Source organism: Enoplosus armatus, chromosome 23, assembly GCF_043641665.1.
Source record: "Enoplosus armatus isolate fEnoArm2 chromosome 23, fEnoArm2.hap1, whole genome shotgun sequence".
Taxonomy (NCBI): domain Eukaryota; kingdom Metazoa; phylum Chordata; class Actinopteri; order Centrarchiformes; family Enoplosidae; genus Enoplosus; species Enoplosus armatus.
Genome location: NC_092202.1, coordinates 6,921,628 through 7,028,411, shown reverse-complemented (window position 1 = coordinate 7,028,411; position 106,784 = coordinate 6,921,628). Strand labels below are relative to the sequence as shown.

The following is a 106,784-nucleotide window of genomic DNA, read 5'->3' as shown; positions in this document are numbered from 1 at the left end:
GGGAAGGATACTGAGAGGTAACTTAAAGGAAAACAAGATAGTTAATAGAAAGGTGAACTCCATTTCCTGCTTTCATACAGGGTTACCAGGGTTCACTCACTTTATGTTCCTTTTTAGGCTTTCAAATAAGTTGAAAGGTTAAAGGATAAGTCTGGTAATATTATTAATATATGAAAACAACAAAACCAACAATGAATTTATCCTGCTAACAAGTAGGACAATCTCTGACATCAGATGTGCGTTTTCATGCAAGCACACGTCTTTCTGAAGGTTCAGATACGCAGAAAGTTTCACAGATATTTACAATAGTTTCATTTAAAAAAAAAAAAGACATCATCAAAAACATTAAATATCTTATTATCTCTGGACACTTTGACCCCATCCAAGTATTGAATCAAAAAGCCAAGGTGTCGGTCTTTAGCCGTTCATCAGGGCCAGTGTTTGACGAAAGGGAGTGATAATGGCGTCAAATAGAGCACACCTGTGCTTGCTCATGCAGGTACACATGGTAAAGGTAGTTCACAATTGTTTCAAACGTTCACATACACAGGAAGCTCCACAGATAAGGAGGATGACTACTTCTGATATGTATTTCTGTTACTTTGATTTCTTGATGTATTTTTAGTTGTATGCCTTTGGGAGCTGGAATCTTGAACTACATTTCCCATGTGCACTTGCATGATAAAGCACAGGTACGCTCCATTTGACATCATTATAAGCCCTGAGATTCCCCTTTGTCAATCATTTGCCCTGATGAAGGTCTGACGACTGACAGCTTGTCTTAGTGGCCCAAAGTGACCAAAGACTTTCTTTTTCAAGATTTTATGTTTTTGCTTTTCTTGCACATTAGCATTGAGTTGTGAGCATGTTGGCCTTCTTTCAAGTGGCCAAAAAGTTTATTTTGAGTCTATCCCACATATACCATCCTGATAAATACTCACACATTTCACACCAAATGCATGTTAATTTCCAGGTGAAAATAGTCCCCACAAATGGACTATTTACTTAGTGTTTGACTAACAGTTGGTCATCAAATTAAAACAAGTCTTCTCCAGTACACCGTGCTTTAATCATGCAGTTGTTGAGCAACGTTTGGTAAAAAACAGCTGCTTTAAGAACTTTCTGGTCCTTCTTTTAAATATGAAGCTATTTGTGACGTGATCTGTAAGGATATTCCACTTAGTTAGTGAGAAGTTCACATTTTGAACTTGATGCAATCAATAATATGCTAAACTTGTATTTCAAATTTCTACAAAATAGGGACTCTTATTTTGAAGAATTTGCAAACCAACATGGAACTGTGGTTTATTGTGATTTAAGTCTCTTGCTGAGTTTAATGCGTATCCCAACACTTATTTTCAAACGTACCTTTTCTATTTGTGCCAAAATAAAGGCCCAGCTGTTGTCTATCTATCTATACATAATCTACCTTTCTGCGAATCCTTGAACTGATTGAAAGGATCAAAGTAATCTGGTGACGCACGAGCTCAGTTCTGTTGTTTTGCCGCGAAACAGTGCATTGATGAAAAGATGAGTCACTGATTTGATTTAAGCAGGAACTCCACAGCAGATCCTGTTGCCATCACGCTCCATGGATATATGGAAATGTTCTTTTCTCATTTCGCCAGACAATCACACACACACACACACAGGTGCAGGTGTGACTTATTTTTTTAAACACTGACATTCAGAACTTCATAAAGAAAAACGCTAATTCTGAGCACTTTTTTGAGCCTAAAATAATCTTGACAATTTGTTCACTTCAGAGTTAAGTGGTGAGACTGTAAGTCCTGTTATAGATACAATTACTTGTTAAATCAGACATGTTTTCAACGTGGTTTTGCTCTTTTGGAAGAAGTCAGCGCACAAGAACAAGCTTGTTTACTCCCCAGCTTGTGATTCCCCAGCTGCTGACTGAAGAGCCACCCACTGTATCCACAAGTTATCTTGTCCATCATGACGGAAAAATAAAAATAATAACACAACAGCACCCTTGAGAGAGACACACACCTTCTGGTCCACTCACTCCGAGTCATTTTGGATCACAGCTTCGGCTAAACTGTGAATGTATTCACACACACACACACACACACACACACGGGCCTCAGCGTGGCCTGGAGGCTGGTAGTCGATCCCATTGTGTGACATCATGCTGTGTGTGTGACATGAAATTGTATCGCTGTGACGTTTGAAAGTAGACACTGTGCAGTATGTGTGAGGGGAGTCAGAGAAAACATAAGAAAAAATCCCAAAATCCTCAGAAAAACAAGCAATTTGCAACTCGACCAAAGACTGTTCAAAACACATGCATTTCTTTATAAACACAAAAATTAAAAACACGTAGAGCTCTTGCAAAAAACATTTGAAGCTGCCTTGCCTGAAAAACAAAGTCCAACTACAGAGAGAACCAAGTTTCAGGCTTTAAAAAAAGCACACTATAATTGAGAGAGCCATGGTGAGCGATTACAGTGAAGAGCAATGAAGATAGAAAGGGGTGGGTGAGATGAATAGATAAATGTCCAAAGAAAGGGCTATTTTCAGTATTGTCAGAGCTCTGCTCCACCTCCTGCACTGAGAGAGACATGGCGACAGACACACTAACAGCCTCTCCTGCCATGAGTGAGCCGATCTGGATTTTCTTCAGTCATGGCTGTTGTAGAGGTTTCCAAGGTGCTCTCTGCGTGTGTCTTCCTGGCTCAAGCAGAAAGCCCTGAGGTGTTCATTAGTCGAGGCCCCCGGGGGCCCCTGGACGCCCCCCCCCCAGCTCTAACTGCTGCGATGGCGAGGTTTAAACACCCAAAGTCCCACAGCGATCGCACTCGTTTATGAAGAGGGAGGGAGGGAGGAAGCACTCATAAACAAGCATCTGATGTACTGAAGTACTGATGCTGAATCAGTCTCTGAGAAGGACCATTTGCTTTTTGACATTTAGAAGATTTACTACAGTATGTACTGGAGACAATACTTATAACTACAATAACTTATTGTGAATGTGTATTGTTGTATTGTATATTGTCAATTAACTTATTGTCCAGTTAGCGACCAAGCTAAGCTGGGGTGCTAACAAGTTTGCTAACTGACGGAAAGCTTTATTTCTCTATTAGCAGTTTGGAGAAAATAGAGAGAATCTCTGGGAGCTCTTGTGACTGAGTAGCGCTAGCCCGGCCAGCTAGTGAGTTGGCGGTTAGCTTACCAGCGACAGCAGTTCACCAACTAGTCCTGCAACTATAGTCAAAAAGTATTATCCACTCACGAACGTTATGAACAGAACTCGCGCAGTGTGTCCTCTTTCAGGGATAACGTTAGCTAACTAGCTAATAACAGCCACTATGTTTTCTGTGTGCCCCTAAATTCTTCTCTGAAAGCCACATCAGAATAAATAATTAAAGACAAGTACACAAAATATCTCACAGTTTGCATTTTTTAAAGTACATTCCTTTATTTTACAATACAAATAAAATTAGTAGAAATGATTTGGCAGGCAAATAATGAGTGAAAAAGGGGAGTCGCAGTGAAACAAGTTTAGAACTTCATTTAGCAAAACAGCTTATTTAGCATTAACACAAAGCCATATCTGTAATATCCTCTGCACCATCTAGCCTCAATTAGTTCGTTATTAGGCACATAAGCGAGCTGCAGGTTGAACTAATGTCACAGGCCAGACTAGAGACACGAAGCCTGACCTATAAAATAAAAAATAACAGAGCTAGTAGGGTGAATTAATGGCCCCTTAGTGGTTTATTCGCCAATGATTTGACCTTAGCTGGTCTTGTTAAGCTCAGCTAAGGCTGGAAAAACTGCAGAAACTAAGGCGATATCAGTGAAATGTGGCTATTTTGTATTTTATCCTTTGGTAACCTGCTGAAGATTTCAAATGTGCATAGATCTTCTGATATGGTCTCAAACAGTAATGTTGTGCATTAAATTACATTATTAATTAATAAAAAACAGTGAGGATTGTCAGTTTACATGTGCCTGGTGTAACAACAGTGTGTAAACTAATTTATCTAAAAGTAGATACAATGTTCATTCTGTTTTTATTCGGATGAAATCAATGATGACACAACAAGCTATAAATAGCGACCTCTTCGTCTTCATCCTCACTCCTGCTCGTTAGCTCCAGACTTCAGCTGCGTCCAGTCTCTTCTCACAATAAATCAACGATGCGAGTGAAGATATTATAAATAACAAGAGAAGTCAAAATAGAGACAAAAACATGGGTAGAGTATAAAAAAAACAAAATGCAATGACCTTTTTGTCTTTCGCCTGCTCAGTGAAATGAGGACGAGATTCCTGAAGAGACAGCGAGCTATGGCAACGACTGTGTGTTCACCCAGACATATTGACTCGATGCTAGCAGTTAGCACAGCTACGCTCCAAAATGTGATAAAAGCAACATGTTGGTTTTTACTGTACGAGGGCAGTATGGACATGGCAAAGCAGTGAGTGAGCACGTGTATTGGGACTGTGGAGTGTTACATACACTAGATTAAAAAGGCTGATGAGGATATTCACAGTCTACACACTGATGTCTCTTCACTTGTGGCTTTACGCAAACCTCACAGCATCGGAAAAGTTGCCTCCTTCACAAGGCAGACATTATCTTCTGTCAGTGTGACCAAAATAAAAAAATATCCAAAAATAAATCTGTAGTTCTTCTGGTTGTAAACAGAGTTTTCCTTCATTTGTTCCAAACAAAAGAGGTGTTATTCAGAACCGTGGCAAAGTGTCATGGTGGTTTTGAGCACTCTGTTAAGCTACATTCAGGTCCGTGCGAGAAGAAGCGCAGAGGTCCGTCACTCACAGTCCTCCCCGGCGGTGGCGGCCTCCAAAGCAGCGAGAGCCTCCGCCACCATCGAGTCTGTGACGCTCTGCACCTCCTCGTCCTCGTCCTCGTCCTCGCTCTTCATCACCGAGATCCCGCTCTCAACAGTGGAAACGTCCGGAGTCTTTGGCAGTCTGAGCTCGTCCCTGGTGTCGGCTGAGGACAGGCTGGTGGTGCTGGTGTGGATCTCCACCGACAGGACGCTACCCTCGTCCCCCGTGTCGCACGGGTACTCGGGCGTCCCTCCAACGCCCTCGTCTATCTCGTCCGCTGACAGGCTTTCGCTGCCAATCCCACACTCAGTGATGGAGCTGTCCCACTCATTCCTTGTCGCCCGGCGTCCCCGTTCACCGTAACTTGTCTGGTTCTCGTACTCCTGTATGTTGGGGTAAACGGGCACCTGGCTCGGGCCCTTTTCGTGCATCACCCATCTTGGCGCCAGAACTTCTGGCTGGATGATGTACACCTCTGGAGGTGGTGCGCTCCCCTGCGTGTACAGCTCCTTGGCAGAGGGTGCGGCGTGGAGCCTGTGGTTGACGTGGTTGTTGTCCACCTCTAGTTTCAGTGTGCTGTCGTTGGACTTGCTGTAGCCCAGGTTGTGGAAGCCCTGCTTCTGCTTGTTGTGGCCGCTGAGCGGGTCGCTGCCGTGGGACCCGCCTGAGAGGTGGTGGGGCTGGTAGAGCGAGCTGCCTGCAGAGTCAGTCTTCCTCACATCCACCGCCACAGAGGGGTCGTAGATGTAGCTGTGGGAGGGACAGATGGAGAGGGTGTTACTTCCAGTGCTGAATCCATTAGCATCTAGCCATCATACAAAGCCATCTAGGCTAAAATCAGGTTGAATTTGGTTCAAGGCTGTGCACCTTTTAGACATATTTTAGACAGCTAAATGGTACATAGCCATCTAGTATATATTTAAACTTATAGCCGTTGAAATTACGTTGAAAGAACGGCTAGGTGTGATCTAGACTTCTACTAAACTTTCACTTTTTAACCAAATTTAACCGATTTTAGCCTAGATGGCTATGTACCATTTAGACATCTTTTAGACGACAAAATGGTGTATTTATATTTCTCCTGAACAGGCATCGCACTAGTCTTTTTAACTTCCAAACTATCCGCTACTTGATTTCCTGGATCAGAAAGGACTATTTCTGTACTTCTGACTGGGCTCCAGGAGTCAGATGATCCTGTGACAATCAATGAAAACATCCTCACATATTGAACACTGATGTATCTTTCTAAATGCCACTGTTACGTCTAAAACCTGATGCACTTGTTGTTTCCACAGACTGCATCTGGCCGCAGATGTAGACTGTACACAGGCCTCTGACTGCACTCCTCTCTCTCCAATTCTGGTTAAGAGTAAAACACTGACTTTTACTCTCAGATGTTGTTTTGTTTGTGTTGCTGACTTCCACAGAGCCGAGGCAACCACAGGAAAAAAGACATGTAAGAGAAGAAGATGAAACAGATGCTGATGCACAACACACACAAACACTGTTTGGCATTTCTGTACTTCAATTTCTTGTGATTTATTGGCCGACATATACACTGATACAGATCAATATTAGCTTATTGCTATCTGCAATAAGCTAACACAGCCTGGCTGATTTATCAGTCTAGCTCTAATTTTGAGATATGTATCACAGGAAATGCCAACAAGGCTGGAAATTGGAAGGCTGGAAAGCAAAAAACACAAGAGCTGCATTTAAAGGAATAATTACACATCTTGGAAAACTCCTAACGTGCTTTCTTTCTGAGAGTTAGCTGAGAAGATGGATACCAATTTTATGCCATTTGGTACGGAGCTGCAGCCAAGAGGCAGTTAGCCTAGCTTAGCTTAAAGACTGGAAACAGGGAGATAGCTAGCCTGGCTCTGTCTAAAGTTAGACAAAACAAGATACAACATGTGAATTAGTGAGTTTTAGAGGTGGTGGTATGTGTATTTTTGAACTTTGGAAATAGCCAGGGTAGATGTTTCCCCCTGAGAAGAGTGTACCAATCTTCTCATCTAGCTTAGCTCTTGGAAAGAAAGCAAATAGGCGTAATTTCCACAATTAACTGCTTTATAGGAAACTCTTAGATGCTAGCTAATGCTAAAATGTAAGATTATAGCCACTAGGGGGAAGCTAATGATAGCAGATAGTAGATCTCTTAGATATAAGTTTACAGATTTTCACTACAAAATACCCAGTTATATATCACTTTAAACAGATTTTCACCTGGATTTAATGTCCCCACATAATTAGCTGTTCCCAGTTAAAAGTTTTCTTGTGATAACAGCTCAGAAAATACATTTGATAATAGAAACTGAAGGGGAGAAAATTGAGATAAAAAAAACAAAGTGGCAGCTGATTATGTGCCAAAGTAAGAAAAAACAATACACCAATAACAATAAACTGAAATCAATTCACATTTTTGTTTTTCATGTCGTCGAAGAAAAACTGAAAATAAAATAATGAAAATAATGAGGCCTAGTTGAGCCGCATAGTTCAGCTCATTAAGTTGAGTGACAAGGAAGCATTTTCACCTGAGATCCCCTTCTCAATCAGATAAAGCAGCACTGATACATTATTTAACAATTATATGATGTATTTCCTGATGAAATGAGTCTTCTATACGCTCTGCCGGAGACTGGACGATGTTGTCCCAATTCCTCGTTGGATGGAAGAGGTCGATAAAGGTCTGAGACTAATTAATGCTCATTTAAGCTCTACACTTTAAATAGTCCCTTGTAGGCTGTAATGACTGTCTGATACCCTGTTTTGGAGGATTTTCTTACAAGGGTATGAGCACAAAATTGCACACACACTTCGAGAGGTACCAGGAGTGTTGGCGGGGGGGCTTTATTTTGTGGACGGTGTAACAGGCTGTCAGACATCGCCTGCTGCGAGAGCCTCGTGTTTTTAACACCTGTCTCTTCTTCCTTTCATTTGTTTTCTCCTCCACCCTGCGAGCCTCGTAACCCCAGCAGAGCTCCCTCCATCTCACACCTCTCCAGGTGCCTCCTCCCCCTCCACATAAACCTCCTTTCTCTCTTTCAGCGTCATTGTAATGTAGTCGCAGCTCACTAATCTACTATCCCTTTGCACTTGACTTCTCCTTGATTTGAGCTCCTTCCCTCGAGCTTTTTCCATCTATCGTCTCACTCCCGCCTCCTCCTCCTCCTCCTCCGAAGTTGTCCTCTTCACTCTTGTTTTCTGTGCTTTTATCTCACCCCCCTTCTGGCTTTTGCTTCCCGCTGTTCAGTATTCACATACTTAACAAGAACCTGAGAATTAAGACGATAACTTTTAGATGACTTGATTGATTCAATAACAGCCTTTTCTTTTCTCCCCTCCTGGTAAGCAGACACACAAAAACATCCCCCGCCTACGCATTTATAGTCACAAGCCAACACACACACATGCTCACCCTCTCTGACTTAAGCACCTCTCTCTTACCCTGCATCCTTCTCTCTGTCTCCCTTCACAGTGGAAAGCTGAGAAAAATGAATGTTTTCCATTTCTCTCACTCCTGGGCAGCGCTGCCGCTGTGTCCCGGCTGCCAAGGTGAAATTTGAAGCTCGCTTTCAGAAAAGCCAGACACACATAAGGTGTTTTTTTATAAAACCCCACCAGTGATTCATGAAGCTGGACAAAAGCTGTGTGAGAAATTGTATTTTCATCAACGACAGCAGGCAGCCCTTTCTATCTCCAAGCTATTTTCAAAGAGCAGGCTCAAACCTGTTGCTGACATTGTTTTTGTTTTTTGGTGAAATGGAAGGAGACAAAACACAGTCAGACAAAATGTCAACGTTTTTGGGTATATGTAAGGAGCATGTGAGTGTTTCTGTGGTTATCAGACCTAAATGAAACCTGAATGAAACCACTCCTAGCTCAAAAAGCCAAGCAGAAAGAGAAACGCAGCAGTTCCCCAGTCTTCAGCTCTGATTTTAATACCAAGAGTATTTTTTTTGCATATAAGTAGGTGCAGCTGATTCTGGGGAGTTCCTGCTTTCCCCACTCTGTTGGGATTCCCTTTTTGTTTTGGGTTTTGTTTATGTTAGCTCCTCCATCCTGGAAGACGGCATTCTTTGCATATGTTTAAACTCCCATGATGCACCAGGCAAGATGTTGTTCACTGCGTCAGGTGAAGTCAAATTAAGTCATAGGAGAATACTCCTTCGTCGTTGTCAAGCTAATACGAAGATTAGCCACACCTGCAGCGTGTGACCACAATACCAATTCGCTTCTTGTGCTACGCAGATATAAGCTGATTATGTTGGTTTAACATATAACGCAGGGTGCAGTGCTACCTATGGATTTCATGCCACCAACAACTATTAGATTTGTGATGAACATCATAATCTTTCGCTTTCTGAATGGAAGTGAAGTGAATGGAAATTTCCACCTTGATAGTTACTATCAAGTTAAGAGGTGATATTCAACATATATGTAACTATTGTTAAAATACTCCATTTTTGAATGGGAATGCTGCATTAGCTCAGTTGGGGTGCCTATGCTGATGAAAATGCAGGGTAATTCATTGGAGCGTACTGAAGCCTCATTGTTTTTGTTTTTTATGGATTTTCAATTAAATATAGATGGAAGGTTGTGTTTCCTGCTGTAAAAAATACTGATTTACAGTAAATGTTGCCCTTTTGTGACACTGCCAGCTCATAAAATGTGTCAAAATAAGGAGAAAGATTTGTAGAAAGCTAAAATGAACATCTGATAATGTACCAGAGTCCCTGTAAATAAGTAAGAAAACAATAAAAATAAGATTTTCACACATCTTGATATCTTTTATTCAATTTGTACCAGTTTTCAAAATAAAATCCCCTGGTAGTTGGAAATGTGTGAGTGTCAGCTTACTGATACTGAGGCCGTGCTGTTGACCCAGTAACCTACACACCCACCCTGCCAAACCCTAAACACCACTAAGCCCAGAAATGTGACACTCCAGACAATTAGGGAGGTATGTGTGTGTGTATGTGTGTCACAAGCATTCACATGTGTGTCTTTGACATGGGAAAGAAAAAAAAAGTGTGGAGGGGGGGATTACGACTCCGGTATGCGAATCACAGCGTGCCCTTTCATTAATCCGCAATCAAAATCTCGTTTCCCGGCCCTGTTCTGTCTCCTGGTTCACCTGAAAAAGCACAGCGATGTCGAGCGCCCTGACAACGATGCCTTGTACGCTTTTTAATGAATAGACAGTCCTGCAAAGAAATACAGTAACCAAGGGTGATGGCTATTGGCATATTGACTCCCAGTTTGTGCAGACATATTATAAACGGACCTCTCACTATCTGCATGAAACGAGACAAGAAATCATTATGTGGCCAAGGAGACGTTTGAATTGGCACCCATGTCCTGATCTACAGTGAGAGGTTGTTACTGAGGACGTGGACTGGAGACATTTTAAAAATTTTAAATGATTTCAATAATTAACAAGTCATTTTATCTCAGGAGGTCATCTAATAACAAGCTAAATCTAACAACAGCATGCTAACATGCTCACAATGACAGTGTTAACATGCAGTTATAATGTTCACCAGCATGCTAACATTTGCTAATTAGCACTAAACACAAAGTACAGCTGAGGCTGATGGGAATTCGTTTTTGCCATAAACCAAAGTATTGGACAAATTGCAATCAATGGCACTAGATAAAAAAACAGAAACAAAACAAAATACAGAAAAATGTAAATGTCACCAGTGATTTGGTTTCTATCCTGTTTTGTTTTTTTCATTTACCCGTCCTCTCAAGATGCCTTTAGTCTTTAACTTGCCTTTAGTCAAAATGTGCTTTCTCATACAAGAGTTTCCAACAGTGTTTTATAGAGGTGGGCCACATCGCCTGGAATAAAGACCACCTCCAATAACATCATAAAAGATGAATATAATTTTACGAAATAAAACATTCACCTTCAAGAAAAGCCACTGTTTCACACCGTCAAAGCCAAATATTTAGTGAGTGTGGCTGCTGTTTCAGGCATCAGCCACTAACGAAACTGAACACAAGACGACAAACTTTTATTTTGTTCCCTGTTTAAGTTTTTTGGGCGAGTTCAAATCACTGAAAACAAGTGATTATAAGATTGTGTCCTGACAACATTCAGTAGGGGGATTGTGTAAGACAAACAAAGTGGAGCGAAACAAACAAACAAAGGGAGGTAATGATTGCAGTCAGACGCTCACCTTTTTATCATCCTGCAGCATTGGCACCCCATTTAGCCAGCTGTGTTGAGGAGCTGTGGAGGGACATTAAGGCAGCAATTAAACTTTAATCACACAAACACCCTTCGATCAAACAGCAGACAAAGCTTCTTTAAAAACATGCACATGTATCGTTTTCAGCGAGTGACATTTTCCCATCAATGTCTGAGCTCGCCCATCAAGGAAAGGTTACAGTTAGCTCCACAGACACCGCGACACACACACACACACACACACTCTGACAGAGTCTGCTATTGAACGGACAGTTCACCACCTCTGACATGTGAGTGGTTTTTAAATGAGGGCTTCTTCTGGGCTTTCTTGAAGATTTCACCTCATCAGTCAAGTTTTTGCTTTGCCCTTGGTCTCGACGGCGTTTGGACGTGAGGATGAAAACTCTGTCTGCCTGAAGCGCCGATAAAGATGTTATTGCCATTCATCACTGTTGTGTGTGTGTGTGTGTCGTAGAGTGTGTATCTATGAGCAGGATGGGAGTGACCTTTTCTCTCCTGGTGGTGTGTTTCTCTTGGCTTTGGCATTTCATTGCCTGAGTAAATAATTAATCACTGAGTCTTGAATGGGTTTGTCTGCGAGCGAAGGGGAAAGAGAGAGCGACAAAGGTAGAGGACACAGTATCTCTTTGTGGAATAAAAGGAGGGATGTGTGCCCACGAGACAAAACAGTTTCTATTCTTAACCCTAACTCTCTGACCCTGTAGGTCTTTCCTTTTACCTCTAGTTGAAACTTTGAACAGAGTGGGACCATTAAATATGTTTTGGGTGCAGCTTCAAATAAAAGCAAATAAGAAACTAGATTTCATTAAAAGATTTCTCTTAAAACTTTAAAGCCCATCTGTTCCTATTGAGTATGTTTTTCAAATCCTTGAAAAAGAGTCACAAATGTATGGTTTCCCTTTTTAACAAGGCTAAGTAATTACTTCACATAACTGGGCACTGTAGTTTTAACCAAATGTAATTTAAATAGGAGTGAAAAGTGTATTTGTTGGGGACTATTTTTCAGCAACAGTATTTATGCAGTGAAGAATTAACAACGCTGCCTGCATCTTTCAAGTTTCAACATTTTGCCCTCTGCTTTGTTCACTTAATCTAAAGAACACATCACCTGGTGCAACAGTGTGGCTCATTGACGTGTTTTAAATCGTTTTGGACAACACTGGAGCTCTACAGCACAGAGGAAGAAGATATATCAGGCTTTGGCATCACAGGGAAGACTTGTTTGTAGGATCAATTCATTGTTGATTTGGGTCTTTTCGTGGGATGAATATATGATAACTCCTGCCAAAAAGAAGGTGCCACAGCTCCTGTAATCATTATTTTTCTTCAGCCATTTGTGTCCATTAGTCCTGCAAAGTTTCAACATACAGTAAGGCCAGGCAACTACGATGCAACAGCCTTCAGTTCTGCTGTGGGACTTCATACATCTTTAAGCAAAGTCCTGCAGGGAACAAGCTAAGAGGTCCAGGTGGGCTTTGGCTTGGGGGATTGAGGTGAAAAATGCATGTGGGACCAGCGAACACACTCTTGGTGTACACCGCTCCTCGTGTTAGCGCTAAAAAACAAACAGATCTAAAGAGGGCCTGCTGAGTTATATAATACAACAAGCTGCTTTCCAAGGCTATCAATCTGGCCGGGTCACATTTTTTTACATGAAAGGCTGTATTATTTGTGCAAAAGCAAAGTATAACTTAGCTATCCCAAGGTGTCTAATTATCCCCCTACAGGTTTGCAGCTGAGTCCTCAGCCAGAGGTGAGTGTAGTCACTGAGGACGCAGACAAAGACAGATCTCAGAGTAGCATCATCTTGTCTCTGAGTGCCCTCTAGTCTCTCTTGTGATTTGAGGTGGGCTTGACTGTAACCTGGCTGAAACAATCCACCACACATCTACATTTTCACAGGGACCTCCAACACATCCACAGCCACTCGTGAAAAAGCAACCAGGGTGTACCACGCCAAGTGCGGCAGAGAGGCCCGGTGCTTCGACAGGCTTTAAATAGGGGACCCTGTTTTACACACTGTTGCACTGGCGAGCACCCACCCAGCTGAGGTGTCCCCTATCTTCCAGGAGGGGAGCAAGAGTGGAGGTCATTTCCCAGCGGGAATCAGAAACTATCGCTTTAATGGAGCGTCGCATTAGTGCCAGCAGAACCTGAAGTCACTATCAGCTGACTTTTACAATTACCAGTCACATTCAAATGGGTCAATAATCATCTGACAAGCTCCAACTCTCAAGCCTCTGAACGCTCATGCTGACTTCTACCTCCTCCTGTTTCCTTGTTACTCGCTGGCATTTCTTGCCTTGTGCATTATGTATCCTCCATATCTCAGTGATATGTGTGTCTACCGCTTTCTGCTCTCTATACCCTCGGGAGGGTTTTAATGTGCTTGCCTCGGAGTCTTGCACGCTGCTTGGATTCGTTTGGGGAGCATCTTCGAGCTCAGAGCCTCCTCTGCCAAATATGCCTGCGAGTCTGTTTGTTGCAATAAACGATCCTAAAGCCTTTGACATGACTGCGTCTGACTGAATTGCTATGAATTAATTATGGGAATGAATAAGTTTAGTTTCGTCTTGGCACCATGTTTTCATTACAGATAAAACTCTGTGACAGTACATGGATTATTAAGTGTTGTGACAGGAGGGTAATCAAGCAATATCTTACTTCAAATTAAACATCTCACTCCACATTTTTCTTTATAAAATGACCAACTATAAGACACAGTTCAATTAAAATTTAATTACTGAACTATTTTCTACATTGTACACAGATAAAGCTACATATTCCTGGCTGCCTGTACATGCAGCGCAGTGGCTGCTGTTTAACTTTCACCAACCAATTTAATAGTTAAAGCTGCACTAATCATTATGTTTATGTTAACAATTTATCACATTATTAAGTGCAATGTGAAAGGAGTCGCTCGTAGTGACGAACCCACAGATAAATATCAACAGACTCTGCAGTTTTTAGCGTCTTTCAGCTCATTGTTTCGTTTTTTACCGCTTTTGTGGCTGTGTGTTAATTATTGTTTTGCCTGTAAATTTCATAGTACCAACAAAAACATCCAACAGCAGCACTAAGTTGAATCTATAAAATGTCAGAAATAAGTTAAATATGTACCCAAAGTGATGGCTTCAAATAGCTTATTTAAATCAAAAACCTAAATATATTCAATCTACTATCATAGACAGAAATTATTCACATTTCAGATGCTAGAACCTGTAAATCTTTGGCATTTTTGCTAAAAGGTGACCATATAAGACCACTACAAAGAAATAATATAAGAATACACGAATGAGAGTGAAAGAGAAGGTGGTACAAAATGACCCTTTCAAGAATATTTTTCCCTGAGGTCAATCTCATGACTTTCCCTCGCATGTGTCAAATCATGGGAATTCAACAAGCTGAGGAAAAGCTGGAAAACAAGGTTGTGTTCAATAAAACTGAACAGAATTTCAGCTTGCTAAAGTCTGTCATGTGAATCAACTGTATACATTCAAAGAGTCAACTCTCTGGAGTTCAAAGTTTGTCACTTTTTATTCACTGCTGCATGTTTACTCAGCTCTTGGCTGTTATACGGAGAACAGGCTATACCTCCTTACTCAGACAATACGTTTCAGCTGTCTGTAAAGGAAATACTGAAGTTTTTGTGGTAAACAAATTTTAATCCATAGAAATGGGTTCAATTAAATGTTAAAAATTATACAAATTCAAGATATTGTTATTTCATGAGTAATTTATTGTTACATGTAAGATGCATATACCCTTTGTTGTGTGTTTTGGCTGACTTCTAACGTCTAGAGAGGACACACCATCAGACAGGCTTACGAATGCTTGGCTGACTGGGTCGGAAAAAGGTGGTTTTGCATTGGCATGGAGTTGGGTTGCACATTTGCAAGGCAAAAAGCGTCTCTGGGTTGTAGTGTTACCTGCCTCCAGCTAACCATTCTGCTGCTGGTCAGCAGAAACAGCTCACAGTCAGAGGGGAACTAGTCCTGCAGGGCAGAGGTGATGCAGTGCCATCTTAGCCCAAGCAGCTAACAACGCTCCTCCAAGCAACAAGGGGGCCATGAGTAACTAGCTAGTTACATCACTGCACTGATAACTAAGCGACATTAAAAGTCAAAGACAACTCCGGAGAGCTCCGGGTAAAGAAAATGACAAGACAAACATGACTAACACAACAAGCTGATGTATGTTCTGGCTCCAATGTGTCTACTTGCAGCTGTCATCTTTGCCACACTGTGTTTGCAGAGTAAATAGCTACAGATACACGGAGAGAAGTGGAAAAACTGCATGCTAGTGCGGTCACCGCCTATGAATTCCCATTTCAGAGTTCTGTACTGTCCTAAAACTGAGATACGCATCTTTAAGACGGCTGAATGCAACCGGTTCTGCCAAATTTGGACCTGAAGCTACCATTTTGTTTTATTTCAGTATTGGGCTGCAGCTAAACATTATTTATATTATCGATTAATCAACTGATTGGTTTATAAAATGTCATAAAACGGAGAAAACTGGCCATAACTATTTCATTAAGCCCAAGATGGCGTCTTTAAATTGCTTCCTTTGCCTTTCCTACAGTCATAATCTGAACATATTCAGTGTATTACCACATTAGACAAAGAAAAGCAGCACATCCTCACAACTTGGAGGTGGAAAAGAGGAATCTTTTGACTCTAAAAATGACTTAAATGGTTATTCGATTATCAAAATAGTTTTTGATCAAAATAGTTTTTGATAAAATAATCAACTGACCGTTTCTGTTAGTTGAACTGTTAGTCCGCTCTGTTTGAACAAAGTGCCCGAACCAAACCAGAAACCTGATACTTTGTTGGGTCGGGTAGCTGACAGTAACTACATACATTTGATGTTCGGTGTTTATTGTACTATTTTTTAAAAAGAGAGAGATATGGGGAATGACATGCAACATCTTAACCCCTAGAACACTAAAGCTTCACCTCAATCAATCACAACCTAAAACGCACATTAATACATTAGTAATACATGCTATACTAGTATACACTCTCAAGTACTAAAACATATCAGAGGATTCATGAGAAACTGAGAGCCATGCAAACCTGTCAGTAATGAGGATTTTCTCCCACAGGCTCTACAGTAACCAACAGCAGCTGATTCACACAGAGCATCCAACTGACCAATCATGTTGATCCCCTGGAGACTTTCCAAACTCATAATGAGATCAAGGATTCAATCTGTGCATCAAATGACCATCATTCATTCAGATATTGGCCATTGTTGGCTGGCAATAGCAGCTCCCCATGCCATTCAATATCTTATATATTGCTCCTGTTTTTTTATGATAGGGAAGATCGCAGGACGATTACTGAAGGGGAGAGATATTTCAGCGCTGGCAGCTTGGCCGAGCTCCCATTTTTTCACTTTCTGAGTTTTCCCAAGAGGAAATTGAAACATTTCATCTTGGAGAAACGGGTGCAATAAAAGTGAGATTGCTGTAGAGTGTCCCCTAAATGTGGGCTGGATTGAAATCCAGGGGATACCCGTGGAAGTGGCAGTCAGAGCCATTTTTGAAAGATTGCTGCAGGTGGAAAAATTTAATGCGGAAAGATAAGGCTTAAAATAATTCTTCCTCTGGAAAGAGTCCAGTTGAAATTGATTTTACCTGTTAAGAGTTTTGTTTAGAAAGAGTCACTACCTGTACAACAATTTAAAAAGTGACTCTCTTTGAAATGACAACAGCATTAGAAAAGGAGAAAACTAATTTGGGAATGATGTCTTGTATGATGATGGCGGGTACCTTAACTACGGTTGATAAGCTAAATAAAAGACTGGTTCATCATTGGGTTGGGATTCGATAGCAAATCCCTAATCAAATCTTAATCAGGCTTAACTTTGGACATTTGCAAGGAACTAAATAAATAATATACAAAGATTCAATTGAGATCTGGAGTTACTTAATGTAGTTACTGGATGACGGGTTAAGCAATCACCCCTCTTATTTAATACGTAGCTTTTGCTGTGTCATAAAGTTAAAGTCAAGTCAATGTGCTTCAAAATAAAAAGCAAAAATAGGCAAAGATCATACATGACAAAATGATATGATATGATTGAATATATGCATGAACGTTTAACTGGGAGAGTCTTCAACCTCACAGTGACTCCAGAAAGTCACTGCATCCGGCCAAGAAATAGTCCGGCACATAAGCTTGATATTCAGTCTTCTCATCTAACTTTTGGCAAGAAAGCAAATAAGCAAATTCGGGTATTTTGCCAACAGGGAACTGGATCCTGAAAATGTAACCGGGTACCAGAACCAAACCCTATCTGGACTACTTAATCCAACATCTAAATCAAAGTCATGTGTTTAATACTGAAGACATAAGCAATGCGCCAACAAAGGCAGTGAAGAAGAAGACATGGATGTAAACAAAAGGATACAAACAACGCCTTCTGGTCAGACACACTGAATGTAAACAAAGCACAAAAAAACACACACTGTTGCCTCCTTAAGATAGTCTTCCCTCAGAGTCACACATCTGATACCAGTTGTTTTTGTTGTGCCCTTGGATGATTGAAATCTATCCACCATTTCTGTATGAGTGTGGGTTTGAGCTGCTGGTCCAAACACTGCACATACCAACACTGTAAAACTAAATACAGGTAGAGGGTTAGAGACAACAAACAGAGAGCCTGAATAATGTTAGAGGCCTGCTAATAGATCACTGAAATCCCTTTTCTCTTATCTACTGACAGTAATTGAATGCACATTCGGAGAGTTGCTGCCTGAGGTGTAGATATGAATATTTCTCTGGAGGGTCTCTAGTGAACTTTTCAACAAAGGAGTCGTTTCTTTCACAGACAAGACCCTGCTGTTGCAACACGGCTCGGTCACCTGATAGATCCGTGAAAAGGTCAGCTTATGTAAGCTGTGTGTTACATTATAAAGTCATAATATATATCTTGACTCGGTGCGTGTTGGTGTTTTGTGTGTGTGAACGGGACAGTGAGAAGGTAGATCGTGTTCATGTGGGTGACATGGGGAGGGGCGAGGTGATGGAAAAGTGGGCTAACTGGTCGGACGTCCGTCTGACTGAATGTTGTTTTTGTTTACTGTTCTTTTTCTTTTCTACAGTGGGTTTCGTCACATCTGCTTCCTTGAAATTTGAACTTTCAAATCATGTGCTGACATGACAATGTAGACAGAAACATGGCGGGAATTTACCTCCCTACAATGGATGCACATCTGCTATGCTAAAAGGGAAACTGGGGCTTTTCAGCAAATTACAGTTTTGAAAATATATTATTTTGTCGCAAACCCTTTAAGTTGCACAGGTTCTTATTACCCCTCCTCTCCTTCCACACATGACTAATATTTTCCCCCATGTTGCCAATCTTCATTTACAAGACTACGAGAGCCGAGGATGCTCTGATCGATTAACTCTCCACCAACTTCATCAACTACAAATATGAAGCTACAAACAAAAAAAGGGAAAAGTAAGAGGAAAACAAATTAACGTTTCTCATATGGTGCTTTCAAGGACCCATCTATAGCTGAAAAGATGAACTGATTAGTCGATCAAATGACAATTAATAATTTTGGTGTTCAATTTAGTCGTTTTAAGGCAAAAGTGCCAAAAACTCACCAGCTTTATATCACTGTAAACTGAATATCTTTGTGTTTTGGACTGTTGGTCGGACCTTAGGCTCTGAAGAATTGTAACAGACATTTGTTTTGCTATTTTCTGACATTTTATAGACAAAACGATTAGTCCATTAATGGAGAAATGCACTATTCATGAAAATAATTGTTAGTTGCAGCCCCAGACTGATCTGCCACAAAGCAAAAAAAGTTTTATTTTTTAGGTGTATCATAGTTTTGTAGGTAAATGTATCATGGCTTTTCTACATAGGAGGCGTGTCTGACGGAAAGGGTACACTCGTATTTTAATCAATACAGTCCACATTTTATTGACCAAATTAATAATCAAACTGTCGATATTTGCAGCCCTAATGACATATTTTGAAAAGAACAAGTGGTATGGAGGAAACATTTTTTTGGAGGCAACATCGAAAATTACATTTGTCTGTAAATATGTTAAAGGGCAGAAACCAATCAGTCGATTATAATGACATTAAATCAGTGATCAATACCAGGCATAACAAGCCTGATTGTGATATGCTGAATTACCTTCCAGAGTGGCCAACACACCGGTTCTACTTCCATCAACAAGATGCATCAATATTTTAGATGCTCTTACTTGGTTGGTTCATTTCTTTACTGCACTTTAATTTGCTTTATTGAATTTGGAAATCAAGATTTACCAAAACTTTATTTTGCAAACTATGAGCCGCTAAACATGCCCATACCCATTTAAGAAGGGACTAATGTTTAATGAGACGAGACCGATTAATTAATCATCTGATTTACAAATAATATCTCAACATGCAGCCTTGTTTTTGTCCTCTGAGTGGTAAATAAAACCTGATCTACAACCAAATTCCATTCTATAAAGCTGCAACTGGCTCTTATCTCATGTATGTGCTCGTGAACATGAAGTAAAACTGCAAACAAACCAATTACTGACAGGATTTCCTTGTAGTCATTGGCGGCCGGTGAGACTTTTGCATTTCTCCACTGTGCAGCATTCGATAAGGTGTTCAATTTAGGCCTCTTATCAGCTCTGAGGCTTTTAAAATCTAGCTGAAATGTCAATACACGATCTTAAAGCCGGTGTAGTGACAGAAAAAAAAGAAAAATGCTGCTGTCTCACCAACCTGCATATACAGTAAATGTGATAACCTTCCACACCTGATAACACTTCCCACAAAACAGCTCCAGCTATTTGTCTGAGTGACGTGATTGCGTAACTTTTTCAATTACGGCTCGCACGAAGAGCTCCCAAACACCGTTAAACTAACTGCTGTTAAACAGAAGGGGGAAAAAGTCAGTTTGAAACAAGACACAACAACTTTTGATTTGAGTGCTTGACACACGTGTGCTTGACGGGGTGACCTTGAGTTGGCTGATTTGAATAAGACAGGCGTGATTAGGTAAGTGTAGTGAGTTGTCATGGCGATCCATTATATAAAGTCAGCCCTCGTTAAAGAGCAACCTACTGCAGGTTTATTTTGATTTCTGCTCGTCGATGTGAAACCAACGGCCTCATCTTTTCATTATGCCTTTGCTAAATTGTTGGTGGACGAGGAGTCAACGCCAAGCATAACGCGTCCACGACTTCCTATGTCGTAAGCACAAGCTCCTTTTGAAAGCAGCAATATGATGCGCTGTGTCCAAACATCCTTTTCAGATGGCCTTGAGCAGCAGTCTAATGAAAACAAGTCCTGTCTCCTCTCTATTACCCAGCAGCCCACACTTATCAATAGCACTCCCCTCCTCACCCTCACACTGCAAACAGACCTGCTGCTGTTTTCCTCCTGTGGATCCTCCTGACCCAGGAGCTCTGAATTGTACTTTGGCGAGTAAACAAGCCAACGAAGAACCTAAGAAGAGTACACCTTTGAATGATATTGAGCTAGTGAAGCAGTGGTGAATAAACAGGATGTTTTCTGTTTGTCGGATGATATCTTCACATATCTTATTCAGGTTTGATACCTATAATAATTACAGGTAGTATGAATTTACATCAGAAAAGGTGGACCTACTTTTTTTTTTCAATTGATCATCCTGTCACTTTGTCAAAATTAATGACTCATGTTCTACACGAGTTTCAACAGCCCAAAATGTCATCTTCTAATTAATTAGTCTGACCTACAGCCAAAAATCCTCAGAGACTCATTTTATAATGATATGAAATGTAGCAACCTTTCATATTTGTAAAATTGGGACCTTTTAAGATACTTGACTTGAGAAATTATCAAATTATTAAATAGTTATTATGTTCGAAAATTGTCCTTTTTTTGTCAACAACTGACTCATTTACAAGTCAAAAAAAGGGGAAAAAAAGGAGTCTGTGTTTTGTTTTCAAAGAAATTCACACATAACAAACAAAGGTGTTCTTTGGAGTCGGGTGCCTCAACAAATGCAAACGAGGAGGAAACCTCCAGGGCGTCCTCAGTCCAGAGTATATTAACATCTACATCCAGTGTACTGTATATAATGTGCTGGTGTCAGTCAAGCAACATTAAAGTCTTCAAGTGCTTTGGATTATTCCCTCTAGTTTTAATTTACACTCCTTTGTTGGTTAAATTGATATGATTTTCTAATGGATTATGGTTTCCCTACTGTTACACCACAACACATCCTTTACTTTAAAAGAAGTGTTTATATCCTGTTTCAGGCCGAGTCATCCAGCAGTAGCAGCCCGGGTGCAAAGCAAACTAGACCTTGGGCAAATATTATTTGCGTACACTTTTGATGGCTCGTTTTGTCTAATAGGCTGCCACATGGGTGGAGTCTGCCTCTAAAGGCAAGAAAATGGGGTTTAGCAAACCACAGCTTAAATCAACTGTCATGATGTTGTAAAATTCATCTGCCAGGAGCTAAAAAACAGGTCAGAGGAGACACATTGATGTATGATAGCTATTCAAACACGGCTATTAAAGTCACAGTTAAGAGTGTTGTATGTGACAAACGACAGACATGACAGGTTTGGGCTCAGATTAAAGTTTGCGTGCCTTTTAAGTGACCCAGGGTTCAGTGAGGCTATGTGTTAGATGTGCAAACAAACTCCAAGGCCGTGTACATGAGTTCTGGTTAACTTAGTCAAGACCACTCCTCCTCCACCTCCACCTCTCCACCCCAACAAAGGACAAATGTCCCCAATAACAGCCCTCCATTCACTCATTAACTTCATCTGCCCATGTGTAGTGTATTCAGGGTGGGATGGAAATTTTTCTCAGTGTGGCACATTTACAGCACTGTGTGTGACACGCTGAAACATATTGAGGTGTACTTTTGGTTTTACACACACATACACATTTTAATTCTACTGGAGCACAAACAATTAGTCACTTAATCAGATCAACTGAAAATTATTTGGCAACTATTCTAATAATTGACATTCTCTGTTTCCAGCTTCTTAAATGTGATAATTTGTTTATTTTTTCTCTGTGATATTATTGTAAATTTAATATATCTGGGTTTCTGGAGTGTTAGTCGGACAACAATTGGCTCTAGGAAATTATGATGGGTATTTTTCATAATTTTCTGACACTTTACAGACAAAACAATGAATTAACTGATTGAGAAAATAATAATGATGATGATGATTTAAAAAAATAATAATAATGAAAACAATCATTAGAAGAAGGATTAAAAAGTTTAAGGCCATCAGAGAAAAGTCTGTATTTCTCTACCAGAGTTTAATTTCAGGTAGTATTTAGTCATGTATGTTACAACTAAATAGCAAAAGTAATTAAATGATGCCTTATTTTTAAAATATGATCAACACTTTTTAAAATGGTGAGGGGTCAATATTTCTAACCATGCCTACATACAGTTCATATATACATTTATCTATAAATTAGTTTATAGTTTGTGTTATATTCTGTTATAGTCTATCATGTTATGTCATTATGTGCAGCAGGTGTTCACTCTCATCTCCTTTGTCAGTGTAAGAGCTGCCTCACATTTTGGCTAGGCTACTCAAAAACTTACAACGGTGTTATCACACTTTCGTATTTGAATTTACCATTTTAACACACATAAATTACTAATATAACTACATTATTTCGTGTGACACCATGAAGTTATAGTAGTACTGCTTTTCGCCATATGGCTGACGTTACTACTCAACGTTCACCTGTTGCTGTGAATAACCGTCGAAGCTGGACTAGCAACGGTTTAATAACGCTTCAACAACACTTTTCATACTCTTTAAAGTTAATTCAGAGCAGTGTTTTTTTTTTTTTTTCATGTAAGCGAGCCACACAGACCAGCAGAGTAAAACAAAATGCTGTTTCGACCTACCTGTTGCGCTAAGCGAAGGTGTGGCACTTTGCCCTGGGTGTCAAAAAAGCACGGATAACTTCAGTTGTCATTTAAGTTGTTTCACTTCCGGTCCTTTACTGAGTGGAAATGGGGAATAAAGGTGAAAAAGTAGAGGCTCCATTCAACATCTTCAGCTGGATATGGCCTTCTTTCTTTAGTTTGAGTTGTTGTGGTGAATCGCTGAGAAGAGTTACCCCCCCTCGGTGTCTCCACAGTCCCATGTCTCCTGTTTGAACAGCCGTCTACTGATGGTTAGTTAGCCTGGGAAACTAGTGGACCACTGTCAAGTCAACCACAGTATGACACAACTGCTTCCTGTCACAACCTTCAAAATAAAACTTATGATCTAACAAAAACGACACTATTTATAACATAGTAGTTTATCAAACTATTACTTAGTTGTTATCCCAAAGTGGAAGTTACAAAGTGCTTTGCAAGGAGCAAAAAGGTTAAATAAGTTAAAACACAACAAATAAAAGAAAATGATCAGTGTTATAAATGTGCCTGTAGACATTTATAGCGTTTATTGGGATACCCTAAATAAATGTGTGCCTTTATCTTCGAGGAATAGATTTTATGAACCTTTTGAGACAGACATAAATGATAATAATTTAAGTCCATATTATCACAGTGGTTCCCAACCTGGGGGTCAAGACCCCACAGAGGAATATTTTGAAACACAAAATTATGTTTATTTTGTCTGTTACTTTTGTGAAATACTTAATACTATTACATTAAGCCTCTGAAACAAGCCTTCTTAACAAGCAGCACACTTTAACAATTGTTTTTTTAGTTATATTGGTGAATGTCTGCCTAATTACCTTATGCGGGCATAGTTTACCCACATTAATATTGACAGTGCACGTCAAGATGCTGAATGAGGCTTTAATATACCCGACTTCCTGTCTTGACGTGGCGACCTGTGTCTAGCTTGACTCAGCTTAACCTGACCTGCCTCTTCACAGTTTCTCGGCTGATCATATGACTTGGATGCGATTAGAGTGGAATCACCCCTTAACACTTGCTACTCACTTAACAAAACTTGGCTCCAGCCCCGAAAAGGGGGGGAAAAAAAGACATACAATAAGTCTCTGAGAGTGAGTCTGATCCAACATTTACATTGAAAAATGTTATTAATGTTTGTAGAGGATATGAAATCAATGTATTATTTTTTTTGCAGTGCAGAGAGGGGACTGTTTTGTATGACTTGATAGACAATTTACTTTCCTCAGGATGACACACATTTGAAAAACCGGTTTGAGTGTTTACAGATGCACAGGCAAGTAAGTTTATCTTTGGAGGGGTGAGACACAGAAATCATATCCTGCATTGTGAAGACGGTGCAAACGCTAACATAAATGCAGAAGTAAATGGGTTAAAGAGGCTTACACAGAGGTAGTTTTTGTTGCCCTGGGTTGTTCTTTATAGTTGAAATTACATGAATTAAGTGCTATTCTCCTTTTAACTGCAAAATAAGATTAATAACCCCTCATATTGCAATAGGTCTGTGTATAAATGTGAGCATGTGTATGTGGGCTACCTTATTTTAAAGTGTAAGCAGTTTTCCATGACTATGTATGCATGAAGGTGTGAGCATTTTCAGGCTTCTGAAGGAGAAAAATTCAGAATATCATTGAAAAACTCTGGAGGTGTTTTTCCGCTCTGGCAGCGGTTGACAGGATGGCGGCTAACATTCTGCCAAAGACACAAAACATGACAACAATGTGACACCTCAGATGCAAAATAGAGCCCTTCTAGACATTTTCAAAGATACAGCCAGCGATGCTGCACAGGCTAAATGCTTTCCATCTCTGTGTTCACGCCACTGCTTCCTTCTTCTCTTTTTTACATTTTTTTTTTTGCAGCAAGGCTCCTGTGAAAGAACCAGAATGAAACTTTGACACAGAGGAAAGAGAGTTGCCAAAAGTTATAATAAAAGACCATCTAAGAGTGAGATAAGGAGGTCGATACTACTCTTATATCTGTCAGTTAAATATGAACAGCCAGGAGACTGTTAGTTTCGGTCACACGAAACACATAACCTCCCGTCAAACAAAACGTGTTGCTTTTACACTTATGTTTTTTCTCTCCTTCAGATTAAACAAACGAAATATAAGCAGCTAAATGTTTTACTTTACTTTCATAATTTTCTTTCTTCTGTTTGTTTTTTAAACATCCTGAAAAGATTCAGTTTGCGCCTTAGATGATACAATGAATGACATGAAGTTGACCCAACCACAGAAAGGTGTACTGTATTTTATTCATCTGAATTGTCCTGGTGCAATTCTTGACCTTTTCTCCTACAACAACAACAAGAAATTATTTTAATCTTTCTCATGGGTGTGCATGACCTCAGACTAAATCTTAATGTTCGTCACCTTTGTCACTTTAAGGACTCTTCATACCAAAAGGCTTTGACTTTGATTCATTGTCAAACATTGCTGAATATCCTCATTGTTGGGCTTCAGCAGTGACGCGTCAGTCGGCAGAAAAATAAATGGACTTTGGTTTGTACTGAGTCATTGTTGGACTGGTGCCTTTTTAAAATGGTCTCATTGTCTAAAGTCAAAAGAGAAAGAAAAGCACCAACTAATACACATCATTTAAATTCACTGTAGTTATTAATTCCAACAGAAGTCTAATGGATGAGAAAAGGATAATACATTGAATTAAATATTTTGTGCAGGCGCTTTTAACTGCATTAGCTATCATCTGTACCCCTCATCATGTTTAATGTCCTCCTCTGTCCTGTGCATTCAGATAAAAAACGCAGCAGTGCAGAGTGGACGCTCTAATCTCTTTAACCTATCACAGCCAAACAGCTCTTCTAAGATCTCCCATTTCCTACTGTTCACCTGGAGTCAAAATAGAGCAACAGACTCGGAGAAGGAAGCCTTCACATATCAGTGTCTCTCCTCTCAGCATGCTTCAGAGGAATTGGGTCAGGGCTTGTTGGTAGTTATCTTTCCAAACCGGGGTCTAGCGTTGAGGAAATGGGCAGAAAATACAAGATAAAAGGGATGAAATGAGCAGCCATCTTTAGCTGTTGTGTCCCCGTGATTGGATTTGTTATAACTCACCTCACAGACGAGGAATGGCACTTTCTACAATGTACACTTTGTCTTTGAGCGGCCGAAAATTGGTGTGATTTCCCTGTGCAAACACCCCATATTTGGTGAAAGGCTCTTAGTTAGTCAAACACAGGCTACTCAAACAGGAGGATTTGGAGTATCTTTTTGAGCTTATAATACTGTGCAGGGTTTTGCTTCTGCTTAAATTTCAGCTGCCAGTAAGGTTAAAGCGTTTAGTCGTGGCTGGTTTATCTGGCCTGCCAGAGAGTGGAAGGAGGAGGGAGAGAAATATGGGTGACTCATAGGCTTCCCCATTGCGGAAAATACAGGTTACAGTCGAAAAAATACAAGGATGACAAAAGGAGGGCCCTGGCTTATAGAGTAAATGCAGCTGACAATGAAGAGGCTATTTTAGGGCTGAGTAAATAAGAGGCAATGTCATACTGTACCTACTGCAGAACACACACACACACACACACACACTGAGAAACGCACTGTATGACCTGTAGAGACCTTGTGTTCAACAAACAAGCGGTGTAATTATATGTCTGTGTGGCGCTGCAGGTGGAATGTGCTAGCGATAGTCAAGCCCTTGTTGTCATAAGGACTGGAAGCAGCCCCAATAGCCAACAGACATGAGCTCACCATCATTACAATGAGAGGCGTGGCCAAGTCCGTCACCGCTGTGGACCTGATGTTGCCGTGGAGACAGGACACACACACACACACACTTGCACACTCAGATTGGCTTAGAGTGACACCACTGGGAAATTAAAATGGTAACCCAAAGCAACAGGCTTTTATTGGCCAATCACAGCTTGATCCTGGATGTGTTTGCTTTGCAAGTTTGTATGTGTGTGTCTGTGTGTTTGGCGCAGGGCACTGTACAGGTGCACTGCACATGCATCGCCTAATTATAATGACAATGTCAGCCAGTGTTGGAGAAATATTCACCACGCTTGTCTGGCACTCGGCATCAAGCGCACAAGAGCAATTACTGGCCTATCAAATCATTTTAAAGCTTTGTTTTCTGTGTGTGTGTGTGTGTTTGCATGTGTGTGAGGCTGTCAGCGCTGTCAGTGTTTTCTGACTCTGAGAAACAAAAAAAAAAAGCCATGAATTACCTGTTTTACAGGATGCTCTGCAACATATAGCTACCAGTGCGTCAGGATTGGTCTAATTGTAGCCAATTAAAAGAGAGTTTATTCATCAGTCATTGTCTTCTTTGAGATCAAAGGCTGTAAATAAATCACTTTCATGTCTAAATGCAGAAACATGATCGCAATGTCTTGTAGCAACCTCTAATTACAGTGAAGAGCCTGAGACGGTGCAGTGGAGGCAAAAAGTGAACCATTTTATTACATTAAAATGTTTCATACAAACAATGCATACACACTAGTTTCATATTGCTTCAGACATAAGTTTCTTTTCTGTTTGAATTCCAGTTAAACAACTCTGTAACAAAATGTAAGTACAACATTTATGAAAATATAAATCTCTAAACAGTTAAGTCAGTCCTGACAATACAAAGAATACCATAGAAACATTCATTATACCAGTATGTCAACTATGAGTTGCAAACATGTAAGTTATTAAAAGTCATTCAAGTTACTTAACATACAATAATACCATTTACTGGCTTCCATATGGACACATTCAAATATACTCTTAAACTGGCATTCCAATATATTTTATAAGAAGACTCATTTTAAACTTTTTAGCAAAGATAGCACATTTTCTCTATCATAAACATAATCACAGTAGAACACTGAAACAATCTGATAACAATATAATTACAGTACGAGCCTCAAAAAGAAATGAGACAGTCAACATAATGAAACACAAACTATAATAGGGACTTTGGCAATTACATGATGTAATGTTTTTTTTTCAATTTAGAAACTCTTGAGCTGTAGGGAAATAAAGTATTTTAAAGCTTGACGCTGCTACCCGGTTTGAAATTATCCAAGGGCCATTATCTCAACAGTTCAAAACTAGTAAACATATAATAAGGTGGAATAGCCCTTAAAAAGTATATGTCAAAGTGTAAGTGTGTGGTTTTCAATCATGCCTGGCAGATGATTGGTCTCATCAGAGCTCGACATAGCATTTTGGGTTATTACAGACATGCTTAGAAAAAAGCGATCACGGTACCTGCAAGGTACAACATCATAGAACAACTCATAAATTACTCTTCTATTCTTTTAGATTGTCAGCTAACCAGCTTTTATTTCAGCCTGTCATGATCTTACCAGAGTCAGATTTTCTATGGGCTCACATTAGGGTCAAAAGGGTTTAGAGCTTGTGACACAATGTTCAGAAAGCATTTGAAAACCTGTGGTGAGAAATTCAATTTTTTGAATGAGGCTTTAAAAGCAGGGCCAGAATTCATTCTTGTATCTTGAATGTGGGTTCATCTGTAATTTCAGTGTCAAACTGTTTTCTGCTTTGAACCTGTACTGTGATGTTCACAGACCGTTGATACAATTTGTGTGCACATTTTATTTTGACAGTCCCAATTTTTTTCTGCAACTACAACTTTTTCCCACACATTCACAACCTTGAATTTGATTTGATTTGAAATTGAACTTTAAGGTTTTGAACTTGATGTTTACAAAAGCTTATATACAACCAACGTTTTTTTAAATTATTTCTAAACATCATTTCACAAGCTCAAAATTTTACAGACCCCTTACTTAATCCCATATATTTCCAAATTCCCCCTCTGCTGTCAGTTGTTAAGATGACGGCATCTAAATGTTGTATTCATACCTGACATATATAGAGAGACTGAAGCATTTCAAGTGAGTTTGCTGTAGCCTGCAAGTACCTGGATGGCCTTGTGTATTTTTGTAGGCAAATCCAATACCTATGTTAAGACAACTCTAGATCACTTTAAACAATTTATACAATGTTTCATATGAATAAATCTAATAATTTCTCACAAACCACTCATAAAGTGCTTCCACCTACTGTTTAGACCTCTAAATATATTCATATGGCCAAGTTGTTTCAGTGAAACATTTGGGCTAATCACTCTGTCCTTTTCTACTGGAACGTTTGAACAAACTCCACTAAACCTAAAGCAAGTACACTGGTTAAGGCGTGAATGTGTATGGTGCTATGCTACACTGTATGCTCAATAGTGGTGTTTCCCTTAACACAAACAGCACACAAACTGATGGAACTGCAGGTAAATTCACATCAAATTTACGTAAACTGTTCCAAGAAATTTCTACAACCATCGTCACAACATCAGCAATGCCACCGACCTCTCGTGTTGTTGACTGGATTTCAGAACACTGATCGTTTAGATTTAACATCAATGCAAGTATTATGTAACTGTGTGTATACTGTGTTTACAAATTCCCTGCATTTTCATAAATCTTGTAATCTGCACATAAAGAACATTTTAAATTCCAGGCACTCACTTTGATTGCATTAAGCACAACATAACATTTTTAAGGAGTTGCACAAATTGCAGCAGCCAAAAAGGGATATGTACATATGTTCATAGTTCTTCCTTTTTGTACAGTACCGACTGATGTTGATACAAACATAAATACACTCTTTTTTTTAAGAACAACATTATGGCTTAATGTGCACAATGTAAATAAAGATAGTGTACAATGAAAGTGGCTAAGATCACTGGAATGGCTTTGAAAATGTTTGACCAAGACATTTGAATAATAACTTTGTTCTTCAAATGCAAAAGGACACATAATGGCAAACTAATACCTCACAGAATTTACATTTTTCTTCTTTTCAAAAACATAGTATTTTTCTAACAGTCTTCGTGTGTAAAACAAAGAGACACTATCATAAGTTGGAAGTAAGTAATACATCATTTGAGTGCAGCGTTAAAATGGTCGGCCCATAAACTACCCAGAGGGCTGACATCTGCAGCTGAATCACGTGGCTGTAAACAAGAATCAACTGCAACCCCAGAGATTCTAAACTTTGTCCCCTATCTCCACCTACCTATCCTAACTCCACCCGCTTCTCTGATCTCCACCTATCACTGCAGCAGTTCAGTCTTTTTTGTAGGCGTGGTCGACTCACCTTCGCCAGAGTCAGACACGTTGATAGGGCTGTCCCTGGAGAAGACCTCTGTTGACTCCCTCCAAATGCAGTCGGCAACGGTCTTGAAGGAATGGTTGCCGCATTTGGGTCGCACCTTCTGCGAGGCATTGTTGACAATCTGTCGGCTGTTGGAGGTGGCTATCTTTATCTTGAGAGCAGCATCCACACGATCTACTACTGTGTAGGTGCCGATGCTGCCGTCCTCGAAGCCAATTATGATGTTTAGTGCTCGCTGGGAGAGAGAGAGGAAGGTGGGCGTCTTGTATAGGGAGCATGTGCCGATGCTCTTACCATCAGCAAGGCGCATCACGATCAGATTGGACACAACGCCAGCATCATCGTCTTCATCACAGTTCCGGAAACAGACATACACTAGATAACGTCCATCTCTTGATAATTTCTGACGCCAAATTATGCCAGCAGCGTGGACAAGCCTCAGCTTCCCGCTGTGAAGATCAAGGACATTAATATTCTCATCACCTTTGGAGACAATCCCTAGTTTCCCATTGGGTGAGATCTGGAAGTCCTCTAAATTTTTGAGGAAGTTGGTTGGCAGCTGGACTCGCCTGCAAACTGACTCATCTGCCACACTCCAGATGATGACGGTCTCTGTTGATGTGATGAACACCACACAATCAGGGCAGTCAGGAATGAGCTTGAAGTTGACGATGCTAATGCCATCATCACAGACAAACTTCTTGGATACGCTGCCTGACCACAGGCTGACAGCGAGGAGCTTGTTTTTGGATGTTCCCACAAGGAAAGTGTTGGCTGTGGTGATCAGTGCACTCTGGAGGGTGACTAAAATGTTGCACACTTTGTGCCCAGTTGCGAGCCTCCAGACTCTGGAGGCATTCTGCTCACAGAGGGACACCACAAACTGGTCGTTGTGGGTGATTAGCAGCTGTGATATTCTCTGTCCATTGATGCGGAAGATATTTTCTCCAGTGTTGGTTTGCCAGATGTACTGACTGGACTTGTCATCTGAAGTCACCATGAGATCCCCTGAGGAGGTTAGGACACAGTTCTCCACTATGCCCTCGTGCTTAAAGACTGTCTCAATAAAGCCAGTGCTGAAGTTCCACTTGTGGACAGCTTCTGAACCATCCATGGTAAACACATAATCCTCTCTGCCGGACAGCTGCAAGACCTGGATCTTCTTGCCTGTTTTGTCAATATTGGACATGGCGGTGATGATATCAATGTCCCAAACAGACAGGACTCCACTGCTGGCAACAGAAAGGAGCAGGTTGTGGTGGACTGATTTAATGAGTTTGACGATAGCCCCTGAGATCTCAATCAGGCTAGCCATGCACTGTCCACTGTCCCTCCTCCAGACAAAGATGGAGGAGGTGTTCTCCATGGAGGCCACAATGCTTTGTCCATTCTTGGAGAGAACAGCAGCTACAAAGCGTTCAGTGCGTTTGGCTTTGAATTTCTCCACCATTTTCCATACTTTTGTGTCCAGAACCTCGATACTTCTGGCCTTGCAAAGGAGAATGGAGCGCTGATCTTCAGATAATTCAATGCCCACCACTTCACTATCATCCCCTCTACAATCATAATCCTCCATCAGCCGTGGGTTGGTGATCTCTTTGGTGTTCCATACTGACAAACTGCCTTCATTGTCAATCATCACCATTTGGTTAAGGGTGTCCAGAACTAGAATGGACTTTACAAATCCCCCAGAAAACTCAGAGGTCACAGTGGCCAACTTGTCTCCATTTCCCAGATGAAAGATGGATGCAGTGTTGAGGTACTGGCCACAGAAGGCATACATTCCATCTGGAGAGCACTGGACACAAGTCACCTCATACCAGCAATGGAACTGGTAAAGGGGCCAACCGTAGAGTAGGTCAATAACGTTGACGTCTTTACTAGCCTCAAGCCAAGCCAAAGCATGATGGGTGGACAAAGTAAAACCATTGATGAAAGCCACCCCACCAGTGACACCACCATGCTTGGACCCCTTGATTTCAACCTCAGACAAAAGGCAGGACTTGTGATTATCATAGATAAGCAGCGTGTTTTTGGTTGTGGCCACGACCAGATACTTTTCATCAGTGGTTAGCCTGATTCCTAGCACAACAGATCTGGCTGTGTCGATCTGTCTTAGAAGTTGTCTACTCTCTACATCCCAGGTGCTGACAGACCCATCTTCCAGGGCTACGAGGACTATGTTTGGGGCTAGAGTGGGCAAGATCTCCACAATCTGCATGTAGCTAGAGCACAGAGGAAGTCTCTCTGGACTGTAGGTGACGTCCATAGAGGAATGGAGAGGCACAATGGAGCAGTACTTCGGGCCATCTTTGTCACACTCAAGGAGGAGGTGTCTGAGCTTGGGGAGGGAAGTGACAACTGGCAGAAGCCTTTGCTGCAGTTCTGCAGACAGCGATGCTGGGTTCTTCAACACTTTTACCTTGATGCTACGGAGAGTGGTGGCCAGGAACTTCAGTTCTTTTTCTTGGGTGTAGCTGTAAGCTAGGTCAATGTCTGTTAAAGCCTTTTCAAACTGGCCAATCTTGATCATTGTGTATAGCCAGCTGAAGTTCATAATGACTCCAAACATCAGGTCATCAGTGCGCCCACTCCTGGTAAGGTGGTACACCAGCTCTGTCATCTTCCTGTGGTTGACAAAGAAAATGTCAGGCTCCAAAAGGTTGCACTGGAACACCCAAGGCTGCTCGGGAGTTTGCCTGTCATATGAGTACTTGTCAGAGGATGTTTTTTCATGGGACTGCTGTTGGTGGGGGTTTTTGTGATGAGATATATTCAGGGAAGTGAAATGGTTGTTATCGTAAGTGAAGATCTTCTTCCTGCCACCTGACCATGCCCCCAAGAAGTACTCAGCGAGGAGGCTGTGCATTTGATGGACGTCTTCCTCGTTGCTAAGATACAGCTTCTGGGCAATGAGATGCAGGTGTCTGTTGGCCCAAACCATCAAGGTGACGTTACGTACCTGGCGTTCCACCAGATAACCATCCAGCTCCTCTTTGAGCCTTGCGACCAAATCATAAGAGATCCTCAAGGGGTTTTTGAGGTAAGTTGCCACAATGACATCACCAAGAACTATATTATCAAGGGACAGAATATCTTCCAGCTCGACCTCAGTTAGCCCAGCCTTGGCCATGGTGATGTACCCTAATGCTCTGAAGACAAATCGTTGGCCCAACTTGTTCTCCACTGAGTAGAAGAGCTGTTCTATGCTTTCATGCACTGTGGAGCACAGGGACCTGTCGTCCACATCTTTGTGAGACCTCCAATGAACTACTTCTCTGTAGATGAGGTTGACAAACATTGGCAATGTACACTTGGCAAGTGCCTCATTGACATAGATCTGTTGACCTGAGGTGACCTTCCTCTTCACCCCCAGCAACTGCTGTTTTAATGTTTGGCTGCAGACCTTGCGGTCCCTCTGGATTAATTCCACATAATACCCCTCATCATGGATGAGGTGTCGAAGCTTCTGCAGAATGCCGTGTTTATTGGGCAACGTTGAGACTACAATGCGGACTGTCCGAGGCAGGTGTATGGGGAGCCACCACAGCTTGCGAACGTCATCGCCATCTGAGAGCTGCTCCAGGGCATCCAGGACAATTACCAAGGGCCTGTGGAAAGAAGCTTCCCCTAGAAGGTTGATCAGCAGCTCTTTCATCTCCTGGATCTTGTTAGGCAAAAAGTGAATCAGGCAGCGGTAGTTTAGTGCAATCTGTTCACAAATGCTCTGGAGGAGGGTGCGTAGGTCTGTGGAGAGTTGGCTGGAGCCAATAAAACGGACAATGACCACTGGGTCGGTTTCAGGGCCCATCTCTTTCTGCAGCCATGTGTAAGCCTGAAAAACAGCATTGAGAGATGATTATTAGAACATATAGAGTACATTTTTAAGGGTTCTTTAAATATTCCATATTTGAATCTCATATATAATAGTTACAGAGGGCTATAAACTGTGAACCAAATCAAAAAACCCTAACAAATCTGTAAAATAAAAATCTTAAGATGGAAAACATTTTCAGGCATTTGTTTATATTTACTGGGAGTAAAATTTACTTTTTTTTCTGCTTGGCCTGGTCAGAGAAACACAGTCAAACAACTAGAATAATGAAAGCTCTAGAGTGAGGGCAGAGGGAGCTAATTAATTGTTATTCTAACAGTGTGAGGCAGGGCTTATTAGCACAGCAAGGAGGAGCGGTTTAGTACATTTTTACCTCATGACAGTACATCTGTGCTAAACCAAATTTTAACTTTTATTAGACAAAGCAAAATGTATAAATAGATTATACATAGATTTAAGTCATGCATGAATAATTTCTTTCTTCACGAGGAACATTCTATGAATGAGCACTACTCCAAGTTTGAGGCTTTGTTGTTAAAATAATTTCATTCATGAATTCATGAAAGGGCCCAGCTGAGATTTTGGGAGACATGAAGATGTTATCTGACACTTTTAGGGCAACAGTGATGACGACTACTCCACATTTAGCTGTGTGTGTGAGTGTGTGTGTATGTGAGTGTGTGTGTGTGTGAGAGAGAGAGAGAGAGAGAGAGAGGGAGAGAGACAATATCTGTCTGTAGGGTATTTACATTTTCAAATGTTTTACGTGTGTGTGACTGAATATTAAAGACTACAAATTTGTGCAAAACTCATGCAATTGTGTTGTCAGCCTGCTTGATTTTTGTAGATTAATGCCTTTCATCAATCTCTGTTTGCGGAAAGTTACAGTAAACTAAAATGTAACTATGTCACGTGTTACATTTGTTAAATCAAACACAGCTACAATGTACCTGCAGAACAGGAGGGGAAGATCATAGAGATATAAAATGGCAAGAATGTACAGGATGCATTTATTCTCAACATAGTTTTTGTGAATCTGTATGCAAAAGCCTAATACCCACTATTACAATCAGCCATAAATGAAAGTCTACATAACTTTAATTAACCTGATTCTTACGTACAGTAAATGCCAGCCATTACCATGGAAATTCAGTCTCTGAAGACTCATTCCTGCATTGGCCAATATTCTCTAACTGTGTCAAAGCAGCCGTTTCACTGTTAGGAACCCATTACAACCTGCTGTATTTTATGTTATAATAGTCTATTTAACAACTAGTGTAATTTCTCATTTGATATATATTATTCTTATTCGGCACCTGTGAGTGTGAGTGTGTGTGTGTATGCATCTGTAAGAATGTGCAAACAATCTGTCTTTTTAGAAATCCAATTTTGTAAGAAAGTTGTGAATACACACATACAGTTGTGTGTATTGTTTATACATTTTAATCCAAGTTTTAGACTGACAGACAGATCACTCAGCTCTGCCCTGAGTCACACAAATGTAAGACATTTTGGATTCCTGGATTCCTCTTGTCTCAGTGGACTGACCTTGAATTATATATCAAACACAAAATATGAATTCTGAGTCTGTTAAATTTTCAACCATGTTCTCACTTTTATATATATGTTTGTGGTAAATATGAGTTTCAGTTTGTGCACATGCTGTTGTGCTACTCCAATGTTAATATTAATGTCTAATCTTGCAAACTGTTGATTTTGTCATTATCTCAAAATGTCTGAGTTTGACTAACAGGTCATTGCTATGCGCACATATTATAGTTACCTATATTTGCACACTTTTTTTCCTGCTAGACACACTATTTGCACGTATTACAACTGTTTTTTCTTTGTCATAGATACTAGAAACAGGAAAAGGACATTATACATCCTGTATTGCATAACAAGGAAAATGGCAGTTATGATAAAAAGGATGAATTTGTCAATTTTTAGCTGCATCATCACATAAGCTGTGGCTGCGTTACACTACAAACAAACCACAGCTCGGTCCACTCAGAGGACCACAGGACCCAAAGTAAAGACATAAATGCTCCTGAGGTCAGATGAATCAAACAGGTTGAAGTGTGAATTACACACAGTGGCCCCAGAACACAGGACAATATGATGGTGCGCAACTTTAGCCAACTGTAGGAAAACTACGATGGTCATAATAAAGCTGTGATCACATCCCACATGGTTCTGGGAGCACATACTTTATGAACCAGTCCTCTTTCAGCCTTTAACTAAATGATAAGGTGTACGGTTGTGTGATAAATTAGTAAGATAATCTGTGTCATACAATCAATACAATCATTTGAATGAATCATTTGATATATTTCTTTTTCACTGTTAGAATTACTTGTCAATTTAAATTTTTTTCTATTTGTGAATTTCTAAAAACTTTTCTGACGATTTAAGAAAGCAGATTTTCCCTTTTTCTGTTTCCAAAAAACTTGTTTTCACTTGAGGACACAGTGTGGCTGTCAGCGTGTTACAAGGACCCTTTTGAAAGATCCACCTGGTATTGAAAATGCATGAAAATCAGGACAGGCTCTAAGAAAACAGATAAGCTTCCCTGATGGAAACTAGACACACAGTCCTATTGAACCGAAGCAATAGGATTCATTTGTAGCAGAATTAGCTGAAATGAAGGAATCTTCAATTCCCATTATCAATTATGTGTGAAACATCACTTTTTCTTCTCTTTTCCCTCCTTAATCCCTCTCCATAATCTCTTACACACCTCCTGTGTGTATGTACATTTAGTTTTGTTGGCCTAAAGTTTTGGCACCACCTCTTTTACTTCATTTGAGTTTCATGTTCATATTTTTACTTTCAATCTTACCCTGGTAATCTTTAATGCTAAAGTTTAGGCTTTGATCATTTTGTTGCTGTTTTATTGGTGTTATTGCACCTTGTAACATTTAATACAACTAAATGATCAACTTGGATGATATGAATGGTGCTTACAATCAATGTAAGTGTATGTGACAGTTATTACAAAGGTTGGACAGGAGGGTAGATCTGTGGGTGTGTGCTGTGTGATCTTGGCTATGGTGTGATCCTAATGTAGCCGGGCTGCCAGATGGCACACACAAAGCAGCAGAGAATACAGTGCATGTGCACAAACACGAACCTACACACACGCACATTCACTTTAAGAGACAAAACGTACACAGACTTTGCAGAAATCCCTACAGATGTTCACACACATTAAACACGCAAATCAATGCACACCTATAAAAGTCACATGCAGCAGCGTATAGGTGCACACACACACACACACACACACACACACACACACACAAACACACACGCGCACGGCTTCACAGGAAATTAGAGACACGTGCATGGCAATGGACTGTCTCTTGGCAGACACACAGATGGTCAAGCAAGCGTTTGATGAGAAGAGATGAACAGTTGCACGCCCCCTCATACTCTGTTGTACAAAGATGGACACATGCTCAGATCAGACAGACAGACAAGCGGGAGCGTGAACACACTGCGAGAGCTGGCCAAAGTGGGACAGGGGATCACACAAAAGGAGGAAGATAACGCCATCATTTTTACATATTCATATCTTACCTGTTTGGCCACCTCAGATAGCAGCAGGGTCTTCCCAGTGCAAGGTCCCCCGTACACCACCAGAGGGCTCATTCTGCTCCCCTTGGATGGCAGAAGATACTCTTGTATGTAATCCAACGACTCGGTCTTGAACTCGTAGAGTGCCGCGTAACTTTTACAGAGGGACAGGTGTTGCAGGATCTCGTCGTACAGCGGGTCGCTCTCCGTGTCAAAGTTCTGCTGGACCGTGGCTTGGATGATATCCACCATGTCCTCGTAGAACTGTTTACACAGACCTTCTACATAGTGGCTCTCCACTTCTTGGGAGTAGCCTGACTTCATGTCGCAGTGAGTTACTGAAGAATAGACACGGAGGTTGGAGGCAGCGACAACTGTGGGGATGAACTCGTCCCGTACCTTCAGAAGGCGTTCGTAGGCTTCCTGGTTGCGCATGACGCGATCGCCGCTAACCACGATGTCCATGTATCGGCCCATATCAGGGAGTTTGGCGAAGCGGTCGAAGTTGGAGATCTTGCGAATGTAGCAGACACATTTCCTGAGAAAGGCAGGAGTTTGTTTCCCAAGGGCAAAGTCTAATTCATCCTCCAAGGCTGAAATAAGAATAAGAAAAATACAACATTTTTTAGGTGATCATTGAGAAGTCTTACTCAGCTTCTCCATACGTAAAAACTTTTGAAAGCTTGGATTGCAGCATTGTGTTTGGTAAATTCTAAAATGGACCACTGCAGGATTATAATGTACAACTTGCAAAGATAAACGTCTAACAGATGTAGGATTTAGATTTCTTTCAGGAGCAAAGCTGAACAGACTTTAGAAGCCTTTAGCCTCCTATAACACAGATTTCTCTTGAGCCTTATTTAAGAAGAAACAAAGTTGATAAAATCAGATAAGCCAGCACTACTGAACTGTATCACAGGCTCCCCCACAAAGAGCCGGCTGACTGAAATTCTGCCAGCATCTCCTGTGTAGTTTTGCTCACATGGTAGCCTACTAATTAGGTGGGAGAGAGAAAAGTGTGAAAGGAAAGTTTGGGGGTTCCAGGAGACGGCACAACTTCCTCTATACAGCAAAATCAAGCACCGCTTAAAGCCCAGTGTGCTCAATTAAAGTGCAGAAGAACTGCAGTTTCCTGACACAAAAGGAAGTGCTTCCTTTTCATATGAAATTATAAAAGTTGAATGGCAGTTTCCTAATTAGCTTTGTATTATTCTTTACAATGAAAAAGGCTGCATGCTGTGTCTGCTCTATAAGAACAGGCCTATAAAACAAGGACTTGTCATCAGATCCTGATAGCATATTGCTTAGATCATCTCCCTCAATGACAGCCGGAGAGAAGAAAAAGAGATGTCTTGAAAGATTAGTTCAGTGCTATCCAAACAATTCAGTAATAACTGGGTGATTCCCGAATGGAGTCTTTTATAGACAGGAACTGATATAGAGCACATTGGACCAACTGCACAGGGTGAGAGTAAATAGTGGGAGGAATTGTTTAAATGTCAGAGTTGTACCTTTAGTTCTTGCTGTTACCTTTTACAGCAGAGGTATGAATAACTGAGAATAACTGCTTTGTTTTTTACTTGATTCTCTGTTCTGATGCTTAATAGGAAAGCTTGGATTGGCCCCTTTGGTGAACATTAGTATTTTCAAGAACCACATGGCAAATGGTTTTGTGACTAACACAACATACAGTAGAGTTACTCGACAATAAGCCTGATAATCACTGAAAATATTGCATAATAACATTAAAAAACATGGTGAAAAATAATGAATAAAAGTGACTTTTCTTCTCTCCTGACATTGCAACACACTGTTTGGATGAATTACTGTGAGGTGAACATACAATGTGATCGATCAATCACTGTCATCTGCTGAGCTGAGTCTGACGGATCCTGATTGCATCTCATCTCTTGTTATCAATTTAGTCACAAGTTGACGGTCTAAACAAAAGCATCATTACAAATATGGCTTTCTATGTGATTTTTGTCCTGGAGGAGAACATTTGTTTAAAATGAATTTCATTCACACGATTTCTGTGAGTTCATGAGTTTTGTCCGAACAACAGTCATTTGAGACAACATTTGAGAAGCTAAAACCAGTGAATTCTTGGCATTTTTGCCAGCAATTCACAGATTATAAAAATTGTTGCATAATTATTTTCGTTCCTAACTGATTAATCAACTAATCATTTAGCTCAATAAATAACTGTGCCATCAAATTACAGGTCAAATAATAATTTGTTAACCAAAATAGAAACCCAGAAAGATAGAAGTGAGCTCCGCATCAGACAGTAAGACACGTTCCAACTTGAAAAGAAGTTGCCAAAAGATGTGACATGAAAAGATGAAAAAGGAAGAAAAAGTCGACCTGAAACTAACCAGAGCAAAGGAATTTCTTGGCCTGAGCGCTCTTCATGGTCCCCTTCTCCTGAAGCTGCAGAACCGCTGTTCGGAAGATCCTCTTGATCTCCTCCGACACATTCCTCCAGGCCTTGTCATTCTTGGTCTTGGCTGCGCTGCTTGACTCCATCTAAGCGGGACAGGGGGGCAGGGGGAGGACAGTCTGACGTTATAGTTTAGACGGAGGACTCTCATCATGTACTGAGGGAATGTGGTTATTCATGTTTTCTTAAGTACTGTGCCGAGAAATACAGTAACATGTTTCATGTGAGAAACATTCATTTAGAACGTTTTATGAAGGCTGAATTGCGAAAAATGAGAAACGGGTTCACCTGGTGAAATATTTACTGGTTTGATTGATTTTTGAGTAATTCTGCTATCTAGCTGCATGGATCTGGTGTTGGTTGCTTTATAACACTAAAAGGGGAAAGCTAGCCAATTTACCAGCCAGATCAGCCCCCGGATTCTGGATGAATTAGCTGACGTTATCAACTCAAGACAGTATTTTGTTACATTAGCTAGCTAGCAATTTGTCCATGTTAGCGAGCAAGCTAGCGAACGTTAGCGCGTGTTGCACACTGCTGCACTCGGGAGTGCACATAAATGTCACATGCTTTGGACTTTCCCGGCAAAATCGTCCCATATCCTTTACATAGAAATCAGGCCACAGGCTGTTATAGGCAACCGAGAAAGTCAGAGAAGGTCTTATTTTAAGTTACGTTACAATTAATAAGATTAATACATGCAAATTGCTTCACATAGTACCTTTAAGTGAAACTCACGGCAACATTGTCATGCAGATTTTAACAAAACTCAGCCAGATATTTTATTACCTCTGTAAAGTCCCGGACAACATAAGAAGGTGGAACTGGCTAAATAGTTTAAAATTATCTTTGCTGACACAATTGTTGTTAAATGTCTTTTACAGGGTCATTTTTGAGTATATTAAAACAGGAAAGCACAGGACTTCAGAAGGACTCAACAGCTGCCTGAGACTAAACAACTTTGCTCACAGACTCAAAACAAAGCTGCTTCTTTTCTGTATGTGCATATAAAATATGTCCCTCAAGGAGAATTCAATTCATGAACCACAGAGCTGAAGGACAAGAATCCGTTATCAGCACTGTTAAAGCCTCTTTTTTAGAAACATCCATCTGGGTAAAATCACATATCAGGAAAACCAACAACTGCCACTAAATCCCTTTTGTGCCCCTGCAGTGGTAGCATGTTAGCTGGACTCACTGAGTTCTGGTAGTTCTTTAGCATTTGGGCTTTGGGTTTGAGGTAGTATGCGGGTGGCACAGAGTTTTCATCCCTGCAGTACCACTCTTCCAAGATGTGTGTGTCCAGCCCCGCCTCCACAGCTGCATCCAAGATCATCTCAAACTCCGCTGATTCCACCTCCCCCGGCACTCGGATGCTGCCGTACTTTTCTCCCACCAGACCCTGAAGGGGGGAAGGAAGATAGAGGGCAGGGAAGGTGAGAAAGAGAGAGACAGGAAATGTGTATCATCATGATCCTTCAAACTGTTTTAGGGCTCTATTTTTTGGATCAGTGGCGCAGGGTGAATAGTGGAGTCAATGACGCATACAGTGCAACTTATTTAAGGCAACTTCAGAGCCACGGGCGCAACTGTGGTGCAGTTGGGACATCCACCAGCCAATTTATGACATCAGGGATGTAGCTGCCACCACAGTCCCCACTCTGTGTGCACTGTCGTGCATACTGACAGCTCTATCTCTGATGGAAATTGCTTTACACAGCAGCCACATACGTACAGTGTACAGTTTAAATAAGAAAATGTTGCACCCCTCTTCCCACGTAGAAATATTCATGTTTGCAGTAAGTGTTCAAAATAACAACTGTGTGCAAGTGAGAAAAAAAAGCTGTGGTTGTTCGATGACAATGCCATCTGCCCGCCATACGTCACACACTATCACATAAATATCCCAACATAAAGATATGTAAAAGAGCAATTAAAGCATTAAAGCTTAGGCATGAGTAAGGGGTAAAGTCATCCCATTACACAGTTTTGATATGAAGAATAAGAAAAGGAAAATGTTGTCCTTGGGAAATATAGACATGTTTTCATTGAAGAAAAGAAGCCAAACTTCTCGAGTGTTAAACGTCTAAAACCGCGAAATTGTGATTTAAATTTGAAAAATATCTGATGAAACAAAAAGTAAACAAGTTTACAAATCTGATCAAACGTTGATGCTAGCTTTTGGTACTTGTCTGGTGCTACGGACACATTTTGGTCGGTACCACAAATGCACTGATGTTCAATACAGATCTCTTCTAATAAGTCATTGTTTACAGTAAGAAAAAGCTGATTTGTTCAGCTGCTGCATAGCAAATGTTTGAATGACACACTGTTATGTAAAACACACAGCCATGGCCAAATTTCATAATGCTCAGTAATCAGCAGTATTAAGAAAAATGAGCAGATTTGCTTTATATATAGAACAGATGGGAATGTTTTAAATGAAAGGAAATTAATGTGTTAATTAAAGGGAGGTATGTAGATTTGTGAGAATAGAATCTAAGACTGTGAAATTTGATTTAAGTGTGTTTCTGTGCTTTAAGGTAATGTTATTATCATCACAACCACTGCCATCATCATCTTATACACCAAAGCCAATATCGCCAATCGCTCTCTGCAATCTTATTAGTCAGAAACCAGAACACTCAACACAGTAGCTGCATAATTAGGCATCATCAAATTAAATAGTGGCCTTCTCATCCCACTATTATCTCCCACTCCACATGGCATATCTACTGTAAGCTCCAATGAGTCTCCATTCTTCCCCTCGGCATATATGCACATGCTTTTGAGTGGCAGCCGATTCAATACCGTCGGAAATGATCAGGGCCATTTCCTGGCATGCTCTTTGATGTGCTCTATCAGTCCCATTCGAGGACAATGGGAGCAAAATCACTGGAAATCCTCCACTGCATGACCAGCTGATCTTTACTCCTTGTGTCGTAATTCAGATGCAGCTAAAGCCTCGGGGCGAAAGACGCAGAGCGAGTGAGGGACAAGCCAAATGACTGTGAGCACCGATGAGCAGGAAAAAGCCACGTTGGTACGCTCACGGCAATGACGCTTCAAAGCCGTTCCATGTTGGACTCCTCGTTCCCTTGGCATTCACAGTGGGAACAGATGCAGAGAACAAGCAGAATCAGATGATGGCATGTGGCATGGTCTGTAGGACGGCCTACTCTCAAAACCCACAAATGCCTGTGGTAGATTCATTTACATTCGTGCAGTTTTGTAGCAATGTCGCAAAGGTTCATTTTGCAGCTTCTTTTGGATTTAGAAGATAGTTTTCCATGTATGGTATCAGTTGTTTTGGAGGAGGAGGTGTAATTTTCAAGGCTGGGTATTGCGTTTTGGATCCAAACCCATCATTTGCATTATATAAACATTTAGCTGACCCACTTATCCAGTGAAACAGCAGATTAAATGTATGTATCCTGCACCAGAGGTTGAAAAACAACAGTAAGAAAGATAAAAAAAATCCCCTGAATATTAAAGTTGCAATGAAACAAGAGGGTTAAAGGAAAAGTGATGCTAGGTAATGAGTAAATGAACCCTCCTGCGACTGGAACATTCGAGTACATTCAATAAAGCAAGAAACCTAATTAGGAAATAGCGCTAATTTAAGTACAGAACACGAGCCAAGCATCTCTATAAGACAGAAAATATACAAGTACCAAACAAAGGAAGAAAGGAAAGGGATTCCCTCTTGTGTGTAACTCTCTGTGCTCTCTTCCTGCCAAAACAAAGAGTTTAATAGATAAGTAGGGCAGGCTGCTCACTATCTTCAGTTGTGATTGACGGGAAAGGTCATGAGCTGCATTCAAGCACAAAATGTTTCAAGTGACAGATGCACGTTTTTTATCAGGGTACTAAGACATGATTAACTGCATTACTGTTTTAGATATTTGCTCTCCACAATACTAAAAGATCACGTTCAGTTTTGCTTTTCTCACCTCAAATGTGAAACCAACCAATGTTATGATAGGTAATGGATGTTTCCATGGAGGTCAATGGATGTTTCCATAATTAACCATTGTATAAGCCCTGCTCGTCCTTTATTAGTTACTGATGCCTTTACGGTGATAACATCGGCAGATACCATCAAAATTCATAGTAATTTTCTCATTTCTAGCAAGCAACCGTCAATTTTACAGGCTAGACAGCCTTTAGACAGAGGCTAAATGAATGCTATATCTGCCCTAGTTTGTATTTTGAAAGAGTATGTTTTCACTTTAAATGTTACAGGAGTTGAGGACTCGAGTAACATTGGCTGGTGTCACGTGAGTGTAAACTTCCCCCAAATCAAATAAAGAGCATGCTAATGTTAGCCTACACTCTGATATTGCAGCATACAGGACTGGCTACACAACACTGTTACATAACCTGTAAACCCACAAAATTTCCTACTGGCACTGTAAGTAACGCTGGGATAGTTAGCTGGACATGCTAACGTTAGCAGCTTACAATAGAGCAGACAAACACATTTTTAATCCATACTTTTGCTGTTGTGATTTTTGTTTTGGAAAAGCTTTTATGATTGACAGATCTGTTGTGCCTTCTTGTAGTTCCTGTTTCAGGAAGGGGGTTTAGCGAACTGTGAATTATTCACTTTTGAGGCTTATATTTAATGTATTGTATAGTGATATGAGTTCATCAGTGGGAATTGAACACATTGATCCTGCCATTTGTAATGTAATATTAAAATCTACATATTTTAGCTACAAACAAGTAACACTTGACTGCTTAGAGACACCTTAAATCATGTAAGGAGATTCTCACCCAGCAGGTCACCTCATCCAACCAATTTAGATGGCCCTCTATGACTCATGGTGCTGCAGTGATGTGTCAGTAGGCGATTGAGGCACTGGGCTGAACTACAGTAATGCTGAGAGAGAGAGAGACATAGTATGTGTGTGAGAGAGAGAGGGAGAGAGAGAGAGAGAGAGAGAGAGAGAGAGAGAGGGGAGGAGAGAGCAGAGAGAACAGTCACTCTCCAAGTTGCTGACAAAGTCTCTGTCAGCTTGCCTTGCGGTTATATAGCGGGATGAATGGAGTGTGTGTGTGTGTGAGGAGATGGAGATTGGGATAAAACCAACTGGTGTTTCCTATCAAAATGACAAAATCAGGTGTTCAAAATGCTAACACATCAGCAAACACATACATTCACACCACTCCACCCTTGTGTGTAATCTACTGTCACTTCTGTCACCCTCTCAACCCACCAAAGCCAAACTGTAAGAAATGTCCAAATATTTCCCGGGTGCCTTAGCCAGAGAGCAGGCCTGGAATGAGGCCATCAAAAGTGGATTAGAGCATGGCAGCTGACAAGCAAGAACTCCACTCCTCTGAGCGTGTGCGTCCATGTGTGGTATACATGTACAGTATGTGGGTGGGGACAGAGGGGTGGTAGTAGTTCTTATTACGCTTCAGCAGTCGCAGGTGCAAGAAACAAAGGAGGCTAAAGTGACAATAGCAAAGCAGATAAGGGGCCAAATACAATTCCAGTTTTAGCCGCACTCCTCTGCCTCCCTCCCTCCTCTGGTTTTTTCATCCTTGGAAGGGGTTATATACTCTGGCTAAGTGCACTTTATCTGATGAGCCAGCTGGGAGAGGCGACTAAGACACAGCTACAGTATGAATCAACAAATCAATCACTCACGCGGCCAATCAATCAATGAAACACACAGTCAACTGTTCTGATATTTGCTGCATAAGCGTTGGCACTGCAGAGGAGGGGAAATGGCTCTAAAAAGAAACAGATGATCTGATCAAATAAATATTTAATTTTCAGTGACATGTGCACTCACTCACAGAGCAGTGTTTAACTCAGCTGTGAGCCTATTCCATACTAGCAGTAGCAGTTAGTATACAAGAAATCAATGTAGTAGACCAAACCCAACAGTGAATTGATCCTAACAAGTATTATTGTTGTCACCAAAGCCTGATATAGCTTATTCCTTTGAACCATAGATCTATATTGTCAGTGAGCCACACTGTTGCACTAGGTGACATGTTACGATGAACACGGGCACTGTTGTTTATTTTCAGTCCATCCCAAACGCAACATCTTGTTGCTGTAAACTAAATGTGTATTAAACCGCTGCTGAAAATAGTCCCTAAAAAGGACTCCTATTTACACAGACCTTTTTACCTGTTTACACGTTTGAGTAATGTTGTCTAAAACTTAGTGCCCAGCTGTTTTAGGAAAATGAATGAACCCATTTATAAAATGAAACTCCATATTTGTGGCCTGTTTTTAAAGATTTATATCTTCAGTAGGAACTAATGGGACTAACACAATGTTGGTTGGGATTTATTGATATATTATTATTATTTATTGAAGTATAAAATAGAATAACGTCAGCCTTATCCTTAAAAAAATGTATTTTTCCAAAGAAATACATACTTATTTTCCTGTTTTCCAAGATCTTCCAGTATCTGTCCCACCACCATACCTAATGTATTTTGCAGCCATGAGTAGCTCCTCTATTTTCTTTGTACATTTTAAGTGGAACAAGTCATAGTTGTGTACAATTCTTGCAGGTTTCCTTCTTTGCTGGAGTCTAGTCACCGATTATTTTCTTTGTGTATCAACTTCCACTGAAGATGAGAGGAAAACCAGCCAGTCCGGGCTATCACGTTAGCAGTTACATCATATTAACTGAATGGAGGAGAAGCAGAGAGAAAATAAGAGCTACAGTATTCTCAACTATCCTCTTACATGCAATAAACCTGCTACATGGCCTGGCAAGTAAGAAAATAAAGCAGAAAAACTGGATGAGTGGCTGCATGCTGTTTGCCGATACGCATCCTTGAGGCATTTATCAAGTTTTAGTTTTTCTTACATGAGGGAATTTGAGACTGTTGGAGAGCAGAAGACAGGAGAGTAAAGAAGAAGAAGAAGAAGAAGAAGACGAAGAAAAAAACAGACATGGCTCATTGTCATGCTTAATCTCCGGGTCAATGACACCATCACCATGCCAACCCCTGCTATCGCCATGGAAACCGGCTTTATTGCATCGACAGGTTAGAGAAAAGCCCCCCTCACCCAGGTGTGGTATGGTGTGTATTTTTGTGTGTGTGTGTGTGTGTGTTTAACAACCCTGTACTGCCACCTGTCTTGTGTTCAGCCGAGCCCTTTCAAAGACACTTGATGCAATTGACTCATAAAGAAAGACTGACATATCCAATAAATGACAGCTGACGCTCTGTCTTATGAACTGAGACATAAAAAGTCTAAATCTTGATAGTCACATGTGCCTGTTAAATTAAATGAATGAATGCATGTTGTTTTTATAGTTGTGATGGTCTGCCTTTACACGACAGTTAAAAACAGAAATACATGAAGGAGTTATGGAGGTTAGACTAGATATTATTATTATTATTTTGATTCTGGAGTACAGCAGAGCACTGAATGATTTGTAGAGGTGAATGAGGAGAGAGGTATTAAGAGGTTTCCAGTTGTTGCACAGATCCTCTGTGGCAGCTAGAAACACACCTACCCTACGCATGTCAATCCTGTTTCTGTTTCCTCTGTAGTGTTTCTAGGGAGCCTGTTATTTCCACTTTGAGCTGCCTTCCTCCCCTTTTCTCCCCTCCTCTCTTTATCTCTCCCCTTTTCTGCAATGGAAACACATCCCTCCTCTATTTTCTTTCAATAATCAATGCAGATGTAATTTTGCTTTTCAGAGATTTTCCTCTGCCTTCATCCTTTCTTCTGTTGATCCCTTTTTCCCCTCTGATCCGTGCACTGGGCTCTGTGACAGTTGTTGTGGGCTGCAGACCCCAGATCAGCTTCTCTTTGAAGTCTCCTCTTACTGCCATGTGGCTGTGTGTATACGTGTGCGTGTGTGTGTGTGTGTGTGTGTTTGGTGGGGGTGACACTTGGGCAGCAGCATTTGCGGTGGGCACCTTAGCGGGTGAAGGTGATGATAATGGTGTGTAGAAACCATGTCAAGAACTGAGTTTGAAACAAGAACAAGAAAGAAAATGAGAGAAATGAAAAGACTGAAAGCACAGAAGACAAAAGGATTTGCCTGAACAATTCAGACTCGCACAAACTTGCAGGCGCGGTTTGAAACCTACTGTATGTTGCTGCAGAAACAACAAGACCCTAAATTCTGGTGACGTTTCCCCGCCCTCACAAATATATCTAGGTCTACCACCCTGTAAAAATAAACAGCGGTACTCCGGAGATGGCCCAGACAACCCAGAACTGTCATAAAAGAGGATCCAAGTCCCTGATCAAAGGACCCGCCGCTGCCGCTCGGAGCTCCCCGGTCCTGGAAACGGGGCCGGCCGGCCTGTGTGGCAGCCCGACTGTAGGGACGGCAGCAGCTGGCTCTGACAAGTCTGAATGGGACTAAATTCTGTGGAGCTATTGTGGGCTCCTCGCCATAAAACCCTTCATTCACCACCGAGAGCGGACCATTAGAATATGCCATTAAAGATTTAACCAGCCAGATGAGGAGGACGCGCACTATGGATGCATGTGTGTGGGTGTGTAAAGTGTCTGTATCACCAAGAGTACACCCCAACTGATTCACAATGGCATGAATGCAAAGAAAATGCATGGGGTCAAGATGCTCTGTTTGTATGTGCCCATGTGGGTGTGTGTTTGAAACCGGGCGGATGAGAGCAAAGAGCTGTGTGTGTGTGTGTGTATGTGTGTGTGTGTGTGTGTGTGTGAGAGTGTGTGCTGAGTTTATGTGTGCCGTCTTGTGTGGTATTGCTCGGGGTCGATTGGGGTTAAGATGGTGAAATTGCAACAGAGACAGAGGGTGGCGAGGCTGATAGGAATGAATGAAATCAGTGCGGCATGTACAATACCACTGCAAACACAAAGCCGGCTGCACAAAAGGGGGAAAGTGTGTTGCTTCTTTTCAACTCTGATCTGGTCATTTTAGTCCAGTTTAGTCTGATTAATCTTACACAGTACAACCCAATATCACATACAATGTCTCAATAGGCTTTAGAGGCCCTGACATCAAATTTCACAAAGCGGTCTAAAACTTTAGCACAAAAAAGTAATCAGCAGAACAATCTTAAACTCTTAGACTGCCAACATTAAGTGCAGGAGTCAGTGCCAAAGACAATATTTGTTACAAATACTCCAATATTGTTGTAATATTAATGCCCACTGAGAAAGAAAGAGTGTGGACATACAGTAGAGTAGATGGAGAGGAGATGTGGCAAGAAATATTCTTCTTAACAATAAATATATATATATATACATATACATATATATATATGTATATGTATATATATACACATTTAATAGCCCGCAGTTCAGACAAACGATGAGTGCTGGTACACTCACATGACATACTCTAGTTGCTGCAACATATATCCAACGCACCCTTTGGTAGAGGGCGGTCTATTCAATCTGTCAGGGCCCTGCCTACTTTTCTGAGGTGCTACCACACTGATCACTTGCCAACTCTGCTGCAAACACTTGCTGCTAATATAGCATTTAATAAGGAAGTGATGTGTATTATTTGATACTAATCATAAAAGTAGTCTTTTAATAAAATGATATGCAGTACAAAGTTGCCACGTATGCAATGTCCCAGGTAAACAACTAGCTGACGTTGGGGCCCCGTACAGATAAGATTTATCATTGTTTGGACGTGGTCTACCTTGGTATGTGGGAGTTATGCTATAGAGGTCAAGGTATGTGAAAGGTCATTCTGAGAGGTCTCTTTTCCTTACCCTAGATGGGAAACAAAAGTGTACAGACTCGTGTGTTATAGTAGGACCCCATGTATGTCTAAATGTATAAAAGATGAGCTTGAACAGTGTTCGAGGCAGCAGTACTGATTCGGCTACGGGTGCTGGACAGGTCAAGATGCGCATGCCTGTTGATCCTGATCTTTGATGCAAATAAATGATATTATGTGAAAAGTCAGTATCAGCGGAGTTTCCTTCCATCATCGAATCATCGCCTACATCTGGGGAATGAAGAAGAAATTAACAACAGAAGCTAGCCTGTTAACGCTTTGATTGTGTGGCTTTAAGGCAGCTTCTACAGAAAATGAACTGTGTTTGTGCCGCAATGCCCGTGCTGCCATTGGTGTTCCCTGACTCTGTTGATCGGCTGCTTGTTATATCTGCAAGAGATGCCATTTCAAGCCAGGTGTGTGTTTTCCTATCTGTGGTGTCACTGCTTGGGACGGCCGCAACTCACAGCTTTACTTCAGCAAGGTAAGTCCCAACATTTCCTGATTTTGCTAACATATGTGAGCTGAGTTTTTAGCAACGATGCTGGCTGTTTTATTGCCTTTCTGCAGAGCTGCCTGTGGGTGATGAAATAGCTTTGCCTGCAACTATCTTCTGCTACAAAGCTGCCATCTACGTCTGTGTAGAATTTTCATTGGTATTTATTGTGAATTCATTTCTTGTGCTGAATTTTCTTAAGCCGTTATTTGCCATTTGTTGTGATGTTTTCTTGCTGTTGGTTTATACAGTGGAAAAATTTGAATACTCGTTTTCACAAAATAAGCTTCAGTCCATTTACTAACTTTTTCTGGAGCTTTCAACAGCTTTTCAACATCTTCATCAGCATCTGGAATTTTGTTTTAATTGTCATGGAGATGGCACAACTTATGTTGTAATAATTCACTCTACATCTAATGTGGTTATTGGCAAAGTGGAAGCCAAGATGCCTCATATCAACTCTGATGCACTTTGTTCCGTGTTAGTTCCAAAACAAAAACTGTGCAGCAGCCAAACAAATCAGCTTTTTTTAAACCCGTGGAAGAGTTGTGTGTTGGGGGGGTACTATACAATACTTACAATAACAATAAAAAATGTTACGATAAAAATACTGTAATAAAAATTTAAAAAGTTTTACCTGAATGTTGCTGGAAAAAGTCATTCGGGCCTGATATAAAAAGCATCACTCCACTGGAAATAAACTAGAATGAATCACTAAGATGCAGATGTTTTGCACTGAAAAGTGTGTTTCGTGTGTGAGAGAGAGAAAGTAAACAACAACTTGTGAATGAACGAGGCAGGAGGAAGCAGTGCATGCAGGGCAGGAGGAGAAGAAAATACAAAACTCAGACTGGGGAAGGAGATTAAGCTGGAGACCAGGGCTCCTGTCCTACCCATAATGCATTACCTCTCCCTGTGATCTCTCACCTCAATTTCAACCTCTAGAAATGGATCTGCTCCGTGTGAATAATTCACCATCAATTTCTCTTCCCGTCGTCTTCCTCTCTTAACTCCTGTCTTCATCCTTTTCCTTCCTTGCGCCTGACTTTTTTTTTTTATGTGGTCTAAAATTATCTAAAAAAGATCACTGAAATGTCAGCCGTAATTAAGCGTCATGCCACTCTCTCTCTGTCTCTCTCCTTGCAGAGGTCTTCACATAACTCATTCATACAAGCGTAATTTTAGACTTTGCATGGATTTTCAGCATTTCAAATATGCTTGCCAAACACACTTTCTGACACACTTTCTTGTCGCTTCGCCTCGCTTTTATACAGTGAACATATCACGGAGATCAGGTCACATGGATGCAAATATGTTTTTTACTGAAGAGACGAAGTTACTGGCATTTTCCTCACCCTAACAAACCCAATCAACTATTATCAAACAACTGTAGATGATAAAAAAGGATTCTACATCCACTGTCAAACAGAATAGACACACACATTGCTTGGACACGCACGTCCTGCATACAAAAGCTGCGACAAAAGGACTTCAAAAGCTCCTGTAAGTCCTGTCGTTCTAGTGTCATTTTTCAAATGCAGCCATGCCACTACTCGTAAAAATGCAGGTCTACAAGAAAAATATGATTTCACACTGCTATCAGATCTTCAAAAGCACAAATGCCTGGGAACAATCCAGTCTTAATGCCATATCAGAGCCATGTAATGAGATAGAGAAGGGATGGTGGGAAAAACTGAAGTGGACACTGATTTAAGAGATGTTCTGCTTCTTGCATAAAGTGCGGACACAGCGACGTGAACTTAGATAACATCCAAATAGACTACCACTAATAATAAATGATAATAAATAAAATCCACTATATTTCAAACTGTAATCTGTGTGGTATGTAATACTTACAACAAAACATGGCCCCGCTGAGGTCTTCAGACATTCCTCCAGGAGCTTCATTCGGAGTCGCTGCAGCTCAGGACTGTCCCACTCCTCCGGGTCCACGCCCCAGTACAGGTCCACCACCTGAAAACAAATAAACATGGGCCAAGAGTTATGTTACTGTGTTCTAATAAGAGCAAAAAGAAAATTAAATGTATTCAGTTTCCCCTGCGCCTCTTAATACAAAAGGTTTTCTTGTCCTTTGTGAAATATTTCCAATAAAGAAAAGCATAAATAGCACAACCACCTGCCTCAACTCACAAAAGAACAAGTGAGTTTTAGATTTAGAGGCTGCTGTTGCAGGAGAGCACTTTAAGATTCATTTTGAGCTTCTGCAAAACAGCCTGTTTTTACAGTAATTGCAAAATTTCCAAACATATTATTGTTTTATCAATCAAATACAGGGTGGTCAGTTTCCATGCACACACTGAAATATCATAAACTTAGTTGAGGAAGAAAAACATTTAGGCAGAGAAGTACTGTATTTAGGGGAATTTGTTTTGGGTTTTATAATTAAACAAAAGCGAAACAGCTCAAATGAGGATCAGTGGGCTTAAACCAACACATTACTGTTAGCACTGCACCACTCTGAGCATTAGAGAGCAGCAGGGAGGAGTGACTGAACACACACACACACACACACACACACACATGCCACAGAGGGGGTCACCCTCAACACATTCGTCACAAGTTTTGGCAGTTCAGGCGATATCTGTAAACACGGCACAGGGGGAATCTCCCACCGGAGGAGAGAAGTGTGAGGAAACGCCTGTAAACGCTGCTGCTGGATTGGGCTTGTCAGAGAGGACAACAAGCCCTCCTACCAGCAGCTTCCTGGGTCTCTGACAGTTTTTAGCTTGCTGGCTGGGGCCTGATATCTGGCTTATAATAAGATACATTATTCCTGATGGCCTTTGCTGCTTGGAGGTTCAGGTTTCAGTCCCCAAAATGCATAATGAGCATGATGGCATTATTCTTTCTTTTGTGGCTATCGATTCTGCTGGTCCGCGTCCCTGCTGGCAGTGTTTGAGGAGTAAAAAGTAGAAGGTAGAGCAGGTGGATGAGGTGAAGCCAAAGTGATTCAGCAGCAAGGGCTGCTGTCTTCCTTCATGCTCTGCTGCTCACCAGACTAGCTAGCGCAAATGAGTTTAGCCTGGCACAATGACTGACACATCCGCAGTGTGGCAGAGAACAGCAGTGACTGGCAGCCCTGTATAACCGCTCGGCACTGAAATTGAGAGTGTGGGACTTTACTTTGACAGTCTAGGAGATATTCGCCTCTCCCATTACTGGTGGGAGCAGCAGGAGGGCTGGAGACACCTCAACTCATCTGATTGTTGTTGTGCAGCTGTGTAACTGTGGAAGGAGACAGACTTCAACTAGCTGCATATTTCTTCCACAGCCTAGAGCTGCAACTAACAAATATTATATATTATATATTATCAATTATTTCAGTGGCTTGTCCACCTTTTTGCCTTGTAACACCTTAAAACAAAGCTAGCTGTGTAGCTGTGTCTAGTAGGTAGTGATTTTTATTTCCGTTAAAGATGGTTCATTAAAACCAAAGAGGAGGAAAAGCATAAAAAAATACATTTTCTTTGATTTTCTATCCTGTAAACCATCACAATCACAACCTCTTACAGCGTTTCCGAGCCAAATGTATTTTTTGTCTGATGAAAAGTCCAAAAATATCCAATTTATAATAGTAGGGTTGCAATGGGGATTCTGATCATCTATAAAATGTCAGAAAATAGTGAAAAACATCTGACATCTTCAAACTACTTCTTTTGTCCAACCAACAATCAAAAACCACATTCAGTTTGCTATCACATGAGACAAAGAAAAATAGGAATCACAAATGAAATCTGGCCCTTGGAAATGTTTGGCATTTTTTGTAAAATGACGTAAATGATTGGTTTATTATCAAAATAATACAATTTGTACAATTTCCCCCGGGGGATCAATAAAGTATTTCTGATTCTGAAAATAGTTGCTGAGTAATTTCTTTTTGTTTTAGCTCTAAATGATACATGATGATGAACAGAGACAAGTAGCACATCCTCACATTGCAGAAGCTGGAACCAGAGAATATCTTCTCTTTTTTTTGTAATAAATGACATAAGAGTGGATGTGGGATACAACTGAGCTGATTAAGTACAGTTACAAGCCCCTTTTCATTATTCTGAACCACCAAAGGCTTTTACTTTGGAAAAAACTCCCGTACTCACATGATAAGCACCCCTCACGTTGGCCTGTTGTGGAAAACTCATTGCTTAGCACATCATTCACTGTGTATCAGTGTCACTAATCTACTTCCAACTTCCAGCGCACATGTGTGGGAGACTACAATCGGCTCTGTGTTGACAAGGACCGGAGGGAGGGGGGAATGAAGTGAGATGAGTGCCCCCGATTACAATAAGTTTCTACTGGGTTTCAGCAGGTGACTGGGAGGATGCATGGTAATTAAAAGCTAAATGAAGACATTAGTCATATCTATCCGTGTGCGTGCATGTGTGTGTGGGGGTGTGTACTGATTAAATTTGCCCCATCACCCCGCTGTGCTTCACTGGAGTATGGAGGGATGGGAAGACAGATGAAGGAGAAAAGGGGGAGAACAGACAGAAGACGGACAAATGAAGTTAGGAGGGAAAGTATTTGGACAGGGGATTAGCTAAGGAAGGTTTTTTAACGAAGTTATATGAACAGAAGACTCCTCTGGGACTGGCTTTGGCTGTAAGTGTTTCACAGTTTCCTTGTGTCTTTTCACCCTCCTTCTCTCTTTTTTTTCATGCCAACTTCTCCTTCGTCTTTGCTGCTCCTCTCTCTGATTACTTTCCCTCTCCCCCGCTCTTTCTCTCTCTTCCCCTAAAGTATGGTAGTGGGGGGCGCCGTTGCTTACGTAAGAGCCGAAGCAGCTTCTGCTAAGCAGCTTTCTAATGCCCTTGGAAGGCATTTGCCCATGGCGGGTCAAGTGCAGGAGAAGGCTTTTTCATTTATTGAATGTTAGACTATTAGACTTTGGGATTATGCCCAAGATGCCCAGGAAGAAAGGGCATGAAATCAGGCGGGAAAAAGGCGGAAAAACCTCACCAACAGAAAGACTCTCAGGCAAAAAAACAACAGTAAAAATAGATATGGTGCCAACATAAATATATCTTAAGCTCTCTACTGCAGGCAATTTTATCAAGAACATGTAGTAAATCTCTAAGAATGCTTGATGAATACAGCTTTCTTGGTGCTCGAGGAAAGTACAGGTCTTAGCAGCAAATCCATTCCCAAATATGAAATTTTTGCAGTGATATGAAATAAACAGAGTTTGCAAAAGCAGGCCCAGACAGATCACATGAAGGGAGGTTAAGCAGGGATTTAGACTTTAATGTTAGATCTCTTAATGCTGTGTTTTACTTTACTTATTTCAATAGTCTGCCTGCTATGATAAGAGGTCAAATCTCCCGTCGTGAATCTAATAGAGTTGATTCAGGTTGTCAATAATGAGCGCTGAGAGTAAATTTTACATGCATGCCTTCCAGAAAATCTGTCAAGCTCTGATACACTGGGGCTAATCACGGCACAGTGTTTCAGACGTTGCAGCTCGACCATGGCAAGTTAAGGTTAAGAGCCAGTCAAAGACATGAGGTAATGAGATCACATGACTTGTGATGACTATAATGAGGCACCGGCAGAGGAGGGAGCTGGCCTTTAGTAAAACTGTTCAGGGAGATACATTTTTCACGGCAGGAGGTTCTTCATAGTAACTCTACAGCTGGCAGCCTTTAAATAAAAGGTAATTTAGTGTTTGTATTTTAGAGGCTGTTGAACACAGCTTTGGGACCAGCTTTCTAAACGTTGAGGTCGAGGTTTGTTTGTTTGATGGCATCCACGCCAGATGGAGATGCTTGAGAGCTAAATGGGAGCAGACACAACTTGGAAGCTCCTCAAACCAATAAGTAAACCTGCAAGGGAACACGAATCACAACGCTGTTGACCAATGCAGGTGTAGTAAACAAAGCATCATCAAGGCTTCTTTTTTGGTAATAAACAAACACGTCTAAAACTTCTTCGAGAGTGCACTGCCAGCTCACTCAGAGAACAGACTTCAACCATAATAACGTACAGAAAGATCAAGAAAAGACTGAAATTTCAATTGTTTTCTGCAAGCTAATATTGCCTGAGGGACACTCAATCGTTACTCTTTGATTGTGCAGTCAGGATACCTACAAGACTTGATAAAATAGTGTATTAAAATTCATGGGAACCAGTGCACACTGAGTAGAGTCAAAGTGTCAACACAGATTCTTCTACATATTCTCATCTCTCAGCTGCCCTATAACTAAATCAATGTGGGCATTTCTACAGTTATGTCAAAATGCAATATATACATTTTCAAATCAATGAATGGGTTTTAGAAACTGAATATCCTGAGGCATAAAGGCTTTTTATTGCACTTTAACATTGCACAAACTTGACAGCGTATACTTTACAAGTTAACTGTAATCACAGAAACATCGCCTGCAGTACATCATTCTGGGTAACATCACTCATTTTTTTAACTGCAGACCACAGTGCAACAAAGTGTCTCTTAGTCAGCATGGCCACCGGGTAAAAGAAGGCTGATGTGAGCTAAACCCGCTCAGGGGCTCCAAGTGTGGGTGAAAAAGTGGAGGTGTGACTAGATGCTACTTGAAAAGAATGTGAATTATTCTGAATTTTTTTCACTGATTTCACCTACATTTTTGAATTATTTATGTTTTTTTGAACACCTCTCCACGTTAAGAAAGAGGTCTCTTTGTCTCTTTTTTTTAGTTATAGATAAAAACACGTCATTGTGATTTCAAGCAACACCCATTCCTGTTATTTCCAGGCCGATCTGTCCGTCAAATTTCACAGAAATATACTCATATTTTCTGAGATATCCTGCTGACGACAGATAAACTGACAGGGGTGAAAATATCACCATCACACTGACAGAATGAATCGTTCTCCCGTGGGTTATTACAAATACAGCGTAACTGAAACCTTAGACGATTTTTCCTATTTGATTATCTTTGATTGTCAGTATCATTCCTGTGGAGACAGTTGGCGTGTTGATGTGTTTCTGTGGAGACTGAATAGAGAAAACAACAGTCTTGGAGCAGGACTGTGAATGGAGATGGTGGCCTGCTGCCAAGAAGCGAAAGAAACAGACTGAGAGACGCAAAACGAGAAGTATGGCAGCCAGGTAAACAGATGGAGGAATGATGAATAAACAGGGTTCATGCCATATTTCACGCTTTGAACAGTGTCTCCTTCGGAAGTTTTTCATCTTGGGAAAATTTGTCTAAAAACAAAAATCTATAGTTAGACTCGGAGAGTAAGAGACGAACTATCTCTTCTTGTAAATTTGTGTTTTTAGTAAAAACATTTAGGAGTTTTTGAGAAGAAGTGAAGATTAATATTCACAGGAAAAAAATTAACATTTTCCTCCTAAGACACTTTACAAAATGTGAGAAGCGCAGCTAAAAGATAAATTATTAGCTTTTAAATTTTTAAGTGGGTGATATATTCTGTTTCTAAAGCAAAAATTGACAGACACATTCCCCCTTCTCTAAAAGTGCAACCATAATAGAGTACATGAAAAGGCTTTTCTTTAATCATCGTGAAATGTCGTCTCACCCCTCATCTTGTCTCCCATCTTGCTGCTTGTGTTGTGAGTTGTAAAAGAAGTCTGAGTGACAGCCGTGGCCAGGAAACTTTTATTATAATTGCACGGCCAGTGAGTTTGGCAACCATAGAGAGGTCCGACCACATTGTTAACAGAGCTGCTTCCAGTAACCCCGAGATCCAGTTTATCTCCTGCATGTGGGAGGAAGCGATTGTATTGTAATAAGATGATTTATGAGTCTAAGAAATGCAAGACGGGTCAAGATAATAGGAACTGGGATCTCAATGCAGAACTGGATGAGGAACTGTCAGTCCAGCATGTGTACAATAAAAACTGGACTGAGGAGTGAATTTATAGACTAATCCAGGTTGTAGGTGGAAGTAAAGCAGCCGCCATTACTGCGGTGGCATCTCATTTGTAAACCCACACTGCAGGGCATGTAAGGGATTTCCATTTTAAGTACTTTTGTACTGCTTTTTGCAAGAAATATGTCCAGGAGATCTTATAGAACCTGCTACATGTTGAAATACATAGTCATCAAAATGAAGCTGAGCAACATTTTTATGTAAAACACAAGTTTGCCATCTCCACTCCATCTCCATTTCCACATGTTTAATGCAATTGATCCATTGACTAAAAATAGTGATACATCTGATAAAGGGCACAACAAAGGCCAATAAACTACACTTCAGTTTCAGATGTTTCACATTGGTATTAAATTATGTATTTCATTTGATTGCAATGCAAGAAATCATGGATTTGTTGAAATATGATCATAAGGTAGTAAATTATAAAAAGTAAAGGGGCCAGGGATTAATTACTACACGTTAAAGGTCTTCACAGGTTCAATTTGTTGTACCCGATCTAAGACAGACTCTTGAAAAATCTGCCCAAACCAGATGTGCATAAATTAATATTCAAAGAAAGAGACCCGACCCCCTCCGAATGAACCTGAGGATAATTATACTTTATACGAAATGTGGTCGACTCAAACAACCCAAAAACAGACAGAGAACACCAACACTGGCAGCAGCATGATGCTCCACCAATTAACAAGCAGCTGCAGTCAAAAAGAGCAGTAATACATTTAATCATTTCACCTGCAAAGCACAGTTCACACTCTGTCTCGTGTCAAAAAAACCCACTCCCCTCTTGAGCTGATTATAATGATGCATGTGTCACACTATCATCTCCATTCAGGTAGCTGTGTCAATACAACAGGACCCTACCTGATTCAATTAAATAGAATTTGCCCCAGCTAAGGAGTCCCAGGTCTCGAGCAGAATTTTTAAAATATGATGTATTGGGACTTCCTGCAGTAATACATATGATCAAGTATCAGTGTATATGATGGAATAGTGGCATTAGAAGGTGGGCTTTTGCAGCCAAAATTTTTCTCCAGGGGGGCATGCCCCCAGACCCTCCTAGCTGGCTACTTATTCCCACTGGCTGGCTACTCCATATCCCTGTGAAAGTCCTGGTCTCAAGTCAAGCTAGGTCTAATTTAGAGCAAGCCAAATCTCACACACACAGTGCATCTGTAAGCAGTGTGGTTACAGACATGCTGAAACCTTGTCTGACCCTGATCCTCTGTGTGTCTATGGCATCACTCCTCCGTTTCCACGCTGCATCGTCATGTGTGTCTGTTTTATGTAATTTATAAAAAAAAAAAAAAAGGCGAGCATACACATGAGTGATGAAAGAGAGGAAGACCAGGAAACCCAGGGACAGAAATGGTAAAAACGGATCACGGAGCCTGATCCCCCCCCCTGCTGCTGCTGTGCACTGACTGAATGAGGACGCAGCCCTCTGCCCCTGGGCTGGATTTCCGAGCCCTCTATCCCTCTCTCCATCTCCTGCGATCCCCCTCCATCCTCTTAAGGGAACGTTCTGGATGGAAACTGAGTCAAGTGATGAGGGACCGGGGAGAACTGGGTTTCATCGGCTTGGCATATGTGTGTCAGTGTGTGCCAGCGGATGTGTGTGAGAGACAGTGCGTGTGTGTGAAAGGGGAGGCGGGATCGCACATAAATTACAAATCAAAAGCAAAAAAAATGAATGCGACTAAAAAAAAGACTACAAGATACCGTAGGTAGTAATCCTACATGATGTCACACTTGAAGATGATTCATAACCAAAACGCTAACTCACATGTACAAGTACAAGTCATTATCGAGCTCCAGCAAACTGTGGTTTTAGCAGAGGTGCCAATTCTCACATTGCGTGGGTGAGGATGAGGAGTGGGGGGTTCAGGTGGAGGAGGAGGGAGGAGGGAGAGCAGAGTAAGTGAGTCATAGTATTAACTCCCAGGCCTTCTGCATAATCATTTCAGCTCACGCTTCGTCACAGCGAGCTGAATCACCAGACGGACACGTGGTCACAGATACCGGAGCCAAAACATCTCTGCCTGGCTTTTCTTGCATTATCTTGCACTTCTCGATCACACTCAGGCATTTGGACGATTCAGTGTTAGATCTTGCTGTTTGGTTACCGTGTCTTTGACCTCTTTGCCTTTATATAATTGATGCTTGTAGTAACAGTAATCTATGTTAATTCATGCGAAGTTAATCAACTGGCCGTAGGTGGAAGACATATATAACGTGCTTGTCATTAAAGACTGTTGTTCATTTGGGCATCAAGTCTGTGGAGAATCTGCTTAAGGGTGGGCATAATGCATAATGCTTTGGAGCTATACACTGAATGGTAAATGATACATTTCCATTCAGTTTGTCTCCTTACAAAATCACTTAAACGCACATTTGTGAAACAACAACAACAGAAAAAAAAGAGCTACACGACTGAACGACGACCAAGATCTGGTATCAATAAACGCTTCTGAATTTAAACCAATTCTGATTTTATAAAACCAAGAGTTTGTTGTGCAGTCTGATTTCACATTGCAATTTTGGAGCACAGTTTGGACTCACATCGGTTCCACCTACATCACCATTAGTAGTGTTTATACGTGGACAGTTAAATGTAATGGTTCAACAAAAATGACTTAATGCAAGCAAAGAAATCTGAATGTACATGACAAAGCAATTCCTGCTGCATGGTGCAAGACTGTACTGTTTTTTAACCCCCAGTCGAAGTCATATTGCCCCCAAATTAGCTGCTGCTTCTGTGTCCAACTCAGTAAGATTAGTAGATGAGTAATACAGCGAACATTCAACTTCTGCACCGCAAGAAAGAGAATATTTGTTTTTCTTTTCACCTTTTAGACATAAAACAACCCTCATCACACATCACTCCTTCACAACTCATTCCAAGTCTTCCACTCAGGTCACCATTATAAGAGCCCTTTGCCCCACAGACAAATATATTGAAAACTGATTCAATCTGACTGCCACTAGGACTCTAACACACTTTACACTTTGCTGTACAGTCATTCTCTGTGTGGTTTTACTGCATTCACACTGTGTGTTTTTACCTGTGAGCCACATAATTTCCATTGCTTTGTGATGAACAGTAATGTTTTTATGATTCAGACTTTTTTCTTAAAAATAAAAACACTTTCAAAATAATCCATCATTTATGACATATTCCTGTTAATGGCATTTTGTATGAGCCAGAGTCTAAAATCTGAACAATAAACCAAACCCTGCAAACGACTGGACAATCCTTGTGGATACAGGGGATGTAGTCTAAACACTATAGCATCAAGTCTTGTTATAACACCTTTAGATGGTAGGTGCCTTGAGCTGTTTATGAGCCAAACATTCTTAGCATGAAATGAGAATTAGCTGCAGACACCCTGCTGACTACAGCTTCACCAAACAATCCAGGGGTCACAGATCTTCTTGAATCTTTCCAGGAACAATCTATGGCAGAAATCTGCCTCTGACTCGAGGGCTCTCCAGGATTCGTTAAACAAACAAACCTCTGATAGCAATCTTTTCCGTGTACACTGATGCTGATTTGCAATGCAAATGATCGTGATCAGTGGACACCACAGGGAGAATGCAGCAATTCTCCGACAACAACAACAAAGGGAAAGCCCTTGCATCACGCCGCCTTATCCACAGCTAGATTTGTGCCAGCCTTCACTGATGGAAGCCTTATCTCTGCTGGCCTTCTGGCCGCTTAAAGGGGACAGGGACCTCTGCATGCAGCTCTGTACATTTGGAGGCACTTAACAGTCAGTACTGGCAAACTACAGCTCTGGAAGTCTGGAAGTTACAGGTCCCTTGAGCAGGACAGAAAGAAAATAAATCAAAGGAGAAAAAAAAAGGGAATGCAGCCACTTACCTGGAATTCAATCCCATAGTTCTCCCTGCAGAAGTCTCGTAGTTTCGGGTAGACATGCTCTTTCAGTGCGTTCCTCTCCGCCTCTGTGTCTGGAGACAAAACAAAGAGGGCATCTTGAAATGTTAAACTAACGCGGACATAGCAATATGTACATTATAGTAAAAGCCTTATTTACACTCTAATGTCTAATGTTTAATGAAAGCTAGAGCCAGAGGATGATTAGCTTAGCTTCACATAACATAGCTTAAAGACTGGATACAGAGGTTGTTTGGCTCTCTGAAAATTAGCGAATAATTGTATTTCAACAAATGTTGAACAATTTCTTTAAGCAGACAGGTTTTGACCTTTGTAGGTCTTTGTCAGGATTCAAAGCAAAAAAAAAAGACCATAGTTCAACCTTTTTACACGTTCATTCAACAGAAAATGTATCCTAATTGGATAATTGGGACAGCAGGTGAATAATGAGTCATTGATAAATTACGTGCTCCAAATTTCTGCTTTTCTGAACAAAATTAAACCAACGTTGATTGATTTCTTCAGCTCATGTTGCTGCAAAGAAGATGGTTTCCTCATTTTAACAATTTGAAAGTCAATTCAATATAATTTCGGGCCGTGACTACTAATGATTATTTTCATTATCGATTAATCTGCTGATTATTAACCAATTAGCCGTTTTGTCAGTAACACATCAGAAAATAGTGAAATATGCCCATAACCATTTCCCGGAGCCCAAGGTGACGTCATCAAATTGCCTATTTTGCTCGTCCAACACTTTGAAACTCCAAAATATTCAGTCAACTATCATATGTGACAAAGAACAGCAGGAAAATGTTACACATGAGCAACTGGAACCAGAAAATGTTTTGCATTTTTGCTTGAAAAATGACTATTAATATCCGCAATAGTTGACAATACATTTTCTGTCCGTCGACTCATCGATTAATCAACTAATCGTTTTTTAAAAACTGTGATTAGCTAGAGGAGCGCGTGCTGACACACACTGTTGAAGAATGAGGGATTATCCAGCATTACAAAGGCAGTGATCATATTGGACAGTCGGAGTGTCACAGAGTGAGAGCCCACGGCTTGTTGTTGTGTCCCACTTTCTTTCCTCCTCTCTTTTTCACTGTCTTCCAAATGGTTACTGTAATGTATTTGGACAGGCCCAGTCTCTTTCACCCTCTCCTTTTTTTTCTAAAGGGTGTGGATGGATAGTTAAAAACAGAACATGCCCAACAGAGAGGCCGCGTGTGACCAAGAAGCCGACTCGCACATGCACACATACTGCACTGCACAAAAAAACACACATGGTGGACGACGCACAAACAGCCGCTAACCGTGTCATACGCACCGTGAGTAGAAGAGCCCGCAAATTTAGTCTGACGTATCTTTCTCTCGTCTATCTTTAGTAAGGCTTCGGGCCGTGACCGCACATGTGTCCGCCTACAGCTGCCCGAGCAAAATGTCAAATCAAAACTGAACGGCTGTAATAGTATGCAAATGAAATAAATGGCAGTTGCTGCATCAGTGGAGCTCTCATCTCATTCCATCAGAGACACATTAAAGTACAACAGACGTATAATATCTTGTGGTCACACAGGTGACATCATAACGGCAAAAAAAAGCAGCGTTTATGAAATTTAGATTAAACCTGTTTATGTGTTTGGGAAGTTGAAAGATAGAAACGAAGTGCATCTCGCTGTAGTGAGTCTCGATGTGACCTGACAGACTAAACTGTGTTGTTTGTATTGTGCTGATAACGGCAAGACGCCTCTCCCTCTCTCCTTCTCTCTCTCTCTTTTTTGTGGGATGATGATGAGTTATGGCAGCCTGACGTATGTGTGTGTCTGTTGTGTACACACCCACATGCAAAGGAACAAAGACTGGATGTTGCATTCGCCCTCTTTCTCGCTGTGTGTGTCCCTCCCTCCAATTTTCCAATCTGTTTATTTCAATAGTGCCGACCAATCTATCTTTCCTTTCAGATATGTCCTGTCAGCTCTCTTTTTTTTCTGTCTCACTTCCTTTTCTTTTCTCTCTTCCTTCCTCCTCCTTTAAGGAATTCATGGGCGGTCAATTGAACATAGAAATACAGCCAAATCCTCCTGGTATTTTCATTCTCTTCCTTATTTCTTTTATACTCAATGCTACAGCTGCAACCACTGCTTCTTTTTCATTTCCCATTAATTGTATAGCCTTTAATAGGTGAAAACAGTGAACAATGCCTAACCAACAGTCCAAACTCAAAGATATTCAATTTACAGTGATATGAAACAGAGAAAAGCCATAATAACCGGGGATTATTTGGCACTTTTGGCTCGATAAATGACTTAAACTTCAACATACCATCTCAGCAGAGCTCAATACTAAAGTATATATGGATAACAAGCCAAAAAAGCTACACCAAAAGCATTACAACACTATAAATGTAGTTATAGTGACATTGCTTCAACTGGTCCTTCATTCCTCTAGATAGCGGTCACTCTACAGCTGCCCTCTCCGAGCCTCATCAACAAGGCTCTGACAAAGCAATCACTCTGCTCTCATCAAGCTACACCAACTGACACTCCAGAGGCACTTAGTACGCACAACTGCTTAGAGATCTCTGATTAAAAGAGAGAGAGAGATCCACAAGACAAGTGTCTCAGCAAATAGAACAACGCTGTGACACAGTGGTCATCCACATTGACAAGGATGCTACTGTGTGTGTGTGTGTGTGTGTGTGTGTGTGTGTGTGTGTGTTTGTGTATCTGAGCTTAAACGGTCGGTTCACCAGGTTTTGATATATCTGCCTCTGAAATTTCTGCCTCCAGAAATACTCAAGTACCGGCTCTCAGATCCCACTCACCTTCATTGTACTGGGGTGGAGGAAGAAATCGCTGATTCTAAGTGAGAAAATAATAAATAATGTTTGTAATTTGGGTGTATGTCACATTTAGACACCAAAGCTCTCACAAAGATATGAAATATCATGTATGGATGACACACAGTAGCTAAAATACATAGAGATGGGCATCTTGGTGGTTAGGTGGTCTGGCGCAGTGGTGCCCACCCTAGAAGTCTAGATGCCTCTTAGGGGTCCCAAGATAAATCGATGTGATTTTGCGACACAAATTAGTATTTTTGTTTGCATTTGTTGTAAAAAATGTGACGGTTTTACCTCTTCTGGCCTCTAGAAAGGATTCACATGCAACAATCTGTGACATTGTGAAATAAAAGTCAGATACAGAAAACTTTTTAAGAGGCTACAGGTTGGGAACCACTGATCTACAGTATATTTTTACGTATATTTTCAGGTTCCAGCTTAACAAATGTGAAGAGGTGATGCTTTCCACTGTTTTATATCACTGTAAATCAAATATCTTTGGGATTTGGACTGTTGGTCAAGACATCACCTTGGACTCACTCCCCTTGGCATTATTTTCTGGCATTTTAAAGACTAAACAATTAATTGATTAATCGAAAAAAGAATCAATCAATCGATCATGAAGATAATCTTTTGTTGCAGCCATAGTTCAAATTCAGCCCAAAACCTGAAGCATGTTATTCTCTCTCACACTCTCACAACATCTCAACACTACATATTTCTCAGTAAAGCATACATGTCTTAACAAATCTAAGACATCAGAATAGACCAAACAAGACCAAACATGTAAGCAACACATTTCTTCATTCTTTCTCAGTACATACAGGGCTGTTGCTCAAAAACTTAAAAACGCACAGTCAGTGAGCAAATCGATACCGAATGACCTGGAAGAAGCTGAAGGCAAATTGTGGCTTTGTAAATCAGCCATCCATAAAGGCCAGATGTTCCTGCATTTCCTGAGCACAAGGAGACCCTACAGGTAATCTGAATACCACTGAATCAGGATGAAGGAAATCCACTGGAGGTTATTGTGCCGCCATCTGCACTTGATGTTAAGCGTCGAGGGAAAAACAACAATGTAAAGTGACACACAGTGACATGGGACTGGATGTAACGGTGACAGGGACTTCCCCGTCTCTCTGCCATCAACCTAAATTGTGTTTAATTAAATAAAAATAACAGCGGTTGCATGCAGAACAAGTGTTAGTCTACCCGACATAAAAATGTACTATTGCAAGTTCATTGGGTAACATCTGTGCCAGCAGCTGTGGCCTCAAAAGCCACTAGTGGGGCTTTGAGGGTCTTTGTCATGAAATACTCACATTCACGCCCCAAACACACATTCTACAGCCAAATTATATTAAGTTATGATGACTCATGAGATTCTGTGTAAAATATAGCAGGTAACCACAAATGCTGCAAGTTATCTTATAGTTTCTTTCCCCCTGACAGAACCTCTGACCAGTCAGACTGTCCAATCAGCCGCGATTATATCTAACATGTTAGATTTTTATGTATGAAATGTATGAAGCGGTCTGTATTTACAGTTTAAACCTTTCAAATACTGACAAGGTTCAAACGAAGACAGCACAAATTGAGTGGCTGAATATAAAAGAAAAAGATAAAATGAAATTATTTAATATATAAACAGAAAAACAAAAGTTGTCTTCAGAGTTTTTAGTGGGCTTTTATCAGTCTCAGGTTGGCTGTAGGTTAATGAGTTGATGAAGAAATAAAAACAAGGGGAAGTTATTGAGATGGTTTCAAGATACGTTAATGTTTGGGCATTGGTATATTAGCTTTGAGTTGCCAAATCGTAGACTAAAAGAGAGGACAGGTTGACGAAAAATGTCCCTACCAATGTTAAAACCAAACCTACGCCCATAGTAAGGCAGTTGTTATGGGCTCCACGTACACAAAGTAGTTCCTGAATGTTTGATATAGTTGTGTAATCAAATGCAAAACTATCATGTTCTCTTCAGTTTCCGAAGTGAGATTTAGTGTTACACTGTTTATCACATCTATTTTATGCTGCCTCACTGGGAACCTCATAGCCAGATCATCACATTTCATTTTATAATCCTCAGTGTTACTTTTTAATCTTTGAAAGTGTCCTTTTTAGGATGATAAATCTTTGTGTGCAATATTTTATTTCTGTTTGTGTCCTTGATATGGCGTGATCTATGGAAGTGAAGAGAATTAGTACTATATTCCGAGGAGAATTTCAGTGTGGGAGAATGTCTTAAATATTCATGTGCATTTTGAAGTGAGGCTAGTTTTTTGGGAACTTCATCATTATATCTTTTTTACAATGAAATATATTCTGAAAATGGAATCTGGAAATTATAGTTTAGAAAGATACATTTCTCGTCAAGAAGGCCATGAATAAATATGCATTGGAAGCAAAAGAAGATGTACACCTTTTGATGTATCAACATTTTGATGAGCAAAACTAAAGAATACAGTGTCCCACAATGTATTATGGTGACTTTAAATGTAGCCAAATATAGTGAGAGGGTCCCAAAATTAATATATCCTCCGCCTCCAAGATGACGTTGAATGAAGCATTCATTGGAGGTCACTGGTAAGATTTTGTTCATTTCCAATCTCAATTATCAGTTTTAAGCCCCCAAACTCTCCCTCAGCAGAGCCCTTCATGTGCACATATAATAAAATTCCCATTATAAACCACTTGCAGACCACACTAGTTTTCTGGAGGTTAATTATGTTGGTTATAAGTGGATAATCACTATGTAATTTTACTCGGGTGTATCTAGCGGGCTGCTTGCTATCATTGCCATCATTCCCTCATGAAATGCTTTTACAGTGTGTTCCATAAAAATGGTTTGAACACCCAGGGAGTTAGGCGAGTGTGTGAGGGCAACTGCTGAATTTGTCAGAGCGACGTCCTGGGGGTGCAGAACTGCTCCACAGCACTCTGGAAAACTCAGAGAGAGGTCACTAAAAGCTGCTACAAAACTAGTCAGAGTGAGCACTCCCTTGAGTGGAGGCAAGGAGGCAGCGGATGACACAAGGGGGGGGGGGGGGGGGGGGGGGATAAGCTCACTAGCACGCGTCATAAACTTCACAATGCCGCACAATAGGGGCCGGGCTTGTACGAAAAATCTGGCACCGACCAGCCCCTGAGAAGCAATTTATTAAACAAAAGCCACCCTTGACACCGTCTCTCTACCTGTCATCTCTCCCTCTGTCCTCCCTGCCATCCCTCCCACACTCTCCTTTGTTCTTTTTCACCAGACTCAATTCCAAAAAGTGGATGATTAGGGAGAGAGAGAGCTTTTTAAAAGGAAAAGACCGTTGAATTGCGGAAATCTGAGCTAAAAAACCTACAACACAGGCTGAAAAAGATAAATAGAGTAAATGGGAACACTGGGAATAATTGTGGGGTGAAATGTAATGTAATTAGTGGTCTCCGTGGTGACATACTATAGCCTTGATGATGGTGCGTTGGAGGGGTAGATGATTTTATGCATCACATCCCTAAAGCCTCGTGCTTTTATCAACTTTAAACAGCTTAAGTGATAGCTTGCATACAAATAGCTGTCTATTGCACACAACCGATGCCAGAGCCCCTGAGGTGACTACAGCAAGGTAATGGAGTTGTCTTGATATGCTTATATGGATCTCCATGAACACACACACACACACACACATTGACGGATGAGACAGGCCACATAATGCACTGAGCTGTACACACAGACACACAAAAATAAATCACGTTAGGCTTTTCTCTGGTTTTCTGCTGCCGTCTAGCTACTGGCAAGAACAGATAGCAGGATTTTTAATTGATCGACTGTGGTCACAAACGCGCGCGTGCGCACACACACACACACACACACACACACACACACACACACACACAGATTCATCCACCTGAGCCAAGAACTTAAGTGATTCATTAACATCATGGAAGGAGGATGTAAATCCACTCAAATTAGTTGTTTGGCTTACATTTTGGCAAACACTTATTTAATATTCTCTCTTTGTGGAGTTAACTTTGTATTGTGGCATCTGCATGCTGCGATGACATCTCAAACCACTCTCTTCTATCAACTTCTTAGGAAGACAATTTACTTTTTTTTCTAAATTATTGTTAAAATGGAGCGCCATGTCCCTTTTTACAGACGACACAAACAAACACAACAGAGGTCCGTGAGGGTGAATACAGCAGCGGGAGCGCGTTGCAGTTGTCTGTGGCTTTTGATTAAGGGCATTAGGGTCAGTATATTCAGCAGAGCTAGAACCAGAGAGCACATAAAAACTCTTGGTGCTGTAGATCAAAGCAGTGAGGGTCCCCCAGTCACACAGACACAATAAAAAAGTGCAGTTATACTGTTGTGATGGTGTGATTATCGCTGCAGATAGCATTGTTCAACTTTCTAATGTCTGGTAATACAAATAGTGAAATGACACTGCTATGTGTTCTATATATTTTGTCATTAAGGGAAGTTTGTCAAGCGTAGTAGGATGCCTATGGTGAGATTAAAATCAAAATGTCAGAGAAATTTGACCACATTCTACAGTACATGTACAGTAAGGTCAATGCTATTAAATAAGTGCATGGATAGCCCCCTCTAGTGAACATGGAGAAACAGGTTCTGCAGCAGAATTGAGGGCAGATGTGGGTCACAGTTATGAATAACTGTATTTCTTTAAGTGCATGCTGAACCACAACATTGGGTTTTCCGCACCACGAAAGTTTGCCAGTATATTAAAGTTCTGTTCTGTTACTGACAACAGCTGCAACTGGAATACTGCAATCTGATAGTAATGCAAAGAATACCTTATTGCATACGTGATTTGAAGGTGAACTTGTGGGGGAATCAGCAGCGTTTCTGCCAGCTGTTCGAAGTAAGACGGAGTGAAGCTCTACGGCTTCATTATTAGGATATGACGCTGGACACCAGCACCTCGCTTCAGTGGAAACAGCAGTTCATAATTAGCTCTTTTCACAGCAGAGATGTGTGTCTTTCCATTTGTGCCGACGGTGTGAAAAGAACCACTTGGAATAGCCCCCTTGTCGTTTTTCCATCCACGTGTAGATTGGAGCGTTAAATTCGTGCTGTGACGGGATGGTCTGAATGACTGAGTCAGCTACAGGTGGCTAAACAATGCCAGACTTTTTGCCATCTACTTTGGGCCATAACAGTTGCAATAATCTGAGGTCAATGCATTCTTCTTTTTTTGCTGGGGTCCATAGCAATTTGATCAGTGAGGGCTAGCAAATGACAGTGAGGTCTCGACAAAAGCAACCTCCCTTTTTAATCCAGGCATGCCCTCCTTCTCCCCTCTCTCTCTCATAGCCTACTCTACTTCTCCTGCCTTGTTTACTCCAGTTTTACTGAGCCTATTTTTACCCCTTTGCCCAGAGGGCATATTCAAATACAGAGCTGCAACTGGGTGTCTCCCTCACGACCCAACTGTCTTGCACTGTGCTCACACCATGCACTCTGTCGAAAGCAATCTGTTGTTTCATTGTTTTATGGGAATAAATCGTGCACCAATTCGTTTTTTGTTAAGTTGTCCTAATTTTAGATATTTTCCAGTTGTTCTTTAGGTTAAGTGGACCTTTTTAAGATGTTGAAGCTCAATGCCCAGCGGAATAGACTACACTCTAATATGAGAACCATGACCTTTCCTCCAAAATTGACCTAAATCAATACTGGATCACAAGATCACATGCGTGGAAAGTGGCTTTATTTCATATCCAGATGCATTAACCTCATACAGCACTAGTAGGTTATAGTTGCTATTTGTTTTGCGATTATTCCTCAAGAACAGTCTACACAAGTTACATCTTATGAACCATGCTACTTACTTAACTGCTACTTAATCATGGTAAATTCCTCTGCAGACAAGTCAACTAAAATATCCTAAAAAGCCCAAGAAGTCTGGTTGCAAAATATGGGCTATCTGTTTCCATATTTGTAAAATGAGTCACAACAAAAACGGCCTGTGTCTTGTGTAATTAGAAGGTCTGCGGGCTTGAAGAGAGTGTGTAGGATGGGGGGGGTCACGCTGACTCTTACCGTCGGGGTTGGAACAGATGAAGACCCGGACACTGCGGCCGGTGGGGACGTTGTTCGGCGGCAGGGCGTTGATGTTGCCGCTGATGGCCGCCCTGCGCAGCGCCGACTCCCGCGGGCAGGGCTGCCTGCTCCCCGCTCCCGACGGCCACATGGGGGGCGACTTCCAGCGTGGCTATACACACGCACACAAACATACACACACACGCACAGAAGGGGCATGTTAGCGCGGCCAGGGGCGCACGGACAGACATGCATGCTTGCGCGCAGATTCCCCTGATCCATCCACACACATGGGGCGTTAATTATGGCAAAGGCATGGAGCGGCATCTAATAGGTTTTTAATTCGCTGCTAACTTTGGGCACATTTGCAGACACTGACTTAATTCCTCGGGACAAAACTATGCCTATGGCTTCATTAATACATTTAACATTTGGTACAAGATGCTCCACTGGTCATTTTGTTTAATATATCGTTATCGGTTTGATATTTTCCCACATAAAATGAAGAGAATTGTTTTGGGATATTTTACTCCAGGCGTGACAATAGTCTACCTTGCCATACTCGTAACGCCCATGCCACACACACATACACACACCAATCAAGTTAGGATGGATCTGCCAAATCTTGTCCAAACACAGGAATGAGACTGGATGTGTTTGTTATTGCATTCATGTGGTAGGGATATAATAATAGGATATTACGCACAGCCTACTACCGTCATGGTGCATGCGTAATTTGAATACATGTCCTTGGACGCATTCATGAATTTTCATGCCACTGTGGGACAAACAAACAAACAGAACGAGACGATACAAAACTCGAATAGACGAGCAAGGCAAGCATCAGTCGTATTCCCACCCCAGAGAAGATGCTTGTAAAGGCGAATAACCGCTAACAATGGTTATTCCGCCAGGAGCAGATGTCAAGTCGCTGGTTTTCCGGAGTTGGTCTATCCTGAAATCTTTGTTTCAAAGACGGAAAACCTCGAAAAAGACAACAAAAGCGGGGGAAAGTTGGGTAGTCCACTACTGCACACTAAATAAAATCCTCTGAAAACAGACAACTAAACACCACTGAGGCACCGCATCCACAGAGAGGACTTGACTAGTGATGCTGGAGACGGGCACAACAACAGGACACTTCTTGTTGCTCACATTCATTCGCTTCATTTCGTGGCTTCCGAAAATATCCAAGCGTCGAAGACGGTAAAAGGAAGATAAAAACGCCCATCAGAGTTGCTGTGGCCGAGAGACGACGCCGGGATACGGTAAAACGGACGCCGTGTGTCGGAGTGCTCCCCTTGGCATCCTGCTGTCTCTACGAGCCGACCGAGCTCTGAGAGACGGGGAGAGTGTGAAGCTTGGCAAAATAAAAGCGCCACTTCCGGCCGACGTTTTCAAAATAAAATACCAATTTAAACATACACATTGCTACACCCCCTCCTTGAAGGCTACAGAAGCGTTAAAGTTATTTGTTTTCGAGAAAAATCCTTCTTCTAAACAGAAAACAGTAATGCATTTTCATTTCAAGCACGTTTTTACAACTACGGCTCCGTATACTCACATAGCTTTTCCCCCAAAATTGCGCTTTTACGTTGAAAGCTAAATATCTAGATCCGTGCTTGCTCTAGCTATTTTCACTTTGACTTGCCGGAGGTGACAGAGGAGCTCTGGATGCTCTTTATCTTTTTCTCCCCTTCCGTCTGCTCTCCGGTGGACAGACTGGTGCGCACTCGGTCCCTATTAAAATTGAACCGGACAGCAAAGTCAGCAGCGTGGTGTCGTAAATGACGTTACCACTCTTACCAGTCACGAACAAAGTAAAGTAACGGTCAGCGACGTTACCGTTACAAACACGTTGTTAACGTTACGTTTGCTTTTCGAAAGAGACAGTAGTCAAAACGTCGAATAAAGTTTACTTATCCACATAAAAGTTAAATTATCCCATCTGTTTTCACTTTCTGGGTTTGATTTCACCGATATTAACGTCAGCCAAACCGTCATTTTCTCTTCCATTTTCTGATACAGTGAGCTAGCTAAAATGAGAAATAGCAGAAATGTAGAGTTAGCTTAACTTTATGTTATTGTTCTTGCTTGGTCGTTTTCCATCTAGTTCCCCAGTTTTCTTTCACAAGAGGTGTTATAACAACTTACTGTTCCAGTTTAAATTAAGATAAATTGGCTTACTTTTGAATGAAGTAACGTGTAACGCGTTAATTTTTTTAAAGTAACTGGTGCCTGATGTGTGCAGCCGCCCCGAGGAGGAGGGGGAGGAGGAGTTTGAATTAATTGCTTTATCGATAAATGTACCTCTGCTCTGCAGCCTCTGGTTATTCGCGCTGGAAGTTTAAGTGCATTGGATTTGTACTAAACGGAATTGATTACTGTGCTGTTCTTGTGAAGGGGAAACGCTGAACCATATATTTCCACCCCCTCTCAGTCTCAGTGTTTAGCGGGCAGCAGCAAGCATTTCTCTGAATCTGATGAGGAGAGTGTGTCTGTCGCCTGGACCTGAAGTTCAGCCTCTGCACTAATGCTTTTAAGTTATGATCATATAAAAGAGGAATTAAGCCTATGGATACATAAGGTCCTTGGCTAATAATTCATGTTAGATTTTTTAGCATCTTACTCATGAAATAAGCTTTTTACATCACTCTCAGATGCTTACATTAAGTTTTACAGCCACACCTCTCATCTTTTCACATATCCAGGTCTTAGGCGATGATTAAAAACATTTTATATAGATGATGGAATATAGTATGATAGAAAATAGTAAATAAGACAATTTCTCTCATTGTTCCAAATCAATAAACACCATAAATGACCACTGACTACCGCAAGAAGCTACAAATCTTGCTGCAATTTTACATTTCATTCACCACATTTAGGCAGCTTCTGCACCAAATACACAATAATATTCAAACAGAACTTATCTAACTTATTCCCTAGCACATTTGAAAGTCTAGAGGACACATTACCATGACTACAAATGCCAAATTTAACACATTATTTACGTAAGATAAGATAATTAGGAGCTAGATGACTTACTGTTCTGCTGCAGGTCTTGAGGATGATTCTAGGGCTCTGCAGGCTCACACCGACCCATTTTAAGGCAGCCTGCAGGGCCACCAGCTCACACCAGAACAAAATTCAGACTCCGGAAAAGCTCAAGTGGAGCAACCGGGGACCGGAGCCTTGTTCCCAACAGTGTTATGACCTTTCTTTACTTGATTGTTCCGCTCCCTCTCATAATCCCCAGTCAGTTAATCACGAGTGCACCTGCACTGGATTAATGCACTGCAGTCTTACCAAAGGATGCACTTTACACAGCTTGTTGGCATGATGTGATGTGGCAGGTGAAAAGTGTGTTTTTGCATTTGCATGTGCGTGCGAGCAGGGGTGCTGCTACAATTTCAGGGAGCTTTTGTAAATAGCTCAGGGGGGATTCAAAACAGTAAAAATGTATAATCTCCGGCATGCTCCAGGGCCCCTATCCAGCTCTACCCCCCCTCATAAAATCATTTCACATCTTTCCCCAGTTTGGTGCCCTTAGTTGTGAGTACACCTTTGGGTGAGTGTTATAGCATGTGTGTGCATTCAAGCATGCTTACTGTAATTGCAAGCTGTTTTTTGGCATGTGTGCATGTGTGTGTGTTCCTGTCCCCCAAACCCTGGACCACTCTGAGCGAATGTGAGTCACCGCGGTGACAAGATGTGATGTGTCACTTGGGAGACACGCACACACAAAGGACAAACACTAGCTGTTCACTTGGCAAATGTCCACATACACACATTTTATGCACACAAACACACCGACTCCACAAATGGTTGGTGATGGATGGTTGTTTCTGCAAAACAGCTGGAAAGGAATGGAGGGAGTCAGAGGAGACAGTTGTGAATGTCTATTTCTGTGTGCTACCCATTGGTACCAACATTAACTCCTTAATTGCAATGCCCACTCTAAACTGAATTTCTCTACTTAGCTGACTCAGAGATCAAGGGCATTCATCTACACTTGGCCATGTACCTTTGAGCTTTACGTCATTTATAGGAAAACTCCCGATGATATATTCATGCTTTCATTTGGAATAAGTCAGTGTATTTGTTGGAAATGTGTGTATTCCTTTTGTCCCCCAAAACATTACTCATCAAAATATATTTAACAGTGTTAAAAAGTGTAAATGGAAGGCACAATTAAAACTGGTAGGGAAATGTAAAAGAAAAATGACAAAAACAGTAAGGAGAATAAAATAAATAATACAATAAAATGGAGGCATATTAAGTTCTAAGTGCTTTACTTACAAAATTACAAAATTTAATTGTGTATATATTTTTATTGTTTTCACATAAGTTTAGAGAGTTTATTAAATACGACAAACAGAAAGGTTTTGTGGCAAAATTACATTTGTAAAAGAGATAAATGAGGTTAATCTACAAAAATTTAATTGACCTCAACATTAGCAAAGAGTCTCCAGCCATGCCAGTGGCACTGTGAGGCTGAGATATATGCTAATGTCAGCATGCTAACATGCTCGCAGTGACAATGCTAATGTAATGATGTTAAGCAGGTATAATGCTTTGCATGTTCACAATCATAGTTTAGCTTGTTAACATGAGATCAAAGGGAGATCAAAAAAGCTATCATAATTCACCCTAAGATGAACGTGCACAGCAAATTTCATGGCAATAGTGGTTGATATAGTTTACTCAAAGCCACAAATGCCAACCTCATAGTGGGGCTAGAGAAAAAGTCATGCTCTTGGGACCATGAACATCTGTAAAAAATCATGGCAATCCATCCAATAGTGGTTGATATATTTCAGTCCAAAGTGGTGGACCAGCAGACAGCTAACAGACCGCATGGTTAAAATATTAGTGGGGTATACAGTATATGTTCTGCTCGAGCCACATTCAGTATGATCTTTCTTCTGGCTGTCCTTGAATCCCAACCTGCTCCTGGGACATCGCTCTAGCGTGACCAAACACTCTGACCTCACTTAATTTCTTTCCTCTAGTGTTCATTTCCATAGAGCACTGAATGAATGTGGCTATAACATCACTGATTGCCTGTGTAATCATATGTCCCTTCAAACTATTGCTACCATGACACCCTCACATCCACATCTTATTTGCCTCAGAAAGAGCCCATTTTTATAATTTCATTTACATGTTCAGGTTTGCCAGTAGTGTATGAATAATTAGGTAATTTTCTGATTTCCTGACTTCCATTTCAAGCTTGTATAGGGAACAGATGCTGCTTACCAATTTATTTATGCAAAGTAGATTAACTTTGGCACCTTGCAAATCACCAGGTTTATTCATGAGTGAAAAATCTACAGTCGATAAATGAGATCGGCTCTTACTGCTTTGATTGTGATGTGTAAAAATGATTTGTCCACTTTGAGCGTTGGATATTTTTGTATGAACGCATCTGTCCTCCTCCACATTTCCTGAAGTCAATGTTTACGTTCACACGTTCGATAACACTACTCGCATAACAAAACCCAGGAGATACCCCGGCTATAACGGAATAAAAACCTGGCAGTGCAGGCTTAGGGGGACTCAAACATAATCCTGCTATTAGCCAAGACAGGATTCCAATCAGAGCTCTACAACAACAGTTTCCCTCGCTCTTCCTCTCTTTCATCAGCAAAACACAGGATTAAGAGGTGACAGGCAACCTCCTACCCCCCATATGGGATTGGTGCAAACACAAACCAGGTGTCAGTGACACCATCAAGCCAAATGGCAAGTAAACACCAATCTTTGTTTTTGAAATGTGCGGTAAAAAAGATCGACATCATTGTACATTTGCATATGTGTGTACACACTTTCACCATTTTATTTCTATTTGGAATAACACACATCTGTAGGAACGTTTGCATCCATGCATGTTTAAAAAAAACAAAACAAAGTGGAAATGCCAAAAAATTGGAAAGAAATCAAATATATAGCAGAAAAGGTTTGTACACTCAGCTGAAGCTAGGCTGATGAAACCTTTTCCAATACACTTTGATGTTGCAGTTTGCTGCTGCTGTATCTAAAGTCATGCTGCCACTCACAGATATATGTCTCCACTTCACCAGAAAACCATAAGAATAAAGAATAAAAATGGCTCTGTGAGGCTGTACTTGGGCACGGCAGTGCTTTGAGCCAAATGCTAACGTCAGCATGCTAACATGTATATGTTTAGATGTCTAGCAGGTGTGTTTACCATGTTCACCATCTTAGCTTAGTGTGTTAGCATGCTAACATTGTTAACTAACACTAAACACAAAATACAGCTGAGGCTGATGGGAATTTAATATGCTTTATTTGGTCATAAACCAAAGTATTAGACAAATTAAAAATGTTCCCCCAATGATGGAGTTACAGGTGCTCAAGTTATTATGAGTGTGACCTTAGCTTAAATCTACATTCAGTCTCAGTGTATGCTGTTGACAAATTCGCCCTGAAAAGATTTATTTTATTTGATCGGCCAAAATATCTGAAGCCAAAATATATTATATTCAAGAATTCGAGCCAGATTCAAACAGACTTTTACACAACATGTACAAATCTCCTCCTACTCCTTTTGCAAACTTCCCTCAGAGTGTGAATCCTCCACCACAACAAGCATCAGCCAAGACACTGTAGTTATATTTGGTTGCTGGGAGTGTGAGATGCATTTCAGCATTACCTTTGTGCCAAACCAAAGCCGAGGTGAGGACCACTGAGTTATTTACGGCTATTTATGACCATGTCAACCGCTCACCAATTAGCGCTTTTGTTTGTGCTCCAACTGTGACCTTTGCTGCGTAATTTATTTGAATCTTTTTTGGGGAGGTTTTCAAGAGGGTGAAAGTGAGGGTGTTGTGATTGCGATACAGACTTAACCACACAAATACATGAGCACATATGTGTGTGCAGACATGGACTAACAGGAACAACCACAGTGAGGAAAGTATTTGATTCAACAGTTATATTTAGCTTTTGTTGACTATTTAAATGGAAATTAAGCTTGTTGGTTCAACATACAGTTGAAGTTAACCCCCTGTAACACATAATAGCAGATGTGAATGTACTTGCATTTTAAAAATATGTGATGCTATTTGTGATTTAGAAAAGGCTTTCATGGCATGATCGACTCAATAAATTATGATTGTAATTATGAGAAAATGTTTCTTAAATACAGTTTTGCATGAACACTGCATGAATTACATTACACACTTTAAGTTGAAGAGGCTTTTTGACAAACTGATGCTCAGAATATTAGGACCTCCTTTCTTAAAATGACTGCTTCATTTTCAGAACATTTTGACTTTTTTTATTCTCAAAATATTTCCCAGTGTGGCCCCAACACCCTGCTGTGCTATTAGCCAACTCCATTCTGTAGGTTTCCACTTCAAAGGATTTCAAATCATTTCAAACTGCACTTGGTATATATGAAGTATATGACTGCATTGAGAGCTTGTATTCTGTAGTGATGTGATAGAACTGGTAACATACCGCTGGCTTGCATTACATAGGAGCTTTAGCTGCATGGGCTCCATGACAGCGGTGCTAATTGGGCCTGGTCCTCTATACCCCTTTTTGTAGTTTGTTCACCAGTCAGCTGCCTGTTTGTGTGTGAGTGTGAAAGAGACAGAGAGAAGGGAAGGCCAGCTCCTACTCTCTTTCCTCATTAGATCACCCTTTACCAAGATGTCATCCAGAGTGGACAGGCTGCCATCTTTCCTCTGCTTCGTATTCCCAAGATCAGTCTGAAAGTGTGTGCTTAGGTGTGTGTGGAGTGAAACATTGAGGGAGTGGGAAACTGACTTATACACAATATAAGAGTGTGTGTGTGAGGCTACCACCAGGAAATGTAGCATAAATAATGTAAAAATGTAGTTGCTGTTTCTCTCTCCGCAATTTTACCTGTCAGGCTGCCCAGTGTAGGGATGACAGTAATGGCCACATATCTGCTCGCACTTAAAAAAAACAGAGCTCTCTGCTCAGCCCTTCATTAAGTCGTTTTTTTTTTAACTAGCAGCAGAAAAAAAATCCTGTGATTTTTTTCCCTACCTATAGAAATATATAAGTATGCTATTTCATGTTCCCTGTCACGTCATCTTCTTCAGCCAAGCGAAAACACTTCTGTCATATGTTTAATTATTTATGTGCAAAACAGCAGCAGAAATACAGCCGCTTTAACATGTCATATTCAACAAGGGCTCATACTTGCATTCATTTGCTTTAGGAAATGCAGCAATGCATTAGCGATGTATTGCATGCAAACTGGCCTCAGTATGGAGACACATGAAAGGATGTTGCCAAAAAAGGACGAGTAATTAGGAGGAGCAGGACATGGGGTTCAAATTATACACACAGAGAAAGTGACAGATGGAAAGCGACAATTCACGCAGTGAAAGACAAATCATCCATAATATAGAAGTATCCATATCTTTACAACTTTACAACTTTTCTGTTATGTTCAATGCGCAGATCTTGTCACATGCCTCATGATTTCAAAGAATTAATCTTGTGGAAACGGATCCCCTGATGTTCCCCGCCATCCTGCTGACAAAAACAAAAGAGAAACCAGCTTGTCGGACTTGAGAAGTGGAAGGAATAGTAGGAAATACAGGAATAATAGGAACTCTTCAGCACTTGATTGGACTTAGTTCAGCTTACTGGGGAGCTTACAGAGCAGAACTATGACAGCAGCATGGCCGTGACCTATTGTCACATTAATCTAAAGATGATAAGGAGGCCACTAATTCTCCGTTCTTGTCTCGTGGGATTAATATGTCAGGACGGGAAAATATGACCCTCCATCTGGCGATAATTAGTAATGTCAGCTGCTGTAAGCGTGACTTTAGTGAGGAAAGAAAGGTGAGCCTCTTTTGAGGATATAAACCTCTTTTGAAAGCGATGTCCGGCAAAGATGGCAGCTTAAAAAGATGTTGACATAACAATACAATTTTCATTTACTGCTGTAATAGCCAATTTTGTTCTTTTCTGTTTTAAATATTATTAAATGTACTATGTTAGCCCTACCACTGTCTCTTTTTCCCAGTCACACTCTTACCTGAGACGTCTCCAGCCACGTTTTGAAATTAAATTGGCATGGTTCTCAAGGAGTAGCTATCTATCTTTTTTTGGTCTCCAAGCTCTTTAGCTAAGCCTCACTGTTGCTGCTCACATTCATTTAGAAACTTGGTCATACTTTAGGCGTCCTGTTGTACTGTTCAATTTGTAAAAGTTCATCCACAGCTTCAAGCCAATCATAATCAATCATTTTAAGTGGCTATTGTACAAAATTAAATATGCTAACATTGCTAACATTGAACGCAATCTAAATGTAAAAACATCTAATCAAAAATATTTAATGGTCAAACAAATTGAAATTAAATTCCTATTCATTATCTACTCTATACAGCATAATCGCACAACTACAAAATGCTTCACTAAGTACTCGCTAACTTCATGAGAGTGGTGTGAGTGAACCAAAATAGTAGCGTTTGGGCTTTTGGAGTAAAATCCACAACACTGAGCTGAAATCTGCTAAAATGCTCGAGCTGAGGGTAACTGCAGAGTCAGGTGATGATTCTCTGCTGGTTCGTCACCACGAGCGACACTCTTTCTGTCATTTAATCCATTGTTGATGTTAAAATATTTTTGAGGGCAGCTTTAAAATGGGTTGCATCACCGCCCAGGCATGCTGCTCCTTATGAACCCTTCCTCCTACGTAACTTTGTTTTTGTGTGTCATGCCTGGTGGTTGATTCATGCTGATTCATGTTAAACGTATGTAGCATGCTATAGTGCCATTACGCCAATCTTATGTGATTTATAGCAGTCGAATCTTCCATCATTACTTGAGCAAGAAATAAATCGTTCCTGAATCTTTTACTCGCTGATGAAAGAAAGTAAGTAATTTAAACGGTGATGTACAGCGTGCCTGAGACATCTGGGGATGTATTTCTGCAGTGACAGGTCTCGTTTCTCCGTGACGGATGTGGCAACAGAAGCCTTCAACATTCATGCATTTAAAAGGATACCCAACCCCCCAACCTGCAAGTTATTCTGTGTATGTGCTTTAAAACTGTATGTGCACAGGTAGCATCTCACCAATAAACAGACGAAAGAACAGGAAGGGGGGAAAAAAAACACCATTTGAGTGCATCATGCTTGAAGACTATTTCCATTTCTCATCTGGCAGTTTGTTTTTGTCTCTTTCTAGTCCTGCTGTCTTTAGTTAAAACACAAAAGCAGTAATTATAGTTGTAGTATGTTCCTTTTTTGGATATAAGCCTTCTCTTGGAAATTCAGGTTAAATAATGTGGATCACAGCTTTTGTCAAAACATGAGATAAATCAAACTTTCATAAAAATTTGGAGGGCAATGGAGGGAAGCTTTGAATTAATGTTTGTAAATTAAAAATCTCCAGAATTACAGCTCTATTGTAATTGTTACTTGTCCAGATGGATGGATAGATAGATACGTGGTGGTGTGTGAAAGAGATCAACTTTTATTATGCGATGGCTGTTACAGGCAACCAGATAATATGAATTCAGCTCACGGCCAATCACATGGGAGTGATAGATGTGGTCATGTGCGTGTGTGTGGTTATGTGTATGTTGCTCTCCACGCTCCATCTCGTCATTTCCCTCTCCCCATCTGTAAACATCCCTGTTCACGTCTCTGCTCCACAATCCGCTTCCCGAGCAGATGAAGTGTCTGAATTATCCACAACCTGCAGGAATTCAAATGAGTGTCAAAGGTCATGATAACAGGAATCTCAGAGTTTACACTGAATCCTGACGAATTCTGTATATGAAAAAAACATGGAGCTTTTATTTTGTATGATTCTCAAGGAATAGGAGGACATCTATAAAATTCTTTCACATCTTTGGACAGGTGTCTGTTAAAGTTCGGCCTTTGATTGGCCACAATTCCCATCACATGCATCTGTGAGACTCCAACAGCAGCTATGGCAAATATTGATTGCTAACACACTATATATTCTTAGACAGATCACATTTTTCAAGTTTACACACCGTGTATAATTACCAAAACGCATTGCTTGAATCTACAAAATCTAACACACGTTCTGAAGACATTTATTACTTTGAAAAACAGCAATATTTTTCTCACTAAAACCCACTTGTAATTGCTCCATAGCGCTACTAGTGGTCAAAAACTCCACAGGGTACTTAAAATGTTTTGAAACCTGGATTGTGTACATTGACTAGTGGTCTTCTTCCTATCCTCCTTCTTTGGTGTGCAGCTGCCTTTTACAGTCCTTCTCAATTCTTCTGTGTTTATAGTGTTCTACGTCTAACCACATGAAACATTACGAACAATCAGGAAAGTGCTCTGTTGCACCTGTGACCACACCCAACAGTGATGTCACTGTGTACTGACCACACCCTGAGTACACGTCTACATCAGTGCAGCAAAAATGAGAAGTTGACCACTGGAGGTCAGCAAAAACGAGATTTTCAGCTGCTGTTGCAATGCTCCTTACCATTAAAATATGGGAGAAATATTGTTTTAAAAATGCTAGGCACATGGAGTGAACTGCACAACATACTGTTATGTTGTAGGGTTAGATTTTTAGCAATCTGTGTTATTACAAATGTTACTTTTCAAAGGGGATAACTTAATTTAAAAAATAAACTGAAACTTTCATTTCGCTTTCATTTCGACTCTCACACTGCAGCTTTACAAGAAGTCAAAAACTCACCAGAGGAGCTCAGGTGTGTAGCTTTTCGGTTGCCCCAGGTAGACAAAAGTCTTCAATACGTATGTCAATCACTCTCTTCATTTACTGAGGGGGAGCAGTAAACACAAGGAATGATGACTGGAGGGGATAGAGAGAGATTAAAAATGAGTAGGAAAGGGAGTGTGCTTTGATGTAGCGGCACTTCAAAGATATCCTCGCCTCTAGGGTGCGTGTCCCTCCACTGTACCTCGGCTCGTGCTCAAAACTGACAGGAAGTCTCCCCCCCTCTTTTTTTTTTTTTTTTTTTTTTTTTTGACTCTCGCAACTGCCTGCTCTCTTCTTCACTGCCTTTTTACCCCCGCAAAGCTTCGACAAATTTCCCTTCTCAGTGTGTGCAACATCCGACAGCTTCAGCGGAACGACAGAAATGCATGTGAAGTATGTCGGAGAGGATTGGGCTCTGATCCCCGGTCCTCCCCTGCTGATCCCGGCTGGTTCTGTTCATCGGATTTAGTCCCCTCTGTACTATTCTGTAATTCATACAACAGTCTCTCCATTTATACATAAAACCTCAGTGATGGAAGGGTTTTAACAGCACATTTAGTTATGACAGTCTTGTGAGTATGTACAGTATGTGAGTAACTTTATTTTATTTTAGTTATCTATAGATGCACATTTGTGTTCAAATTTGGGTGCTTGTGAACAAATTGCTCGGGCATTTCCCCATGGTGCATGTAAAAGTGACTCATAAATGGCATATCTCTTGATTAATAATCTATCTGGCTGCTGTAGTGCGGATGATGTGTGTATGTGTGTGTGTGTGTGTGTGTGTGGCACAGAATAATGCATGCCACCCTGTGATCGTAAATGATCAAAAGCTTTTTTTTTTTTTGATTAGAGGGATGCAGCGACAACTTCCCTTCCTGGAACGCTAAAAACTCCCTACAGTGCAGGCGTGAGGGCTTTGATCGACTACACTGCGCTCCAAGAACTGCTAAATAATGGAGGTATACATTCACAGGGCTCATAAAACTGGTATTTCCATGCGTTTTAATTTTTTACGTCTCTCTTGTGTCTTTTCTTTTCCCATGGTATCATCAGAATGACGGGTAATCACTCAGAGAAAGCGTTTGTATCTGCTCCACTCTGCATGCGCACATGAACATGAGATATTATTCTGAAGCCTGGTGGCCTCTTGAAACAACCTGTATGTCATACAGAGCACATCACGTAAGAGGAAACCTGATTGGCTCCAGTTTTAGGAGTGAGGCTTGATTTCCACAGAGGTTGCATACTCATTACTTATCATTAAGGCAGCGCAGGCAATCCCGTCTTAATAACCCGCCTCACACAGTTGACATCTCAGTTAAAAAGCCTCTAATTAAAGTCCATATATCAGACTCCACAGGTGGGTCTGATTCATTGCTATCAAAGAGCACCACCGAGACACGGCAGAGCATCACTTCCAGCAGGAAGCTGGCTTTCACCCCCACACGTCCATTAACGGGAATCCTCCACTGTTGGCTCACCTGTCTTTTGAAAAGACAAAGTGTAGCTCCGCTGCTGCACAATGGAGATGTAAACGTCGCTCTGGCTGTCAGGCAGAGGGGGCTGATTGTAAGGGAGAAGCAGATGGTGCACAAAAGCTTTGACAAAAAAGGAGAAAACTGTTAAGCCTGGGAAAACTTTTTTCCCCCCTGTTTGAGTTGCCATTAAAGTGAAACAAAAAGTGAGAGAAAGTTGAGTGAGTGAGGTAGCTTCAGTCAGAGGAGGATCTCTTTGGTGGAGGGCCAGGTTGGGAGTTTTTGAAAGGGCTGTTTGGCTCCATTGACGGGCTCTTGTGGGCTGACTTTAAAAATCATGTCTGATGAATGTGAAAGCACGGGTTGAAGTGAAAGGAACATTTTGAGAGCAAAATGATGTAGAAGCGTCATGTCAAACGACTCATCGCAGCCAGTGAGAAGACAGGGAAGTGAGGGAAGAGTGAGAAAGGTCGGAAAGAGAGAAAATGGGCCGAGGAATGATCGGTGGGAGGCAGTACGACGAGTGCTTGTTTCTGTCTTTGTGCTCCCATTCATTCATGGCAGGACCAACGAGGCAGAATGCTAAGCTAATGAGCTCCCGCAGGATAGCGCCACTTTGGCACACTGACAGATTACTCTCTACCAACTCTCTTACTACCAGCCGGCTTACTGCAGCCCAGTCTAGCCTTAGCTTAGCTTAGCTTGCCAAGTCCCCCAGCAGATCATAGGCCTTCTTAACGGTTAGCCCACCCGTGTTTTCTGAATTATATACAAATACTCTCTGCCCCCCCACACACACATTTATTATATACATTAGCTCAGAATGTTAAATATTGCATAATATCTTGTGCTTATGTTACTTATTATTTGTATTGTATGTTTATTTCTGCCCCTTGTATCATTTGCAAAAAAAGATAAAAAAGCAGCACAGGCACACAGCTTGAAAAATATGTCTTTCTAATCTAATTTTGCTCCTCTGCTCTGTTGTCTGCCAAAGTATTAATCACTCTCAGCACACCTGCCTGTGTGCACTCACACACACACAAGCAAACACACACACACACACGCAAGCTGTACTTGTGCAAAGACGACCAATTTATAATTAACTGTACTTTGCTTCCAAAAACCAGTGACAACCAGATGGGTGGATTTTAATCAGAGGGCCTTGCATGAATGAGTTAAAGAAAATTCAAAGATAAGAGTGATACTGAGTTCATTCTGTGAGTTTTAGTTAAAAATGTGAATAGAGATGGTATAGAAATACAACCTTCATACATTGAAATTCTCCTCTCTCTGCTTAAGTGAACTTCACAAAGGAAAGCCATGCGTCCCATGCCAACATTTTTAAAACGGCTATATCAATAATTTTTTATACTAACAATGTATGAAACGACAAAGAAAAGGGTCTTTTGTTGTGATCAACCTACTGAGAATTATCATTGACATTAGCATTTAGCTCAAAGCACTGCTTTGGGAGGTTACTATACACATCCACACGCATACGTTTCAGTTCATAGAAACACAAAAACTATTCTCCCTTGCAATGACTTTTTAAATCACTCTCTGCCAAGAAACAATAAAAATGACAACGCACAGTGGACCAAACATTTTGCCTAGGATCCGATGTTTTAATCCATAATATAACTGACGCAACTGTGCTTATTGACTCTTTATTTCCTTTACATTCATGTTGGGAGTAGCGGAGGACTTTGAAACTGATGCATAAAGAGCAAAAGGCAAAAGTTTGCTTTGCTTTCTGTCTGAACACATCTTTAGTCTTGTTTTTAAGCCTTTACTTACCCACTAACCTCCGACGTGTCATATTGCTGAGTAGCTGTGTGTTGACTTCGTAAGTACCTCAGATCAGGAACCCTTTTCTTCAACATTTTGTCATAAGAAGAGGTTTCCTTATTTAATCTGTAGGGAAATAATTGAGAATGAAGATCGTGTTCTTGCCACTGGTTGTGGGAAATGTTGCTGCTGTATTCAGACAGCAGAGAGGACCAGCGAGGAGCATCTGGAGACATAAGGATGAGTTATGGAGGAGGACAGAGTTGAATCTCAGGGCTGCTCTCAAACACAGCAAATGAAGATGGATTCCACCGGGACATAGCACTGTGTGTGTGTGTGTGTGTGTGTGTGTGTGTGTGTGTGTCCAGTAGAGATGGAGATGAAACTCAAATCTCCTTATGAACCTGCCAACATGATGGAGTGTGTTTGTGTGTGTGTATAAACATGCAGGGCATATATATGAACAAGTTTACCCTATTGTAGAGTGAAATTGTGGATTCTCAACATTCATCTGGTTTTTGCATTTGTGTGTGTGTGTGTGTGTGTGTTCGCCCTCTTTAGACCACATTTGTGTACATCTAAAGGACTAAGGCGGTAGGACTAATGCAAAGCCACGTTTGCATCTGCAAATGCGTGATGCGACAGGTTGAGCAGTCAGCCGCTGTTTTGCCTGAGAGTCGTTTGGATTAAATTGATAAGACGGCCATTAGCTGCCGCTTCAACCCGTTGCCATGACAGCGTGTCTTCTGTGGAGAACGGCATGGTGCTTCAGGTATCTCTCCCAAGAGAAGAGTCTGTGGTGTGTGTGTGTATGGGGTCGTTTTTTGTGTAAATTTAAATTTTTAAATGTTAATCATCATTAATTACACAATGAAGCTCTCACCAAATGTCAATTTCATCACATGTAATTAATATGTGCATTCACGCTTTAATATCTGCGTGTGTGCACCTCCAACTGATTAGCTTTTAAAGTGTTTCCCAACATCTGGACCTGCCACTCAAAGCATCTCCTGGGCATAGTTAACATCTGTACATGCCACAAGCCATCCAGTTGGCTGAATGAACATCTGTCTGTTGTAATACGCCGTATGATTGTCAGGTGGTGTGCAGGGGAGGTCACGGCTTGCATTTCAAAGCTCCTGTTGCTTTTAAATGGCTGCAGTGGAAGCTTAAAGGTCAGGGAAGCTTGTGCCTAGAATATTGCAAACGGAGAATATGTATGAAACCTGTGTGGGAGGAAGTGAATAACCATTTCGTAAACGTGCCCTTGAGCAATGCAAAGGCAGCTGCTTTTACACTGGAGCACATTGGAGTCTTGGTAACGGTATGTTTTTATGAGGTGAAATGTATTCAGCCTAACCTTGGAGTACAATGTTTAGAAAAAGGTATTTTTCATTTTGAAAGTAAGTGATGCAAGCAAACAGGCGTGTTGTGTTTTCCCACAATCAAGCTTTTCTTCTGGGTTAGCAGACTTTTCAAGGCAGCTTCCATCAGGGATCTTTTACCTCCATCAGCAGTCCCCCCTCCCCCCTGCTGTTAAGAGAAACCTCGCTTCTTGGGAGACATTTGAGATTATTTGACAGAAAGACTGATTTGGATGATTTTGGAGGAAGAGGAAGAGCCAAATGACCGTGTACCATGTACGAGTTACAGGCACATGCACTCTGTAGTATTTCCCCACTGTGGTGGAGCCAGTTCTGGATGCTCATGGGTGCAAGCTAACATTAGCTTGTCCTGCTCTTTATTGGATTCTGTGAAGTTTACAGCAACTCCAGCACTGCCTTGGGGTATGAGATAGCCCAACACACTGGTTAGTCCTCATCCCAAAAGTAACGTTAAAAGTGAAAACATACTGTTAATACTGGCAATGCAAACAATGCTATAAACCATAAATCTAACCTATGTCTTGTTCAAGTATGTAAGCTAAGCAAAAAACACGAGTCGGAGTGTCATAAGCTGTTTTGGAGCAGCAGCTGGAGCTCAAGTGAATCACTGTCAGTAAGTCAGGGAGACAGCTGTTTGCGGACGGGAAGCCTTCGTTTTACACACAGCTAGTTTGGTGTTTTATGATGCGCTTTGTACTAGAGATTCAATCATCGATCATTCAATCAGTAATGAGATCAGCATGTATTGTGTTTTTCAAAATGGACATTAGCTGCTTGTTTGATGGTGATGAGGAATATAAAACCTTGATACAGAGACAGGTTTGATCACCTGCATGTAAAATGTGCCTTTATGGCCCGTGGCTGTTTTTTGATTTAACGATTTGATCTCTCTCTTTTTTCTTTTTTTTATATAATAAATATTACAAGGGAAGGCTGAATTAAAATAGTTTTATGGCGAAAGAAAAAAGAAATAAAAGACAATACCGTGCTCCCCCCAAAAAGTCTGATCCCCCGTCACTAGTAGATTTTATGAGCTGTAGCAGGCTAGCTAATTAAGCTAATGTTAGCTCCCTCAGTTGGATGAAAACACAGTCTCCGGTTGACTTTTTAATGTTTCCAGCTGACTCATTTTAAAACAAGAACCCTGTTGTCTCTTAAATATGCACTTGATGGCTATATGATATCGTGCTTAAAGACTAAAACTGCGTCTCACAGGCAAAACATCAGCATCCTCACATGAAAACAAACAAACAGCTTTGTTCTTGTGTTGCAGTGTAGAGCTAGTTAGTCCAAGTATTTCAAGTATTTCAAGTATGATAAGGTCTAAGTATTTTGACCAACATGTGTGCACACAGTCTTCCAACACACACACTCTTTCTTTCTCCTCACTCCCTCCTCCTTCTCTCTTTCATGCTCTGGCAATTTCTGGAGTGCCCTCAAATTAATCAGGATTTTAATGGAGGCTGGTTAAATATCCAAATTCAATAGTGAGTTGCTTCACACATCTTGAGCTGACCTCTCCTGAAAGCACTGGAACACACAGGCTGCCACATTTTACATTTACTAAGAGGGTTTAGCCGATGGATTCAATAAACAAATATACTGGCGATTAAATCAACTAATTGGCAAAGTACAGAATACTTCTGTATATGAACCAAATGAGTCCAATTTCACTGAGCTACACAGTGAGCACTATAAACAAACTGCTGTAGGTCATCACTATACATTGTGCAATACATGCTAATTCATTTTTTCCTTTTTGTCTCATTATATTGGCAGTGTTCCTATAAATATTTTAACAGTGTCAACACACACATTTCTTACATTAAAGTTGATTCATTTGTTCATTAATTTATTTTTTCCAAATCAACCAATAAGACATTGAGTAATTCATTATTTTTCAATGGCTGATTTAGCATTTTTGACCAAAGCAATATAATGCTAAAGCTGCAAAATACATAGTCAATGTCACAATGACAACATCCCAGGCATAACTCGATTCAGTATTCAAGCACAGAGATCTAATATAACACAATTAACAGTGACATATGCTAAAAATGAAATTGTGGATGTAAACAACTCTCTGTGTGTGTGATGGTTGTGTTTTTATATGCTCATTTATTCATTAATACTCATTAATATTTTGATTCAGTGGAACTCGTTTTCATGTGTGAGTTGGTGCATAAGCAGCCTGGATAAACTCATATCTTCATTACTACAAGTGCAATGGACACCACCAGGGTGTGTCTAAATTACTGAGAGATGCATAGAATTTGTCAATCTTACTGTTGTTTTTTCTGTTCTGTTCTTGAAAACACAAATTAAACCTACTGTGAGTAAAAACCCAGCTTGTATGTTTGAAGACAAAGCTACATGGGAGTAATTAGGTTACCTCCTACTGCATCTTAAATGTGTCACTAAATTAAAGGTACCCCGTTGAGTTGTTGATCACTAGCGATGTTTTGATGAGAGACCCCCCCATTTTGTTTGTCTCTTCTGCTTGACTAGCGCGTGCAAGAGGATGCACATGTACACACGCGAGCATGCGGGTGATGCGACACATTCTAATATCCACCGATCAACAGTTGGTGGTGGCAAAGAAATGATGCCATGCTCTAGCAAAAAGAAGAAGGAAAAAGAAGACCAACTTCTTAACGTAATAACAACGTTAACCACGTTTGTTGTTACTTTGACGACGAAGGTCCGGCCTGTCGCTGGTACTCCCCAACGGTCATTTATGCCATTTTAGAAGTCATTGGCAGATGACCTATTCTGTCGTTTAGGTACGAGGATGTGTTGAGGAATGCAGGTGTTTGCAAATGTTTTCGTACTGTCGACAGCAATTAGACTTTTTTTGGGGGCGTTTCACACCTTTTGACAACAGCTGATCCTGCAGCTGTGGAAGTCTCCTGAAATGGCAGGGGTGGCGTAGGTGGTGCTGGGCTGTGGCTTAGTTTCTGCAGATGATGTCAGCCGTCATTCCCGGGGTTGTGAGGGGAGCGCCTGTCAAATAAACCATGACCACTGCAACCTGTCATGAGCCCTCCCCGCTTTTCCCGTTAAATGTTGCGCTGTGTTGAGAACCCTGTCACTCTGAGAGACAGTCCCACACACACACACACACACACACACACACACACATGCACGCACACAGTCGAGTGAAAGTACAGCCTTAGCTAACAGCAGTCTGTCTGTTCTGATTGATGGGACTATCAGAAAATAGTGCTGGTTACAGAGTGTGGCTGCATGTATGTACTCAGGCTGTGAGCATCATGATGTATGAGTAATAATAATATATATTTTCACACTGAGCTCCACATAAATTCTTTCTAAAGACGTATTGGCACTATAAACATGGCATAGTAAATAAGCTAAAATTAGAAACTGATCCCTCTCACGTTAGCAGACGCAGATGCATCGTAATTATTCATGTGGGTCCTAGAAATCATCTCTGTAAAATTGGCTCCTCCTTGAGACTCATCTGAGCTCATGGCCGATACCAAATGAAGATCTGTGGGCATCTAAAAATAGCTTTGCGATAAATCAGAAGTGTGTGGTATATGTGTGTAAGTGTGTGTGTGTGTGTGTGTGTGTGCAGTGTGAGGTTTCCGTTATCTGATAAAAGCCATTATCCAAAGCTCAAAACCTGTGAAGTAGGTCTGCGGAGTGAGCAAACGCTTGTGGAAGTGTTTGCATGTGTTTAAACTTGTTGGGCTGGTGTGCTGTATCGTTTAATATATACTTACAGATTTAGTGCTTATACAGTTAAAGATGTGGGTAGAAGTGTCAGTCGTTATTACACTACTTTGGCCTTTAATCATGGCCGTAACCACGCATTCTTTGGGGGGTTGTGTCCCCCCAAATACTGTAGAAAAAGTAGAAAATATGTTAAATATGTCCTCCTTTTATGAACTCTGTCAACGGATTATACACATTATATACTTGGTTGCGCCCATGCCTTTTTAATTATGGCACCCCCATTAGACCACCCCCTAACAAGAAAACAAATACATAAAAGCTAAAACACAACATGACACGTCAACAGAAGCAATAAGCTGTGTAAAAAGCTTAAACTATGTGAAATGACCAACCTGCTATCAGCTGTACAAAAGGAGAGTGCTTTAAGTGCAGACTTAAGGGCTCCAGGACTTCCAGGCTAACCAGTGACAATATATTTAGCATGAAAAGTGCAGCAAGTCACATATATGATTTCTCTGTCTCTTTGGTAACATTTGGTGGAGAGTGTCCTTTTCGTCTCACAGGTATTTTTCTGCAATTTGTCTGAATGAACAACACGCACACGCAGCAATTAAATTTTCCTCCATCGCCTTTTAGAGAGGTGTGCCTGTTTAGTTTGCCCTTGCCATCTCTGGGGGGGGAAACCATCAAGCCGGGTTCAGGATGTCTTGGGATTGTGGTAATGTGTGTGAAAGATGTAAAAGAAGGCTGTGTCTGTGCGGTGCCTGCTTATTGTTGAAGATTATGGATGGTCTTTCTCATAGGTGCTCTGTTTCTACCCTTCCCATTCATTCCTATTGTACCTCTGTTCCTTAGGTGCAAGCTTAGCTGGTGATTTACTCTGAGTGAAATCATGACAAATGGATAGGAGTCTAAGATCCATTGTTGTGAAAAAAATAAATGAGGTATCATTAGAAAACGCTCAGGAAACAGGACTTTTCTTCTTTTTTATTGACCTTTGGGGTTATTAAAGACACATTTTCTGTTCCACCGTTGGCCTGTCCGGGGATTGTGTGGTCTTATCCTATTGTGCCACAACTCCTTGTTTCTTAATGATAGCTAAGTCCATTGCAAATAGCGCCAAGCTTTCCAGATATTATTATCACACCTATCAGCTGTCGGAGCTATTGATGTTTCCATGGAATGGATTGCGTCCATTGTGTGGATGATTGAAAGAGATTGGGTGGTGTGTAGGTGTCTTCTTTTTCTCATCAAGTGTCTGAGTATAAACTTTTATAGTCAGCGCATTCTTTGTTCAAAGGCAGTTCAGGGTCTTAGTGGAAATACGGTGGGTGTGCTGTCATGGCGACTTATGCTGCAGCAGAGTTGAAGCTGCAGAGAAGGTATTAATGTATAAGCCATTATACAAAGAAAAGGGAAACAAACCCCTCCAATCATGACTATTACATAATACAAACCAAGCTGCAAATTAATGGGAGGAAATCATGTTTTGCAATGGGCCTAACAAAAGCCTAATAATTCACGGCCTCTGAACGATCATTACATAATTATGATATTACATGCTACGATATGGCATTTCTTGTCGATTTCATTCTCAATTTGTCCGGCCAAATCGAAGTGGCAAAGCAGGAAATTAAAAGACACGGAAGTACTTTTCACTCTAGCAGCGATACTCTCAGCCTCATATAAAATTTAACCAGAGCTGCGTTAGGACTTTTGCTCGCACGTCTAATGTCAGCGGATTTTCCAGCTGCTGTGGGATAGAGCCATTTTGAAAGTCTTGACGCTGACAGCTGCAGGGAAATCAACCAGCAGCACCCCCACGGTTTCTCTAAAGTGTGCTGTGGTCATTTTTGAAGGTGAACACATTCGTCCTTCCAGCATTTGCATTTTTGTATTATGTTTCCAACCCTCCAATGTAGGATGGAGTAAACAGGGCCTTTATTTTATATAATTTTACTTGTTTGTCTGTCAGGGGCGATGCATCGATTCACAGAAAAACTGCAAATTTCGGGTACCTGGACAGATATAAAAAAAAAAAAAAATCAGCATAAAAAGAGAATAAAACAGTATATATTATAAAGTCATTATATTCATGTATTTCTTTTTTTATATTTATTACACACATATTTTGTTAATCTTAAAAAGCTTATGCTCAGCCATATAGCGCTTACAGCATTTGTTTCATCAAGTGACCTATTATAGGCTTCTCTGATAAACAGGCCCAATGTAATATTTCAAGTTATTTAAAAATAATTTTATATAAATATAGATTTGGTAAACGAGACCAATTTTTTTTTTTTGTCACACCATGTCAGCCTGTTAAATATGAAGCTACCGCTAGCAGCCAGCTATCTTAGTGTAGTGTAAAGACGTTTTTTGCACAGATTAAACAAAAAGATTTTGAGGTGCTCGAACACAGATTTTTTTAACCTTTGAACAGAGTCATGCTAGCTGTTTCCCCCTGCTTTCAGTCTTTATTTTAAGCTAAGCTAGCCATCTCCTGCCTGTAGCTTCATCTATAAAGGAGAGATATGAGAATGGTATTAATCTTCTTCTTGGCAAGAAAGCAAATAAGCCTAATTCCCAAAATGCTGAACTATGTGAACGTCAATGATTGACACGGATCTTAACAGGCTTAAGCATGATTAATAATGTACAACATATGCAAAGATTTATTATAGTGCTGAGTGGTATAAGTAAGTTTATTTTATGTACATTACATTACATTTTTTTCCCACCATTACACAAGATTTTTGAAAAAGTTTGACCAATTATTTGTAAAAATGTGAAGGATTCAGATGATTATTAGTGTGTGATCTAAAGATTCATATTGTGTGGTGTTATCAAAACATGGGATGAGGATGGAGACTGAAGGTGTGTGCGCTCAAAATGGGAATAATCAGTGTGAGTGTGTGTCTGGCGCCAGACTCAAGTCGAGGGACCACCCTAGGTAATCAACCATCTATAAAAAATCTCTGTCTGTCCCTCCCCGGGCCTCAGCCCATACACCAAACCCCATACCGAAATGGTGCCCATTTTCCCAAAATAGACCTTTAAAGACTCGCACACATGAAGGTACAAATGCATATCAACACTCACAAATGCATACAAAAAGTAATTTGTGTGTCCGCCCCCTTCTGTTCACTCACTCACACACACATATCTTTACACGCCGACTTGCTCACTCTGTCAGCAGCGGGCAAGAGTCCAGCTGCGAGGTGCCCTGCAAATTGCCGGTGATTACAGCGTTTCACAAAATTCAGTGGAGGAGAGAGAGAAGGGAAGAAAGAGGGGGAGACAGAAAGGGAAGGCAATCAATAAATTCTGAGTAGAGCGTCAAAGAAACTGACTTTCAAATCCATTTCTCTTCATCCGTCTGTGGTTTGTGTTTTGATTAGGCAGGGCTGTGCTGCGCATGGCCGGAATCAAAGGTATTTGCTGATGGATGAGATTTCTGGATGCTTTTTCATGTTTTCGGACCGAGAATTTTCCAGAGAGGGAGGATAAAGGGTAATCCGATCAATAATCAATTAAGAGCCCATTTGTTTCCTCACAAACGAATGGGACGTGAACAGAAAAATTTTGATTGTTGTGTGCATTATGTATGCTGCCTTCCATATTAGAAAGTAAATCATTTACAAGCCTTAATACTTGCAGTTTAGATAGATCAACATTTTGGGAAATACACCTAAATGAGAAGATTGATATCACTTTCATATCTGTCTGTTAAAATGTGATGCTACATGCCAGCAGCTGGTTAGCTTAGCATAAAGACAGGAAACAGGAAAACAGCTAGCATGGCTCTTAACACAACAATCTTCCAACAGTTAGTAAATGCAGTAAGGTTTATTAATCAACCTGCATTTCTTTATTCTTTCACCTATTTAGTTTTGACAAAACTAGCAGCCATGCTAGCACTACCGCTAGCTAGCTAATCTGCTCACATGCTTATTGTCGGCGGACCAGTATTGTGGTGTTGGCTACCACAGGCACAGGAGTTTTTATTTTAAAATAACTTACAATGACAGATCCATACATTAAAGAATTTAACAGAATATTTTGTGATAATAGAAACTAAAGAAGCCTGAACAGAAAGAAATATCAGGCTGCACTTCTTTCTGTTCAAGCTCTCTGTGGGAAACACTGATCCTGAACGGGGCGAGGTTGAAGATGATGTGGAATATTGAAATGCGGAAGTTTTTAATCAAAGTCAAATCAAATTTCCATTTCAATTTACACCTTGCTAAGACGTGTGGAGCACAGCGGACGCCTGAAGGAATCTCCCTCTCACATTTTCTCCCCCCCCACGCTCCCTTTCTGTCTCTTGATCTCGTCGTCACTAATAAAAGAGCCTCGTAAAAAGCACAAATTTCCTGCTATCAGGTGAAGGGAACTCCTACAGCAAGAAGAGGCTCACCTCCACACGCTGGCACAATGTGATGGGGGATTTGGCAAATCACGGCTGGGCTTGTGTGACACATTGTCATTTATATTAAGGCAGGAGAAAGGACAGCAAAAAATATCAAAGGCCATCAATTCACATTTTTTCGCTGGGTCTTTATTTTTTCCACAGTCTGCACATTTTTCTTTTTTTTCTGCTTTCTCTGTCTCTTTGTCCTTGTCTCTCTGATTCCCTATCTGTCATTTTTAATCTCTCGCTCACTACTCCCCCCCCCCCCCCCCCTTTCTGTTGTATACATGGTCACATGATTTAACTCATGGCGGTACTGTCCACTGCCTCCACACCTTTCTGTCTGTCTTCCAAAAGCAGAGATAGACTCATATGTGGTGGTTAAAAGCTCAGCCTCTGTCAGACCTGTGTGTTTTCTTCTTTCTCTGTGTGTGTGTGTGTGTGTGTGTGTGTGTGTGTGTGTGTGTGTTCCCTGGAGCCCAGGCCCTGAGGCAGGGTGGGGCTGAGCTGTCTGTAACTGGGTATTGATCTGTCACACACATAAAAACGCACACACTGTGAGCCATGCTTTGCTGGAGGGAGGCCGGCTGACCTGAGATCAGATCAGACACAGATTCAGCCTCCTTCAGAGATGAACACGCCTTTGATTTTCTGTGCTGCATGTGTGTGTGTCTACTATGATGTGTGCGCGAGTTATAGGGTCAGAGAGGGATAATGATGGCTGTTGGCTCTGTGTCCCAGAAGTGTGTATGTAAAGGTGTGTGTGTGTGTGTGTGTGCTCTTACACAAACAGAATACACAGAGTGGACAAATGTCAATCCTTTCTGCATCGAAAATGGTAGCCTAAAGCAATACTGGACAGACCACTAGCCAATCCGGCCACTTACTACATGGTCAAGAAACTGCCAAACAATCGGAAACATAATAATGTAATCAATGTTAATTAGAGAATTTGAGAAATGGGAGAGCTCAATAACAGTTTGTTCATTCAAAGTGACATTTGGTCAATTTCTCTGAAGGCATTTTCAAATACAAACTAATTAAGGACCAAAGAATGTCAAAAATTCAACAATTCTCTCTTATTATCACCTTGCCAGTCATCTGTGAAGCACTTTGAACTAGATGATAAACTGTCATGCATTTAAAATTCCTTATGAACATTTTCTGCTGTAATTTCTGTTAGTGAAAACTGTTGTAAGTCCAACATTCACTCTCTTTTGGTTCCATGTTTGGTCTCCACCAACTCCTGAGGGAAATATGTGGCTACTTGGCTGCTAAATGCTTCACTATGGTCACCAGCTAGTAGCTAACTGTGTACAGTAGGTTTTTAGAGCTTTTTTTTTTTTTTTGATGAAAACAGCTGAAAGTTGCAGATAAAAATGACGTTATGTGAGTGGTGAGAGTGAACCAAAACAATGAATTTAAAGACCGAACAGTTAAACAATCAGCTGAAACTTGCTATAAAGCTCTGTAAAGCAGAGAGGAGCTGCACATTGTTATTTAAAAAAATATAGATTACAGCCGCTTTAAAAATTTGGTCAGATTTAGGCACAAAGTTTGCTTGGTTCATGTGAAACATGCTTAAAAGAAACCATTGACTGTTGGGAAAACAGCGGACTCATCTATCCACCTCATCGTATTAGGTTTTGTGGTTTTGTAACAACTTCCATTTCTGCTGATGCTCCTGACAGACAAGTCCTAACTCACATAAGCCACATAGCCCCTAGAGGCTCTTGTCAAGTGCAAGAAATCAAAGGTGCAATAAAAAAAATGGGTCAAAATCTAAACCTTTGGTTGGTGTGGCCTTTTTCATAATGGCTGGTAACCCTAGCTGGGTTTGGGCTATAATTACACAACTTGGTACACACAACAGGATCTTATGCAGACCAGTGTTTTGTTTCCTTGCGAGCACCATATAATTATCTCTTGATCTCAACATAACAAGCTTTCACATAATAATATATTTATAGAAAACTGAAATATTGATTCTGTGATTTATTATGTTGGCATCATGCTCATGATTACAAAATAATCTCATTGTGATGTCAAGAAAACAAGCTAAATCGTGAAAACTGTTGTCTCCTTACACCTGTAGGATCTCCTCTAGGATCTGAACACACAGTTTTATCAGCTAATTATGTTGACTTCACCACTTGCTAAATGTATCGGCTCTTCCTTCCTTTCCTTCCTTCAGCCTGTCTTGACCTTGGACCACACCCCTTACCACACACTTTCCACTCCACTTGCAAAGGCATCGTAAACAATCCTCAACTGCTAATTATACGCTGACAACAGTGCACCATAAATCAGCGACCGGCTAATGAATTCCCACAGATTCTGTGTGTATGTGTGTGTGTTTAAAGAGGGAAGGGGTGGTAGAAATGGAGAAAGCATCCTTGTTTTTGCTTAACTCTCCAAGACTCCGCCTGTATTTCCATTTATTGTGCTCACCCCCACATGGAGAATGGCAGGGAATGAATGAGCGACCATTGCACAGACTGTATATGCAGCGATTAGTGTCTGGAAATATAGATCATTACACAATGCATGCATTTTATTTGGATTGCTACACTTTGAAGAAAGTGTTTAATATTTAATGTTTAACAGCATAATTTAAACGTATGAATACATCTCAATGAACATTTACTCGAACCGAAACTACAGTACTCCTGAATTACAGGCTGTGCAAAATATTAAGACACCTGATATGAAGTTCTATCCTAAAATCCATTATTCCCAATAATTTTCTATTTATAAAACTATCCTGACTATAAAGTAGGAAATGTGGATTGTGTAAAAATGGGGGCTCCCACATCCATGATGCTAACATGCTGGTGCTATGTAATCTGTACCATGATCACCCTCTTAGTTTAGCGTCTTAGCATGCTAACATTTGCCAATCAGCACTGTACAACAACAACTGGACAAACTGACCTGAAGGTGGTGCTAGAACAAAAGTTAAGGGATCACCAAAGTTACAAATCACAAATCTTACAAATCATCCTGATGTGGACATGAATGTCTGAACCAAATTTCATGGCAATCCATCCAATAGTTGTTGAGATATTTTACTAAAAACCTTAAAATGTCAATCAGCAGGTGGTGCTTGGAGGAAATGTCAGGGGATCACCAAAGTCATTCGGGTTCATCTTCAATAAATGTTGAGATATTTCAGACTGGACCAAAATGGTGGACTGACTGACACCCCTAGAGTTATGCTGCTAGCAAAAAAAGATGTACCATTGTAACATTTTGTACATTTAGTGCCAATAAAAGCACAGTTTTGGATATCTGCTGAATGTGTTTGGAAACATCAAATCCAACATGGTGACATTCCACCTCAGATATTCATTATGCTTTCCAGTGGATGAACGGTTTGGGCTGATGCATATTGCAGCGTGTGAAGAGGTGGATGTGTATTGTGTGCCTATGCTAATAGGAGGGAGACCATAAAAATAGAGCTGTTAAAGTGCAAAGGCTGTTTTCTACAATGATTTATTCAGATTAGGTACGAGTGCAGACACGGGGGGCCATATGGGAGCTCGCAGGACAGAGATAACGTGCGACTAGTGTATTTTTACGCCGGGTGCCTTTACAAAGCTAAGAGATATGCTGTATTTATTTGTTTCCTCAGACAGTGTGCAGGAGCTTCAGGACAATATTCATCAAAAACACACAGGAGCTCTGTTGTGAGCTCTGTGTATTGCCGCATTTTGAAAAAACAAATGATTCTCACAAAGGGCAGTCGTTATTTTCAGTTCTCTGGGTTGTCCACAGCAATTGGTTTGCTTCCAGGTCGCTCATCCCTGTCCTCTATGAATAAGCTACAATCCAGTGACATTTCTGCAAATGCCATTGATTGGACATAGCGATGTATTGTCAGGGGACCAGTAATTTTTTTGAGACGCTGCCTTTTGACACACCAGTCGTTTGCATCTTAAAATCTGTGTAAAGCAATACTAAATATGTGTTCTGTGTTTGTCACACCGCAGAAAAATGTGTTACTAACCACTGAGCCACATTTGAATGATTGAAAACATTTTGATATAGTGTTAGGGGCAGAGTCATAACTACGTAGTTCACACTCTTTTCACATTTTCAGCAATTATTTTCCAACATGTATAAGGTGTCTCTGAATTTCCTTTCCTAAAATCTGAGAAAAATCCTTAATTAATGCAGCTATTCAAACGGTGCTGCCCAAGTGCTGCAGCTCCTCAGCTCTATTTGTCTGTCTCTGTCTTTATCTCCCTTTCTGCTCGCGTCTTTGTCTTTCTGGATTGTACTTCTAAGCGGCCTCCCTCTTGCGCCGTTACTCTGTTTTGCTCCAACTGCTGTTTCTCTTCTTAATTCACCATCTTTTCTCGCTCTCTGACCAACAACCTTGCCCCTCTCTCTCTCTCTCTTCCTCTCCAGCTCTTGACATGAGTGAAGAGGCCCGCTGAGATAAAACACAATGTCAGAGCATGCCTCAGCTCTCTCCGCTGAGTGGGAAAATTGACTGGGATTGTCTGTGGCAGTCCCCACTCGCAGCAGTCTGTGGCCCGTGATGCTTAAAGTGCTGTGCTAATTAGTTTTCTCTCTCGTTCTGTCCCTCCCTTCATCCCAACACACACACACACACACACACACACACTCTCTCTCTCTCACACACACACTCCACAATAATCTCCCTCTTTCTTTTGTGCTGCCGTAGCCTATCTATTATGTAACAGTGTGTGGAAAGTGCGGATGCACCTTCTCAGGGGTTTTCTGTGTGTGGCTTTGCATGTCACACAAGAAATGTCTCTTTCTATATTTGCCTAAGCAGCACATGAAGGCAGCAGTGGGGGCAGAGGCCAGCATAGCAGAATGACACAACGAGATAGCATATGACAGGGCACAGTGTGTGAACCTGCTATTGGTTCCTATTTGGTGACCCATAATGTTCTTCAGTGGTTGAGTTGCAGGCTAATAGACCAGCATTATCATTCATTTCGTTTTTCTGGCCACCCAACAAATGTCCAAGTCCAATGTTTGCTCTCCTTTTAGCTCTGTTTTGTTCTTCACCCACCTGAAACAATATCTAGTTCATTAGCTGCTAAATACTCCATTATGTTCACCAGCTCGTCGTTAACTCTGTCTGTCTGCCATTTGGTGCTGGGAAGGTAGTGTACAGTGAGTTTACCAGAGCTTATTTTGCTGAAAACAGCTGCCTGCTGCATCTGGAAACAACACCAATGAGAGCGTTGAGACTGAACCAAAACAGTAAAGTTGCAGGCCATAAACAATGAGCTACGTAAACTGTCCAAAGGTAAAAAGAAGTCTGTCATATCTTGCTTATTTAATCCGTAAGCAAACAAAGTCAGGGCTAGCCGTTTCCGGTCTTATGCTAAGCTAACCATCGCCTGACTGTAGCTTCATATTAACAGACAGATGAGAGTGGTATCGATCTCCTCGTCTAGTTCTTGTCAAGAAAGCAAATTATTTTAAATTTAATTGAGCTCATATAAAACTAGGAATGTTGCAGCCTTCCCTGTTGTTTGTCCTTCATAGCATCAGGTGTAGGGAGCTGCTCACTTTAATGAATTAATAATGCAATCGATAACATTTCTTCCTCACTCACTGCATCATATCTTCCTCACCAAACTCAGTTTTCTGTGTCCTCCACGTGGACCACTCTTTTGGGCTTTGACATGAAACATCAGGTAGCTCTCCGCCAAAGTGTTGGCATTGATAAGGTGCTTTGATTCTCTCTGGGAAAAGGTGACAAAGTGGATTTTATCAGGGTAGAAGTGTTGTTCTCACTGTGTGGCTTCAACTCACCCATCACTAGAGCTGATCTGATCACTAGAGGGTTCAGCAGACACAGAGAGGACAAAATAAGCACGAGAGGCTTAATCACACTGTTTGCAAACACAAGCAACTAATGAATATTACATCAAAACAACATACCATGCAAAAAAATAATATGCTTGAGTAACTAATAGGACAAAAATAGCAAAGAAACAATATTACAACATAGCCTTGCTTAAGTAGATTCACCAGTATCTATCACACTTGGTGGTCTAACACATTAAAATGCAAGAGTAGTGTTTTGGATCAATGTAAGAATAATGCCTGAAAGCTCATTAAGAGGCTTTAATGTACTTACAGTTCAATACCTCATGATCTCAACTGTTACACACTGCTCCTGCTCGCAGGATGAAAATATTACAGCAAATAATACATAACTCTTGAGATAACCTGGTGAAACGTTTAAATGCTTGAAAAATAATTATAGTGTTTGGCAAAACATAAATCAAATGTCACCTTGGTTGTACTGTAAATAGACGTTCAATTACAAATTTGTACAGCTGTCAAAAATTCAAAATGGCTTACACTTTGTAGTGTCTGTTTGCTCGAGCTAAAGAAAAAACCCAGACTGTCATCATTGTGGAGAATTCGGGTTCATGTAAATCAAATGCAACTCAGTCAATATCCAGTGTAAAGGAACGGTGACTTTACATGCTTGTTGAAACACATGCAGATAAATAAAGAAAAGAAATTTCAAGGTGCAACTCTTGCCTTTTTTCTCTTTACTAGCATACAAGCTTAGTGAACCTTTGGTGAATTCAGTGTCATGGTGAACACAAAATACATATATATATACATATATATATATATATATATGTATATGTACAAACATAATTTGAAACTCAACACGTGACCGAGTTAGCTTGGGGGACAAAAAAGTTATCTGAGCTTACAGGCTTGCTAACTGCTTGCTAACTGCATTAGCAGTTATGAGATAGCATTTACAAGCTTGCTAACTGTCAGTTAGCAATATTGTTGGTCTTTGGGGAGTAAATAACCCAGTCCAGAGAAAGTAATGACTGACTGGCTAGCATGCTAGCAGTTAGCTCGCTAGCTACAGTAGTTCACCAACTAGCTCTGTGAGTACAGTATGTGCTTCATCATTGTAGCCTACTTTAGGCTATTATAACACATAACACTATGTGTTGTGGGAATACATGCAGATGGGACAAATTATTGCCTCACATTGTTGTGCTAATCATGAATTTAGCTTTAAATGACATGTACAATGCAAGTACGCACATGTATGTTTCAAACTGAGTTGTTGTGTAACCTCTCCTGAAAGCAACACCTCAGAAACCAGTTTGAGAGGGAAAAAAATGATTTATTTAATAATCAGCTATGAGGTAACATAATGGGCAATACTGCAATAACTCACTGTTAACCCACGTACACATGCTGCTCTGTCCTGAAAGCATTTCCCCTCTGTAATCACACCCAAACCTCCAAAGAGCAAGCTGACACATTTCCCCTAACACCCCACCATTCTCTCTCTTTTGCTGCACACACACTTGCCGCTGCGTCAAAGCACTCTGCGTGAACAGGCAGATTGCTGCGAGAGCTAATGAATTGTGCTGTCAGGGAAGTAACAGATTTATTTACATCTAGAAATGGATATCTCTTCCAGCCAATCCTGGAGAGCTGAGCTGGTGGAGCTTTACGCTACAGGGCTGCTACTGGATCAGGCACAAAACAAAATGAGGTAAAAAGAACCCCCAAAAAACACAGAGAAGGATCCAGGAAACAGCATGGGGCGGGACAGCGTGCTGTTATACCGAAACACTGGAAATTGGAGAGAAAATAAAATAGCCAGGGGGTGAGGAGAAGTAAGTTGAAGGCTATTAGTTGAAAATCCACTTTAAGAGGTGTCGCGCTGTAGGCACACACATTCATGCACACACAGCCTCGGAGGCAGGTAGACAGAACACATATCTGGCTTATCTGGCCAATCTAATGGTGTAGAAGGAGGAAAGATCGTGCGAAAATACACACTACTTGTCTACTCTATCTACAAGGTAACTAGCTGAGCCTGTTCTGAGAGGGGGAAAATGGTGAAAGTCGCAGACTATAGAATAGCTGTGAGTAGGTGTATGTGTGTGTGCGGCTGGTGCCATCATCAGTAGCCCGGGCCTCAGACTTGTCACAAGCGTTTATGTCATGCAAACAAATGCTCGCAAACACACACTCGCTCAAACACGCCCCTCGCAACACAAGCCAGCCAGCGGGGGGGAAAGACAAAGAGAGAGTATGAGAGAGAACAGGTAGACATCAATCCATCTTCTGATCGGTTTCTTACGTCCCCATCTTCAGTTCAGGTGTTTTTGCCGTGAGCGTGAAAATGAAACAGACACAGCTGTGTGTGTGTGTGAGTGTGTGTGTGTGTGTCTGTGATGCTGCAGTGTATTTTTAGGTTATTCAAATAAAAATGGAGCCCTACTGCACTGCTGAAGCAGACAGTGTACACTCACTTTTTCCTTTTTGTTCTTAATGTGAGGAAGGTGCAGCTCACTGCTAATCAGGGTGCAATGTAGCATGGTGTAAAATTAAACCCTTACAACACTGTGAGAACAGTGTTGGAGAGGGCAGGAAAGGACGAGCCTGTGGCGGTGTGTGTGTCTGTGTGAGTGTGTCTGTGTGAGTGTGTGTTTTTGGATGTTATCAGTCATGTCGGCTGCCGGCCACAGATGAGGTCATTAGGCCCTTTAGCAAGGCAGATTTCTTCCCTCCTGTCCGCTTCTGTTAATAAATCTGCTCAGATGCTTGCATGCTGTGGTCAGTTGTGTGTGTGTGTGTGTGTGTGTGTGTGTGTGTGTAAGCATGCAACATTGTGTGTGTGCTGTGGCTGATGCATGTTTATGCACTGATGTATATGTGTTTGTGCTAGCACCTGCATGCCCATAATCATGTCTAGGGAATCCCTCTCCCTGTGTGTGTGTGTGTGTGTGTGTGCGTGTGTGCGTGTGTGTGTCCGTGTGTATGTGTTTCCGTGTGTGTGTACTGTATTAGTCGTGTGTGTGTGTGTGTGTGTGTGTGCATGTGTTTGTGAGGCTAGGACTTTGTCTGGTTGCATTTCTGTGAAGCAGCCTGGGGATTCAGTGCAGCCAATTCTGTCTCACGATGGCGATTTGTGTGTGTGTGTCTGTGTGTCTGTGTGTGTGTGTGTGTGTGTGTGTGAACCAGCATGGAGTCTTGCATTGTTTGCAAATGGCATAAAACACTCAGTAGGCATCTATGGAGAGCACAAATTAGCATACGTTATTTACTGCTAGGTGTGGTGTTTGCATTCATAATTCGTTGTACTTGCAAAAATGTATTGGATTTATTTGAAAGCCTGTATGTAACTGTTCTGTGTGATAATGCATTTATAATATCACATATTTGGAGTAGGAAATTATCCAATCGTGCATTTTAATGAATATAAAGGTCTTTTACATCTTGCATAGCTATGCTAGGAAGTACGTGAGGTGACCAAAGTCCGTACTAATAGGTGGCCGTGGTTTCCTCACCATTTCAACTCAGCACATAAAATAATAATAATAAAAGTAATAATAAACAGCCCTTTTCAAAATAAAGCTACAAAGTGCCTGACACAGTTGAAACAGGATTAAAGCATTTCAGGACTGAGGCAAACATAATCAGATATTTAAAATGATACAAAAATCTAATGGCACACATTTTAAAAATGCATACATGCCGCTTATGATGACTTGAATTGATTGCTTCGAGCAGCAAAATTAACGAAGTTGTACACAATACAGAAAATAAGATAATAAGAAATATTGGGGTGGTAGTAGCTCAGTCCATTGGCCTATTCCTTTTTGGATTCTCTCCTAAAATCTCATTTTATTATTTGCTGTGAATGAAATCCCTCCTGTTGTTATAGAAGTACACACATTAATATCAAAGGAACACCCTGGCCGAGCATGTAAATGTAAGTTAGAGATGGGTGCTGAATCTGTAAAACAAATGCGTGTGTGAATTTCAATATAAAACACAATACCAATTGTATTTGGAAAATCCAATAGTGTGTTTCTTACTCATTTGTGTAAATGTATGTGTGGTGGTATTTTGCAGGACTAACTTGCAGCAGGGGCTGGGAGGAATTAAAGATGAAACACCTCCTCAATAAGGACTAAGTGCTGCATCCACCAAAGCTGTCAGGCCAAATGAATGAACTCTGATGACTAGGCAGCAACGTGGGGAGGGCGTGCTGATAAGAGGAGGGGGAATGAAAAGAAAGAGACGAAGAAAGAAAGAGAGCGTATCGAAAGCACAAGCGACAGCAGGCACTCAGAGTAACAATGCAGCCTAAAAGAAATGCAGCAATGCTTGTTAATGTGTCACCTCGTCTCTTTTTTTTTCTTCTCCGCTCTCACGTTTTGGCTTTCATCTCTCACACCTTTCACACCCTCTCCTTCCTTTCCCTTCCCTCGGCTCATTGCTTCCATCAGCGCGTCACTTTGCTCTCATTTGCTCTCTACAACTTGTTTAGAAGAGTAGCAGTGTGTGTGTGTGTGTGTGTGTGTGTGTGTGTTTTGTTAAAATAACGCCTTTGAGGGTGGTTTGTATGATAGCGTGTGTGCCGTACATTTTGTTCCATTCTCCCACATTTTCCCGCGCTTTTTGGACCAAACGCTCCATTTCTTAAAAAAAAAAAAAAAAAGCAGCAAGAATAGTGAGCCATCAAAGAGTCAATGATAACTGTGGGTGTGAAATAGAGGCAAGAGAGGGAAACTAGAGTAGGAAAGAGATTTGTGCATTCAAGTTGACAGGAAGGAAGGAAGAAAAGGCATGTTTTCATGTTGTTTATGTGTTTGTGTGCATGCCCTGCAACTGTAGATAACTGCACTGCCAGTAAAAAGTAATTTCATGAATTTAAATTTCTTTGCACTTGCCACTAGAGTTCAAGACTGTCTAATGTCTTATTTAGGCTAGTTTCAGGATTCACTTATTCATAAATTGACTCTTTCATTTGCTGAAAGAGGAGGAATTATCTCACCCCGGTAAGAGAACTGTTTCACATATTATAGCAGGAAAATGTTATAAAATTGAGGCAAAAAAAAACTTCTTAAGATTAACATTTTATTGCAGCGTGGCTCAGACAGCCAGTCCCCTGACGGAGGCACACAAGGAAAAGAAAAAAAAACCGCTAACTCCAAATGAGACTGTAATCCTTTGACGCACAGAGCAGGAGAGCGGGAAATACATTAATGCTCGGAGAGTAAGAAGCAGCGACAAACTCTGGCTGGTTGCATGTTGGCTCATTAACTGTGTGCACTTTGTGTGTGTGTGTGTGTGTTTTGTGCATTGGTGAGACTTCTCCCGGATCACACGTTTTAATTGGATTTAAATGTAATGTATGAAACAGCATGTGCTCATGTTTAAAACAAAACATTTGCACTCATTTAAATGCACCGGCAGATGATATGTTTTCTGGTGTGCTGGCTGCTCACGTAAACAAACAAAGCGTCTGAAATGCCGCGTGTCGTGTCACTCTCTGTCTGTCTAATGAGGTGTAGGCCAAGTTGAGGATGAGGATGCAGAGAGGAGATGTCTCT

General features: G+C 40.9%; 2 protein-coding genes across 3 annotated transcripts; both read right to left on the bottom strand.

Moving 5' to 3' along the window:
* Positions 1-3,474: 3,474 nt before the first annotated feature.
* LOC139306081 (uncharacterized) lies at positions 3,475-23,185 on the bottom strand. Its single transcript, XM_070930041.1, has 3 exons — positions 22,953-23,185; positions 11,010-11,062; positions 3,475-5,568 (listed from the first exon to the last, which is right to left on the bottom strand). The coding sequence occupies exons 2-3, from the start codon at positions 11,039-11,041 to the stop codon at positions 4,797-4,799; spliced, it is 804 nt and encodes a 267-aa protein (XP_070786142.1). The 5' UTR covers positions 11,042-11,062; positions 22,953-23,185; the 3' UTR covers positions 3,475-4,796.
* A 6,877-nt stretch (positions 23,186-30,062) lies between these two features.
* On the bottom strand, positions 30,063-72,122 carry LOC139306169 (NACHT and WD repeat domain-containing protein 2). 2 transcript variants are annotated; one of them, XM_070930128.1, is made up of 10 exons: positions 72,047-72,122; positions 71,751-71,875; position 71,265; positions 70,892-71,063; positions 61,976-62,064; positions 52,054-52,170; positions 41,180-41,383; positions 39,917-40,067; positions 37,542-38,131; positions 30,063-33,959 (listed from the first exon to the last, which is right to left on the bottom strand). In XM_070930128.1, the coding sequence occupies exons 4-10, from the start codon at positions 71,040-71,042 to the stop codon at positions 30,063-30,065; spliced, it is 5,199 nt and encodes a 1,732-aa protein (XP_070786229.1). In that variant the 5' UTR covers positions 71,043-71,063; position 71,265; positions 71,751-71,875; positions 72,047-72,122. The 2 variants fall into 2 exon arrangements, with proteins under 2 accessions (XP_070786229.1, XP_070786230.1); XM_070930129.1 differs by lacking the exons at position 71,265; positions 71,751-71,875 and having other exon boundaries at positions 72,047-72,061.
* Between the last annotated feature and the right edge of the window lie 34,662 nt (positions 72,123-106,784).

Coding starts and splice junctions, on each gene's coding strand:
- LOC139306081 (XM_070930041.1), bottom strand. CDS start 11,041: ATGGGGTGCCAATGCTGCAGGATGATAAAAAG. Junction 5,569..11,009: donor TGCTGCAGGATGATAAAAAG/GTGAGCGTCTGA, acceptor TCCCTCCCACAG/CTACATCTACGACCCCTCTG.
- LOC139306169 (XM_070930129.1), bottom strand. Junction 62,065..70,891: donor CATCTGTTCCAACCCCGACG/GTAAGAGTCAGC, acceptor TTTTGTCTCCAG/ACACAGAGGCGGAGAGGAAC. Junction 40,068..41,179: donor TAAAGAACTACCAGAACTCA/GTGAGTCCAGCT, acceptor TGTCCCGCTTAG/ATGGAGTCAAGCAGCGCAGC.